Consider the following 118,101-nt stretch of genomic DNA (forward strand, 5'->3'; position numbering starts at 1 on the left):
CTACCATTGAGTTATATTCTCAGCCATTTAAAAAATTTTTATTTTGAGATAGGCTCTCTCTAAGTTGCCTAGGCTAGCCTTGAACTTGAAATCCTCCTATCTCAAACCTCCCTCAGTAGCAGGAGTGCACCACCACTTGCGGCCTGGATTGGTTTTATAATGTGAAGTTGATGTTCCTAAGATGTCACACAAAGCGCATCATACACACAATGAGATTTTTTAAAAAATATTTCTTTGGTGCTAAGGCTCTGTATAATGAAGATGGTTGTTATTTTTGAAAATTGTGCAGGTTAGAAGCATTAAGTGGCTGACTACATTAGTTTCCTGAGAGGATTGCTGAGGCAATCCTCCTGCCTCAGACTCCCGAGTCTCTGGGATCATAGTGTAAGGGATTCCATAGTAAGGGAATAGGATCCCCATAGCATCTAACTTTTCTTTAGGTACAATACCTTTAGTTTGTCTTAATCAATGAGGGAATATAAAAGGGCCTGTTTAGACAGTGGTGCTATATCCCAAGCAGGTGCTGAAAGGCCCCTTTTGTTGGAGGGGTTCTGGATAAACGCCCAGACAGCTAGACCTACTGGGAAAGGTGGGAAAAGCAAAGGCAAGGAGAAAGCTTTCCATCTTCTTCCACCTAATTTTATCTTTCCCTATTTTCTCTATTTTATCATCACTACTATCACTTTTCTTATTTCCACCTTTGTTTTTGAATTTATTTAAAATTGTGAAATACAGCACACAAACAGGAAATCACAAAGCATCCTTAAGTTTCTTTTTCTTTTTTTTTATTGGTTGTTCAAAACATTACAAAGCTCTTGACATACCATATTTCATACATTTGATTCAAGTGGGTTATGAACTCCCATTTTTACCCTGTATACAGATTGCAGAATCACATCGGTTACACATCCACGTTTTTACATATTGCCATACTAGTGACTGTTGTATTCTGCTATCTTTCCTATCCTCTACTGTCCCCCCTCCCCTCCCCTCCCCTCTTCTCTCTCTACCCCCTCTACTGTAATTCATTTCTCTCTCTTGTTTTTTTTTCCCTTTCCCCTCATATCCTCTTATATGTAATTTTGTATAACAATGAGGGTCTCCTTCCATTTCCATGCAATTTCCCTTCTCTCTCCCTTTCCCTCCCACCTCTGGTCCCTGTTTAATGTTAATCTTTTTCTCATGCTCTTCCTCCCTGCTCTGTTTTTAGTTGCTCTCCTTATATCAAAGAAGACATTGGGCATTTGTTTTTTAGGGATTGGCTAGCTTCACTTAGCATAATCTGCTCTAATGCCATCCATTTCCCTGCAAATTCCATGATTTTGTCATTTTTTTAGTGCTGAGTAATACTCCATTGTGTATAAATGCCACATTTTTTAATCCATTCATCTATTGAAGGGCATCTAAGTTGGTTCCACAGTCTAGCTATTGTGAATTGTGCTGCTATGAACATCGATGTAGCAGTATCCCTATAGTACACTCTTTTAAGATCTTCAGGGAATAGTCCAAGAAGGGCAATAGCTGGGTCAAGTGGTGGTTCCATTCCCAGCTTTCCCAGGAATCTCCATACTGCTTTCCAAATTGGCCGCACCAATTTGCAGTCCCACCAGCAATGTACAAGTGTACCATTTTCCCCACATCCTCGCCAGCACTTGTTGTTGTTTGACTTCATAGTGGCTGCCAATCTTACTGGAGTGAGATGGTATCTTAGGGTGGTTTTGATTTGCATTTCTCTGACTGCTAGAGATAGTGAGCATTTTTTCATGTACTTGTTGATTGTATATTCTCCTCTGAGAAGTGTTGTTATGCTCGAATTTGGGACCCCCAAAGACCACCAGAGACCCAAGATCGACATAAGCAGCAAAGAGGTGTTTATTGCGAGCTAGCTCGGTCCTCTGCGCGCGCGCGCGCACACACACACAGCAACTGGTGACGCTGAGAGGCCCCGAGCCCAGGGTTTGCAGCAGTTTTATACATTCTTTGGAGAAGGCAGGGACTTCACATACATCATAGCCTCTTTTAGCAAATCATCACACACCGTGGGAAAATCAAATAACAACTCTAAAACATGATTAGCACATTTACTGGCGGGAACAAGTTGGGTAGGGGTGATTGGTCAGTACAAAAGGGGTATTCATTTGAACTGATTGGTTTAAGCCATGAGGGGTGTACGTGCTGAACTACTTGGTTTCCCAACATGTTATCAACCACCATAAACTACTGGGAGGGTTATCTGGCATCCCAGGTATTTCCCTGTCTCATGCTGATTGGTGGCTGCTAGGGGGTTGCTATGGATCCCCCACCTAGCCTGACTGAGCCAGGGACAACTGGCGCAGCAGATCTCTCCTGTTATTTGTAGATAAACAACTTAGCAGGGTGTGAATGTGCTTAGGAGTGCTCTGTGGGTTTTTCCAAGGACAAAGGCCATGTCCCTTCCTTGGACAGGCTTTGCTCTGAGATAGAGGCTGGTTTTTCAGTGTCTGTTCAGGTCCTTGGCCCATTTGTTGATTGGGTTATTTGTTTTCTTATTGTTTAATTTTTTGAGTTTTTTGTATACTCTGGATATTAGGGCTCTATCTGAAGTGTGAAGAGTAAAGATTTGTTTCCAGGATGTAGGCTCCCTATTTACCTCTCTTATTGTTTCTCTTGCTGAGAAAAAAACTTTTTAGTTTGAGTAAGTCCCCATTTGTTGATTCTTGTCCTATTAAGGAATTTGGAGCCCGACCCCACAATATGTAGATCAGAGCCAACTTTTTCTTCTATCAGACGCAGAGTCTCTGATTTGATATCAAGCTCCTTAATCCATTTTGAGTTAACTTTTGTGCATGGTGAGAGAAAGGGATTCAGTTTCATTTTGTTGCATATGGATTTCCAGTTTTCCCAGCACCATTTGTTGAAGATGCTATCCTTCCTCCATTGCATGCTTTTAGCCCCTTTATCGAATATAAGATAGTTGTAATTTTGTGGATTGGTTTCTGTGTCCTCTATTCTGTACCATTGGTTCACTGGCCTGTTTTGGTACCACTTAAGTTTCAATAAAGGAAGTATTTGTGAAATTACAACCTGGTTCAAGAAACAGGAAACATTGTCCTCACCTCAGAAATCCAATTGGGCCTTTACTGGTCTCTACTCTTTTTCTTCTCCTCAAAGGCAACTACCTATCACCCTCACTTCTAACATAATTTTATTTTGCTGATTTTTGAACTATATATAAAGTAGATAATACAGTAAATGTTCACTTGAACTTCCAGTGTCCAACATTTTTGTGGAGGTTCAGTTATTAAATGATAACAAACAGAAAGTGCATAAATTATTAGTGGTACAACTTGACAGATTATTTAAAAAACTGAATGTGCCTATGTAATGGCATTCAAATAAATAAACAAACATTACCAGAAGCCACCTTTGTCACTATCTATGTTAGAAGGGGTTCTCCAGTGAGACAGAACCAATAGAAGATTGTGTGTGTGTGTGTGTGTGTGTGTGTGTGTGTGTGTATGTATGCACAAATGAAAGGACATTTTTGGCCTGTGGTAGCATAATGTCATTCTCTGCCTTCACATGGCCACCTTATTATGAGAATACAGATTATATTGAATTAGGGACCTATGCTACTCCAGGAAGATCTCATCTGTAACTATTCTATTTCCAAATAAGGTTACATTCTGAGTTACTGAGGTGAGAGCTTTGACATGTCTTTTAGTGGGGGCAAAATTCAACTCATTACAAATGTCTGATGTCTGTTTTTGGTCTTGATGTAAAAACTTTAAACTTTTCACCATAAGGGTGGTTTTGCTGTAGCTTTTTAAAATTAGATTCTTTTTTTTCAGATCAAAAATTTCCTTTTTTTTTTGTGTTGTTTTTGGTACTAGGGATTGAACCCAGGAGTGTTTACTGCTGAGCCACATCTCCAGCCCCTATTTATTTTGTTTATTTATTTTTATGTGGTGCTGAGTATCAAACCCAGTGCCTCACATGTGCTCAGCTAGCCCTCTGCCATTGAGCCACACCCAACCTCAGCCCCCCAACCCTTTTTATTTTTTTTTTTTATTTTGAGATAAGGTCTTTCTAGGTTGCTGAGGCTGTCTTTGAACTTGGGATCCTCCTGCCTCAACCTCCAAAGCTGCTGGGATTATAGGCATTCACCACAACACCTTTATTTCTTGTTTGCTAAGTGTGTTAGTCAGCTTTCTGTTGCTATGACAAGTTCATGAGATTAATCAATTTAAAGGGCAGGAAGTTTATTTTGGCTCATGGTTTCAGAGGTTTCAGTCATGGTCACTAAGCTCAATTGCTTTGGGCCTGTGGTGGCACAGTATGTCAAGTCAGGGTGAGGGAGAGTGGTATGTGGCAAAGCAGGCCTATGCATCTCATGGTGGCCAGGAAGCAAAGAGAGAGAGAGCTCCCGATATCCCTGCAGGTATATGCCTCCAATGACCTATCTTCCTCCCAATATACCCACTTTCTAAATGTTCCACCACCTCCCAATAGCACCACAGGCTGGCAACCAAGCCTTTAACATATGGGTCTTTGGGGGACATTTAAGATCCAAACTATAACACTAAGCTTTTTAAAAATCATGAACTTTAATTATGAAATTTATCAAATTATTTTTCTGCATCTAACAAGATGATCATTATTATTTTCTCCTTTGTTCTATTACTAAAGTGAATTACATTTTTTTTAGTTGTTGATAGAACTTTATTTTTACTTATTCATATTTGGTGCTGAGAATTGAATCCAGTGCCTCACACATGTTAGGTAAGCGCTCTACCACTGAACTACAACCCCCGCCCTACATTTGGTTTTTTATTTTATATCTCAAAAGAAAAATTTCACCAGGCATGGTAGTGCATGCCTGTAATCCTAGCAACCTGAGACAGAATTGCAGTTCTAGGCCAGCCTAAAAAATTTAGTGAAACCCTAAGCAACTTAGTGAGACCCTATCTCAAAATAAAAAATAAAAAGGGGTAAGGATGTAGGTCAGTGACAAAATGCTGCTGGGTTCAATCTCCAGTACTAAAAAAAAGGGGGGGGGTTTCAATCAAAGATATTAAAAATACAACTAACTGGGATTACTGGGTTAGGTAATGTTTTGTTTCTTGGTCTGGGTTGGTGATTGGTTTGTTAAAATTCCCTATGCTATATACCTATGGCATGTAATTATATATATATATATATATATATATATATTATACGTCAATAGAAAGTTAAAAGAAACAAAACTAAATTCTTAGGAGAGAATAGAAGCTCTTCCTTCTGAAGGATACCAGCCTACCCAACTTTTCACTCACATTCACTTCCTGAGAGAGGTGAAGATCTGGGTTGCTAAGATGGAAGAAAGGTCAAATCTTTAAGTGGTCTAAACTGACATGCTGACAACTTAATACTCTCAGAGTTAGGTACTGTCTTTTCTAGAATTCAATGATTCACTCAAACCAAGAGTCCTTGTTTATTATCAGGCTCAAAGATTTTTGTATGATTATCTTCTAGGTCGTCTGGACAATCTATATATTTATTTCTTTCCATGTCTACTTTAGAGATTCTCCAACATGGATTTTTATGTGTTGAAATATGACGAAGAATTCCATTTCTCCCCCTTTACACTACCTGCAGATGTTACCTGTAGGAATTAGAGTACTATATTTCCATTCTTCACAGCTTTGTTCTCAAGAGTACTGCTGGGTAGAAATAAGTTAAGTCTATTCTTTTAATTTGGAAAGAACTAATGTCTTTACAATTTCTCTTTTCACTCAGAACCATGGTAAGCCTCCCCATTATTTCAGATTTAATTTTATCCTCAGGTATTATTCTGTAGTTTTCTTCATATAAGTTCTAAATATTTCTTATTAGAGTTATACCTTGTTGTTTTATGGGGTTGTTGTTGCGATTGTCGCTATTGTGAATGGAACATTTTTTTTTCCCCCTTCTCATTCAAAAATGAACGGTGGAGCGAAAGGATCTCTACCACCCCTTTGAGCAGTGAGACTCTATGGTTCCTTGGTTCTATAAGAACATTCCACTGGCGCCTAAGTTATCCATGCCTGAAGATAGATGGCAACCGCGAGTCGCCAAGCAAGCGGCCCCTCTATCTCGCCTTTGTTCTCCTCTCGGTGCTACTGCGCAAGCGCAGTCACCTCAGTGCCGTCCCCGCCTTCCCGGTCGCGGGCCCCGTTCGGTAGCGCCGGCGCACTGGCGCGCTCCGTTTACACGCTCCGGGGCCTATAGGCGCCTCGAGTTCCGGCTGTCGCCGTCGCCGCCGCGGCTCCTGGAGGTCGGTTGCGACGAGTAACGGCGCCAGGACGAGCCCTGCGCCTTCTTTTCCGATATGTACCCGAACTGGGGCCGGTATGGCGGGAGCAGCCACTATCCACCGCCGCCGGTCCCGCCGCCGCCGCCGGTGGCGCTTCCTGAGGCCTCGCCGGGGCCCGGGTACGCGAGCTCGACGACTCCCGCGGCCCCCTCCTCTTCGGGCTTCATGAGCTTCCGCGAGCAGCACCTGGCGCAGCTCCAGCAGCTGCAGCAGATGCACCAGAAGCAAATGCAGTGCGTGCTCCAGCCCCACCACCTTCCTCCGCCCCCGCTGCCGCCCCCGCCGGTGATGCCCGGGGGCGGTTACGGGGACTGGCAGCCGCCGCCGCCACCGATGCCTCCGCCACCCGGGCCGGCCCTCAGCTATCAGAAGCAGCAGCAGTACAAACACCAGATGCTCCACCACCAACGAGATGGGCCTCCTGGTTTGGTTCCAATGGAGCTGGATTCCCCGCCTGAATCTCCTCCTGTCCCACCCGGGTCCTATATGCCTCCGTCTCAATCGTACATGCCCCCTCCTCAACCACCACCCTCGTATTACCCGCCATCTTCTTCTCAGCCCTACCTACCTCCTGCCCAGCCGTCCCCTTCCCAGTCCCCACCTTCCCAACCTTACCTGGCATCCACTCCTTCTTATTCTTCCTCCTCACAATCCTATTTGAGCCATTCCCAGTCCTACTTGCCCTCTTCTCAGGCATCTCCTTCCCGGCCCTCCCAGGGCCATTCTAAATCCCAGCTACTACCACCACCGTCCGTCCCTTCTGGGAATAAAACAACTGTCCAGCAAGAGCCTTTGGAGAGTGGGGCCAAGAACAAGAGTGCTGAACAGCAGCAAGCTGCTCCTGAGCCAGATCCCTCTACGATGACTCCACAGGTAAGAAAGCATCTACTGGAGCCGATTCTTTCACCTAGAAGGCCCTAAGTGAGCAGGCCTCGGGACTTTAGTGAATGTCTAGCCTAATTCCAACACAATGACTAGCTAATTTACACTCCAGCGGATTCCTTAAGAGTCAGAGGTCTGACAGCCAGCTTTTTAATTAGCTAAATGTGGATTACTAAAAGAACAACATTTGAAGATGTGTCTAGACACCACAGGGTAGTGGGTTGGCTCGAGAATCTCTACTTGGTTACATACCTTAGTTTCCTTTCACCAGTCTCCTAGATTTTGTTGCATAGAGCCTTGTTTTAAGAGTGTATTTTAAACTAAGATTTTCATCAGAAAAGAAGCGTAGAAAGGAGCTTCTCAAAGAATTGGTGCTTAAAGGAATATAAACCTTTTGATCAGTTAACTACATCTTTTTTGTTTGTTTCTTTTGGATACTAGTGATTGAACTCAGGGGCACTCAACCACTGAGCCACATCACCAGCCCTACTTTCTATTTTATTTAGAGACAGAGTCTGAGTTGCTTAGTGCCTCACTTTTGCTGAGGCTGGTTTTGAACTACTCAGCCTCCCCAGCCACTGGGATTACAGTCATGCGCCATCCCGATGGGGACCAATTAACTTCTTTAAAAACAAAATTTACAGAGGAGGGATAACTGTCAGCTTCCTGAATTAAGAGTTCTTAGCAAATAAAGAATGGAAGTCTTGTCTTATTAAGAGGATCCCCAAATATGCTTAGAGGTGTATATGGGATACATAGGGGAGTCTCTGGATATGTGATCCTTTGGTAATCTATTGGTCCATTTTAGGACCTGATGCATTCTTTCTGACATTACTTCAAGGTAGGTTTAAGACATGATCAAGTTTGTTACATTTCATTGTTACCATTCACTAAAAAAAATAATAGTCTTTGAATTTGGCCATGGTAAAATCTAAAAAAAAAAAATTTCTTTTGTGATATCTTTTTGTGAGAGAGCTACCACTGAAAACTTCTGTTTGAAGGTGTGTTTCTTTCCACAACGACTGACAGGGTAGTTGGAATAAATGAATTCCTTTTTGAGAAGAGAAGGAAAGTAGAACTAAAACAGAATAGATCAGTTTGTTGTGATTTTTAAAAATAGACACTTTTAGCAATTACTAATCTTCCTTAAATTTACCAAGGAAAAAATAGACTCTTGTGATATACAAACTCAAATTTACCTATTCCAAAAGAGAGGGATATTCTAATTTTACAAGGTTTGGCATTAGAAATTAAGAAAAGAAGCAGATTGTTTTAGGAAATGATGCTTGGCATGTCATCAGGAGAAAACACTTGAGATCTTGGGATAAAACAGTAGAGTAAGTGATTCTGTTGCCTTACACCAGATTTCTACCATCTCACCAGATTATTTTCCCCCAGATTGCTCTATTTTAGAACTAAAAATTTTGTCTTTTTTCTCACCTCACTCTGAAATTTCCAATATATTTGTCATCAAACTCTGAGTTAGTTCAAGTTAAAATGTGCCTTTTCTATCTTTACCTCTATCAGACTTTTCTTTTTCTTATAGAGAAACAAATGACTTGTATTTTTGGCTTTTTGCTTTTTTGCCTTTATATCCTTGCCTGTTATGAACTTCTTTCATTGTCTTGAATATTCAGTGCCTTTAATTCTTTGATGAGAGTAGAAAGAAAGCAGTGATAAAAGATGAGGTTTGAGGGTTGTGGAGTGAACCAGATCAGGAAGGGCCTTGTGGGCCTGTTGCTCTCTTACCTCTGTTTGGAATTCATCCCAAATTCCTCAACTCCCATTCTCCCCTTAGAGTTATGTTGCTTTTAGTGTTTATCTTAAATATTAGGGTTTTCATGAAGCCATGCCTGTTCTTAACCCACTTGGTTTAATTCTGTTTTTCAGATTGTAAGTCTCTTGCAGACAGGGTCTGTTGTGCTTATCTTTCTAATCCTCTGCAGCACCTAGGACAGTGCCTTGGAACTTGTAGGCTCTTCACAAAGATCTTTCCAGTAAGAATCAAGAATTGTCATCCTCTAGATCTAGGATTCTTTTTGTTTATTAGATGATAAATATTTTTTCATGCTAGTGTCGTGATAACCAAATCCTTCTGCATATTGTTTTTTCATTCATATTTTATTTTATTTTTTTTTAAAGAGAGAGAGAGAGACGAGAGAGAGAATTTTTTTAATATTTATTTTTTAATTTTTGGCGGACACAACATCTTTGTATGTGGTGCTGAGGATCGAACCTGGGCCGCACGCATGCCAGGCGAGCGCACTACCGCTTGAGCCACATCCCCAGCCCCATCATATTTTATTTTTGAAATACTTAATTAAATTTTTGGGGGAGTGAGAAATTTTAAACATAAAAAATAGAAAAAAGGGTTTCAATATCCACCATTGAGATTCTGTAGCTGACTTTACCATGTTTGCATCACCCAAGCCATTTTTATTGTTGCTGCTGAAATAGTTTAAAGCAAGTCTTAGATATTATGTCATTTCATCTCTACTTTTTTGTTTTCCAGTGTTAGGATCGAACCAGGGCCTCACACATGATAGGCAAGCTGCATTCCCCAGTCCCATCATCTCTAAATTCCTAATTAGATACTTTTTTTAAAAAAGAATCTTTTCTTAAGTAAACATTATTATAACAACTAAAAATGTTAACACCTTTTTGTATTATCTGATACCCAATCCATTCATATTTCCCCTATTGTCTCATCATACTGACAGAATTAAAAATCATTCTCCAGGTTAACTAATAATGTTTTGCTGGTTTATTGAAATCAGGATCCAAAACAGGATACACAGAAGACTCTTAATGCAGATGAGGGTTTCTCAACCTCAGTACTATAGAAATTTTGGACAAGATAGTAGTTTGTCCTGTGCATTGTCGGATGTATCAGCATTCCTACTCACTGCTCACTAGATGCCAGTAGCAGGCTCCCAATTTTTTTTTTTTTTTTTTATTGGTTGTTCACAACATTACAAAGCTCTTGACATATTATATTTCATACATTAGATTGAAGTGGGTTATGAACCCCCAATTTTACCCCAAATGCCCCTACTATCCCCCCTCCCCTCCCCTCCCAACTTCTCTCTCTACCCCATCTACTGTAATTCATTTCTCTCCTTGTTTATTTTCCCATTCCCCTCACAACCTCTTATATGTAATTTTGTATAGCAATGAGGGTCTCCCTTCATTTCCATGCAATTTCCCTTTTCTCTCCCTTTTCCTCCCATCTCATGTCTCTGTTTAATGTTAATCTTTTCTTCCTACTCTTCCTCCCTGCTCTGTTCATAGTTGCTCTCATTATATCAAAGAAGACATTTGGTATTTGTTTTTTAGGGATTGGCTAGCTTCACTAAGCATAATCTGCTCTAGTGCCATCCATTTCCCTGCAAATTCTATGATTTTGTCATTTTTTATTGCTGCATAGTACTCCATTGTGTATAGATGCCACATTTTTTTTATCCATTCATCTATTGAAGGGCATCTGGGTTGGTTCCACAGTCTAGCTATTGTGAATTGTGCTGCTATGAACATCGATGTGGCAGTATCCCTGTAGCATGCTCTTTTAAGGTCTTCAGGGAATAGTCCGAGAAGGGCAATAGCAGGGTCAAATGGTGGTTCCATTCCCAGCTTTCCCAGGAATCTCCAAACTGCTTTCCAAATTGGCCGCACCAATTTGCAGTCCCACCAGCAATGTACAAGTGTACCCTTTTCTCCACATCCTCGCCAGCACTTGTTGTTGTTTGACTTCATAGTGGCTGCCAATCTTACTGGAGTGAGATGGTATCTTAGGGTGGTTTTGATTTGCATTTCTCTGACTGCTAGAGATGGAGAGCATTTTTTCATGTACTTGTTGATTGATTGTATATCCTCCTCTGAGAAGTGTCTGTTCAGGTCCTTGGCCCATTTGTTGATTGGGTTATTTGTTATCTTATTGTCTAATTTTTTGAGTTCTTTGTATACTCTGGATATTAGGGCTCTATCTGAAGTGTGAGGAGTAAAAATTTGTTCCCAGGATGTAGGCTCCCTATTTACCTCTCTTATTGTTTCTTTTGCTGAGAAAAAACTTTAATTAAGTTTAATTAAGTCCCATTTGTTGATTCTAGCTGTTAACTCTTGTGCTATGGGTGTCCTATTAAGGAATTTGGAGCCCGACCCCACAATCTGTAGATCGGAGCCAACTTTTTCTTCTATCAGACGCAGAGTTTCTGATTTGATGTCAAGCTCCTTGATCCATTTTGAGCTAACTTTTGTGCATGGCGAGAGAAAGGGATTCAGTTTCATTTTGTTGCATATGGATTTCCAGTTTTCCCAACACCATTTGTTGAAGATGCTATCCTTCCTCCATTGCATGCTTTTAGCCCCTTTATCAAATATAAGATAGTTGTAACTTTGTGGATTAGTCTCTGTGTCCTCTATTCTATACCATTGGTCCACCCGCAGGCTCCCAATTTTGACAACTGAAAATAGTTCCAGACATTGCCAGATATACCCATGGGCAAAATCACCCTCAATTGAGGATCTGCTGATCAAAATTTGTCTCTCCTGTTCTCTTTTTTCTATCTCATTGCATTGAGCTTGATTAAAAAGTCAGTGTCAGTTGTCTTGCAGAACATCCCACATTCTGACTTTATTATCCCATGGTGTCATTTGACTTGTTCTTCTGTCCTGTGCTTTTTGTAAATTAGAAGTTAAGTCTAAACGAACCCAGGGCCTTGCACATGGTAGGTAAGTGTTGTACTACTGAGCTAGATCCCAATTTCTAGAAGTTAGCTTTAAAAACCTAACATTGAAATTCACCTTTATTTTGGCAAATGTGGTGCATAGGTGGTGCTGTGTACTTTATTGCATCCCATCATAAGGAATACAGTGCCTGATTGTCCTGTTCCTGGTGCTGAGATTAATAATTGGGTTCATGTGATGATGGTCTGATCCTGCTACTGTAAAATTTCCTTTTTTTGTTATGTGTGTGTGGGAACTAGGGATTGAACCCAGGGGCACTTTACCACTGAGCTATATGCCCAGCCCTTTATATTTTTTATTTTGAGACAGGGTCTTGCTAAGTTACCCAGGCCGGCCTCTAACTTTTAATCCTCTTGCCTTAGCCTCCTGAGTCACTGGAATTATAAGCATGGCCACCATGCCTGGCCACTATAAAGCTTCCTGTCATCTGGTATCATGTTTTCATCTCGTGGTTCATCCATCGATGACTTTTGCATGAATAAATTATTTCATTAGAGTTTGCAACATGGTGACTTTTTTTTCTGCCCCTTCCCCCCATCTATATTGAATTCTGTAAAGAAAAACTTTCACTCATGAACTAGGGCTGTTTGATTAGAAAGGCATTTAGATAGAAAGACAGGATAAATACTTGATCTTCTCCCATTTATTTTCCAGTTTTATGAATAAAGTGTTGATAATTTAATGTGATATTTTTTCAAATAGTTAGCTTTTTTCTGTTTAAAGGATTGACTAGTTAAAATAGATAATAATCTTTTTCAAGAATTGTGATTTTTATTTGTCCTTTTAGTTTCAAAATAACATATTTAGGTAAAGCTGTCATTTATTTAATGTTCAAGTATTTATTGACTAGCAACTTATGCTAAATGCTAAACTTAGCACTGGAGAGGAAATGGTGAATAAGATAGATATGGTATGATACCTTCTGTCAATAACTTGTTATCCAGTGGGGATGGCATTTAATAAGTAAGAGAAGTACAGGGTGCTATGAGATTATAAAATATATTTACTAGACTGTTCTGTAAAGAACTGAAAAAGATGCTCCTTTTTTTAAGCTTGTCTTTGTATTCACAGTGCCTTGCATAGATGTTAGCACATAGTAGGTGGAGAACATGTATTTTTAAATTAATATAATTCGAGGCTTTAACCTCTTTTTTTGTAAAATGATATTTAACTGAAATCTAAAGAATATGCAGGAGGGGGCTGGGGTTGTGGCTCAGCAGTAGAGCACTGGCCTCACATGCACGAGACCCTGGGTTTGATCTTCAGCACCACTAAAAGTAAATAAGTGAAATAAAGGTATTGTGTCCAACTACAACTAAAAAATAAAAAAAATTAAAAAATAATACACAGGAGGTCTGGGGCTCAGTGGTAGAGCACTTGCCTAGCACGTGTGGGGCACTGGGGTTGATCCTCAGCACCACATAAATAAATAAAATAAAGGACAACTAAAACTATATACACGTGTGTGTGTGTGTATGTATGTATATGTTTGTATGTATGTATGTGTGTGTATATCACACACACATGAATACGCAGGAATAAACCAGGTAGAGTTTAAAGAACTAAGTTCAGGGTGAGAATAGTAGACCTTTAAGAACTTATTCTAAGGACAATAGGAAGCCATTGAAGGATTTTATGTAGGAAAATGTGAGTTTTTTTGTTTTTTGTTTTTTTTGGTAGTGCTGAGGATAAAACCCAGGATTTTGTGCTTGCTAGACAAGCATTCTATCACTGAGTTACATCCCCAAACCTAGGTTGGCATTTTTGAATGCTCACTCTGCTTGCAGTGTGGAGAATAGATTTTGGGGGGTGGGGTCTACTGGGGATTGAACTCAGGGGGTGCTCTATTATTGAGCCATACTCCAGCTCTTTGTCTGAAAATTTTTTTTTCTTTTTTTTATTGGTTGTTCACAACATTACAAAGCTCTTGACATATCATATTTCATACATTAGAATCAAGTGGGTTATGAACTCCCCATTTTTACCCCAAATACAGATTGCAGAATCGCATCGGTTACACATCCACATTTTTACATACTGCCATATTAGTGTTTGTCTGAAAATTTTGAGACAAGGTCTTTCTAAGTTGCATGGGTCAGCCTTGAACTTGGGATCCTCTGGCGTCAGTGTCTCAGGTTGCAGGGATTACAGTTATGCACTATTGTGCCCTTCTGGAGAATGGAATTGAAAGGTGAAAGAGTGATTTAGAATAGTTGTTGAAGTAATCTAGGCAAGAGTTAAAAGTGGTTTGGACTTGGATGATGTTAGTAGAAATGGCGAGAAGTAGAAAGACTGGAGAAATATTTAGCTGCTAGAATCTAATTGGAGATTACTTGAATAGTCATGAAAAAGGAGGCATCAAGGGTGATTCCTAGGTTTCTGAGATGGGCTAGTGGGTGGATGATTGGTGGTCCCATTTACTAAAATAAGAAAGGCTAGAGAAGAGGGATAACAGGTCTAGAGATGAGAAAATTAATAAACTTTAGACATAATGAGTTTGAGGTTTTTGAGGCATAGATTCCAAATGGAGATGTCTGGTTGGAAGTTCGTTATAGATCTGAAATTCAGAAGCAAGATCTGGTGAGTTGTAGCATAAAAAATGGTGATTGAAGACGGAGAAATAGATGAGGTTGTCTAAGGAATGTGTGTAGAGTAAGAACAGAGGTTAAAGGACATTGAGATAGTTACACAGTAGCAGCATCTAAGGGAACTAATGGAGAAAAGGCCAAATTAGGTAGCTAGAAAATCACGACAGTGCAGTACCACAGCGTTTGCAGGAGAAAACTCTTTCTGTGTATAAGGGAGTAGTCAGCTATGTCAAGTACTGCTGAGAGGTCAAGCAAAATAAAGATTTTGAGTTATCTTTTGCATTTACTGACATGTAGATTATTGTTGACCTTGGCAGGAGCAGTTTCATAGTGACTGAAGCCATATTGCATTGATTTGAGGAGTGATGGAAGGTGAGGATGGGGATGGTGAGTATAGACAACTCTTTCAAGAAGTTCGTGTTTGAAGGGAAGTAAGAATAAGGGCAGGAGCTGGAGGAAAAGATGAAGTAAGGGAGCATATTTCTTCTTTTTTCAAAAAGGGACTAAGCTTATCTGGTGACCCTAGTCCTAAAATAAAATGTGAATCTCAAAAATATTTAAATTAAGCATATTTAAAATAAATTTCTAAAATAGAAACCTGACTCATTATTTCACCCAATTTTTTTTCCCTTGCATTAAGATATAAGACATAGAACATGAGTATTCAGGCATGTGTAAGAGTCAACATTACATACAAACATCTCCTCCTTTACAGTTCCCTTCCTGGAAAATCACTTATTTCATCACTGTGCTAATAGCAAGTGGTCAGTAAATGCTTCCTGGATAAATTAACATCTTCTTTAGTGACAAGAATTGTGGCAAATAGTTTTTATGTTCTTTCTAACTTTAAATACTTTTATTCTACTTCTTTGTAAATGTGACATATGCTGATTTTCCTTCATCTATGAACCAATATCCATCTGAGATGTGATGGGAAATTCAGAAGTGGCTCCTAGACTCTTGTTATTAGCAAGTTCAGACATGTCTTTTCCTTTCTGAAATAATCACTCTGCTCTTGGGGTTGTTGAAAACATTTGTTTGCAATGTCTTCATTATTCATTTGTAGAGCTTTAAAAAATGTGCTGAGGTGGTGGTGGCAGCTAGGAGGAGGCGGGCAGGCGGTGGCCCGAGGTGAGCCGGCCTTTTGCCATTGGTCGCACTCCGCAGTGGCATGACCAGGCTCTGTGGACCAGTGCTCAGGTCTGCAGGCCCCAGAGGCCTCCCCGGAGCATGTGGGCAGGCATGGGAAGCATGCCGCATGCATACTTGGGCAGGTCTGCTTCTGCTGGGAAAATGTGTCAAAAGGCGAGGAGATTGAGGCAGCAGGTGCATGACCTTCTCTGAGTCATGCCAAGGGGCCATAAACCTGTGAGGCTCTTCTTAGCAAGATCTTAGACCCAGTTGGAGGGCCTGGCATGATGGACTCACTGGCTCCTTCCATAGCAGGCTTCACCCAGGATGTTGTCAGTGGGCTGTGTGGACCACACCAAGCATCAGGAGCCCCCAGGAAAGAAGCTGCTCTCTGAGAAAAATCTTACAAAGTATTTTGTGGACCATTAGAGAATGCTTGTTCATGAGGAAATGGAGGCTCTGGCTTGAGCTCTTCCATAGTGAGCCCCGCAAGGAGTTCAGGGGCCCGATGGTGGAGATGGCCCAAATGGTGGCTATGTTGTCCTGAGAGCTGACCAGCAAGTCAAGTTGCTGTTGTTGGTTCTGTCCCAGTATCAGGGTTTCAGTGGAGAAGATGGTGGAGAAGATTCTGCTTTGGCCAGAATGGTGCTCGTTGGCACCTTGGTGAAGGAGGGCAGTGAAGTCATAGCCTACTTGTCCCAGCCAGGCCGGGAGTACATTGCTGCACTGGGTGGGGAGGTGGGAAAGGCAACCGCTTTTTCCTGGTTAATGACAACTGTGCCCCTGTGACTTGCACCTCTGAACAGCTGGGTCAGGAATATATTCTTTACCTGGAGCTCGAGTCGGTGGGCCACTCCGGGATGGTCGGCTTCCCCAGTGCTGGGAAGCCCTCGCTCCTCCAGTCCATTTCAAATGTGAAAGCTGAAGTGGCTTCCTACCACTTCACCACCTTAAACCCCTATGTGGGGATTGTTCACTACAAAGGTCACCAATAGGTAGTGGCAGACATCCTGGGCATCATCCAAGGTGCCCACCAGGACAGGGGTCTTGGACTCAGCTTTCTCAGGCACATGGATCACTGCTGCTTACTGTTGTTCATTGTGGACCTTTCCCTACCAGAGCCATGGACTCAGGTGAGCAATGACTGGGGAGAACCTGGGGCAGCTGCTGCTGCACCTGAAGGTGCTGCATGATGCCTACCTGCAGGCCAAGCTCCCACGGAGCCACCAGCCACTCAGATGGTAGCGTGCACAGTGTTACCATGTCCCAGAGGAGAGTGCTGGCACAGGCATGGACACGGGCCTCCAGGCTGCCACACTAGCAAACCTGATTATAAAATGTGGGTGGTTTTGAACACATAAGAGAAAGTGCTTATAGATTTAAAAAAAAAAATGCTGAAACTAGTCCTATGATTGAATCAGAGATCTGGTGCTGGTTCATATTAAGTAGAACCTAACCTATAAGGCATTCTGTCAGTGCATCAGGCTTTTATCCTGGACTGGACCTAAAACAGAGATAGAGAATAGGTGGCAAATTGAAAAAGAATTGAGACATCTACCATCTTCCTATCTGTAGCTGTTGACTTCTAGCTTGTAAAAGATAGTTTGCATCTTTGTATCTTTTAGTGATTCTTTCAAAGCAAAGCAACTAAAACAAATGAAATGTTTACATTTTAAAGAAACTGAATTTATTAATTTTTTTAAAGAGAGAATCTTTTTTTTTTTTTGTGGTAGATAGACACAACACAATGCCTTTTTTTTTTTTTTTTAATGTGGTGCTGAGAATCAAACCTGGGTCCCTCCCGTGCTAGGCAAGCGCTCTACCGCTGAGCCACAATCCCAGCCCCTAATTTTTTAAAAATAAGGACAGCCTGTTGATATTTTTGATGTTTACTTAAAATGATGGAAGAAAGTTATAATTTGGGGGAAGGGATGATGGAACCCAGGGGTGCTTTACTGCTAATCATACCCCCAGCCCTTTTTGTTTTTTTAATTTTGAGAAAAGGTCTTGCAGAGTTACTTAGGGACTCACTAAGTTGCTGAGGCAGGCCACAAACTTGTGATCCTCCTGCCTTAGCCTCCTGAGTTTCTTGGATTATAGGCATGTGCCACCGTGTCTGGCTATAGATGTTTTAATATTACTTTGTCTACTCATGGTCAGTGTACTTGTTTTATTTTTTATTTTTATTTTTATTTTTAAATATTTATTTCTTTAGTTTTTAGGGGGATACAGTATCTTTATTTCAGGTTTATGTGGTGCTGAGAATCGAACCCAGTGCCTCATGCACGCTAGGCGAGCGTGCTACCACTTGAGCCACATCCCCAGCCTGGTGTACTTGTTTTAATTTTTGGTATTGGGGATTGAACCCAGGAGTGCTTTACCACTGAGTACATCCCCAATCCTTTGTATTTTTTATTTTTGAGACAGGGTCTCACTGAGTTGCTGAGGCTCACTTTTCACTTGTGATCCTCCTGCCTCAGCCTTTCAAGTCGCTGGATTGCAGGTGTGTGCCACCATGCCTGGCTAGTGTACTCTTGTTTCTTACGTTGAATAGTGGAAGTAATTATATACTGGGAGCTGATGATTATGCTTATGATAATTAAAAACAAAAATACAATCATAGTCCAAACTTCAAAATGGAGTTAAATGGAATTTGCCCTTCCCAGAAAATTGGAATAAATCTCAGGTCATACAAATGAATGGCCAAGAGGGGAAATCTTCACTTGATCAATAACCATTTATTGACCTCCTACTTTGTGTTCCAACACTAGTACCAGATAGGAGATAAGCAGAAGACATGTCTTCCTCCCAAGAAAATTACAGTCTGTGTGATAACAAACCAGTATATTTTGTGGAAAACAGCTATATATTATGTGCATTTTATGCATCTGTTTGCAAATGGAAAATTGGGGAGGTAATACAATAAAATAGTAACAATAGAGGAAGTTCTCCTATAGAGATAACTGGATTAGAAAATGGGCTAGGCTGAATGTTTTCTCAAAATGTGGATGCTATTTCACAATTTGGAGTAGGGAGAGTGGAGGTATAGACAGGGAGTGAAGGGAGGGGAGGGGCGAGGAGGTAGGAATGATAGTAGAATGAATCAGACATTATTACCCTGTGTGCATACGATTGATTACATGACCTGTTTGACTACGTCATGTACAATCAGACAAATTAGAAGTTATACTCCATTTATGTATGATGTATCAAAATGCATTCTATTGTCATGTGTAAGTAATTAGAACAAATAAAAAATAGAAAATGGGCTAGGAAAATGAACCCATTTAACACAACTGAAAACTTAAAATAAAAAGTAAAATACTTGATTGTGATACAATCTGGAAAAATAAAGCTCAGAATGATAAAAATAAGCAGATTTTATATTTAATGGAATTGATAAATGAAAGTACAGCTGATGTTTAGAATGAACAAATAATAAAGTGTAGGTTGGGTTTCTGTGCTATGACTTTTGTGACATAATTGTATGGCAGCATTATTTTTTATTTCATTTTTTGATATGTTGAGAAAACATCTTTGGGATTTATCAATTTTCCCAGGGCTGTTTTTCAACCTTAGGTATTCAGGTCCTTCCCTTTTGTAGTTCCTATGTAAAGTTGTTTCATTGTTAACTTCTACAGAATAGGACTTCTGTGGGATCCTCAGCTGTCAGTAATGAGTTCTGAAGTTCTCCAACATCACTTCATAAAATCCTACAGTCTTAAAATTGTAGTGCAGATATGCTGTTGTTGATCAGAGAAGTATCTAGGGCAGTTCTTCCGTGGAGTTTTAGTATGACAACTTTTGTTTTTCCTTGTGCAGCCTTGAACTGGGGAATTGTATAATGAATACCACGATCTTCATAAAAGATCTTTTAGTTATTTGAGCGATAGGATTTTTTTTTTTTTTTTTTGCAATACTAGGATTGAACTCAGGTTCACACATGCTAGGCAAGCACTCTACCACTGAGCTGCATCCCCAGCCCGTTTTTGAAAATTTAACTTTGAGACAGGGTCTTACTAAGTTACCCAGGGTGGCCTTGAACTGCTCATTCTCCTGCCTCAGTCTCTTGAGTAGCTGGGATTGCAGGTGTGCACCACTACACCTGCTCTTTATTGATTTTTAATTAATAAGTTACTATGTATTTGTACAGTTGATTTTCTTTATTAGAAGTTGCCACAAATGCTGAATTAGTGAATACAGAACCACTGTTCCTAGAGGTAATGCATGATTAGGTTCTTCTGAGCACCTGATCACATTTTCATCATCTGATCAATACATAGCCTTGTTTAAATGTGTTTTCTATTTAAAGACCCTTTATTTTACATATATTATTGATTAATTAGCATTGAATTCACAGGCAGTAGCACTGTAATACCTGCCTGAATGAAGCTTATCTAACACACTTGCTTTCTCTGGATGTTACATCAGCTGTCCTGCTCTTAGGAATACTAGACAGTACTTTGGCACTGTGTTTGGAGACCATTTTAAACAATAAAATCGCCAACAACAAGCGCAGAAATATGAAAAATGTGGCTCTAAACTAGACATGAAAAGGACAGAACATTTGAGAGCTGGAACCAGAAGGCAGAGCATCACTATGTTCTTCCTCAGCTGGGAACATGCATGTCAGGCCACTCAGATTTGTTTCTGCTCTCCAATTATTTATGAATGACTGGGATAGTTCTGTGAGTATTGATACTGGAGTTAGACATAAATTTTAGCAGGTGGGCAAATCTGCAAATACAGAATCCACAAGTAATAAGGATTGACTCTTTTGATTTTTTTAAAAATATTTATTTATTTTTTTTAGTTTTTGGCAGACACAACATCTTTGCTTGTATGTGGTGCTGAGGATCGAACCCGGGCCGCACACATGCCAGGCGAGCGCGCTACCGCTTGAGCCAAATCCCCAGCCCTTGATTTTTTTTTTTTTTTTAATGAAAGCACAAAACAGACTTCTCGAAAATTAATTTATTGTATAATTTGGAAGATTAAACATAAACTCTTAAAAATAAATAGAATATATTATAAGCATAATATATTCTCATGTATGTATGTTTATCTGAGTATGGATAAACTGATGATAACAATAGGTTTTAAAAGGAAAAGCACTGGAGGAGAATGAAGGCAGATAGAAAAGACAGGTCTATTTGGTTGTATTTATTAATTGCAAGATCCCTGTGGATTAATCTGAACAAACTAAAGTCAGGTTAGAAGCAAGTAGATGTGCATATCAAAAGGATTAACTGTGATCATTTATCAAAAAGATTGTTCTCACCTCCAAAACCATGTATTTTTAAGAGAGAAAATGTACTGAATTATTTTGTGTGGTTGAATTTAAAATTGTAAATTTGGGAGAGAAACTGATATTTTTCTCTAGTCTGTTATTAAGGTCATGTTAACTTATTATTTTCCTTTCTCTGTCTGGCTTTGCCTTTTCTTACCTATAAACACATGAACACATTTACAATTGTAATTGTCAACACCAAGTTGCAGAGATACATGATTGTCAATTCAAATTCTCAAAAATGGGTTCTCTTGTAGGAACAGCAGCAGTATTGGTATCGACAGCACCTGCTTAGTTTGCAGCAAAGGACAAAAGTGCATTTGCCAGGACATAAAAAAGCCCCTGTTGTAGTAAAGGATGCACCAGAACCAGTAAAAGAAGAAGTTACAATACCTGCCACCAGTCAAGTTTCAGAACCTCCTTCATCTGAGGAGCCCCCATTACCACCTCCGAATGAAGATGTGCCACCTCCTCTCCCACCAGAGGAACCCCAGGTAACAATGTAATCAATTGTTTATTGAGTTGGTTAGCCTTTTTTTTTAATGATTCACTTATGTACATTTTTGTCTTAATATATTTTTTCATGTGTTCAAGAATTTATAAAATTCTACTTGTGAAATAATCATGTATTTGCCATATCAGGTTTAGAGTAATGAGGATTGACTCTGTTCTGATTTTTTTTTTTTTAAATAGAAGCATAAAACAGACTGAAAATTAAATTACAGTATAATTTGGAAGATTAAACTTAAAACTCTTAAAATAAATAGAATCTATTATATTCTCATGTATATATGTTTATCTGAGTATGGATAAACTGATGATAACAATAGGTTTTAAAAGAAGGAGAAGCAGTGGAGGAGGAGGATTTTTTTTTTTTTCCTGGTTTGTGCAAGAAAGAAGAATTAGATGCTCTTGGGCTAGAGTTGTGGTTCAGGTAGAGCATCTTGCCTAGCACTGGGTTTGATTCTCAGTATTGAATATAAATAAATAGATAAATAAATAAAGGTCCATCAACAAATAAAAATATTTATGTATATATATAAAAAAAGAATTAGATATTCTTTTGAATTGTTTCTTAGCACTAATGGGAGATGTCCAGGTATGTTTATAATGATAGCAGAGGGCAGTAGTTAAGAACCTCATCTCTTGGGGCTGGGTTGATGGCTCAGTGGTGTACTCGCCTGGCACATATGAGGCACTCACTGGGTTTGATCCTCAGCACCACATAAAAATAAATATGTAAAAAATAAAATAAATGTATAAAAAGTATTGAACATGCATCTTAAAAAAAAAAAAAAAAAGAACAGTAGCTCTTATGATTATCAGCCTAGGCCATAGTCCAGGAATTGACACTTGCTGTGGTGACTCTGGTCAAGTTAGTTAAGCATTCTGTGCTTCAATTTCCTCATCTGCGAAACAGGCATATTCAAATTATAACTATTTTATAGGGCTGTTAAGGCATTAAATGTGATTATCTTTGTCAGATGTAGCATAGTAACTGGAATGTGGGAAGCTTTTACGTTAATTCATAGGTTATTCTTTGTCCAGCTTTGTTGAACAATGATGACTATCATAGTCCATTGGTGAAAAGTGACCCCCCCTCCCCGCCGCAAAAAAAAAAAAAAAGAAGAAATATTAACTTCTTAGAGTGAAAAGCACAATGGTTCGCTTTGGGAACAGGGAGATTATTTTTTTAGTGAAGACTACAGAATTTATAAATTCCTTTGTGTCAGTATCCATAATAAGAACATAGACAGGACTAGGTGTTTTATCTAAATATAGAATAGCTTTTTTCAATTAGTCTTGAGTTGTAAGGATTCTGAACTTTATAAAATACTATATTTGTAAAATATTAATTTGGTTGCTGTTTTAAGACTTACATAAAAGTATATCTTCTTTACCTTTAGTCTGAAGACCCAGAAGAAGATGCCAGATTAAAACAGTTGCAGGCTGCAGCAGCACACTGGCAGCAGCACCAGCAACATCGAGTTGGCTTCCAGTATCAGGGAATAATGCAGAAGCACACTCAGTTACAACAGATCCTTCAACAGTACCAGCAACTTATACAGCAGCCACCACATATACAGGCAAGTGTTTCCATAGTTGGTAAATAGGAAGTTGTCCCTAGAACATGTAAAGGATTTATTATTTCTGAAAGAGTTGCTCCTGAAGAACAAAATATATCAAATGTTGACGATCAGATATTTCTCAAGGGATGCCCAAGTAGTTATCTTTCATATTACCTCAGAGAAAGGTGCATATAGAGGAGTCTCTTGGGAAAGAGTGGATAGAGTGGAGTCTCCTGATTATGTCAGTTTGGGCCAGGTGTTAAAAACCTGGAATTTTTACCACATGAAACCATAGGTAAATGAGTGTTTTGCCTACAAACCGGTGCAGTAACCGATAAGCAAATAATCCATCAGAAAGGCCAAAAGCAATCATCACAAAAATCCCTAAACAAATATGTAAAGCAACTTGGATATTTGTCTTTTATCTTAGAGGTATAATCTTATGCTTATGAATGTATAGTAATAGATCATTTTTCCACTATTGATTGACTGATTGATTGGTACTAGGGATTGAACCCAGGGGTACTTTACCACTGAACCACATCCCCAGCCCTTTTTATTTTTTATTTTGAGACAATGTCTCACTAAGTTGTTTAGGGCCTCAGCTACCAAAATTGTTGGTGCCACAGTGCCTATAATCTTAAAATGATCTATAGTAATTAGAAACTTTAAAAATATTTATTTCTGAGATAGCTTTATTGCTTGAGTGTTTGGTTGGTTTGTCCAACTCTGTTAGAAACACAAGTTATATAAATAAGCCGAAGGAAGAAAGAAGATTGATCATCACTGAAAGGATTTGGCAAAGTTTATAAATCTTTAGACCCTCAAAGCCTCTAATGTTGTGATTTCTTGAGGCTTCCTATGCTTGTGATTCACTAATATTTTAACTCATGATTGATTTTCTTATCTGAATATCTTGAAATAATTTTTATTCCTTTATTTGTAGACCATGTCTGTAGATGTGCAGCTGCGGCATTATGAGATGCAGCAGCAGCAGTTTCAACATCTCTACCAAGATTGGGAGCGAGAGTTTCAGCTGTGGGAGGAACAGCTTCATTCTTATCCTCATAAAGATCAGCTTCAAGAATATGAGAAGCAGTGGAAAACATGGCAGGGACATATGAAAGCCACTCAAACCTATCTCCAGGAGAAAGTCAATTCATTTCAGAACATGAAAAACCAGTATATGGGGAACATGTCAATGCCACCTCCTTTTGTTCCGTATTCTCAGATGCCTCCACCTCTACCAACAATGCCCCCTCCAGTATTGCCTCCATCTTTGCCACCACCAGTGATGCCCCCTGCCCTACCTGCTACTGTGCCACCACCTGGTATGCCCCCGCCTGTGATGCCACCTGCTCTGCCAACCTCTGTACCCCCACCAGGAATGCCTCCATCTCTGTCTTCAACAGGTCCACCACCAGTTCTTCCTCCACCTTCCCTCTCATCTACAGGGCCACCACCTGTCCTTCCCCCACCATCTCTCTCTTCAGCAGCACCTCCACCCATCCTGCCCATCCCGCCATTGTCTTCAGCCACACCTCCTCCAGGAATACCTCCCCCTGGAGTTCCACAAGGGATACCTCCTCCTTTAACAACAGCCCCAGTTCCACCAGCCTCAGGTTCTCAGAACTCACAAGTTCCAGAGAAACCTAGACCAGCACTGCTTCCCACTCCTGTGTCTTTTGGTGCAGCCCCACCTTCAACTTATCACCCTCCATTGCAATCAGAACAAGTGAATTCTAAACCTCCTCTGAGCAAGTCTACCCTGCCATACAGTTCATTCTCTGAACAAGGACTTGGGGAGTCTTCAACTATTCCATCTCAGGCAAATACTGCAGCCAAGGACATGCCAGTGAGGTCAGGTGGACTGCTTCCAGATCCTCCTAGAAGCAGTTACTTGGAAGGTCCAAGAGGCCCAAGGTAGGTCTGCTTTTTTTTTAAACTATTTTGTTAATTTATGTTGCATTGGTTTGGATGGAATTAAAAGCTTACTTATGCAATTTTTGTATTCTCTTTGTGCTCTTATGTCCATTCCTGGTTTACACTGAATAATGTTAATATTGTTCAGTAAGACATGACAGTGTAATCTGGAAAAGGTAACTTGCCCCTATTTCTTTGATGTGGCTGATTTTATCCTGTATGTGGGGGATTACAGTCCAGAATGAATGTAGTGTTACAGAATAATGCTTATCACTTCTTATTGACTTTTCAGCTTCAGAAATAATATTTATTGAACATATAATTTATCTTTTATTTTTCATTTATTTGACAAAAAGTTGAATTGGCAAATATTATTTGTTAAATATTTTAGTTGAAGATAAATAAACCAGTATTCTTTTGGAAAAAAGGTAGTGACATTTAATGTAAGGGTAAATAGGATATTTTTAAAAACAATTCATTTAGCAAATGTTTATTAGGTTCCTTCTCTGTGTTTTTAGCAGTGAATAGCAGAACTGACAAAATCCCTTCTTCTCAAAAACCCCTCAACTAGGCCTCATGGAGCTTTTATTCTTTATATTTTCCTCAGTGAGAGAGATGTCTTTCTTTTGTCTGAACCACATATTTATTTAGAAAAAAAAATAAAAATAGTGATCTCTAAGTTTTTTCTTTTTTACCTGTTAAAAAGTGCTAAATCCATCTTTTCAGGTTTGTAGGAATATATTTTTCCTCCCAAGTTTACCTAAAGAAAATTCCTGTAGAAAAGTATTTTCAACTTTACCATTGGAAATAAATAATCTGTGTACAAAATTTAGATACTAAGACAAAGTGTGGGGAAAAAGTGAGCCACCTAATTCTACCATTGGGAGATAATAATTTTTAAAATTCATGTCAAAAACAGACTATCATACTGAGTATATTGTATTGTCTTGTGATTTATTTTTTTCCACTTATTTGTGTATTGATTGACTTCATCTCAGTATCAATGGATCTGTATCATTTTAAATTTAAACCTTATGTGACATCTGAAAACAAATTACATCTTTTGTTTATTCCCCAAGTTTAACATTCTGAAAATATTGTGGCAGAAAACTCCATCCAAAATTGAAGCTCAGAGAAAGTTAGGCCTAATAACATGAATTCCTCTGTGTACGAAGAAGCCTTGTTAGAGACTTTACATACTTATTATCTTAGGAGAATCTTCTCAAAAACCCCTTAATTAGGCAGGTTATTCCACATTTACCCTTTAGAGATGGGAGCTGAGAGGATAAATAACTTGCTCAATCAGGAACATGTAGCTGGGAGAGTAGAACTGAGTTTCATATATAAGTGGAGCTGAGTCTGGAAGGTCCCTGGAGCACAAGCACTGTTAAGTATTGTGTTTAATGCCAATGTCATGATTCAGATTCACACTGTCAGTGATTACAGATACATTTTGTTGTCTTTTTCGTGTTGTTGTTATTGGTGGTGGTGCTGGAGAATGAACCCAGGCTCTCGTACATGCTGGGAAAGAGCTATATCCCCAGCCCTGTAGTCTTGATTTATTTAATGTGTGTCTTATTTTCTTGATTTGAATGTGTGTATCTTCTGGATTGAGTATGGCCTTTTAGACCTGGAGACTCATTTCCACTCAGAGAAGTACGTTCTTAATACCTCATGAAACATACATTTCTTGCTTCTTTAATTTCTGTCGTTGATGTTTCTCTTTGGCTATTAAATCTTAGTTTTGTAGATTTAGAACCTATTTTAAGTATTTTCTTAATAATGTCAGTGCCAGAGGATCTTAGCAGTTACCTAATTGCAGTTATCTCTCTTCAGTAACTTTGCATTTGTGTTGCATTTTAGTTTGACGGGCTGGGTCTTACATTGCCTTATTTATTCCTCTTGGTTGTTTCATGAGAAATAGATAAGGAAAGCTGAGACTTAGAGAAGTTATAAGTAAGTTACCATGGAACTTACCAAATTCACAGCCTTCTGATCCACATTTTAGTTCATTGTGCTTCCTGTGACAAACTCTTGATGGACCCAGCTTGAACATTTACACTGTGATGAGGAACAATGTTATGTCAACCATTGGTGGTTGTCTGGAAAGTTTATTTTTTTACAGAAATAAAAACCTAATTATGTTTCTGTAACTTCTTCTACTTGTTAGGTCTGGATCTGCCTCTCTGGAGCAACACAGAAGGAATTATTCTATTCCTTTACTATAGAACGTCAGTATAGTATTTAAAAACTTCCCTTATGTCTCACCCTCCTGCTTTGCCTGCAATGCTCTACCAGCATAAACTCAAATTCTTTTTGTGTAATCTTTGATTCTAGCTGCCTCCTGCTTAATGCTCACTATTCGTTAAGGGGCCTTTGTTTTGTTAAGCTTCTTCAGAAGGATCACTTACTCAGATACAGAGGACTATGGTCCTTTGTTATGTACAGAATGCTTATATATCTTCATATTTCATCTAATTAGGTTTGGGCCATCATTTTTAGTCAGCTGAAATCTTGGTGAATGTTGATTATATTGTAGGTCTGTGTAGCTTTTTCAGCTGCAACTTTGATAAAGATAACTTTTTTCTTTCTTGAATCTGGTCCTGCTCATGTTAGCTGCTTTGTTATTTATTTTGTTTTGAAAACCTCTCCCCAATCTAGCTGTCATTCCAATTTCCATTTCCCTTCCATTCCTTTTGCCCAGAGTCCTTAAATAGTATAATTTGTGACTGTTATCCAGGCATAGTTCTTTTTTCTGTCATGTAATTCGAAAAAAATATACACTCATATACGTGTGTGTTTGTGTGTAATTATGAAAAATGTTGCCATGTGTCTTTTGGTGCTCTGTATATTTCCTGAGATGTGCATGGGTATGTGAGTATATACGACTTCTTACATGCTCAAAAATGCAGTGTGTTATTTATATTTAATACAGTTTTGATACTGTATGTATGTATGTGTGTGATATTGGATTTGCTGGGTCTTTTAGAAAACTACTATTGCTCAGTAAGCTATCATATCAGTGGACATTGGTTTCTCAGAACCTTTTTATTTTTCAATAATAAAACTTTTACTGGCGTGCACAATCTTCAGTGTGTAATGTACTGAATTTTCACAAAGTAGATACATTCATGTTATCACTACTCAGATTAAGAAATAGAAATTACTAGAGCTCAAGAAGTTCTCCTCAGTGAGGTGTGGTAGTGGCGCATGCTTGAAATCCTAGCAGCTCGGGAGGCTGAGGCAGGAGAATCATAAGTTTAAGGCCAGCCTTAGCAATTTATGTCAGTGGTATAGCACCCCTGGATTCAACCCTCAGTAAAAGTAAGAAGAAGTCCTCCTCTCATCCTCCTTTCTGTCATTTTCCCCTACCCTAAAGAAAATCACTACACTGACATTTTATACCATAGATTACCTATTTTTGAACTTATTAATAGAGTTATACCATTTGTATTCCTTTGAATGTAGTAGTGCCTTTTACTTGACATTGTATTATGAGATTCATCAATGTTGTATGTGGCAGTCTTGTTATTGTACAATATTCCATTGTATGAATGAATATTCCATAATTTATTTATCCATTTTAGTATTGATGGTCATTGATGTTTTGGGTTATTATAAAAAATGCTGCCAAGTGTATTTTGAGCCGTATTTATTTCTTGAGGTGTGTGAATGTGTATACTTAATTTTTTGAATGTGGCATTTCACTTCACATGGTATTACTATGAGATTCATTCATGTTGTGTGTTGCGGTGTTTTTTGTTCATTCTCGTTCCTATATAATATTCTACTGTGTGAATATACCACAATTTGTTTAAAGGATTGGAATTGTTTGTAGGGTCTATACATGTTTTACATCGCTAGATGCTCTTCAACAGTTTCCCAAAGTGGTTGTTCAAGTTTACACTCTAGCAGTGTTTCAGTGTGCCAGCTTTTTTGCATTCTTTTCAGCACTTATTGTTGTTATACTTTAAATTTTAGCAGTCTTGGTATATGTTTAGTGATATTTTTGATAATTAAATTAATATTTCCTTGATGACCAATGAATTTTTATTTCTTTCTATTTGGTTATTATTCAGTTGGATTTCCTGTGTATGAAATGCTGATTCAAGTCTCTTCCTCATTGTTCTATTGGGTTATCTGTTGTATTTCTTATGGATTTGTAGGAATTCTTTACATATGTTTTGGTATCAGTTCTTTATTCATTATATATATCGCACATTTTTCATTCTGCAGCACTTTTTAACTTTCTTAACCCACATTATACCAGAGAAATAGTTGTTACCACATAACTAGGTCCAGTGGACCCCCCCTCCCCCCGCCTTTTTTTTTTTTTTCACTTGTGATATTGGGATTGAATCCAGGGGCATCTAGCTTGCTAGGCAAGTGTTCTACAACTGAGCTGCATCCTTAGACCTCTGCTGTCTTTAAAAATATATAGTTTGCTCATAACATTTCAAGTTGGAAAATATTTTTTAAAACTTTTTTTAGTTGTAGATGGACACAATACCTTTATTTTATTTGTTTATTTTTATGCGGTGCTGAGGATCAAATCCAGTGCCTCACATATGCTAGGCAAGTTCTCTACCACTGAGCTACAACCCCAGCCCTTAAGTTTGAAAATATTTATAATATAGTTATCTGAGAACTCATATCTATAGATTTAACTTACAAATTTGACATTATTTTTAGAACCTAGAATACTGCTGTCTTTTTGCATTTGTCTTTTGAGTCTAATAATTTTGAAGCAATTTCTCTCTGTTTTCTTCTATTATTATAACCAGGAAATGAAAAATTCAGAATTCTCATTGTGCTCAGTTAAGCCCCAAAGTAGGGCATAATATTTGGAGCAGTGCAAAGGTGATGACAAGTTTATTTCACTTTTGTTTCAACCTGTTAATTGATCCATCTTTTGTTTTTGTTGTCTCCTTATTTATTTATTTATTGGTAAAGGGGATTGAACCCATGGGCACTGAGCTACATTCACAAGTCCTTTTACATTTTTTTTTCCAGAGAGAGAGAGAAATTTTTTAAAATATTTATTTATTTAGTTAGTTTTTCAGCAGACACAATATCTTTGTATGTGGTGCTGAGGATCGAACCTGGGCCACACGCATGCCAGACGAGCGTGCTACCGCTTGAGCCACATCCCCAGCCCCTTATTTTTTTTTTTTTAATTTGAGCTAGGATCTTGCTAAATTGTTGAGGCCTTCAACTTGTGATCCTGTCTCAGCCTCTTGAGTTACTGGAATCACAGGTGTGCACCACTGCACCTGATCTTATTTTACTCTTTAAAAGCATGGTTAAGTGCAGTTGATGTGTAACAGCAATATAAGTTTTGTTCTGTTTAAAAATATATATATTTTCTCTTTTTTCATGGGTAGCCCTTTAGGGAAAGAAATGTCATGAAATATCAGTCTTTACAAATAGAACTGTTAAAAAATGTAAAAACTATAATTGGATCTAATAAACCCTGATGAATTCTAAAAGTTAATGATGTCTTTTGATTAATAGAAATTTTTGACTGTAATAATCAAACTTATAAATATTTTCCTTTATATTATAGTTAGTGCTTTTTTGTGTCCTGTTTAAAAAAACTCCAAAGCCATAAAAAAAAAAAATACAGTGTCCTATTTTTCTTTGGTCTTTTATTGCTTTAAATTAACACTCCATATAGAATTGATTTTAGCGGTCCAGGGCCATTATTTTCTGTATGGCCATCTTTTAACTCCAATATCAGTTGTCATCTCTTCCCTCTTTCTTTGCATTATCTCCATCCTAAGTGTCCAAATGTGTTTATTTGTCCTTGTACCAGTTTCAAACTGTGCAAATTACTGTAGCTTTATAATAAATTTTGATATCTTTAGTTTAAGTCCTTCAAGTCTTTGCTTTTAGATCATGGTTTGGCAATTTTTTTTCTGTAAAAAGTCAGGTGGTAAATGTTTTTATGGGGGCTGGGGATGTGGCTCAAGTGGTAGCGCGCTCGCCTGGCATGCGTGCGGCCCGGGTTCGATCCTCAGCACCACATACAAACAAAGATGTTGTGTCCGCCGAGAACTAAAAAATAAATATTAAAAAATTCTCTCTCTCTCTCTCCCTCTCTCCCTCCCTCCCTCTCCTCTCCTCTCTCTCTGTCTCTCTCTCTCTCTCTTTAAAAAAAAATATTTTTATGTTTTTTTTTTTTGGCCACATTTGGTCTTTGTCATATATTTCTCTCTCTCTCTCTCTCTCTCTCTCTCTCTCTCACACACACACACACACACACACACACACAAAGAATGTTTAAATTTTTTTTAATATTTATTTTTTAGTTATAGGTGAACACAATATCTTTATTTATTTATTTATTTTTTTAATGTGGTGCTGAGGATCGAACCCAGTGCCTCACACGTGGTAGGGGAGAGTTCTACCTCTGAGCGACAACCCCAGCCCCTTTAAATATGTTTTAAAGTTACTCTTAACTGCTTGCTTCATAGGCTATAGTTTGCTAAATCTTGTTCTCCAGGGTCTTAATTATTCTCATTAGGATCAACTTGTCAGTTTTCAACCTGTTGGAATTTTGTATGGATACTGCATAGAATCTGCATAGAATCTGTTGACCATTTGAGGAAGATTTGACATCTTTATATTAAGGGTTCTGATCAGTTGAAACTACCTTTTGATTGGTTTCAGGATTAAAATTGTGGACCTTTCCCTTTCTGTAGATTCTTATTACAATTTATAAGGTACTGTGAGCACTATAGCTTTTCTTCATGTTTCCATTTGTCATGACTGTTCCTGTTTGAAATAGTTACTTGTCTTTGGAAATTTTTATTTTGGGACCTTGGTTATGCATATTAGAAAGCAGATATTAATTTTACATGAAAACCAGTAGGGAAGAAATTTATAGAAAGTGGTATCTTACAATTCCCATGGTCTGTTGATTTCAGTGTTTATGAAAATAGTGTGATACAGACTATACCTTGTTATATACTTCTTTAGTTTATACTAGTTTATACTTCTTAAGTTTTTATACCCAGTTTGGAGATTTTATACCAAGTTTTGAAATTTTTATGCCTGTGCACCTAGTTTTAGGTTTTGTTTTTTTTTTTTAACCATCTCTTTATTTTGATCCCCCCCCCCCCCCCCCCGGGGATTTAACCCAGGACCTGGTGCAGTCTAGGCAAGTGTTCTACCACTGAGTCACATCCTCAGCCCTAGGATTTTTATTTTTTAGGGGTTTATGAAACAACTATATAAACAAAAATTTCAAAACATTTAAAACTTCAAATGTTTTACTCTAACCAATGTGCAATTTATTTACTGTTTTTACTTTTTCAAATACATGTTTTTTATGTTAGGATCAGTATTTTGGGGCTGGGGTTGTAGCTCAGTGGTGGAGCACTTGCCTATCATGTGTGAGGCACTGGGTCTAATTCTCAGCACTGCATATAAATAAATAAATAAAATAAAGGTCTATTGACAACTAAAAATATTTCTAAAAAGGAAAAGAAAGATAAGTATTTCGATGCATTGATGTAAAGATGACTTTATTTTTATGTAAAATTTTAATGAGCTTGTCTTTATATATTTATTCCAAAGTTCTAAAAACAAATTATTTTATAAATGTCATTTCATAACATTTTTGAACTTTGAAAATTCAGATATGCAATAGTGATAAATGTTTGCCATTTATATGTAGTGTTAAAAGTATATTTCAAATGGATTGTACATTTTCCCTGTCCCCAAAATGAAAATAATATGACAGCCTTGGGCTATTAATCATCAATTTTATCTGAAGACAAAGATCAAAGTATTTCACTTTATCAACCCTTCCACCATGTTCTCTTATTTGCATACCTTTAGTGCCTTCTTTCTTTGTCCTTTCCTCTCCTCTTTGCACATTTTCTTCTCTTTGTCTGGAATTCCCTTCCTGTCATTTTTTGCTCTATTATCCCTATGTTTCCTCCCCCAACGGTAGAACTTCCTGAATTGTGTATTGGGACCCTTCAATAAATCAGACATTGGACACACTTTTGTTACCAAGACATACATGTCCCATATTAAATTCTGTTCTGATTATTGTTTTATTTGTCTTACTCTTCTGTGAACTGTGAAATCCTTGAGGTTAGGTATGACTATTTCTAGTACTAGCACAGTACCTGACAGTAGGTGTTCAATAAATGTTGCTTTTGCTAAAATGTCAGCCATGGATAAAATTCTCAAGGAATTCACAATTTAGGGAGGTTGTTCATATTCAAAATCTGTAATATCAGATAATATTTTTATAAGGTTTCTCACTGTCTCTTACATATTATGAAAGGTAGTCTATGTCTTATTAACCTAATAAAATTTTTATATAGAAATAAAAATGTTGGGGCTGGGATTGTGGCTCAGGTTGTGGTAGAGCGTTCGCCTAGTGTGTGCGAGGCCATGGGTTCCATCCTCAGCACCACATATAAATAAAATAAAGATATTGTGTCCAACTACAACTAAAAGATGAATGTTAAAAAAATAAATAAAAATGTTGCACAATTTTAATGATCTAAGATACAATTTTTCTGGGTACTTTGAATTAATAAATGTAACTTTAAGAAAAGGAACCAAACTATGAAAAACCATAAAACAGCCTACTTTTTTCTCTCTGTGAATATGTGTTCTCCACTGTTAGCATTGTGACTTTGACAAGTCACTGGTCAGTGCCTTTCTCCTTTGCCCATGCTAGCTATATCAGGTCTTCATAACTTCGCATAGACTAGTTACCCTCGTGCTGCTTTCTCAGGCTCTGCAAATATTTTGTTTTTCATTTTCATTTTCATTTTTTTAAATTATATGACAGTAGAGTATATTTTGACATACAAACATAGAGTATCTTATTCCAATTAGGATCCCAGTCTTATGGTTGTAATCTATGGAACATTTTTTATTTCCCTTTCTATCTTTAATTTGGCTTCCTGCCTTACAGAGGAAATCAAGGATGGTGGCCCCAAATTTCTCCCTTCCTGTCCTTACTTTTACTTATTGTGCTCATCTTCTCTTTCTTTTTTCTTTCTCCCTCCCTCCCTCCCTTCCTTCCTTTGTATATATGTGTGTGTGTGTGTGTGTGTGTGTGTGTGTGTGTGTGTGTGTATTTTGTTTTTTTTAAGAGACGGTCTCGCTAAGTTGCTCAGGGCCTCGTTAAATTATTATCTTCTTTCTTATATTCTCAAAAGAGGCAGGACTTCTCCTGATAAGGGCTAACCTGCCTCTGTGTCCTTTAAAGAAATGTATTTTGTATTTTATCAAATACATATATACACATGATTTTTTGAAAATCCAGCAATAATAAAACTTTTACTGGCGTGCACAATCTTCAGTGTGTAATGTACTGAATTTTCACAAAGTAGATACATTCATGTTATCACTACTCAGATTAAGAAATAGAAATTACTAGAGCTCAAGAAGTTCTCCTCAGTGAGGTGTGGTAGTGGCATCTATTGCCCACATCACCTAGATAGAGTGAGAGAGGAGAGAGAGAAAGAGAGAGAGAGAGAATTTTTCAATATTTATTTTTTAGTTTTCGGCGGACACAACATCTTTGTTTGTATGTGGTGCTGAGAGGATCGAACCTGGGCCGCATGCATGCCAGGCGAGCGCGCTACCGCTTGAGCCACATCCCCAGCCCTTAATTTTGTTTTGTTTTTGTTTTTGCTGGAGATTAAACCCAGGGCCTCAGACATGCTAGTCAAGCACTCTACCACTAACCTACACTCCCAGACCCCTTTTTAAATTCTTTAGCTATTCTTTAACAGTTTTAATTCTGAAGCTGTTCTTTCATTATCTTTCTGTCATTAAATAATACGCTGCTCCTTTCTTGAGTTATACATTTTAGATATTATGCATTTACTTCCTGTTCTGGTAGATGTGGTTTAGTTCTTACTCCAATTTCTTCAGCCCAATATATTTATAACACTTTTTTTTTTGGCAAAACAATAATTTTTACATTACTTTGCAAATGTTATTTATTTCAGCACTAAGTAATGTACTGTGATTATATTTTCTTTAATGTAATAACTGTTTTTTAGAATTTCCAGTTCCCTTTCTTCTTTAAAATAATCTTCCATCCCTACTCCCAGAAGCACCAGCTTGGTTTTTCCTTGGGTTTGTATGGAATGATCTCTTTTCCTAATGATCCCTTTGTCTTGGCTGGTTGGTTTGTTGTGCAGATCTGGCATATGGCTGTTACTGTATTTCCCTTGACTATTCTCTTGGATCAAATTCACTGTTTATTGAATTTCTTGGCTTCTTGTTAGAATTTAGTGCCTCCTTTTCCTGGAGTACATATTTAAGTAACTTACTTAAGGAAGTGTGGGCAGAAGGTAAATTTTTTGTGTCCTCACATATCTGAAAGTATCTTTATTCTTGTATTTGTCTATTTATGTATGCCTTAGTTATATTTGACTAATAATGTGGAGATAGAATTTGTAGTTGAATATAACTCAGAGCTTCATTAGGATCATTGTTTTATTTTCTTCTATTATCTAGAGTAGCTATTATGTGGTTGATTCTTTTTCTGGTTTTTCTTTTTTTTCTTTTTGTGACTTCCCCCCCTCAACTGCCAGGAACTTTTTTTTAAATTTCTGATATTCTGAAATTTCACTGTCATTTTTTAGTTTTATTAATTCTATTGAGTACTCAAGTGTACTTGGCCCTTTCTAGAGACTAGAGTCCCTTAACTCTGGGAAATTTCTTTATGCTATTTCTTCATTAATTTTTCTTCTGTTTTCTGTATTTCCATTTCTGAAATTCCTCGTTATTAGTATTATGGACCTGTTGAGTTGATTGTCTTTGTCTCTTGTCTTTTGTTACGCTTTCTAAGGGACTTTAACTTCCTATCATTTTATTGCATTGTTTTATTTTAAGAATTTAAAATATTTTTCTATGTTTTTTTACAATCTCTAAGACTCTATGGATACAGATTTGAGTGGATTTGTTTTCTTTTTTTTGTAAGTTCTCTCCTGCCTTTTGTATTAATCTGTGATTTCTTCAGATCCATGTCCTATTTAATCTCTCTTTGGTTTCTTCTTCTCATTTTGAAGATGTGCTTCAAATAAGTAGTGATCCTTGGTTGTTCATTTGTATTTAAGAATAGAAGACACCTGAGAAACTGAGAGATCTGGGATGTCTCAGGGGCTTGTCAACTGTCAGGTTTTGCTTTATTTAGATGATAAGGCAAGGAACTATCTGCTAATGGGAGGAGACTCTTAATAGAATTTAGAGACATTCAAGCTAGGAAAGGCTAGTTGTTTCTGAATATAGATTTTAATTTGCATATTTTCAGCCTCAAGGCTTACTCCTGTCTTTCTCCAGCATCCTTGGTATCTGAGAATCTTGACCCTCCTTGGGGTTCTTGGTCAAGCCAGGCCCATTCTGATTTTATCCCCTTCTCTACCAGCACTCTAATTACTGCTTCTTTCTGCACCATAAGTTACCACTCATTTTTGTTCTTTGTCTTCCAGAATTTAAAAACAAGACTTATCTTTTTTTTTTTTATTGTGGGCTTATATATATATAAATTTTTTTTGATGGTTTTTGAAGTGTCAGCTAGGCTAGAGTGAAATTCATTTCCCAGAATTCCCTTTCTTTTGTGTTTCTGATTCTGGTGGCCCATGGGGAGATTTTTGCTTCTAATTTGAAGCTTTTATCTCTTGACAACCAAAAACGCTCCAGTGGTTTCTCCAGAAGAAGACATAAGATCCCCCTTTTTTGTCATTGGGTTGTTTTTCACTATTATGAATGAGTCACATTCTTTCTTTTATATTCTGTAACTTAAATACTGAGATATAAAGTTTATTAACATCTTATGTCAGATGATAAAGAAGAACACTAATGAACTAAAAATATTTGACAAACACAATGCATATATTTAAACACATTTATGTCACATTAAGGAAAAGATACCCATAACTTATTTCTGTAGCTGGTCCTGTAGTTATAGCTGGTATTTATTACTACCTTCTTCTGCCACCCATTCCCTATTCCTTTTGCTCTTAGCAAGTACCTCAGCTGGTCCTGGGTTTTCCCTTTGCTTTTTAAAAGATGAACACAATTTATCTATCTATCTATCTATCTATTTATTTATTTATTTATTTATATTTATTTATATATAATGTGGTGCTGAAGATCAAACTCAGTGCCTCACACATGCCAGGCAAGTGCTGTACCACTGAACTACAAAAAACCCAGCCCTGCCTTTACTGTTGAAAGGCCTGGGCTATTAGCAGTCCTGTCTAGATTAGGTTATGGTACTTTTCCATTGACTTTAATTACAGGACATGGAAATACTAAGAAGTATCCTCGAGGATATCTTGCATTTCAGACATACTCCTCCACACCCTGGTGTGACTTCAAAAGTCAGGATCGGTCATCCCCAACCCTCACCCCCTTCTTTACCTGTTGATATAGAACTTCAAAGTAAACTGGTGATTTCAGCTTTACATTGTCATGTTCCCTGGTGGAAGTATTTGTCCCTTGAGACCTTCAGGCCAGTAAAGCCTAAAGTCAAGGAACTAAATCTTTTGCTGAAACAGAATTGATTGGTCTTCAGTTTCATTGTTGAAACTGAATTTTTTGGTCTTTATTAATTTCCCAGAACAACGAAATAAAAAACCTTCCTTGTTCTCATTAAAGACATGAAAGGCATCAAGTTCCCTTTAGTCATCTAAGAAACCTTGGAATCATCCTAACTGCTTCCTTTTCCATGATTATTTTATTCCCACTCGTTACAAAATCCTATCAGTTTTACCTTCTTTTACCTCACTTTTATCCCCTCCTCTTCATCCTTTTATTATTAGAACAGGTATTACCTTCTCTTGCCCAAGTTGTTGAACATATCTTTAAACTTTTTCCCTCCTTTCACCTGTTCTTTTTCTGCTAAAGCAGTCTTTTAAGTAGGACCATATTTAAGTGGCTCTAATGCTTGTAAAGTAATTCCAAACTCCTTACCAGCCGAATTAATTCATCTGTCAGAACAGAGATCCATAGATAAGTTTAACAAGGTAGAAGTTATTTTCTCTCAGAATTTATACTATGGTTTAGTAACTGAGGTTCTTTTTGATTTGTTACTTCACTCCATCACTTATGGTGTTGCTCTTGTTTAAGTGCTCCAGGATGCTTCACTACCATGTCAGAGCCAGCAGTAGAAAGGAAATGGTGAAGAGGAGGATGTGCCCTTCCCTTTATAGGGATAACCTAGAAGGATTTATAAATCATTTTCTTTCTCTGCCCTTTGGCCAGAGCTGGACAAGTTCTAGCTGCAATAAAGGTTGGGAAAAGGAGTCTGTAATATGTGGACCTTTGTGTTCAGCTAAAAATGGGCTCTATTACCACAGAAAAAGAGGAAGTGGGTATTGGAGGATTACATGTAGTCTTTGTGGCACAGGCCTTCCAAATGATCTTCTGGAGACTGATAGTTGGCTGCCTCTTTGCCTTATTTCATACTATGCCACCTTTCTACTCCTCCCTTTCCCAGCTTTCTTTATTCTTCTCTCCTTTTGCTTCAGCTATGCTAATGTATTTGCACTTCCAAACACGCTACACTGCTGTATGCTTCTCTGCCTTCCCTTATATTGTTTCCTTAGCCTGAGATGCCCTTGTCAACTTGTTCCCCTCATCTCCAACACAAACTGATCTCAGAGAGTTTGTCTTTCAAGACTCATTTGAAGCATTTCCAATTTTAGAAATCTTTTATTGGACACACTCTTCTCTCCTGGATAGAATTGACCATTTTCTCCACTGTTGCCCTTTTTGTATGCAGGTGGACTTTAGTTATTATACCTTTTGACATTCATTTACACTAAAATTCCCTTTCCACCTGATCATAAATTCTTTGAGAACACAGATGACAATTATTCATAAATATTTATTTAATGAGTGAGTAGGTCCCTAGCAAAAACATCTCTGCCCTGACTTTTTAAAAAATATCTTTATTTTGTTTATTTTTATGTGGTGCTGAGGATTGAACCCAGTGCCCCACATGTGCAAGGAAAGTGCTCTGCCACTGAGCCACAATCCCAGCCTTCTGCCCAGACTTTTTAAAATGTCAGATTATACTCTTAATATATGGCTGCTGTTTTTTAAAAGACTTTGTCTGTTAATAAAGATGTTAGTGTTAGCTCCAACTATATTTATAATTGTGCTTTAGTTCCTTAAATTTTTTTAAGTCGTTCCTTAATTTTTTTTTTAGTCGTAGATGGACATAATATCTTTATTTATATTTTTATATGGTGCTGAGGATCAAACCCAGTGCCCCATGCATGTGAGGCAAGTACTCAACCACTGAGCTACAACTCCAGCCCAATTGTCCTTTAGTTTCTTGTTTTGTTTCATATTTAATTTTTTTGTTGTTGTTGTGCTTTTTTTTTTTTTTTTTAATTGTAGTGGGGATTGAACCCAGGGCCTTGCACATGCTAGGCAAGTGCTCCAATAATGAGCTACATCCCCAGCCCTCATACTTGTTTTGTAGTTATACTTTAATTCAAAAAATTCTCTCAGTTAGTATAGAACTTGTTATTTTTTTTCCATTTAAAATTAGCAAACTATTCCATCTACCCAGGGCACAGTATTTATAATTGCTTTTTTAGCAATTCATTAGATCAGTGACCTGCTGAAGGAGATATACTGAGATGAATTAGATAAAGCTGATGTGAATTCCAAAACCTTTCAAGACCTTCTGAACACTGCTACCATACTGGTTCTAAGATATAGGTGACATGGATTTGTTTGATGACTGAGAGTCATTATCATAAATAAATTCTAAGGCAGAAGTGCCTTAAATATTCTTACATGGAGAATTTTTTTTTTCCTGCATTACTGTCTTGAGTAATATCTTTTGTTTTACTTGTAGATTTGATGGTCCTCGAAGATTTGAGGATTTAGGGTCAAGGTGTGAAGGACCGAGACCCAAAGGGCCTCGTTTTGAAGGAAATCGCCCCGATGGGCCAAGACCCAGATATGAAGGTCACCCAGCAGAGGGCACTAAAAGCAAATGGGGAATGATTCCCCGGGGGCCAGCATCTCAATTTTATATTACCCCCAATACATCCCTAAGTCCTCGACAGAGTGGACCACAGTGGAAAGGCCCCAAACCAACTTTTGGACAGCAACATCAGCAGCAGCCTAAGTCACAAGCAGAACCTCTTTCAGGAAACAAAGAACCATTAGCAGACACCAGTAGTAACCAACAGAAGAATTTTAAAATGCAATCAGCTGCATTTTCCATTGCTGCAGATGTAAAGGATGCCAAGGCGGCTCAGTCAAATGAGAATCTAAGCGACTCTCAACAAGAGCCTCCTAAAAGTGAAGTCTCGGAAGGTGCAATAGAGCCTTCTAATTGGGACCAGAATTCTCAAAGTATGGAGACTCAAATGGACAAAGCCCAAGCTGTTTCTCAGCCTGTATCCCTTGCAAATAAACCTGTACCTACTCAATCTGCTTTTCCCTCAAAAGCAGGGGGCATGGAGGGAGGAGCAGCAGTAGGAACATCATCGTCATTAACTGCAGATAATGATTTTAAACCTTTGGGTATTGGTCTACCCCATTCAGAAAACAACCAAGATAAAGGGCTTCCTCGGCCAGATAACAGAGATAATAGATTAGAAGGCAACCGTGGAGGCAGCTCATCTTACAGAGGTCCTGGGCAAAGCAGAATGGAAGACACCCGGGACAAAGGACTAGTAAACAGAGGTCGTGGCCAGGCAATCAGTCGAGGACCAGGGTTGGTCAAGCAAGAAGACTTTCGTGATAAGATGATGGGTAGAAGAGAAGACAGTCGAGAGAAGATTTGCAGAGGAGAAGGCAGCCGGGACAGAGGGTTGGTAAGGCCAGGAAGTAGTCGTGAGAAAATGCCAGGTGGTCTGCAAGGTAGCCAGGATAGGGGTAGAGCTGGCAGCCGAGAAAGGGGCCCACTTCGGAGGGCTGGCAGTCAGGAGAGAGGACCCCCTCGAAGGGCTGGGAGTAGGGAGAGAGTACCACCCCGAAGAGCTGGGAGCAGGGAAAGGGGACCACCTCGAGGTCCTGGCAGTCGGGAAAGAGGACTGGGAAGACCAGATTTTGGTCGAGATAGAGGTCCTTTCAGACCAGACCCAGGAGATGGTGGAGAGAAGATGTATCCATATCACCGAGATGAGCCTCCTAGGGCTCCATGGAACCATGGAGAAGAAAGAGGGCATGAAGAGTTCCCATTAGATGGTAGAAATGCTCCAATGGAACGAGAAAGACTTGATGACTGGGATAGAGAGAGATACTGGAGAGAGTGTGAACGTGACTATCAAGATGATACACTAGATCCATACAGTAGAGAGGACAGGTTCTCAGCACCACCATCTCGGTCTCATGATGGAGATAGGCGAGGACCTTGGTGGGATGATTGGGAGAGAGATCAGGATATGGATGAGGATTACAGTAGGGAAATGGACAGGGACTTGGACAGGGATGTGGATCGGATTGGAAGACCCATGGATATATATGATAGAAATTTGGATAATGAGTGGGACAGAGATTATGGGAGACCACCGGAGGAACAAGAATCTCAGTTTCGTGAACGGGATATTCCATCTCTTCCACCTTTACCACCCCTCCCACCTCTTCCACCTTTGGATAGATATCGAGATGATAGATGGAGAGAAGAAAGAAATCGAGAACATGGGTATGACCGAGATTTTCGTGATAGGGGTGAGTTAAGGATTCGAGAATATCCAGAAAGAGGAGATACATGGCGGGAAAAGCGAGATTATGTTCCTGACAGAATGGACTGGGAAAGAGAACGGTTGTCAGACAGATGGTACCCATCTGATGTGGATAGACATTCCCCCATGGCTGAACATATGCCCTCCTCACACCATTCCTCTGAAATGATGGGGTCTGATGCAAACTTAGACTCTGACCAAGGCCTTGGAGGGGTAATGGTTCTCAGTCAGAGGCAGCACGAAATCATTTTGAAAGCTGCACAAGAACTGAAAATGCTTCGGTAAGTTCACTCCTTAAGATCATTTCTTTCAGTTGAAATAATTTTTCAGACTGCTCTTTTTAAGTGATATATTTGAATGGAATCAGTTTACTTTAATTTCTTATCGCATACTTTCAGTTTGTTTTTCTGGCCATCCACTGCTGTTTTAGGTTACTGTGGTTATTTAGGAACTGTGTTAATTATAGATGTATGCCCTGGGAAGTGCAACTTGATGGTTACTCTTGGCCTTTGTAGTTGGAGTTGCTGGCATGCCTTATCTGTGCATGTTTCGAGTGTTAAACTTTTTAGGGCTTTGGCTTTCACGGAGCTCATATGTAACCTCCACTTTTTTCAGTAGGTGGTTTGTTCTTTTTCATTAGATCTGATAGATTTTATATTTGCTAATCTTTGATATAACTTTGGAGAGTGCTGTATTTTTCTTTGTTGAAGCTAGGAGTGGTTTACCTGGGGGTGTCTTTGAATTTGTCTAACTGTTGATACCTTCTTTTTGGGATGTTTTGTCTTCATTATAACTGGAAGCAGATTATTTCTACTTGAGGATCTTGTTTCTACATAAATAGATATTTTCTTCTTGAGATTGAGAGTAGAATTTGGATTTCTTGATTTATAGTTAACTGTGTATAGGTATCTACATAGTACTTCCCATATAGTAGCAATAATAACAAAGCTAATTTTTATTGCATGTGTACCTTTGTTTCTAGAAACTGTACCAAGTCTCTGTGTTCAATAACTCATTTAATCCTTAAACTATCTATATCCTGAGGTAGGAATTTAGGAATCAGTTATGGATTCTAAGCTTTTTTAGCTCTTTTTTTTTTTTTTTTGAGAAAATAAATTAATGGTTAGCTTTTGATGGATTCTAATGTATTGTGTTCCTTTCATTTTTCTATTCTGGCCTACACTTGTGGATTATGCCAATTGAATTTATACCTGAAACCTTAGGACTAGAAAAGTGTGATAAGAGAAGATACTCTAGAAGAGGATGAAAGACCAGCTATGTCAGGCAGTAAAACAGTTTTCTCTGGTCAATAGATGATAAGTGTCAAAGATTTATTTTTCCTGGATTATTCATGAGGATGTGAAAGCAAACTGTAGAACATTTAGTTATTCATTTTTATGTTATAGGCATCTTTAATTGACACCTACTCTGTATTGGGTACTATGCTGATAATTTAATCCTCTTATTTCATATCCTTATATCTGAAAGGCCTACAAAGATAAGTACTATCATCCTCACTTCACAAATGGTACTAAGTTCCCTTGGCTTATAAGTGGCAGACTTAGAATTTGAACTTAGCCTGTCTGATTCTAAAATCTGTGTTGTTTATGGAACACACCAAACTGATTGGTGTTGCTCAGCTGCCAGGGTTTCTTTCCTCTCCTTTTTAAAATTTCTTTTTCATCCATTATTGCTTTGCATAAAAATGCTAGATAAGAAGTGCTGCTTCTTCACCATCCTTAACAACAACAACAAAAAAAACCTCTTGTAGGTAATATAAATATAATTAAACAAAATATATTGAGTGTTGGATAAAAGTAGTCATTGTTAAATACAAATAGGTTATGTTGTCTGTGTAAAATCAAGAAATATTATAAGAAATATCTATGAGGCAGAAAATAATCTTATGTACTTTGTTTCCATTTGGATCACAACACTATACAGAACAGAAAATTGCAAAAGGTCTGAAAAGGTCATAGTGGATGTAACTCATGTTTAAAATGGGCATTATAAGGCAAAGTAAAAGGAATTAACCAAAGTTTAAAGAAAAACCACAAAGGGTTACATAATTGATATTTAAGAATATGAAGTGGGGGTTTTTTGGTTTTGTTTTCTGTTTCTTTTTTTTTTCTTTTTTCTTTTTTTTTAATCTCCAGTACTAGAGATAAAACCCAGGGACATTTTTATGACTGAGCTATATCCCCAGTCCTTTTTTGAAACAGGATCTTGCTGAGTTGCCCAGGCTGGCCTCAAACTTTGGATCCTTCTGCTACTGCCCCCAGAGTCACTGTGATTACAGGCATGCACCACCATGCCTGGCCCCATGAAGAGTTGTTTTTAAAGGTGTAGACTGACAGTTGTTCTCACCATCTACAGCGAGAATTATAAACCATAATGCCCTGAAGAATCAGACAGGTGACAAATGAGTGAAAATGGGCTAAGTGAAAGTGGAGTGCCGTAAGGATCATGGCGAGCTGCTTCATCTGACATTAGCAGCCACTAACTAGACACTCAGCTAGTTGTTGCAGTGTGGAAATATAGTCCTGCTGTTACCAGATCTCTCTAAAATATGAATTAACTGTGAAATATTTGCTTTGTAAATAGCAGCAACTAATTCAAATTTTAAAAACTGATGCGAAGCTGGAGTTGATGGTGCACACCTTTAATTCCATCTATTCTTGAGTCTGGGTCAGGAGGATTGCAAGTTCCAAGTTAGCCTCGGCAATTTAGTGAGACCCTAAAGGAATGTAGCTTAGTAGCAGAGTGCCTCTGGGTTCAATCCCTAATATCAGAAGAAAGGAAAAAAAAAAAAAAAAAGACCAAGCCAAGTTAAAAAAAAAAAAAAAAAAAAAAAAACGACCTTTCTAGCTGGGTGTGGTGTGTGGTGACTCATGCCTATAATCCCAGCAACTCAGGAGGCTGAGGCAGGAGGATTGTAAGTTCAAAGCCAGCCTCAGCAATTTAGTGAGGCCCGAAGCAATTTAGCAAGACCCTATCTCAGAATAAAAAAGGACTGGGGATACGGCTCAGTGGTTAAGCACCCCTGGGTTCAATTCCTGACACACACCCATACACAAAATTTTTCTAGAGTATTGAAAAAAATACTAGGAGAGTGTTTGGATAAAAGAAAAATGTGATGAGTAAATTATTAATAATTTACATGGCTGATAAGTTAGCTATGTAAAGCAAGAGAACATTATCCACGGGGTGCTGTATGGTTACTGTGTATAGGACAAAGTTTTTAGGTTTCTCTCTCTCTCTCTCTTTCTCTCTCTTTAATATTAATCATAGTCATTTAGGAATGGTGTCAGCGGACCTTATATACAATGGCAATTTTATTTGTTTATAGGGAACAGAAAGAACAGCTTCAAAAAATGAAAGACTTTGGTTCTGAGCCACAGCTGGCTGACCATCTACCACCCCAGGACTCAAGATTGCAGAATACATCAAGACCTGGGATGTATCCGGTATGGGAAAATATGTGCTCAGAAAGTGAAATAGTTTCTACATTGTGTGGATTTTTAAATTACAATAAGCATAAATTTCTGCGATAAAATTGCAAATTTGGGAAAAGTAAAAGCTTTGTTAATAATATGGTCAAAAGTTGGCAGAAGTGCTCCTTTTCCCCAGGTTTTGATAAGTAGAATAAATGTACCTAAACTGCATGGCTTCATGTTCACAGAATTATAGAATCTTTCTAATAATTTTGTTGTTGTTATTCAAATAGTCCTGTTTTCCACCTGGCAGGTCTGAATGTGAACCTTTTGGTGCTCCATCTGCCTTTAAACTATTAGAAGGGATCAAGCATCATACCCTAGTACATTCAGGCAGTAGAGAAAAGGGGTTTTTAATGAAGAGTTAAGTGATTAAGTTCTGCCTTTGTTTTGTTTTGGAATTTTGGTTTTTATTATTTTCTTTAAGCCAGTGATTGACTTTAAAAATATTGTTATGCAGATAATTTTGTAACAACATAATGAGGGAGAAAAATCTACTTTGAACCATTTTATCAAATTTGCTTTTTGTTTCTAAGTGTTCTCTTCCATCCTGGTCTAACATATAACACTCATATACAGTTGTTGACATCTGTGACTCCCATGATGTTGACTTCCCATTTCATATTTCTTGTCTTTGGTATGCATCCATGTGCCTGCAGTTTCTGTCTGCGGATGTGTCTCCTGTCAAACTCAGTATGTTCAAAATGAAGCTCATGATCATTCCCGATTAAGATGTTCCTTCTCCCATCTTTAGTCACCTTAAATCAAAATATGGGGACCAGTTAGAGTTCAGTGGAGAGCACTTGCCTAGCATGTACAGAGCCCTGGGTTTGATCCCCAGCACCATAAGAAAATAAATCTGAAAGTCAGCCTATGTCTTTGCTTTGTCCTACTTGTCCATGTCCAGTCATATGGATCTAATATTCCATTTTCCACTTCCCTACAACCTCAGTTTTAGCCTTAATCTGTCTTCCCTAGAATATTTCAGAAACATTCTGATTCATCTCTCTCCATCTCATCCTCCAGTGTGCTATCAAGAGTGATTATTTTTTAAAGCAAATTTTGAGTTATAATTTGTACATAATAATTTGTACAAAATACCCATTTTAAGTCTATTGTTTGAGTTTTGATAGATTTATACAAAAGAGAAAAAAATTTCCATCACCCCAGAAAGTTCTCATGCCCTTGTGTTTGGGAATATGCTTACACTCCACTTCAAGTAGCACTAATATGACTTCTGGCCAGAATAGACATTTTAAAACATAAATCTCAGTATGTTGTATCCTGGCTTTAAAACTCTTCATATTTGCTTTGGGGATAAAATCTAGTCTTTCTCATGGCCTTTTGTGTTCTTCCTGTGCTGTCCTGACCTCTGCTGACCATTGCTTGCTACTCCACCCACTTAGGCTTCAGTTTCCTTCCACTTGGAGCTACTTAATTTTGTAAATGTGCCAGACTCTTGTACTTCTCCATGCCTTTGCATGTGCATGTTGTTCTCTAAGCCTAGAGTTTCTTTTCTTTCCTTTTCCCCAAGCTGCTAATTCTTGTTTCTTTTTTTTTTATTCTTTTTTTTATTTTTTAGTTCTCGTCGGACACAACATCTTTGTTGGTATGTGGTGCTGAGGATCGAACCCGGGCCGCACGCATGCCAGGCGAGCGCGCTACCTCTTGAGCCACATCCCCAGCCCTAATTCTTGTTTCTTTTAGAATTCAATAATACTGTCTTCTTCCCCTTTTTATAAAGTGACTACCCTCATATCCTCTATCCCTATAACATCTTGTATTAGTCTCTGTCATAACCCTTATCATTGTGTTTAGTTTTTTTGTTTTGTTTTTTTTTTGTACTGGGATTGAACCCAGGAGTGCTCTACCACTGAGATATATCCCCAGCCCTTCGTTACTTTATTTTGAGAAAGAATCTCACTAAGTTATGGAGGATGGCCTTGAACTTGTGGTCTTCCTGTGTCAGCCACCCAAGTTGTTGGGATTACTGACATTAGCCACTGTGCCAGGCTATTATTATATTTTGATTTTCTGGTTTTTTTTTTTTTTCTCTTTCCTTCTAAACTGAGCTCACAGGATAAGAACTGAGGTACTGAACCCTGGGTCTCATGCATGCTAGGCAAGTACTCTACCACTGGGCTATATGTCCCCTTTTCTTTTTATTTTGAGACAAAATAAAAAGAGTTGAATTGCTATAGCTAGCCTCAAACTTGGTATCCTCCTGCCTCAGCCTTCCCAGTAGCCAGAATTATAGACTTGGGGTACCATGCCTAGCAAGAACTATTATCTTTTATCTCCTAATCTTCCGCTGTCATTAATACAACTTAAATGAATTTCTTTGTATCCAGTTGCTATATTGGGTAACTTAAGAATAATTTAAATACTTAAAGTCAGTTAGGATACTTCAGTCAAAGAATAAAGACATTGTCATCTCCCTGCCCAAAATCAATTTGTTTCTTAACCATGCCTGTCTGCTATGCTCTGGTTGCATTCAGGTACACATGGTCTCATACATATTGATTAAAATTAAATATTGACGTGACCAAAAATAATAATCAATAGAAGGACATTTCAAAAATTATTCCTATAATATATCTGAACAGCTCTCTTCAATAATTTTATAACATCTATACTATATCTTTTGTAGCCTTGTAATCTTCTGCTATTTAATATTTTTGGTAGATTTAATAGTTTAATACAATGTTTTAATATGAATTTTTTGTAGAATTAGTAGATACATTTTCATAACAAAATTTAAAATGCCATATCCCAGTAAAAAGTTTACCTTTAGGTAATAGCCATTTGTCTTTAACTCCAGCTTGTAATGGCCTTCAGTTAATGTTCCTTACATATATGTGAATTTTGTTTTTTATTCAAAAAGTTTAGTTTTCAAGCACAGCCTACTCATGAATAAATGTGTGATACATTTTGTTGGCCCTTTGAGGTCTAAAATAGGTATGAGCAAAGAACAAACAAACCAGAAGCAGTGAACTAAGATAAATGAGAGAAAGAAGTGTTCAAATTGGGCTTGCAAAGATTAAAATAAAATGTATTTGACAGTTGGGTTTCAGTGATGAGTAGAAAGGATCTGTCTGCCAAGAGGTGCTGCCTTCTCCTTTTTTTTTTTTTAATATTTATTTTTTAGTTTTCGGCGGGCACAACATCTTTGTTTGTATGTGGTGCTGAGGATCGAACCTGGGCCACACGCATGCCAGGCAAGTGGCTACCGCTTGAGCCACATCCCCAGCTCCCCTGCCTTCTCATTAATATGCATTTCTTTTGGCGTTTGGTGAAATGACTTTTTGAAAACAGAAGTAAGCATGGCACACAACTGTGGCACTCCTTGGAGGGATTACTAAATGTCCTATATGATTTCTGAATTCTTTTTGTTTCCTGAAACTCATGTTCTGTAGCCTTGCTATAGACTGCTGTTGTCAGCCAGACAATTAAATGGAATAGAAGGAAGGTGTCTCCTAGAGTTTGTTTCTCTCACTGGAAATTCACTGTTTTTTTGGAGGAGGTAGATCTCTAATTTGGTAAGATGGTTCATAGCTGAAGTTCTTAGTCAAGGGGTAAACATGAGAATTGCCCGTGGAGAATTTTCATTTTTAATATATTTATATTTTTAATTGACACGTGGTAATTGTGTGCATTGTCTTCCCAGGCTCTGATTGTTTTTGTTTTAAGCTAATGACAGGGCCTTCCCATGGAATTTTAGTATGTTCAGGTGGATCTGGGACATTTGAAACTAAGTAGGGTAAGGAGAAGAGAGAGAGGGTGTAGTTCATTTTAAGAAGGGGCAAATGGGCTGGGGTTGTAGCTCAGTGGTAGAGCGCCTGCCTCGAACGTGTGAGGCACTTGCAAACCATTTTCCAAATGCGACTTTTGCCTGTCACTTATATCATCCCAGCACATATGACATTGTGAAATGGCCCAGGTTTTTGTACCTGTTGTGTAAGTACTAAATGTACCTTTACCTGTAGTAAACTGGGTTCCATCCTCAGCACCACAAAAAAATAAAATAAAGGTATTGTGTCCAACCACAACTTAAAAATAAACAAACAAATAAATAAATAAATATATGCATCGTGTCCATCTACAACTAAAACTATATTAAAAAAAGAAAGGGCAGTAGTGTTGAAGATAATTTTTTCCTTTTTTAAAACAAATTTGTTGGTATAATTTACATACCGTTTAATTCACCCATTCAAATGTACAATTCAATGATATTTTAACTAAACTCACCAAGCAAGCAACTGTCACCAAAATCCATTTTTAGAACATTTTATCACTCCAATAAGATCCCTATGCCATTTATTCTTCATGAAACAATTTTTAAATTAATTTTCATTTAAATTATAACACACTCAGGATAAACATTCACAAAGAAAATGAGTTTTTAAAAAATTATTCTCAAACTTGTAATCTTCTACTCAAAACACAAAGCTGTGTCACCCATCATATTTCCCTCCCCTCCATAGTTTTATATTATGTTGTTAAATATTAATTATTTGGGGTAATTTCAGACTGTCTTTATATTTGAACCATTTATCCCTCTCTCTGAAATTTTCTACCAGCAGTCAGTTTAATCTGCTTTGGAAGCTGCATTTGAATTTTCAGTGACTACCAAATGCCACTTTTGCCTATCACTTATATCATCCCAGCACATATGACATTGTGAAATGGCCCAGATTTTTGTACTTGTTGTGTAAGTACTAAGTACCTTTACCTGTAATAAAGCAGCATGTTTTTGATAATATCTGTTTCTCAGCTAGAAATACTAGCTAAGGGCCATACTGCTCTAAATAGGAACTGAGGAAATACTTTTACTATTGACTCCACCCCTTTCTTATTTAATCCTAGAGAAAACTAGAGTTTCAGATCTATTTCCTATTTTAAACATTGTACATATGTCCCCGTAAGTTCATGTTGAAGGCAGATGCATAACACTAATGCCATTTCTTCTTCACCACCACCCCCATCACCCCCATCACCCCCATCACCCCTATCACCACCACCACCCCCACTCCCACTCCTAGGGAACTACTAGTTCACTTTCCTTTTTTTTTTTTTTTTTTAATTTTTGTTTTAGATGTTGATGAACCTTTATTTTATTCATTTATTTATATGTGGTGTTAAGAATCGAACCCAGTGCCTTACACATGCTAGACAAGCATTCTGCCACTGAGCCACAACCCCAGCACTAAATATTTAATTTTTAGTTGTAGTTAGACACAATACCTTTATTTTATTTATTTATATGTAGTGCTGAGGATCGAACCCAAGGCCTTGCACATGCCAGGCAAGTGCTCTACCGCTGAGCCACAACATCAGCCCTTACCTAGTTCACTTTCATCTCTAATTTTTTCTTTTCTGGGAAATATCAATGATATAGATCATATACTATGTGGTCTTTTATGTCAGCCTCTTTTATTTATGTTTGTATTCAAGATTCATCCATGTCACAGTATGAATCAGTATTTCTTTTTGTTGATGAACAATGTCCATTTTATGAATAGTCCACATTTTTATCCATTCACTAATTGATGACCATTTAGACTGTTTGTATAATGTTGCTGAGTATTTGTGTATATGTCTTTGAGTAGAGTTATATTTTTATTTTTCTTGGATAGATATTTAGAAATAGCATTTCTGAGTAATATGATAAATTTATGTTTAACTTTTTGAGAACTTGCAAACCATTTTCCAAAGTAGTAGCACCATTATAGTCCCACCAACAATTTAAGGGGTATCTTCTTTCTCCATTCTCACTGTCATTTATTTTTGTCTGTTTTATTAACTATAGCTATTCTAGTGAGTATGAAATAATGACTAATGATGTTGAGCATTTTTCATGTGTCATTAGCCATTTGTATATCTTCCTTGGAGAAACATCAGTTTTGTCCTTATGAATTCATTTTATCCTTATGAATTTTTTATTATATATCTTATTACTAAGTTATAAGAGCTTTGTGTATTTGGAATTCAAGCCCTTTATTATATTTGAGAGTTGCGTATATTTTGATCTGTGACTTGTCTTTTAATTTTTCTGCTGATATCCTCTAAAGAACAAAGTTCTAAGTTTTGAATAAGTCCAGTTTATCTGGATCATGAACCAGACTTTAATTTACATTGATCTGTGGCAGCATGATGATGTGCTCATCTACTAAGACATTTACTCTGTCCTCTAGCCTCCAGGGTCCTATCGACCACCCCCTCCTATGGGTAAACCGCCAGGTTCAATGGTAAGACCCTCTGCTCCACCAGCAAGATCATCTGTTCCTATGACCAGGCCTCCTGTGCCAATACCACCACCTCCACCTCCACCTCCACCACCACCTCCTCCTCCTCCAGTGATAAAGCCACAGTCTTCAGCTGTGGAACAGGAACGCTGGGATGAAGATTCTTTCTATGGGCTCTGGGATACAAATGATGAACAAGGACTGAATTCAGAATTTAAGTCAGAAACTGCAACGATTCCACCTGTTCCAGTATTACCACCCCCACCTGTTCACTCTACCATTCCACCTCCTGGCCCAATGCCTATGGGTATGCCACCAATGTCCAAACCACCGCCAGTGCAGCAGACTGTTGACTATGGCCATGGCCGGGGTGAGTAATGGTAGTGAACTTGTAGCTGGGATTCTACAGGTATTGTTGACCTTAAGTTGATTTTCTTCAGTTTTACTGTTATAACATTTTATCCCTGGTTTTGTTTACCAGATATATCCACTAATAAAGTTGAACAGATACCCTATGGAGAAAGAATAACTCTACGCCCAGATCCACTACCTGAAAGGTCAAGTTTTGAGACAGGTAGGATTCCCTGAGAGTTCAGTATTTTCAAATCTAATTTTAAGGCCTTATTATTATATAATTTTGTTTTTAGTAAGATTTCTGGGCAGTTCTCTAACATAGCTAAATGTTTCTTTTTTAAAAAATTATTTATTTATTCTTATTAGGTATATATGACAGCAGAATGCATTTTGATTCATTGTACACAATTGCAGCACGACTTTTCATTTCTCCAGTTGCACATGATGTAGCATCGCATCATATGTGCAGTTATACATGTACCTAGGGTAATGATGTCCATCTCATTCCACCATCCTTCCAACTCTGTTGCCCCCTCTCCACTAAATGTTTCATTAAGTTGAATTTAGGGCAGAAATTTATGCTAATTCTAAAGTTAGATTTATACTTTTCTGCTTTTATTTCTGAAAAAAGGAATATATTTCTTATTTTCTGTTGTGTTTTGTAGACCATACAGGCCAGCGAGATCGCTATGATAGAGATAGAGACCGTGAGCCTTATTTTGATCGTCAAAGTAATGTCATAACAGATCATCGAGATTTTAAAAGGGATCGGGAGACACATAGAGATAGAGACCGGGATCGTGTTATTGACTATGACCGCGATCGATTTGACAGAGAACGCCGACCCCGAGATGATAGGTATACTATGAAAGATTTCTTTGCTTGGTGTGCCAATTATTATTTTTAAGTTCAGCAAAAGTCAGTGTACCTAAGGAAATTTAGTAAATGCCATAATCTTCTGTGTGTGTATGTGTATAATTTGGAGAAGAAAGAGGAATTCTGGGCCAGTTTTTAGGAACACTGGTTCTTGAGTTTTGCTAGCTTGAATTCCAGATAATTAAATGGGAAATGGAGAAAATGCAGAAAGGAAAGGAAATAGTATTTTGAATAAAGGTACAATCATTAATTATAGGCATATAATTTTATTTTTTCAGTTTATGAGCTTCTTAGGTTTGTTTATGTAAGGTAGATCTAAGTGAAAAAGTAAAGTCAACATATAATATTGGCTATGTGGAATAACTGTAGAGGATTGGGCTGATAATGATATTGCATTATAAAGCAGAGATTCTAAATAATTTTAATTTACCAAAATCCTTCCTGTTATGCCTTCTAGAACTCAGTCATATCGAGACAAAAAAGACCACTCCTCATCCAGAAGAGGGGGATTTGATAGACCATCCTATGATCGGAAGTCTGACCGACCAGCCTATGAAGGCCCATCCATGTTTGGAGGTAGAGCGATACCTTGTTAATAATAAGGATATTGAGAATGTGACAAAAGGGGAGATGCTTTTCATTTCAGCTAAGGATTTAATCTTTTGGAGTAAAATGTACTTGAAGATTTCTCAGATGGCAGTATTATCATCAAAAATAGCAAACTCATTAAATAAGATGTAAATTAATTTAAAGAAATTTTGGAAAATAGAAACAAAGTCACTTGTAATTCCATCACCCATCATACTACAAATATTATAATTTTTATATTTTTCTTTTCATTCTCTCCTCATATACATATTTGTGAAATTGGGATCAAAGTATAAATGCGTTTTTTTGTTTGTTTTGTGATGCTGGGATTGAACCCAGACTTTGAGCATATTAGTGGCTCTGTGACATTCCATTGTGTAGACAAAATATAAGAAAGACCTTTATTGTTGGACATTTAAGTTGCTTTTAGTTTTTCATTGCTATGTAACTTACTTACATTTATTTATTTGTAAGCTGATGACTCTTGTTCTTAAAATTCGAAAGCAGAATTTACTGAACTATTGGTCATGCTTGGGATTGTCCAGCACAATATTTATTATTTTACTGTGTCCTGCTGTTTGTCTTTTTTATACATTTTATATAAAGAAGGATGAGCTCAATATTTTGTAGAACACTGTTTCTTGAAATATATATAAATCTTTTTGTTTTCTTGATTTCAGTAGACTTATATTACTTTAAATCTCCTCTAATTAAAGTAAAAGCCTTCAAATCATTAGACTTTTTGGAAATTATGATTAAGATGCGGGTAGACGGTTAACTTTCAAAATAATTTCTATATAAATAATAACTGTATTCAACTGCTGGAATTTTAGGAGAACGAAGAGCTTACCCAGAGGAGCGAATGACCCTGCCAGCTCCTTCATTAAGTCACCAGCCACCTCCAGCTCCACGGGTTGAGAAGAAGCCTGAATCAAAGAATGTGGATGACATTTTGAAACCACCAGGCCGGGAGAGCAGACCTGAAAGAGTGAGTCATGGAGTTGACTAGTTTTTTGTAATTCTGAAGATGATAAGAGATTCATTTTAATATCCTGAATAGAATTTTCTGTCTTTTCTTTTTTCATTAAAAAAAATTTTTGTAGTTGTAGACGGACAGCATGCCTTTATTTTATTTGTTTATTTTTACTTGATGCTAAGGATCGAACCCAGTTCCTCACACATGCTCAGCAAGCAGAGCTGCCACTGAGCTACAGCCCCAGACCTGAACTTTCTTTCTTTTCTGCAACATAGAAATAATATCAGATTCAAGCTACCTTACCCTCTCTAAATCACCATATAAACTCACAAACATACTATGGAACCCCTTAGTTAGTCCTAAATTTCATGACCAAAAAAAGATAGTGGAAAACTTTTAAAAATTCATGAAAGCTCAGTCAACCATTTTGAAACAGGTAAAAGTAGTTTTAGTAGCTGAGTAATTCTGACAAAAATAAGTTAGGATTATTCTTTCTGTTTCTGGAAGAATTTGTGAAGAATTGGTAGAATTCAGTGATAAAACCATCTGGGTCTGGATCTGTCTTTGTGGGTAGTTTTTTGTTGTTGTTGTTTTAATTACAAGTGTCTTCACTTGTCATAAATCTATTCAGGTGGGCTATTTCTTTTTGAGTCAGTTTTAGTAGTCTGTGCCTTTCTAGAAATTTGTCTATTTCATCTAAATTATCTCATTTGTTGGTATACCTTTGTTCATAGTGTTCCTTTATAATCTTTTTTTATTTCTGTAAAGTTGGTAGTAATGTCCCCTCTTTCATTTCTGATTATAGTAATTTGAGTCTTCTCTTTTTTTCTTTAGTCTCAGTAAAAGTTTATCAATTTTGTTGATCTTTTCAGAACCAGCTTTTGATTTTATAGTCTTGTTTTCTGTTCCTATAGCAAAATACCCAAGACTAGGTACTGTGTAAGGGAAAGAGATATTATTCAGTTTATAATTCTGGAGATTGAAGAACATGGTGCCAGCATCTGCTTGGCTGTAGTAGGACTTTCTGGCCACACGGAAAATTATGCGAGAGGAGAGATGACATGGCATTACAAAAAGCCAGAGAGACACAGAGGCTAGGCTCACTCTTTTTCTTTTCTTTCCTTTCCTTTCCTTTCCTTTTTTTTTTTTTCATTTTACTTGTGTTTCCATTGTATTTGATTATATAGTATATAACACACTGCATGCTACATACTATATCACATAACCTTCTAGCAGCAGTAGATGACCATACTGAGTTTTTTCAAGAAAAAACTTTCTTAATCAATGTTCTCCAAACCCTTTGATATATAACAATTAACTCTGGGTATGCACCTCTTTCCATCAAATTCTACTCATAGGGAAAATGGGCAACCCTTTTTTCCTTGCCTCCATTAGTGAACTTAGGGTTTGGCCACTCTGCGGATAACCAAACACATACCCATTATGCTGAGTCCTGAAGAATCTTGAACCACATTTTGGCACGCTAATCTAAATCAAAACCTTACTCCTAAGGCCTCTTAAAGGTGACTGGGTTCAGCTCCTTTCCCACTAAACCATGCAGCAACCTAGGCTCACTCTTTTTGTAACAACCTGCTTTTTTTTTTTTTTTTTAATAACTATTTTTATGTGGTGCTGAGGATTGAACCCAGGGCCTCACGCGTCCAAGGCAAGAACTCTACCACTGAGCTACAACCCCAGCCCCAATAACCCACTCTTGAGGGAAAGATCCAGGTTCCCTCAAGAACTACATTACACATCCCTAGTGATGTAATTACTTCCCACTAAGCCATCTCTTTTTTAATACTTCTATTTTATTTATTCATTCATGTGCAGTGCTGAGGATTGAACCTAGTGCCTCACATGTGCTAGACAAATGCTCTACCACTGAGTTACATATACCTCCAGCCCCTAAGCCATACCCTTTTAAAGGTTTTACCCTCTCAGCACTGCAAACTGAGTGGGGACCAACCTTCCAGCATATGAACCATTGAAGAACACACTCAAACCATTCTAAACCATACAAGTTTTTTTTTTTTCTATTTTATTACATTCTGCTCTAATCTTTATTGTTGCCTTCTGTTTTCTTTCTTTCTTTCTTTCTTTATTTTAAAGAGAGAGTGAGAGAGGAGAGAGAGAGAGAGAGAGAGAATTTTCAATATTTATTCTTTAGTTCTCGGCAGACACAACATCTTTGTTGGTATGTGGTGCTGAGGATCGAACCCGGGCCGCATGCATGCCAGGCGAGCGCGCTACCGCTTGAGCCACATCCCCAGCCCTCTGTTTTCTTTTTTAATATTTTTTTAAGTTGGACACAATATCATCTTTATTTATTTATTTATTTATCTGTTTTTTAGAGAGAGAGAATTTTTTTGTATTTATTTTTTAGTTTTCGGTGGACACAACATCTTTATTTTATTTTGATGTGGTGCTGAGGATCGAACCCAGGGCCTCGCACATGCTAGGTGAGCGCTCTGCCACTGAGGCACAACCCCAGCCCCCTTCTTCCTGTTTTTTTAGGTTTAGTTTGCTCTTCTTTTTTCAGTTTCTTAAGATAGAAATTTAGGTTATTGATTGTACATCTTCTTTCTTAATATGGGCTCTTATAGCACTTTTTTAGCTTTATCCCTTGAACTTTGGTATGTTGTTTTTATTTTCATTCATGTCAGACTCTTTTTTGACTTCTGTTTTGATTTTTTCTTTGACTCAGATTATTTGGGAATATGTCATTTAATTTCTACATATTTATAAATTTGCCCAGTTTTCCTACTGTTCATTTCTAACATTATTCATTTATCTTAGGTCATTGTTAACTAAGATCTCATTGCAAAAAAAAAATCTCCTGAGTGATTTTTCTCCCATTGTGTTTCAGATTGTTGTTATAATGAGAGGATTGCCTGGCAGTGGAAAGACACATGTTGCAAAACTTATTCGAGTGAGTATGGGATAGTTAAAAAATCAGTTGTTTATGTTAGTGAGCAATGTGGTGGTCCATGGTACATGTCGTTCCATATAATTTTTTTTTTTAATCTATTGAAACAAGTGTTTTTGCCTCTGATTTGCAACCATCAGAAAATTATATATTATTTAACCATAAGAAAAAAATGTTGGTGTTCTCAATGAATTAACATTCTTTAATAGACTTCATAGATTTTCTTTTTTTTTAACCTTCTTGACTATTTGATTCTTAGGATAAGGAGGTAGAGTTTGGAGGGCCTGCACCCAGAGTTTTAAGCCTGGATGATTACTTCATCACCGAAGTAGAAAAAGAAGAAAAAGATCCAGATTCTGGAAAGAAAATTAAAAAGAAGGTGTGATATATTCTTTTAGATTACATTCTTAATTTAATTCATTAATAGTATTTAAAGAGGAGAGAGATATGTGCTTTTTTGAAGACTAAAACTTCTCAAACTTTGGAACTCAGGTGTGAAAGAAAGAGTACAAAAGCGTCTCTATCTAAATGCCAGTAAAAAAAAATCTAGGATGAGTCTTTGCTTGTGCTAACTTCAGACCTTCTTGGGGGGATTTTAGGTAATGGAATATGAATATGAAGCTGAAATGGAGGAGACTTACCGTACCAGCATGTTCAAAACCTTCAAAAAGACTCTGGATGATGGCTTTTTCCCCTTTATCATTCTGGATGCTATCAATGACAAAGTTAGACATTTTGACCAGTTTTGGAGTGCAGCAAAAACCAAGGGATTTGAGGTATGGACTTAAGAGAACTTTAAACACTTCATTTACATGTAAGTTTTATATTTCTTTGCCTAATCATTATTTATTGTTGCTTAGGTATATTTGGCTGAAATGAGTGCAGATAACCAGACCTGTGGCAAGAGAAATATTCATGGAAGAAAGCTTAAAGAAATAAATAAGGTGATTTCAGAAACAGGGTGGTAGAGTACCCTAATCTTTATTTTTCCCACATTAGCACTGTTATCTGGAAGTCCTTGTTTATCCTGTTTTCTTTTTTAGTTATAGTTGGACATAATATCTTTATTTTATTTATTTATCCATATGTGGTGCTGAGGATCGAACTCAAGGCCTCGCACGGTATAGGCGAGCACTCTACCGCTGAGCCACAACCCCAGGCCCCCCACCCTTTTAAATATTTTTTTTTTTAGTTGTAGTTGGACACAATTCCTTTTTTTTTTTTTTTAATATTTTTTTTTGTTGTCAATGACCTTTATTTAGTTAATATATATGTGGTACTGAGAATCGAACCCAGTGCCTCACACCCACCAGGCAAGCACTCTACTGCTTAGCCACAACCCCAGCCCCAATACCTTTATTTTTTATTTATTTTTTAAATGTGGTGCTGAGAATTGAACCCAGCACCTCATGTGTGCTAGGTGAGCCCTCTACCACTGAACCACAACCTTAACCCCTATCCTGTTTTCTTTTCGAACATCTTTTCTACCTGTTTTATTAACATTTCTTTTCCTGTGTATATATGAAAGGGGTGGCTTGGCTCTTCCTAGAACTGGACTGTTACACTCACAGTACTAGTTCACTTTATCTTGGATACTCACTTAGTCTTTATATGAGTAGTTTCTAGAAATTACTTGACCTCCTGAATTTCTTAATAGATGGCTGATCACTGGGAAACTGCACCTCGTCACATGATGCGTCTAGATATTCGTTCTTTGCTGCAAGATGCTGCTATTGAAGAGGTATGTGTGTATCTTTAGCTTAAATACTATTCAAAAACTTTTTTTTTCCACCTTTTGTACTTTGAAAAATGTAAAACATATAGAAAAGTTACATGAATAGTATAATACCTGTACCTCAGATCTTTCATTGAGATATACCAATTATTAACATTTCGCCACCTTTTTCTCTACATAGATATATGCTTAATATTATTGTTATTAATATTGGCATTATTATTTGTGGAACCATTTGAGAATTAAGTTGTAGACCTCACAGCTTGTCACAGTTAAATACTATAGTAGACATCTCCTAAGAACAAGAACATTCTCTTATAAAACCAGTCAATTATCAAGTTTAGGAAATTTAACAAGTTTCCTGAATTACATTTCTTGAATTATGTATAGTTTCTGTGCAGATTTTATCAGCTGTTCCTAATACATGCTTTATAGCAATTTCTTTAAATTCCAGAATTTAATCCTTTCATGTAAAAGTAATTCTCCACCTGTTATGATAAAGACAGAATTTTTTTTTAAAAAAAGGCACATTACACACCTGCTGTATTTAGACCACTTGGCTATTCATCTTTTTTAAAAAAAAAGTTTTATATGTATTTTTAGTTATTGCTGGGGTTTATTTTATTCATTTATTTATGTGCAGTACTGAGAATTGAGCCCAGTGCCTCACAAATGCTGGGCAAGCACTTTAACACTGAGCTCCATACCCAGCCCCATAAAGACAGAATTTTTGAAGAGCGTAGGCCAGTTGTTTTTTAGAAGGAGCTTCAGTTTGGGTTTGCTTGTTTCTGTGTGCTAAGATTTAGGTTGAACTGTCGCCAGCAGCTGGACTGGCAAGATGAGCTGGGTTCAATGGAGCTAGCTGCAGCAATAAACTGAGAAAACAGCGAAGAAACCATGCAAAACAAGAACATGAGTTTCGAATGTGGCACTGCTCTGTGATCTCAAGGGTCAGCTCCACGCTGGATAGCACTGGAAGGAGCAAGAGAGAGTACACCCAGAACCCCACTATTTTTGGGGGAAAAGACATTTGATAGAGTATTTCAAGGGATAGGGTTTTGAAAGGTAGAGTCTTGCTTGGTGATGTCTTGTGGTCAGCAGATTGATTGACATCTTGGCAGGTCACACCCATCTCAGGTGCTGTGTGGGATCACAGGCAGAGCAAAAGGAAAGGCTTTGCACAGCCCAATCAGCACACAACGCCACAGCAGTCCCCTCATATGCTCAAATGCGCATAGCTCACACACACAGCCCATGGATGGCTCGTGACATTGAACATTAGCAGGAATTCTACCTGAGTGATGTTGTGTCCTCAGTGCTCCCCATTAGGAGTCATACGATGTCAGTTTCTCTCTTTGTTATGATTTAGACATTGCTTGACTAAGGTAATATCAGTCAAGTGTTTCTATCTTTCTCTTTTTGTAAGAATAATCTATAAGGGAAATTCTTTGGAACTGTGAATATCCTGTTCTCTAACATATTTTCACTTGTTAGTAATTCTTGCCTGAATGAGTTAATTTGGTGGAAGAAAATCTTTATCATGGAAAGGAGAAATTTTTCCATTTTAATTGCTGTGTGCTTCTGTTCTGTTTGATCTCTTCCTGTGAGTGGGAGTTATCTGTACTCAATGTTGTTGTTGTGTTTTTAACTGTCATACCACTCCTCAGCCCATTTCCTCTGGCTTCTGCTCTTTCCATTACCTAGTGACTCTCTCACCAGTGATTTCCATGATAGTGGACAATTCTCTCTTCTATTACTTTACTTTGCCTACTTTCCTGAAAACATGTTTTTATCTTGGCTTTTGTGAGTCTACACACTTCTGGCTTTGCTTTTCTGGCCATCACTTTTCAGTGTCTTTTATTGACTTTTCCTGCTTCCCAACTTTAAGACTCTCTGCTTAGCTTGATTTTTACTTTGCACATTATATAAATGATCTGACTCTTTCTGGCACCATATATTGCTACTCTTGTGCCCATCATGGTAGTTTGGATTGCCATTTTTATACCTTATGTTACAATCTTAATTTTTTAATGGGGGATTATAGGTGATTTTTATAATTCTTCTATGATTACATTTTTCTAAATTCTCTGTCAAAAAAAATTATCTTCACTTTAAACTCAACCAACTCACAACCAAACCTGTTTTAGTATTCTGTTTTTTCAATTAAAATCACCAATCAGATATTTTTTATTTTTTTGGTTCCTAGGATTTAACCCAGAGCTACTTAACCAGAGAACCACATCCCCAGCCTATGTTTTATTTTTTGAGACAGGGTCTCACTAAGTTGTTTAGGGCCTCACTAAGTTGTTGAGTTTGGCTTTGAACTTGGAATTCTCCTGCCTCAGCCTCCTGAGCCAATGTGATCACAGGCCTGTGCCACCATGTCTGGCCCAGTCACTTGATTGGTAAAGCTAGTAATCTGAAAGTTGTCTTTGATTTTTACCCTCCCCCATACCATTTAACCTTATCTATTTACCTTGTAATCTGTTACAAGTTTTGTCAATTTTACTTTGTAACATAGCTTCTCAAATCCAGGTACTCTTATTTGCATTAACTACCATTCTGGGCCAAGTTACTATCATCCCACTTTTTACTATACTTTTTCTTATATTTCAAAATTTGAAACATAAGTTTACTTATTTGGAAAAAAATACTTGTTAAAGGTTGTAAAAAGAAACCCAGTTATCCATAAACATTTAAAACAAGTAACCATCTACGTGGAATAAAACATTATATTTAATCTCGTAGGGAATTGTAAAAATGGGTATCCAGGCCAGAATATTGTTCTGTCTTTATTAGTTATGTTTCAAAATTAATAGTAAGTTTATACTTTGCACACCGTCCAAAGTGCTTATTCCTGATCTTAGTAATTCAGTGGTTTTCTAAATGTTAACTAAATGTTTTTTGTTTGTTTGCTGTTTAATGATTACTGTCATCTCTAGGTAGAAATGGAAGATTTTGATGCAAATATTGAAGAACAAAAGGAAGAAAAAAAAGATGGAGAGGAAGAGGAAAGCGAACTGGTAGGAGACAGACCAACCACTTTGAACAAAGTGTCTCTTTATTAGATTTCTTAAGGAGGTTTTATATTCAGATCTGTGGTCAGATTACTACTGTTGATATACACTTTTTAATGGTAAAAGTTTCCATAATCATCTTCAAGGAAATTTTTGGATACTTTTTATTTTTCCCTAGACCAAAAGAACCCTGTGTTAAAAGAAAACTTGAACAGAGTGCTAAGAAACTTACCTTTGTACCTATTCATCTATTTGTGGATAGTTTTAGGGGAATATACTTTTTAAGAAAATTATATTTGAAAGGGCATTCTTACATTCCAGCAGATATGTGGTAACAGCCTACCCAACATATGCGTAAATTGTCTCTTCTTTGCTACAAGATCTCAAAATCGAGTTTTTCTGTCAACTAAGTCAGAACTTAATTGAATGAGGAGGCAGAGGGTTGCCACTGGCTACTGGATTTGTTCTTCTGCATTTTATCCTGTTAAGTGATGGGAAAAATTTTGATTGTGTAGCCAATGGATTTTGCTTAGGCTGATTAGAAACTTACATTTGTGAGTTTGAAGTTCCTGTGTACTGTAAATGTTTTTGATCACAACTCTGTAGAGATGTTTGCTTTACCCTGTTATTGAAGAAAATGCGACCTATAGAGTTATGTTGAATTTTCAGTATTTGCTAATGAGGTACAGAGATAAGCAATGCCTTGGAATAGTGTTGCTTTTTAAATCCAGACTATTATTTGGTTTATTTAATATTTCACCTTTGCTAAAGTTGCTTCTCATATTCCTCTGAAAATGTATAAATCGAAAACCCTCATTCCTGGGGATTCCCAGAGTATAAAGACTCTCCAAGGAGTGGTCCCATCAAACCCATGTGTGATACGGAGGACTCTTGATAGAAACTGTGTTTATATAGAGTTGGTGTCAACCTACATTCATAGATTTTAAATGTGGATTAAAAAATAAGCTTTAAAGTTAATGGCATTTGAGTCTCAGTATGTTTTTTTTTAAACAAAGTCTATTTTTTCTAAGTTGTATTTTGACATACATAATCTAAAATGTAGGCAGGAAATTTCACTTAAAGGTCCACCCACCCTGTTCTGGACTATGGTTAATGACCTCTTTAGCTTCTTGCAGCATATATATTGCTAGAAAATGACCATTTGAGAAGTCTGCAATATCATTAGCTTTCTGAAGCTCTACCTTTATAGAGATTTCAATTTAGGATATGGTTCATAACATCTCAGTTGCTTGGGTGTAGGTCAAAACTTGGAGCTTTTAATTGAATGTACTATTTTTTAAAGTGAAACACACTATAATACTCTATTTTTACATCAGAGTCATGGCAAGGAAGCCTTAGAGTTCTACCTTGCTGGACTATCTTTTATTTCCAAATGGTCTAACAGTTTAAGCAGTGGGAGAATGGTAGAGTTTTAAAGAACAGGATGGTTCCAGCAGGCAGAAATTAATATCCTTGTTTACTTTATGTTCTAAAACTTCTCTTAACCCATTCAAAGACCAGAATCCAGGATCTTCTACTGTTGCACTCTATCCCAAGAGTAAAAGATTCTTGGAGAATATTAACCAAAGGGTTAAGAGCAAGTCTTATTTCATTCCGACTATTTTGACAGAATTCTCAGTAAACTTTGCATTTTTCACTCTGTGATGATTGATACACTGGATGAAATTAAAACATTTCTTGGTTAAGAAAATCCTTGTTGGGAGATCAATGGTGCAGTAGTTTGCCTTCTTTAGTGCTTCAGTATACCTAGTAGAATTGATTCAGAGTTTATATTATTCCAGTGATGCTTAAGGATTTCAGATGATTTTTGATGTATCACTTGTACAGGCTTCTTCAGTACTTAACTTTTAGCATCAACGCTTCAGCATAGCTTTCTTGTGGTTTGTTCTAGTAATGTATTTGGAAAAGATGATATAATTTATAACCTGAAATACCTAGTAAGCTGAAATTGAACTATTAGTTCTGGCTAGAAATGTGTAAAACCCATAAGTTCCCTGGTATAATGATGCTGCTGCTCAAGTAAACTCTTCCATAGAAGCTATTGTCATTTTCAACACACCTTCCAACTTAGCTGTGTCAGTCTGTTCTATGAACTCGAATATTCTCAACAGTAGAGAGATATAATGATTCATAAAAAAAAAATTGCTGACACCTTTGATGACTTTGTCCTGTTTTCTAGGTCCTAATGTTAAAGTTTCTGTGTGTTAGGGTCTAATAGAAAACAGTCCAAGTGAAGGAAAGGGCAATCATGATAAATCACATGTACTTGCTAGGTGAATAAATGCATAGTTCACTAGATGCACTGGAAAACTGGAAACTGTTTTGGGAGTTTGAAATAAACCACTCAGTTATCTCATGATACCCAAGATGTAAGTTGGTTGTGGAGATTTTTGGTTTTTCATATAATGGGAAAAAGTAAATTTAAAAAGACATCAGAAATAATAATCTAATTTCCAACTGATGAAAGAGAAATGCTCTGAAATTGATTCAATAAAATTAGTCTTTGTAAGATCTAACTGGTACATGGATTGAGTCATTTTAAAGTGAGTTTGAACTTCATAATTGGGTAGTTGGGTTCAGTGATACCAGCCCTCCTCCTTTCTTTCGAGTACTTAAAATAACACTGGACTGTCACGTAACTGTCTTGAAGAACACATTTTGGACTTCCTGCTACAATCACTTGAGAATAGCAGCTGTGATAGAAAATCACCTAGCTAGTGATTAATATCAGACACAGAATGATATTAATTTTGGCATAGTAACTATCTGTACATTCTTATCATAATTGCTATACAGCTGTTGTTCACACTACAATTATGAGCTCTGAACCATAGCTGCCTCAAAGCGCCTTCACAATACTATTACTGAAGTGACTACCCTAAAATCCATGCATGAAGTTTGGCAAATTTGGTCTTTTAGTTTCTTCAAAGATAATGAGATTGTGTTTTCCCTAAGGATATATTTACAACTAGTGAGTGGAAACTGAATCCATTCCCAGTTTTAATGCTTTTCCAGTTCAAAAGTGTTTTGCATGTATGTGTCTCTTTCTAACCCTTCGAGCTTCTCTCTGTGTACGATTTAGGGTTACATTCCGAAAAGCAAATGGGAGATGGACACTTCTGAGGCAAAGCTAGGTGGGTATTTCCTTTTTCCTGTTTTTATATGTGATACCTCATGGTAATGGTCATAGAGCTTTCTGCTATAAGAAGAACAAATTTCCCAAAACTTCAGATGAAAACACAATTTTTGGCCTGCCTCACATCCTCCAGTCTGTTTCATTAGCTTTTGGTTTAACTAGTTATATCTTGTGACAGAGTGGAAAAAGATTATTTCAAAGAATTGCTCTATTCCATTTGAAGTTTTTAGAGTACAGTGAAGTATTTGATGAATTTAATAATTCTATAACTTTTAACATTCTTTTTTTTTATATTGATCAGAAATATTGGTGCTGGTGACGTTTCTTCTTTTAAAGAATATTTAATTGCAGCCCAAAGTTGAACCTGTTTATGATACTTTGGATAAGGGTAATAATTATTAAAGTCTAAAGATTAATTAAAAGGCACATATTTTTCTTGTAATGAATTAGAGGTTCTGGATATAGGGAAGTGAATATCTAATTCAGATTTTTGAAGAGCCTGCTTTATGAGATTCCATATAAATTTTCCTTCAAGTTGTCGTTAGCACTAGGTTACAAGGTAAACCAGTTAAAATGATTATTTAAATCAGACTTCAAAGTTTCTTAATGTGAGGTTTTCCATCATGCCAAACAAACAAAAACACATAATCAAGCAGATTCCTCCAGTATTTCATGGTGATACTGTAAAGCATTTTAAAATTTTTATTACTTCATTTAAAGAGAACAGTTTAACATGTCGATTGAGATATATCAGAAAAATTTTAAGAAAACATGCTAGGAAACTTTTGGAACTACAAAGGCCTTAATGATGTGTGAATTATGTCTGTCAGCCTCTGCTGTTCTCTTCCTGGTATCATACTGTGACTCCAAAACTTAAGGAACTGTCTAAACGTCTTTATTTCATAGAACAAATTTAGTCATTTAGCTGCTTCACTCCCTAGGACACATTGTGTTTCTGGCACCACAGAAAATACACAGTTGTGAAAATTATGCCTTCTGTTTTGCACAGCTACTGGCGCTAACTCTTGATATTGACTACGTGTTTAAAAAGTAGTTCCATAAACAGTAATATTACTGTTATTGGGATAGGTTTTTCTTTTCTTTTCTTTTTTTTTTTTTTTTTTTTTGTACCAGGAATTGAATTCAGGGGCACTCAACCACTAAATCACATCACCAGCCCTTTCTGTATTTTATTTAGAGACAAGGTCTCACTGAGTTGCGTAGGCCCTCAGCCTCCTGGGCCGCCAGCATTACAGCACCTGGCTGGGATAGGTTCTTTATAATAAAATCTAAACATTTTTTAGAGCTGGTGATGTAGCTCAATGCTTGCCTAACATGTGTGAGGCCCTAGGTTCAATCCCCAGCACTAAAGACAAACAAAAGACTTTTTTTTTTTTTTTTAAAGCATATGTTAAATGAAAACTATGTATGTTTCACTGACATATTCTACTTTTCTTTCCTCTGTGGGAAATCTTAATAATCACCAACTGTCTCCTTCCTTAGACCTGAAACACATATATGTTTAAATGCAATTAAATATGTAGAGAATAATAACCACATTAATTTTTTATATAACGACGCTGTGGTTGTACTTATTCTACTTATTTTGACATTAGATTGAAGTTCGAGGCTTATGTACTTTGGAAATAATCTATAAGACACTAAAACTATTTCTAAATGGGGGTTATCTTCTGGGGCAAAGAAAGATTATAAATAAAAATAGATAAGGTGAATATAAAAGTGATAACTATTTTAGCTAAGCAAATATTCCTCAGAGGCATTGTGTAATATGTGATCTGGGATAGTGGTTTTTTAAACTGAAACCGGTCCATTTTTTACTTTTATTTCTAGTTTCTAAGGAGAAAAGAAGATGGAATTTAGTTATGATAATTATTCAAGAAAATATGACATTAGCATTGATTTTAATTTCTGGGAAGAATTCTGGCTTGTGTACCATTTAATCCTCAGAAAATATATCTTACACAGATACACTCGGTTTTGAAAACAGTGTTAGACAATGAATTATAGGAATGGATTTCTTATAAACCATTTCTGGTAGGGTTAAGTCTGGTAATAAATCTAGAAAATAAATTCTAATGTTTACAGTTCAGCTTTTGATTGTTTATAATAGGAGTGACAATGATACTTTGTATAAGGACTTGCATCTTGCACCACTGTATTGTCTTGAAAGCCGATCCATCCATGGAGGAAGGCAAATCCAGTGTGTCTTCTTGAAAGTACTTATTCCTTTGAGATTAGTCTTTTGAGCCAGTTTAGAGGTTTTCCTTTAACTCATGAGTATCTTTACCTGAGAATTAGCTTATTTATGTTGTCTTCCTTATCATAACAGGTACAATTGATTTTTCTGAGTACTCAATCAACATTCTTAAATTACTCTTGGTAATATGATTATGCTGGTGGAAACATTAAGCTTTAGCAGTGTCACACATTGAACCAAAAGAAGAGCTGAATCTGGAACTGAGGAATTTGATTCACAAATTTGTCTGCCAGTAAGAAAATTCTGACCTCAAATTTTTCAAGCATCTGGTTAGGTCTCATTGCAGAGTCTTGATCTGTGCCCAGTATATAGTTCAGCCTGTGTCTGTGTCTGAAAGCAACCTAATTTTGAAATAGTTCAGAGCAGGCCTGAGCTACATCTGGTGTGGGTGTCATGGAACTGTTGAAGGCTGCCTGTAGTCTGCCTTTAGTTTTATACCTGTTACTTCCCAGCTGGGACACAGGCATCCTAAAGCAAGGTGGGTATTATTACATGCCACATCAGATGCTGGGATCCAGAATTGAAGCTGCTTAAATTCCAGCAATGTGATTTTCGTTTCCCAAACTGTAAGAACTAGAATATTTGAAACCATTTTCATCCTAACTTAGGTTTCACCATCTAAAGTACTTTTGTCTTTCTCTTCTCTATGTCATTTTTCTGTACTTAAGTTGTTGTGTATTGGCTTTCTGCACATCAGTCAGACTCATCTCTTCACAGTTGGAATGTAACTATTGTTTGTATAGGCACATAACGCTTGTATGTTCACCATGAACAGATTTTCAGATACTATTTACATTTAGGAAATACTTAGATGTATCTAAAGAATTCTTCTGTTGTGCTGTATAATAATATTTACAGTTTTAAAGATGTGGTAAAATTCTATGGCCTGCCAAGTTGGATTTAAAATTCATCATCATCTTAAAACTTTATCTTTTGAATCTCAGATGTCTCAAAATCATTAGTGTAAGTGTATTGGTCACCAATCTTCCTTTTATAATTAAGAACCCAGATTCCTCTTTCCTCACCTTATGCCATCCATCTGTGTGTTTAGGTTTCCAGTATGCCATGTGGAAGGGGTATGAATGAGCCTTTCTTTAGTCCCAACAAGGAAACCTTTAAACAGATTGCACAATAAAATTTCAAATTAAACATTTCAAACAAGGGTGCTCAGACTAGAAATGCCTGCTCTTCTGACTAGAACACCTGGTCTGTAACTCCTGTCATATATCCAGTGTATGAGGAAAATCTCTTGCAGTTTTCACTGCTCTTCTGCATTGCTACCTGGCCATTCTCTATTCTTGGAATTGAAATGTGAATTTTTTTCCTTTGAAGTATGTTAATGTCAAAATTAATTGTATTAAGTTTCAAACTCAATTGAGGTTTATTTAACTTATTAATAGTAAGTATGCGGGAGCTTCCTACTCTTCTGGTAACACTGTATGCTATTGAACTAAGTCCGGTGTCATTGCTTATAGGACCTTGTTGATTTTCAAATACCATATCCTATGTCCCTGTGCAGGAAGGAGTCACTTATTTAAGATTGTGTATAGTATGGCCTGTAGATAGAGCCACTTGGTATAGCATGTGATCTGCAGAGGAAATACAAGACTGGTTCTACAGAACCCCACCCATGTGAAAATTTTGCCAAAACAAGATGATAAAACTTTTCTTGAGTTTTGTAAAGTAATAAATTTGCCTTACTGATTTTTCAGTGATAATTGCTTTTGTGGGTTGGGAGGGTTGAAACTAAAAAGTTTGCCAATTATGCAAAGTCTTTCTGGCCTTTAAATATTGTACAGTTTGTTGTGTGTGAAATTCATATATTTGAAGCATAAATTCACCCTCCTCCTTGCCACTGCTTCCATTGCACTTCATATCAAGTTCTCTCCAACTTGGTACCTTAAAGATTTCTATTATATACCCTCTGTACCTGTTACGGAATTCTATGAAGTATGGTCATTGTGTTCCTGAAGCTTTTAGGCTTACCTTTATTGGTCTGCTTTAATAATAGTATGTTTATATAACTTCAGATGATTCAAAAGTTTAGTACTTTATTGTAGCTAAAAATGTATATAACTCATGATATTCCATATGTAGTATTCAAGATCAATTATTAATAACCAATAAAAAAGACACAACACATTTTCATTGTGTGTTCTTCTTTAAGACATCTAATCTCCTATCATAGTTTCTGGATGTGGAATTCTTATTCATTTAATTGATTATAGTTGTAAGCTCTTGGGAGGCCTGGCCCTCTGAATCAGGGTTCAGAAAGAAATATCAGATCTGGTCACTTTGGCTGACTAGACTTCAGCATCAGAATGGTCAACAGTATTTCATGATGTATCCAGAGAAAGTGGCAATCTCATATAGTCATCTGATTTATAAACATTAATTCATGATTTAATTCTCTCACAGCAGCCCAAATCCTAAGAAACTGTACATCTTAAATCTTCTTAAATATCACTAAGTTCTTGGTAGTGCTTACTTTTCATATGATACAATATTACACACAATTGTAGATGAAATGAATGGTATTAATGATGTGTTGAAGAAAAAAAAAAGAATGGAAGTAATTGTCTTAGAAAAATCCAGCTTTTCATTCAAAACTTTGAATTGGGGAGCATGGGAGAACAAGGAGAAGACAGAAGACAAGTGCTTTTTCTTGCTTTGCCCATTATTTGTTACTTAAACCAGCATCATAATGTAACAGTGGCTAGTACAAACATCAGATAGACCGTGGAAATTGCACAGAACTTGACATTTTTCTCAGCCATGAAGATAGTTTGGATCTGCAAGTGATGCTCCACTCAAAAATATGGATAATTCCCCTTGAAAGTATTCCAGACTTCTTTTCCCTTGTATATGTGTTGTGTACAAATTCACACTCTTCCTTAATGCTTCGGCTCTGTGTTTGTCCCTCAGACAAGTTGGATGGCTTGAGGACTGGTACTAAAAGGAAACGTGACTGGGAGGCGATTGCCAGCAGAATGGAGGATTATCTTCAGCTCCCTGATGATTATGAAACTCGTGCTTCTGAGCCTGGGAAGAAGAGGGTAAGTGACTTTTGTTAATAACTCACAACAAATAAAGGACCCATTTAAGCATCAGATTTTAGAAAAATATGAGGAGATAATTATATGAATGCCATTTTTTAGAGCATTTTAGTTTTGATACTGTATGACATTACATATTCTAAAAAGAAGGGAGACCTTACAAATTTTAGGTCAAAATGTGCAAGTGACTTAAAAAATTGGAGAACAGAACCTTACATGGTTTGCATGTTGTCAATTTTAAAGGAGCTGGGAGTAACCATTATGTTATTTTATCATAAGGTAAGAATGGGTTGCAGAGTAGGGTGTTAAAGAGAATCTGTAATACTTCTTAATGGATTTTATGGGGAGGGTCCAATGGTAGATGAGATCAAGAGTGACTTCCTTAGGGTTCTGGCAATGCACATCCAATGTTTGTGATGTTGTTTACTCTGAGGGAGTCATAAGCTTAAGTTTTGTTAGAAATCTAAGTAAAGACCTGGTTGTAGTGTAGCCCCAGCTATTCAGAAGGCTGAGGCAGGAGGATCACTTGAGTCTAGGAATATCAAGCCAGTCTGGATAGCATAATTGGACCCCATCTCAGATTAGGTTAGGTTAGGTTAGATGAGATACAAATCCATCTAAGTGAAAATATTAAATTGGCTATTAGATTTACAAGTGTGAAATTCATGAGAGACCAGACTGAAATAATGAATTTGAGAAAAATGGTAAACCATGAAACTGAATGATCTTGCCCAAGGAGAAATTTTAAATAGAAAAGAAAATGGGATGCTGGACCCCAAAATTTAGAAATTCAGATAGAAGTGTTTCAAGAAGAAAAAATCAGTTTTAAAGTGAAAAAAACAATTAAATTGAGAACAGAAATGGCCATTAGATTTGGCAACATGAGGGTTCCTGTATGTTCTTCTCTTAGATGAGAGACAGAAGCCAGTTTGGAGGAAGTTTAGGAGGCTGAGGTAGGCGGATCATGAGTTCAAAGCCAGCCTCAGCAACTTAGCTCTTTTTATATCTTATTAGAGTGTCACTGAGGATTGGCTCATTGGTTAAGTGCCCCTGGGTTCAGTCCCCTTGTACCAAAAAAAAAAAAAAAAAAAAAGAAGAAGAAAGAAAGAAAGAGGCAGCAGCAACAGCCAATTTGGAGCATACTGGAGAAGAAGTATATAACAGCAAATGAAGAGGAAGTTTTACTATGAAAGGGAACAGAAATATGAAGCCAGGACATGGGATGGGTGTACCACATAGATATTGGATTCAATTAAAGTGATATATATGTGTATCTTTTAAAACAAACTAACAAAGCAAAGAGATCATATATACACTGTTATGAACAACTTTCTTCTTCTGTATCTTGATATAAGTAAGTATATACAGATCTATCATTCTTTTTAAAAAGCTGCCCAATGTGCTATTATTTGTTTGTACAAGTAGTTATTTAACCAGTCTATTATTAATGGATGTCTATGCTATTTCCATTTTATTGCTAATACAGATACTATAGTAGAAATCATGGGGCATAAGCCTTGGTATCTTTTTGCAAATATTACCTTAGGATGAATTTTTAGCACTAAAGCTGCAAAGTCATAGAATAGATTTATCATTCTGACAGATTTTATTAAGAATGGGGTTGTACATGATACTTTTTACACATGATTTCTTTGTATTTTTTCATGAATTTCCTCAATGGTTGAATACTAAAATATTTTTTTTTCTAAAGAGACTAAAAATGCCAGTAAATCTTCATGAAAGTGTGTTCCATTTCAAAGAATCCAGCTTTCAAAACTATTTCAAATATTGCAGACAGCCCATAAGCCCACTCTTGTCTGTGTAGCTTGAGGGAACAAGGAAGAGATACCCTTATAATGGCTTTTCATTTGTGTCCAGCCCCTCCCAAGGACTATTTGGATCATGCCTGTTACTCCAATTTTAAGGTTGAGGTCAATAGAAATAGAAAGTGGCTGACTGGGGCTGTAGCTCAGTGGCAAAGTGCTTGCCTAGCATGTGTGAGGCACTGGTTCAGTAGTCCTCAGCACCACATAAAAAATAAATTAATAAACAAAGATATTGTGTGTCCCTGTACAACTAAAAATATATATATATATTTTAAAAAGAAGAAGAAACCTGGTGCAGTGATGCACGCCTGCAATTTCAGCGGCTCAGGAGGTGGGAGGATTGCAAGTTTACAGCCAGTCTCAGCAAAAGTGAGGCATTAAGCAACCCAGTGAGACCCTGTCTCTAAATAAAATACAAAATAGGGCTGGGAATGTGGCTCATTGGTCATGTGCCCCTGAGTTCAACCCCCAGTACCAAAAAAAGAAAGAAATAGAAAGTGGCACACCTGATCTGGGATTGTAGCTCAGTGGTAGTGCACTTGCCTAGCATGTGTGAGGCCCTGGGTTGGATCCACAGCATCACATTAAAAAAATAATAATAAATAAATAAAAATGAAGATAGTGAGGAAATATAATATACTTTTCCTTCTAATCCCATATTCTTCCATCTACAACTAAAAAAAAGTTAAAAAAAAAAAGTGGCACACCTGCTTTGGAAGTGATTTGAGAATAATAATTCAGTGTAGTTTTGGTAACACATAATCTGAAATGAGACTTTTTTTTTTTTTTTTTTTTTTTTTTTACTTAGATATCTGTCACCTGTGCAATAAGAAGTTTATGATCCCTTGCAGTTTACTGTCAAGTTGGGTGACAAGAGAAAACCGAGGAGTGCACATCGTAGTTCTAAATGGCTAATGGCCTAGTTCTAAAATGGCTCCTCTTTAATCTCATTCCTCTGCCTCATATCTTGATTTTAAATAGTTTTTAACTCTCAAACCACTCACCAAAATCAATATCAGGGCCCAAGGAAAGAAGATCTTATAAGTAGCAAGAATGTAGCATACATTATTCCATTCCTTTCTTGGGTCTCTTGGTTTCAGTAGTTCAACTTTTTACAAATACCATATGGATTCCTGGGATTAACTTCTACCACAACAAAAAGGTGGTTTTGTAGAGTTGATCATATTAGAAATTTTACCTAAATGGCTAGGCTTTAAAGTATACTTGTTTTTAAGAAGTTTCAGGTTTAGTTGGATATAAAATGGCAGCTCATGTGGACTCTATTTTGTATTTTTTAAATTTAATTAATTTATTTATATGTGGTACTGAGAATTGAACCCAGTGCCTCACGCATGCCAGGCAAGTGCGCTACACTGAGCCACAGCCCCAGCCCCGCTATTTTGTATTAATTTTATGACTGTGGAAGGTGAACATTTTCCTTGTTTAACAAATTTGTATATTTTAGAAATATTTTTAGTAATAATAGATGAAATATATATATAATCAAATGTTAGAGTGTTAGCCAAGGTTTTTTTATATTATAACACATTTTTCTTACAGTTAAGTGGCAAAAAGAAAGACATTGGGCTATAAACCTCAAAAGTACCTTTAGGAAAATTAGAAGGGACACTGACTCAAGAAGCCATTTCTGGCCAGGTATGGTGGTACACACCTGTAATCTCAGCAACTCAGCAGACTGAGATGGGAGGGTCGCAAGTTTGAGGCTATTAGGGAAATAGGGAAAGACACTGTCTCAAATGAAAAGAAAAGAAGGAGCCATTCTGGTTGAAAGCCATTATTTCATTCCTGTTATTGTTAGTGTTTTGATGATCTTTCATTCATTTTATAAATTGATTGTCTGTGTGAATAAGTCATAAGGAGCTGACCTCCAATGGAAGAATCCAGCATGTAAATTAGTAATTTTAATACAGCATCAGTATGTATTAGAGAGGTGAAAAAAATGTAACACCTTCCAGTATATTGTAATTCTAGTTTCAAAAATCTTAGTAATTCCCCACCCCCTGCCCATCTTTCAAATAGAATGTTTAAATTTGACTTGTTACTTATCCACAGTTCCTGGAAATAAAAGTTTCTGTCTTACAAAAAAAACAAAACAAAAAACTTAGTAATTCATGCATAATCATAGTGCTTATTTAAAAAATAATATACTTTTTCTTCTAATCCCATATTCTTCCATTTTATCAAGGTTTTAAGCACTTAGAATCTAAAGTGCAACTTTAAAAGTAGCAGGTTGAGATTGATCAACATATTTAGCTCTGTGCTGAATATATATTGATCAATGCCCCAGACATGAGTTTAAATTTATTGTGAGCTGGTTACCTTTTCCTTGTTCAGTAGTCATAGTCTGCCCATACATCCTTTATGCTCCCCACCACAAGTCATCTTTCAGTAAAATGTGTATCCTTTATTCCAAGTAGAACTACCAGTGCCTATGAATTAACCAAAGTTAAATTATTTATTTATTTTTTGATGTGTAGAATGCCCAGAGATCTTTGGATACAAAAAGCCGCATTGGGGCAGGGAATATAGCTTAGTTGGTTAAATGCTTGCCTCACATGCACAAGGCCCCTAGGCTGGAGATGTGGCTCAAGTGGTAGCTCGCTCACCTGGCATACGTGCGGCCCGGGTTCGATCCTTAGCACCACATACAAACAAAGATGTTGTGTCTGCCGAAAACTAAAAAATAAATATTAAAAAGTTCTCTCTCTTTCTCTTTAAAAAAAAAAAAAAAAAAAGAAGAGTCAGGTGTGCCGGGGCTAGGGTTATGGCTCAGTGGTAGAGCACTCGCCTTGCACATGCAAGGCCCTGGGTTCGATCCTCAGCACCACATAAAAATAAATAAATAAATAAATAAAGTTATTTTTTAAAAAAGAGGTGTTATTATTTCCTTCCCCGCTATAGTTCCTACACATCCCTTTGACCACATGATTGCATTAGGAGAAGCCTGGTCATTTCATAACCAGTCCTGCAGATGGGAAAAGGGAAGGCCAGTATACCTTAGAGCAATAATGCATGTTTAATTCCAATATAAAGAGTATGGAGGGTTTTTTTGTTGTGGGGGGTGGGTACCGGGGATTAAACTCAGGGGCACTCGACCACTGGTCCACATCCTGATCAGCCCTATTTTGTATTTTATTTAGAGACAGAGTCTTACCGAGTTGCTTAGCACCTCACCAGTACTGAGGCTGGCTTTGAACTCATGATCCTCCTCCTTCAGCCTCCTGAGCCACTGAGATTACAGGCATGCACCACCTTGCTGGCTGAGAGCATGGAGTTTTGATGCTCTCGTTTCCTTTCTTTGTCACAGATAATAAATAAATCACAAGCATATTTAAAATACAGTCTTTGGTACTGTGCATTACAAGTAGCAGAGTCATAGTCTGCCTTTCAGTATTTGAAGTCATGGGAGGGGAGGGGTTGGGGAGATAGGAAGGATAGTAGAATGAAAAAGACATTACTGTGTATAAATGTGACTGCATGACCAGTGTGATTGTGCAACCTGTATACTCTGAGAAATTATATCCCATCTGATTCAAATGTATAATATGTCAAGGTCATTGTACTGTCATATGTAACTGATTAAAACAAATTAAAAAAATTAATATAATATTGTAAGAGTTCATTTTTTTTAAAAAATCAGAATACCACCAACAGGAAATACCCCTGAATCATATATCTGTAGTTGTAATCCTGCCAGCTGTGTCAGTGGGTCTCTTATGTCATGTATGAAGGTAATAATACTAGCTTTCTATTTTCTTAAGATGAGATTTCAAGAAATTTTAATTCTGTGGAGATAAATAAAACTCAGTCCTTGAACTAAGGTGTTTATAAGGCCAAGTGCTGTGTGGCACAAGCTACACAGCTACTTGGGAGGCTGAGGCAGGAGGTTTGCAAGCTTGAGACCAGCATTGGCAACGTAATGAGACGCCCATCTCAAAAAACAATCAACAAAAAAAAATATAGTTTATATGCCTTGCTTTCACGTTTCCATTTTTTTTGTTTCTACTGCTTTAGTTTTTAGTGTCCCCAAGAGGTATTAGAATCTTGCTGTATCCAAGCAAGAAATAAAAATTTTTTAAACTATTTTGGGGAGGGTAGGAGTGATAGCTTAACTGTTTAAGCCAGGTGGGGGCTGAGGGATTCCGACTCAATGTGTATAAATTATATGGAGAAGATAGATCTATAATTGGGTAATTACACTGAAGTGTGAAATTCAGAAGTAGACATGTTGAAATCCTAAAGGAACTTCAGAAAAGGAATGATTAAAAATGATTATTTGGGGTTGGGGATGTAGTTCAGTGGTAGAGCTCTTGCCTAGCATGTGTGAGGCACAAGGTTTGATCCTTAGCACCACCTAAAGATAAAAAAAATTAAAGGTATTATGTCCATGTACAACTAAAAATATTTTTTTTAAAAAAAGGGATAAAGTATGGAAGGATGACTACATTCATGCCAGATGAACAAGGTTTGGGGAAAGACCTTACTAGAAAGACTGGTACTTGCAAAATTAAACATGAAATGACTGACGTGCTCTGAGAATCAGAAATAAGTCTGTTGTTTATCTCCGTCACTGGCCAGAGATGCCACAAAATGGACAGGGGCCAGATCAAGTGGGATCTGAGTACGTGGACTTTGTCTTAAAGACTTACTAAAGGTACCCTTTTTCTTAGGGGAAGAGTTTGAAACAGATAAGAGTCACAACTGTGTATTTGGGGGAAATCTCTATGGTAGAGTGGATTGGAGGGGGTGAGTAGAGGCAGGAAGACTAATCAAAGATTAGTACTTCGGGTTAAAAAAGAAAGGGGCAGGGACAGGCCTGTGAGTTTAAAGGACAGGCCTGTGAGTGACAAAGGAGGTGGAGAAGGCAGGACTGAGCCAAGAGCTGAACTGCTTAAGAGCTACAGTGGTTAGGACTTGGTGACTTAAGTAAGATAACAGAGCTTTCTTCTGATCTCTTGGGTTAATTTTTACTATGTTCTGAACTTGGAGTTTCATGCGTGTCATTCTGCCCCTGAAGTTACCCAAAGAGGGAGGGGGACTTTTGCATATATTTTTCTCTGTAGTCCAGCCTAATGCTATGTTCTCTTTAGGTGAGATGGGCAGACCTGGAAGAAAAGAAGGATGCAGATAGGAAAAGGGCCATAGGTTTTGTGGTCGGACAGACAGATTGGGAGAAGATTACAGATGAAAGTGGCCACCTGGCTGAAAAAGCCCTCAATCGAACCAAATATATATGAGACTTAGTTTTTGAATGGAATCATTATTCCTTTAAGGTAAGAGTACCCAGTCATATAAATAACCTACTATATGGTTGCTTCAAAGGGTTTAAGATAAAGAAGACAACATGCATTACTAAAAATGCTATTTTCTAATTCTGAAAGAGTAAGTATGAACTGGTTTTTTGCTAACATTTACAATAACATATTAGAAAAGAAAGCAATGTTCTGTAATCCTGGCTTGCTTATAAAAATATAGAACTTGAGAAAAGCTTGGATTCTGTGGATTGGAGAAAAAGTGGAGTCATATTGTGATAATGAGACCTGCTGAACTTTCTGCCATTTTTTTTTTTTTTTCCTGACATAACAATCTTTTCTTTTCTTTCCAGGTGGTTCGCTTTGAGGTGATCTGAAGCCAAGGCCTCATGGATCTTCTTTGTGTGTCACCTTGCTTCCATGTTTCCATTTTTGTTTTGTTTCTACTGCTTTAGTTTTTAAAATTCTCCAGTGTCCCCAAGAGGTATTAGAATCTTGCTGTATCCAAGCAAGAAATAAAAATTTTTAAAACTATTTTGGGGAGGGTGGGAGTGATAAAGCCAGGTGGGGACTGGAGGATTCCGACTGAATATTTCCTCCTCTGTACAATATCACAGACTATCTCTATCATCATTGCTTTGTGGCTGTTTTTGTTTTTTACTATATGTAACTGGTAGCTGATTGTACTAGGATTAAAAACAATAAACTTTCACGATAAAGCCAATGAGATTCATGGGCTACATAGCATGGGCCCTTTTCTTGTTTTCTTAATTTTTCTTGTATTGAATTTTTAAAATGGTGTGACCTAATTACATGCAAGCTGAACATCCCAAAGCCTCTTTCCCATTGAATATTATTGTAGCTCAATGGTTCTATAGCATATGTTGTAAAATGTAAGGTTCAGTGGTGTTCAGAACACTCATCATTGTTTTATACATACTTTGTTTCTTTATCTTTGTGTCTTAAAGACTGATAGAGACCAAGTTCAAGTATTCATCCAGTTCTCTGGAGCATATTTGTTCTGTAACATAATGTTTTGGTTTTTGTTTTTTTCAGGGGGTGGGGTCTCTATTCTTCCCACTCTTCTTTCCTTTTTCTTAATGCTATATTATGTTTTGATTTTTTTTTTCCCCCGATCTAGATTTGAATCCTGGTGAACATAACTGATGTACTCCACAGAACTCAAGCTTATTGCCTTACTTTGAACTTGAAATGTTGATTTTTGAATCAAAATCACAGGGCAGGAACATGCAGATGCAGGGCCCTCTGACATGCAGCCTTGAAGCCTGTCAGGTTTTCAGGTTCTTGCCAGATTGCTCACTTTTGGAACATGTGGCCTTCTGCACAGAATTTCCTCTCTGTGGTAATGCAAGGTAGAGCCCAGGAACACAAAGGCTAAAACCCAAATGCCATCCTTCTTTACACCCAGAAAGAGGACTCTTCCCTTTCTCGTTTTACAATTTTAAAAAAGACATCTTCTAGCTTGAAAAAAAGCCTTTTTCCTTAAATGCCATTTTCACTTTGTTAGCCAGTTAAGCAGTTTGTAAATGTGTTCACCTAAGATTTCAGCATTTTGAAGTGTTCTCTTTCAGCCCACAGATGAAAATCGTTTTGTTTTATGATCTACAGTAAATACCGTGTAAATAGAAGTATTTACTAGCAGCCCAATAATATCACTTTGGGTTCACCAACTTGATATTAGAGTACTGAAGACTGATTTAATGGAAACCCTGACAACTTTCTGTACTTGTATCTTCCCTGGAATTCTGAATGTTTAAAGCTAAGACTTTAAATTCATTAACAAGTCAATATTGAATGTATAATTTGCTTCATTAAATAACTTCCAGTGTTTGTAGTATTTAGTAGCTTTTTTGATTTGCTTATTAGCCTATGATACATTTCTAAATACCAGTCTTTCTCAGGGCCTTTATTATGATGGGAGAAGGTACAAGATAGCCATAGAATTATTGTTTGTGGAAAGACTTACTAAAGGTACCCAGTGTCTCTCCTCATCAAAAATAAAACTTCCAGAATGTGTTCTCTAATTCAGGAGAAATAGGAAGCCTCTGTGTTCTTCTAGCAGATGCTTTATTTCAGTTGTCCTTAATTTTTTTATAGTATTCAGAATGCCAATGAAATAAGGAGTGAAGGTCACCTGTGAATCGGGTTGGTGTCAGTGTTCCTATATCGGAGGGAAGGAGAAGAATCAACAGTCAGACATGGCTTCTTTCTGTTTTCAGAAGATACACATTAACATTAATGCAGCATTACCTGCTTTAGGAAATTGGTATGACAAATAAACTCAATGCTAGGAAATTTATGAAAAAAGATTAGGGACCAAAAAGAAAATAATAGATACAGTTGATTAATACTGATTTTTCTAGGCCAGTATGAACAGTTAAGAAATTTGTAAACTTACATTATCACCAGAAGCAGAATAGAATAGAAAGCTCAAAAGAGTATTTTGTAAAAATTGGTATGTGGAGAAAATGCCTTGATAAGACAAATATTTTCAGTTTATCTACTTACTATTTTTTTTATCTCAGAAAGCTGTTTGGTATGTTTTAAAATTTTTATTTTAATCATATTAGGTTTTTGTTGGTTTGTTTTGTGGTGCTGGATTGAACCAAGGGCCTTGTGCATGTGAGGCAGGCACTCTACCAACTGACCTATATCCCTCAGCCCCCTAATCATATTAGTTTTATTTCAATCTTCTGTCTTAATACAAAATAGTCTGATGTTTCAGATATTTTAAGTTAAATGTAAAATTTCTGATTTAACTCTATTCATAACTTCCTGTACAAGGAACTTGGTAGATGCAGAAATTTTTCTATTTGAGAATCATTTAGGATTATGTTGACATTTAAAACATTTTAATGATCGAGTAACAAAAATCAGAAGCCATTGGCAGGGTGTAGCGGCTAAGGAGGCTGAGACAGGAGGATTGGGAGTTCAAAGCCAGCCTCAGCAAAAGCAAGGCTCTAAGCAACTCAGTGAGACTCTGTCTCTAAATAAAATACAAAATAGGGCTGGGGATGTGGCTCAGTGGTCAAGTACCCCACCCATGCCCCCCAAAATTGGAAGCCATCAATAATACACAGTAGTCTGGTTTTGGACACCTGATTGTTTTTTGTTGTTGTTGTTTTTGAGAATTTTAATATTTATTTTTTTGTTTTCGGTGGACACAACATCTTTGTATGTGGTGCTGAGGATCGAATCTGGGCCGCATGCATGCCAGGCGAGCGCGCTACCGCTTGAGCCACATCCCCAGCCCGTGATTGTTGTTGATTTACATTTTCCTGACATTTTTGATTAAGATATCAATGAATAATCCAGAAAGAGTTCATTAGCAAAAATAAAATCTTGCCAGGCTCTGTGTCGCATGCCTATAATCCCAGTGGCGCAGGGGGATCACAAGTGCAAAGCCAGCCTCAGCTATGGCGAGGCACTAAGCAAGACCCTTTCTCTAAATAAAATACAAAATAGGGCTGGGGATATGGCTCAGTGGTTGAGTGTCATGAAGTTCAATCCCCAGTACCAAAAAATAAAATAAAATCTTAAATTGGATTTATTTTGAATTGTCTGACTAAAAGTTGGAAATCCCTGAGCTTAAGTTTACTTAATTTGGAAGTCCCTTGGCTTATGTATTATTTTATCCTGCCAACTGAAAGTTACATGTGTTTTGTTAATAGGCTTCTAGAGGCTGGCTTAACTGCTAGGACTGTAACAAGTTCTTGGCTACAAAGAGACAACACAGCTTTTCAGATAGAGTTTAGAGCTTTAATTATGAACTTTCAAAACTGAAATGTTTTAGTAATAAAAGAATGATTCCCCATTTTTGGTATTGGCAGACCCTGGATCAAGTCTAGGTTCTTCTCTTAGAACCTATGTGACTTTAAGCAAATTTTTTAATGTGTGAGCTTCAGTTTCTTCATCTATAAAATAAAAATGGTAAGACACACCTACTGTGTGAATTGCTGAGGACTTAAATATGATAACATGTTAGTGCTTATCACAGTACCAAGCACACAGTAAAAGGTCAAAAATCAGTGGCATATTATTACTTTTTGATGTGTTCTTACATGCTCTTTTCAGAATACAGCTGTCTTGAAGATAGTTCTGTCACCCTTTTTAGTTAGCTACCATAGACTAAGCTGTGCCATATTAAATAGTTCAGAGTGATGACTCAAAAGCAATTTCAGGTAACCAGTGGCACTGAACCAGCATGGAAGTTCAGGAAGCTCAGGAGCAAAGACTTGTGAGGGTGTGAGTAGTGACAGAAAGCAACTGCCAGACCACAGCCATGAACAAAGCATTGATTTGTCTTGGTTTTCACATATTCAAAAATAAAGTAGTAGTTTCATGAATACATAATATATTCATATGGTATAAATTAAGAAATTTCAAGCGTATCTACATTTAAGTATTGCTTCCCATCCCTGCCTTCAGCTACCCACTACCCTATCTGTAGAGGAGATAAATGCTAAATATTTCTTTTGTGTTCTTTGAGAAAATTTCTGTGGATTAGCTTAGTGTTAGTATTATTACCTGGTTTTTGTACACTCGCTATCTTGTTTTCCTTTAATAGTATGTCTTAGTGGTCATTCAAATCATTTATATATGTGTGTGTGTGTATAAATATATATTTATTTATTTCCTTTCTCCCCTTTTATGTTTTCTAGAGGTACCTTTTTATTATAAGGAGGCTTCCTGAAATTATTTAGAAATTGTTTCAACTATATACTTTTCATGGCATGGTCTTATGAAACTTATGGTCTGGATGTAATAGTTTTATCATGTGTAAATTTGTGTAACTACTCCCACCGTCCTCCAACCTCCCATCCATCTCTTTTCCTTGGCAACCACTAATCTCTCCATTTCTATAATTTTTGTCATTTAAAAGATGTTTAACACATGAAATATACAACTTTTGGGGATTGGTGTTTTAGATTTTTTCACTGGGCATAATTTCCAGGAGATTGATTCAAGTTGTTTTGTGGGTCGATAGTTTGTTCCTTTTTATTACTGAGTGGCATTCCATCCCTTTCTCTTTTGCGACTATAGAACATTTTATATTTAACCAGAATTTAATTGACCAGGTCTGTGTTAATGTCATACTGTCTTTTGCTGTTGCAAATTGTGTTTTTCATATATACTCAGTCACTCTACCACTTCCTACACCTGTCTAATTTCTAGCAATGAAGGAACAATACTGATGGCATCCTTTATATAAATATCCTCAGAAAGTGACAAGTGCTCCAAGAACCAGCACAGCACAGCCACAGACTACTATGAAGAGTACATGACAGTAATAAAATGACAAAGGCTGATTCTGTTTTCAGGAAAATCCTGTATGGTTGGATTCTGACAAAGCAAAGTCAAGTATATCATAAAGGAGCAGAACAGCCAGAGACTCTGATGGTTGCCTCATCCATACATGACTGAGAGTTAAGACCTTAGGCCACTGTCCTTGAAACCTGGATTATTTCTCTACGTCTGCACCTCGGACTAACCTGATCCCAGTTCTCCATTGCTTTCACATTCGACCGGACTCAAGGAGCATCCTCATGCCTGGGGCTGAGCTACTGCAAATACGGATAGTCCTCTACCGTGCCAGGAGTAGTTTGCATTTTGATCTCATAGGAGCCTGTGAATTTAGTGGCTTGCAGTGTAGGGAAGAGCTTCCACTTAAGAATCTTAAATTTTCTGCTAAATATTCATACTCTCGTTTTTGACAATAGGTTGTAGACCAGTAATCAAAAATCTTAACCATATTTGAGAAATTGAAATAATCTCTATCCCACTCTCAGATCTATTATTTCTGACACTTGAGTTCCTGTTTTTTAACTAGATGTGTAATCTCCCCCCCCCCCTCTGCCCCCAGTTTTCTTAGAAACCTCAGGGTTCTGAAAAAGATAAGGGATCTCAAAAGGAGTTAGCACCACTTCTCCTGCCTTCAAGGGGTCTCAGGAGTCAGCAGTATAATTTGGCTCTCTTTATGTGGTCACCAGAACTGTCACAAAGACAGGATTATAACAAATTTAAAGAACTTAAGCTGGAGATGTAACTCAATAGTGGACTGTTTGCTTAGAATGTGCAGTCTTAGGTTCAATCCCCAATATCACACTTGTTTAAAAACAGCAGCTGCCCTTTTATTTGCAATTATTTGGGTAACATCCTATTCTATAAAACAGAATGAGTGTCCTCTAATTTTAGGTTTATTTCTTGTAGAGCATCTTAGCTCAGTGCATGGCTTATCAGTAGAGCAGTAACAAAGGTGTGTTTCCTGTGTATATGGCAAGGGATCACAAATGCATTGAACAAGTAACAAATGAGTGAAGCAGAGGATGGAGACTGGCAAATTGTAGAGCAAGATAGGTCTGCTTAAAGGCATAAGGCATATCAGATTGTGGTCAGGTAGGGGTGCAAGTTTTAGTTTGCCAGATTTTTAAGATTTTGCTATTCTGGATTTTTTTGTGTGAGAACTTCCAATATTTCGGCACCAGGAACTTTTGTTTGGGGGAAATGGGGTTGTGAGTACTTTAACCCACGTGCCCTGCCCCCTGCATCTGACTTGAGGGCTGCCACTTTGAAACACTTGATACTTCACAGAATAGATTAGAGAGACCTTAGACTTCATTCTGGACAAATCCACTCTTTTTACAGATAAGGTTTCTAAGACTGAAAGAAAGGAAGAGACTTGCCCAAATTTTCTTATTCTATGGCAAAATAGGACTAGAGGTTGGGTTTCCTGGTCCATAACTCCCTTATGAGTTATCTGTAAATTCTAGGATGTGAATTTTTGGTATTGTGTATGTTGTGTGTGTGTGCACATGTGTTTACTCAACTCTGTGGACCTGGAAGTAATTCCAATCTAAATATATCAGGAATTCATTATGATTACTTTGAAACAGTCTTCCTGGGGGTAGCTGTATACCTAAGATCTCACCTGAACACTTGTTACTTCTTAGATTGGTGTTTCTTTTTAATCACAGAAACTTAAAAATTAACAGGAATATTGAATTCAATTATACAAAATGGAGTTTCCTTACAGAATAGGGAAAATCATTTGTGTATTACCACAAAGACAGCTCCTAGAAATAATTGGGTTTTTTATTTCTTTTTTAAAAATTTTATTTACTTTTATTGTTGCATTGTAATTATATATAATAGTATGATATGTCATGTTCATACTGTAATTCCTTATGTAATGTAATAGCTTATTTTCTTTGGTTCCAATAATGAGTATGTTACCTACTTCGTTTGGTAGTTCCCTTATTAAGGTTAGACTCATCAACTTGGCGTTTGAAGTTTCTGAGTAACCTGATCCCAAACTCTTCTCCAGCTTCCTCTTCTCTGTTCTTACTACATGTACTCTACACTTCAGGCACTGTGTGACTTTTGTCCCCTGAATGTTCCCTATAGTTTGGGGTGTTTGTGCTTCCCGTATCTTATCCTTTAGAAATATAATTATCTGAAGGCTCCATTCACATGCCTCCTCCTCCTGGCAGCTGATCCTCCACCTCTCACAGGACTTTGCTTGTACTTGTCCAATATTCCTTTATTTGCCTCTGAAAATAACGTAGGCACCTATCCCACTCTTTCCTAATCCTAAATGCAGACTTGTTGAAGGTAAGAACTATGGTTTCCTTCTCTTCCAAACTAGTAACACCATGATATGCAATATTCATTTGGTGTTCAATAAGCATAATTAGAATTGATAACCCAGTCAGTTTTAAATATAACATTAATTCATGTAGCTCTATATATGTGTAATTTATAAAACCAAATCTTGTGTTTGCCTTTTCACTACCTCTGTATCTTCCAGCTGGTGGCATATCCGTATGTATTATAAATAAACCAAGTATTGCAAATTCAAATGTCTGCAAAGGATAGGAAGGAACTGTAAATGAAAAAATTAGCCAATAGTTTCATGATGCCATGTTATATTCTTTCAACAAAATCGTACTTTGTTTGCAAATTAGATACGCAGGAATATTCTCTCATGGAAAAACACCCTGCCTGTTTTCTTTATGACACTATCTTTACTTTAACCACTTTAGGTAGAGATTTAAGTATAAATATTAATTTCTTCTTAGCTGTACCTTGAGGAATAACAACAGCAGGAGGAGAATGGTACATGGCAGCTGATTCTCAGCCTCTATTGGAGAGGCAATAGGATGGGGACTTGGCTGTTGCAAAATGCTTGTCCCATCTTAATTGGACAATTCTCCAGCCAGTGACTGACTTGAAGAAATGTAGACCTAAGGCTACCATATAGAGATAATTGGAAATCTGATTTTTTGTGTGAAATAGTCTTTTCAAAATACCGTGGAGAAAACAGTAAAAAAAAAAAAATCGCATTTGGAGGCCGAATATTACATACTGGCCATAATTTGGGCTTCTAATGTATACCCTAAGGAATAGTGACAATTCTGAAAGATAGTTATTGTAATGAAGATATTTGTAAGAAGGGAAACTTCAAGTTATACCAGAAAAATATCTATATAAATATTTTGACTTATCACCTCTTATTGATATTATAGAAAAGCAGTTCTATTTTCATTGAGTCAGATGGCAATATACAATACTGATGCCGAACTCACAGTGGGTTAATTTTTTGCTTTCACATGGGAGCATGAATAATAACACCACACACACACACACACACACACACACACACACACACACATCCTTCCAGTGCCTCCGTTTCTGAAGATGCAAGTAAGTACCTTGTATGTACTCTGTTAAATAGTGGGCACAAACCTGTGCCAGAGAAAGAAGACAGAATGCCCTTTGTGGAGCAGCTGAGTGGCTTTGGATGTGAATTTGGTCAGAATATCCTGCTCTAAACTCCACTGCTTTCTATTTCCACTGGGGAAAGAGGATGAATGTCATTAAAGCTGCTTTGTTGGCACCTTTCATTGTCAAGGTGGGTATACTTTTGATATGTTTCATTTCCTAAAGTGTGTTTGGGGCATTTATTATTTTAAAATTCATTTATTCATTGTAAACAAGTTAAAACATTACAGACAAAACACAACACTTAGCTGCCTTAAGCTCAAATACCTTAAATCTTAGAGGTGATGACTGTTAATATTTTGCAGTGTGGCTTTCCAATCCTTTTTCTGAGTTTGTATACATATATATTAGCTATAAAATACAGTCTTCGTGGGGTTTTTTGTTTTTTTTAACATGAGTGATACTCTTTACATATTCTGCAGACAGTCCCACTGACTTGGATGCATACATGCTCATTTCGCATGTATATGTAAAAATTGTGTTTTTCCATGACATATATAATATTTCTTCCTCTTCAGTGAGTTTTTCATTTTCCTAACAATGTATTGAACACCCTTATAAATACCATTATAGGTTTATTTTCTAGTTGTCCCAGGGAAAATACAGAACAATCTAATTACTGAGCTATAGGGAAACAGATTTTCCTAATAGTTATTTGTGTGTGCATGTGTTTAGAAAGAATTTTAACTTAATGTTTGAGGTATCAAAAATAATCTGGTGTTTTTAAATTCCAGTTTTATATCCTGCCCTCCTTTGAATTTTTTTCTCTGAAGTCTAGATTTAGAATTGATACAGATAAACAAAATGGGTTCAGAGTAGTATCCATAGTTCAGAACTAATAAGCTTTTGGAATAGAAACTGTTTGAATTGTGGGGAAACTAAAATGTCAATTGAGAAGATAATCTCCCATAATTGTGTATATAAAATACAGTTCTTTTTCTCCAAGTCATTCTCTATTCCCTTTGCAGTTATGAACTTGCACCACAAGTACTATGAAAATATTTTCTTATATCCCTCCTCTTCTTTAATATTAGTTTGTATTGTCCTGAAATATATGTTTTGGGTTCTGTTCCCTTTTTTGAAAAGTAGCATTGAGGTTGGGGCTGTAAGCTCAGTGGATAGTATGTGCTTTACATGTGCAGGGCCCTGCATTTGATCCCTAGCAACCCTCACCCCCACCTCCTGCCCCCCCCAAAAAGTAGTGAAGTCTGAAACATCCATTTTTCTTCTTAGGAACCAGTTCATTTACTTAGATATTCAAGTTTTTATTAAAAAACATGCTTTAAGGATTCTCTTGTTTCTCACATGAGCCTTTTTTGCTTTCACTAGATGTGAATCTGAGTGTTGGTAGAGGTTCACAAGACCTGAAAAGCATTATTCCAACATTTATTGTTAGGATGGGAGAGAAGGCCACTGGGGCTCTAACTTACGGATCCATTATTCCTAGTGAAATGGTTGCTGAGATTTCTTAAGCACTCAAACATACAATTGTGTTTAGAATGATGAAATAGGATAAGTGTACCCTATGAAGAGTTGTGTCCTAAAGCAGTGGTTTTTCCTGGGGAGATTTTAAATTCCTGTAGGCCAGGCTACATTGCATATTTACAAATTAGTATCTAGAAGTGGCACATAGGCATTGGTAATTTGGGTTGTTTTGTTGTTGGGATGTTTGTTTAGTACTAGGGATTAAACTCACTACCACTGAGCCACATCCCCAGCCCTTTGAGACAGGATCTCACTTAAGTTGCTGAGGCTGGCCTGGAACTTTTAGTCCTCCTGCCTCAGCTTGCAAGTCATTATGCTTATAGGTGTGCAGCACCATATCAGGCTTGGGCATTGGTGATTTTTAATGGCTACCAGTAGTTCTAAGGTGCAGCCAAGTTTAGAACTAGTGGAGGAAAGGAGGTTTTAATTTTATTTATTCTCCAAGTAAAAATAAGTTCAATCTGTTAATTTTGCAGTTATGAAGATGGCATTATTAGAAGATTACTACTAACCAACAGTTTAAAATGTAAAAACCCACCTAAACTGAAAGAGTTAATGCTTTCCAAAGGTGTTCCATAGCCAAGGAACAGCTTAGGCACAGGGAGAATTAGTCTTACTATGAGCAGATAAAGCCAAGATTTAAAAATGCCTTCTAATCTAAAACATATGTGTGCCCCTGGACCTGAACACAGCTGTGAAGATTCCTCACAATGGAAACGGGTTGTGGTACAGAGTCAAACTTGAAGGTTTAAAGGAAAAGTTTGATTTATGGAAAGTTGTAGGAGGGTAAAGAGAAATGCAGAGAGGGCAAGCAGGAATATGTCTATGGCTTCTCCTTTGTGATTTTCAGGAAAGAAGATTTCTGCTCTTGGTTCCAGTTATCTGTATAGTCAGTCAAAACTGAAGAAATCCCATCCCGCCCCCATTCAAATTGTTAGCTGCGCAAGGTGGCACACGCATGTAATACCAGTGGCAGGAGGATCGTGAATTCAAAGCCAGCCTCGGCAACAATGAGGCATGCTAAGCAACTCAGTGAGACTCTGTCTGTAAATAAAAAATTCATATTTTTTACGAATACTGGGGCTAGGGATGTGGCTCAGTGGTTGAGTGTCCTTGAGTTCAAACCCTAGTACCTCCCAAAAATTCAAATTGTTATCAAGTGGCTAGGATGTATCTTATTAGGTTAATTTAATCTGCTTCAATGCTTTATAAGATAATTAAGTATCTGTGGCATAAGTGTACAAAATAGAAGCATTCTATTCCATGATCATGTGGAAGTTTTTTGCTCTCCTTTCAGGGACAGTCCTTCAGTAGACCTTTCTCAAAGATTCTGATTTTAACATGTTTTTTTTTTAACTTTATTTTGAAGTAATTATAGATTCATAGGATCTTGAAAAAAAAATGTACACAGGTTAGTTCCAGTTCTTCACCCATGCTGACCCAGTGATAACATATAAAGAGAATTATGTATCAAAGCCAAGCTTATCCAATTTTACAAACATGCACACGTGTACACAGACAACACATTTCCATGTGGTGTTCTCTCATGTAGCTTCATGTAACCACCACAACAATGAAGGTAGACTTGGTAGGTCACTTTCCTTGTAGTCCCATCACCAACTTCAGATCAAGACTTCATATTGTTGGGGGCTACTGATTTGAGCGTTTGTTAGCATAGTTTTTGCAAACACACAGTGGCATTTTCTTTATTTTTATGAGATTATAATTATTGGTTCTCAATAGTCTTCTCAGTAGTTAAAGCATGGTTTATTTGCTTTATTTGAATGGAGTGAAATAATGAGCATATGCCCCAAAACATAAGTATAAGTTGCTGATCTTAGTTTTGGAGAAAATCCACCAATTCTGGCACAGCAGCAGTGGGTTAAATACTAAGAAGTTCTTTTAGTGCTGGATTTCAAAACATTTGAGACCTACTCAGTAACTAGTCAATGCCTTTATTCTAATTCCTAAAACAGTAAGAAGACTTTTGATGTCCCAGAACAAAGCTCTGATGTATTTGAATTGAATAGGCCTAGCTTTCTAATAAAAGAAACAGCAGTCATTTAACAGCATACTAATCATTGAGTTGGCACACCAAACTCTGCCTCACTCACAACTGTCAGGTAATTACTTACTCCAATGCTTAAGAATACATAATCATACCTATTATGTGACATGAGGATCTAAATTATTTTTGTACCTAGTATATAAAAATTAAAGTGTTTAGGAAATAAGTCCAGTGTTACTAAACTTTTTGTGCCCAGTATTTGCTGATAAATCTGCAATCTAGGAAAACAATTTGTATTCTATTCTAATACTATAACCTCACTATTTTCCTTAGGAACAAACTCTTATTTTTTTGTACCATTTTTGTCAAGGTTTATAGGGGAGAGAGGTTTCTGGAGTTTAAACTGATTGGTCCAGAGTCACTAAGCTCTGCTTTGATTAAGTAATAGGATATGTGTTGAGAAGATAGTGATCTTGAACAAAAGCAACTTGGGGTATTTATAAAGAATATGTTCTGCCAGTATAATTGTGAGGTTTTGTTAGGAATTTAATATAGTGATAATGCAGCAAAACCTCAAATTGAAAATCCCATTGTCTCATAAAGCTTGACTTGGAAGTCTGTGTAGAAAGACTAGCCAAAAAATTACTTTTTTGAATCTTGAATATTCTGGAAAAGGTGATCACCAACCCTTATTCACAGGAAAAGATAATCAGCATTAATAACTATAAATGATAAGAATGAGAAAGGAGGCTGGATTATTTTCTTTCTTTTTAAATACATTGATTCAATCTGCTATTTATTTTTTTATGTGGTGCTGAGGATCGAACCCAGGGTCTTGCCCGTGCCAAGCGAGTGCTCTACCACTGAGCCACAACCCCAGCCCTGGATTATTTTCAATAAACAAGTAAACTAATTTTTATGGAAAAGTCATTCTGAACATAGATTTTGAATGTCAGAAGAAAACCAGGGTTTTTTCAGTTATATACTCCCTCCCTGCTCTTCATGCAATTAACAAGTGAAACAACTAGAGATGTTTTGAATGGCTGTACAGAAGTTAATGAAAAAAACATTAGGTTGAAAACAGTCTATTCAATGGAAATATATATATAGCCTTCAAAGAGCAGAATTTAATGATAAATAATTTTAGAAATACCACATTAGTCACTAAGCTTATAATGAAAAGGATGTCAGTAGTGCATTGTACTATAGTGGCATGTAAAAGGCAAAAGCAGATCAGTGTCTTAGCAACCAATTAGCAAACAGCAGTAGTAGTGATGTCATATGTCAAACACATCCACATACAGTTGTAATAACAGGGAGGAGATGCATATAATGTTTGTTTACCCTCAAAATATGTTAACATCAGTTTACATTAGTTTCATGCTATACAATAGGTGTTAGTATATGTTACTGTATGGTTGTAGTAAAAACAAAGGTCAAAATATTTTATATCAGTGATGTCCCACATGGGTGCCATTCTTAACCTAAGGAATAGTTCTTCTTTCACTACAAAAGCAGTACAAATTCACGACTTTGCTAATGGTTTATGATCATTGAGTAATACAGCTAACATGTACTGAGAACATACTATGCATTAGGGATATATAAGTTCTAAGAACTTCACATGTGTTATTTTACCTCAACTTTAGAATAGCACTGAGATGGATGCTATTTTATTATTATGATTTCACAGATGAGAAAGCTGAGGCCGAGAGTACCTTGCAGAGGTCCATAGCTGTAAGTGACTGAGCCTGTGTACCTCCCACTGACTCTACTCAGGAAAGTTAATGATTGCAGGAGAAAGCCAAAGGAGTAGAGAATGGCGGGCATCAGTTGGGATCCCTGAGGATAGAGTGGGAAAAGGAAGAGAGATGTATTTAAGAGTGACTAGAGAATTTGGAAATGGCAAAATAAAAAAAAAAAAAGTGTGAGCATGATGAGGTGAGATTATGAGAAATAAATAGCCCCCAAAAGGCTTGGTGCAAGAGAAACAGACTATAGAGGAAATAGACCCGTGAAGCAAGCGAGGCCTGAATTGTGAGCTGCCATTGTTTTCCTTCCTATACCTGCCTTCACCTTTCATCAGACACTCCCTCTTTTGGAGGCTAACATTCGGTTTGGTTAGTGGGCTTTTTTTTTTATTATTATTATGATTAAACATTCAACTCCTGGGCACTTGGTGAAGGTTTGTGTAGCTTTTCCTTAATGGGACTGGGGTGTAGAACTTTATAGGAATTGTCTAATCTTGGAAAATACTCTATATGAATCATCATCTTCCACAGGTGACCACTTAATAAATCTGTAAGTGAAGGTACCATGATCAGCCTGAGAGATATAAGCATGCTTTAGTAATACTCTCAAATAGGTCATCAGAGCCCATTCTTTAGAGATGTATTCCTGTGTACTTATGGGAAATCTCACCAAGAAGGTTTTGATACTTTTGTGAGAGGTACTATATTTGCCATAGTATCACAAGCTTATCTTTCTCTCCAAAGCATCAAGGCCAAAACAATTAATAATTATGGGGCATTGGTTGGGGGGGCATAGCTCAGTGGTCAGTGGTAGAGCACATGCTTAGCATGCATGATGCCCTAGGTTTGATCCCTACTCCCCCCAAAAAAAATAATTGTAGAGCACTTACCAAATTCAAATTACATAATTTAATCATCAGCCTGATAGAGGTATAACTTATTTCAGGTAAAGTGTTCTTTATCTCTTCTCTAACCATCATTGTATTTTCTTGTCTTTTTCTGATTTTCTCAGTACTGAGAAAATGATCTTGCAAGATCTATGTATATACTTAAGAGAATCTTTATAAAATCATCTAAGGATTTTTAAAATTTGTTTTATATCTTCAAACTGCTTTACAGAGTAAATAGTCAAAAGTATAAAAGTGCTAGACCAATGATTATGAAAATTCACAGGAAACTGATTACCAAAACTTCAGCCATTTTTTAAAGGATTTTTAAAGAAATATTTTTAAAAGAGACATGTATAAAATTAGATTATAGGAGTGCTTTTTAATTTTTTTGAGGATTGTATATTTTTCATTGAAAATGTTTTAAAAGCAAACTTCCTTAATGGGACTGGGGTGTAGAACTTTATAATAAGTGTTGTTTGTTATTCATGCTTTGACCTTTCTTTGATGGGGAAGGAAAAAATCACATAGGCACCCCTGATAGGTCCCGGAAATACCTCTCACCGTTTGAGTTGAGTTTGGAGTTGTGTGCACTGTGTGAAACCATGTTTAAAATAAAGTTTCCAAATGAATCTTCTGTACTGAATGCTAATTAACAGCCTGCTTTCATCTGTAATTAGCATTCTCTCAGAGGTGTTGTCATCACACACCACAGTACAGGCCTGTCATCCACCATTGAGAGACAATTATGCAGTACTTGACCAGAGTATTGAACATGTCTCATTTGGGAGAAAACAGCACCCACATACACCTTAATGGAAAAATTGACCAGACCTTTGGCAGTGACTGCTGAAGGAACATAATAACCAGCTCCACTTACACCCAGACTATATTCCCAACACTGAAAGAGATGTACTTGGTAGAAACAGAAAACTAATAAAATGGAATTCCTCTGATGGCAGAGTGCACGTATTTATACATTCTTCTGTGTTTAGCTCAGTAGTCAGAGAACACTTCCTGGAAAGGCTGCAGGACATGAATGTTTTCAATTTGAGCTTACATATTTCATCTAATCGGTCCTCAGGACAAGGTTGACAGTCCTTGAGGTGGCTTGGCTCAGCTTGTAAAACATACTAATGAGTTTCAGGTTTGGGACAGCTGCTCCATACTGGACAATCATATCAACTTGGAGTTGCTTTCCATGGATTTCTTCAATAATCATGTGATGCCTCTCTGGACAGTGGATTCTTCTGTGTCCAAACAGAATTGATTGCCCTTGACTGAGGTAATCAATAATTGCCACTGTCTGAATTTTGGTTTGAGCAGATTCCTTCATTTTGATGAAAATGGGGTAAAGTGTGTCTGAATATTTGGATGTCTTGAAGGACACTTAAAAATAACCCTTAGCTAGGGCTGTAGTTGGGTGGTAGAGCACATGCTTAGACATGCAGGAGGCCTTGGGTTCTATCCCCAGCACCAAAAACCAAAAATGACCTGCAAGTCTTGGTTTAGGTTTAGTTTTGTGTCTTCTCTCAGCTGTTTGAAGTAAGAGAAAATTCAAAGGAAAGTCATCTTTCATCTTTTTTATGCTGTTGTATCTTCTTTTTTGTGCTGAGTACCTAGCAATAGTTTAGGGAGTTATCCGCTCCAGCTAGCGCCTCACCCTCTAAGTCATGGAAGTGGAGTAGCTGCACAATGGAATTTGTTCTGTGTAGATGGGAAGGAAGGAAGCTAGTGCAGTCACAGACATCTCTCAGGACTAAAAAGCCCAAGCCATGTATTATCCCACTCTACCCTGCATGCCTTTGGCCACGTTTACAGGCTTCATTCCGACTAGTTAAGAAGAGAGATGCAGTTACTCAGCTTTGCAGATCTCTTGCTGTTTGTTCAGAGTGAGTCACAGTTTGTGTTGGGCCAGAAGGGAGGAAGAAAGTGTGGATTTCACAAATTGCTTCACCTGTGGAAGTTTGTCCACGGACTGTGATTTCTTTTGGAATTGGAGAATTTCCATTTCTGTATTTATCCCAGTTTTGCTATTCGTCACCTGTGAGGTGGAGCACCAGGCAGCGTTGTCAGTGCCACATCAGTGCTGAATGCTTGCTCTAGTGGTGGTTTCCTGTTTGAGATCCTGAGTGACAGTGTAGAGTAGCATGCAGCCTTGCTCAGAATGTCTTGGGTCCCTCCGTGTTCCTGACCAGGTCTACCAACCCAACTGTCCTGGCCTTACAACATTTGGGAAATTACTTCATAGTTCAGAAACCTTGGTTTGTTCAAGGTTCTGTTTGGATAATAGCTGCTTTTCAGGGCAGAAGTTTAATGAATGTGACAGTGTCTGGCAGATAGGTGGAGCTTGAGAAACAGGTAAGTAAAATGAAAATAGTCATTTGTAAAAGCCCCAAATACCCTGATAGCTAGAGGAAGAGAGGGGAAATAGCTTTTGTGTTACGTGTCACAGAACACTTCAGGACATAGTATCTTTAATCCTTACAACCTTATTTTACAGATGCAGAGCTAACAGGAAGTTGTCAGTCTTAACACCTGACAACAGTGGATTGAGATTCAAGTCTTCCTATTCCAAACTTGTGTTTCTTTTACAATATACTACCGATACATTGATATACTCAGTTGATATATTTTATAATTAAGTTTAAATATTTGATGATTCTAGAAAGGAAATAAGTGATCAGAATGGTAATAGTACTTATTCAAGGGCAGGGAGTTCATGTGCCCATTTTATATGACTATAGCTAAATGGTTACCATTTAAGACAAACTCAGGAAACTCTGGCCAGTCACTCCTCATTTTGTTTGACTTTAACTCCGAAACACCTCCTGGGGATACCTGGATGATTTGAATATCTCTGGGATGTCACTGTCCAGTTTTGAAATAATTTTATAAATGGGTTTCTTCCAGGAAGGATCTGAGTCTCTCCCTGTGGAGACAGCCCTGAAGAACTCTTGCAATGTCACACTGGCAATTTCCAAGAAGCAATCCGGGACCTGCATTCCCAAGGAGACCCCAAAGAAAGGAAAGACATGAGGCTGGAAGCACTGGTGCCACGGAGCCCTACCCACCCACCCCAGACAGATGCTACCTGTTTCTTGGGTAGTGGGATAAGAGCAACCCTGCTCTAGCAGCCCCTGACTGCTGCAGCCTAGGCATGCCCTGCTCCCGGAGAAAGTGTATTAAGAAACACTCCCCTTGTAGGAGAATCTGGTTTCATTTGTGTGGGCTTTTTAGTAAGTTAGTAGAAACTAATTAATTGAAATTAAATCTGTGATTCAAAGAGGTTTGTAGCATTCTTTTCCTCAGACCTGTTGTGGAAAGATGTATCCCCCATGTCTATCATACCTCACCCCACTACCCTTTAGGGCTGGATCCCAAAGGCTTACCTTCCTGCTTCCAAAGCCAATGGAATGGAGCTGTTCCAGGACCCTTACCCAGAGTGGCACCATAAGTGACGCTGTGGGACACAGCGTCCAGATCCAGCTTGGCCTAGGACTTGCTGCCACTACCTGCTAAGTAATCACCCCCACATGGAAAGGTGTGGTGGTGCCACTGTCCCACACGCCCTGGCTCCTTTTCCTCCCACAGGTAGGCTTAGGTTTCCCAGCATTCAGCCTGAGCATCCAGCCAGTGGGCACCAGCAGTTCTTACATCATTAGAGATATCAATAAACTGCTCCTGTGATCACAATCGAGACAAAAGCAAGAGGGAAATGCGGTCTATGACAAGACACACCTGGCATCTCCAGAATGAGATGCATCCTAACAGCTGCCAGCTGTCCAAGAGGCTCCTCCACCTGTTTCCTGATAGGAATTCACACTAGTGACACTGAGGCTCACCCTTCACTATCACTTACCCCTAAGGTGCCATCAGTGTGCCTTCATAGGGATCCCAAGGCTCAGAGGCTTGAGCGTCTTTTTTAAATATTTTTTAGTCATAGATGAACACAATATTTTCTTTATTTTTACGTGGTACTGAGGATCAAACCCAGGGCCTCACACGTGTGAGGCAGGCGCTCTACCTCTGAGCTACAGCCCCAGCCCAAGGCTTGAGTATTTTTATTTGTTATAAAACTGTTCAAGTGAGAATATAGATACGAGCCAAATGATGAACAGAAATTGTTCAGGAAATCTAGGCCAAAACTCGTTGCTAGCATTTAGTCCTGAGTCTCCTGACAAAGATAAAAAGGTCAAGCAAATTCTGAAATTTGATAATTACAGAATAAGTCTAGACTGGCATAACTCCTGGTAGACTTCTGCTTATGTTTCAGCATGAAGATGGGGGGTATTTGCTGCATCTACCTATTGCCTGAGTGCAGATGTTTAGGCTGTTGGTGATACAGAGATTGGCTCCAGGGCCTTGTGATTCTCAGTGACAAGGAGAGACACCATCGAGGGGATCTTTTCTCAAACACCCAGTCCCATAGGAAAGACACTGCTCAGACCTGATGGGACCCTGGTACATGGTCTTACCTCAAAGTCATTTCCCTTGTTATAGTGCATATTGAGGGCTCGAAAAAGTTCTGAATCACGGAGAACCACCAGCACTTTGGGATTTGTGACACCATCTGAAACCGCTTGACGGGCAAATTTTTCCATTTGGATGTAATAAAACTCACGAAAGTTGCTGAACCACTTGATCATCTGAGAGGTGATGCAGCGGTTGAACTGTGCAAACAAGGAGTCCATCAAGTCAAATATTTGCCCTGAGGTGCTCCAAATCATAACTGTCAGCATCAAATTCAACACAGGGTTGATGTTAATAGCTTCAACCAAATAATGGGACTTCCTTTAGAGAAAGAAGCAAGAGCTGTTTACCAGGCCTATTCAGTTGGCCTTCAGAATCTGAATTAGGTCTAAAATGCCCACTAGACAATAATTCTTCAAGTACTAGATTTATAGAGAATATTTTCATGGTGTCTAAGTGGTCCTTTGAAAGAGTCTAGGGTCAAGGTTACTGTGGTGCTAGCGAGCAGCCAGGGAGCCTTCTACTTATGTAAAAGGTTGAGGGAAGTGGTAAGGGTATAGGTCAAAGGGCAGTTTTTAGAGTTACAAAATGAATTGAAATCTAAATCAGAATTTGCTACAGGTATCAACCAACAACTGAATAAGGGGGGAAGACCTGAAAAAACAGCCCTTAGCTGTTATGGAAGCCCCCAGAAACTTTTCCATGGCAACAGGCAAGTTTTGATTCCTTTCATTTTCCTTATTGTCACACTTGATGTAAGTCTGACAATGTCTGACAGTGTATATAGTTGTTCATAAGGTTTTCATAAGGCTCCCAGCAGAGACAAAACTAGGCCAAAGATTCCAATTATTAGTGTTTCTCTCTCCCCCTACTTTCCCTTCCCATGTGTTTCTGGGATTATCCATAACTCAGCAGCCTAAAAATTCAGACACCCAACCTTCCTAGGCCAGTGATTATTTGGGCAGTCTCTGCCCAGAACTGGGAACCACACCAGTTAGATCAGCAGCATGAACAGGAGCTAACATGTGAGGGTCTGGACCTTCCTCATACAGAGCTGGGAGTTTTGCAGGGGCTGAAACTTTGACTTTACCTGGACATCGGGGAAATAAGCCTTCAGGAGGCTGGAGCTGGGGTACCTTGTGAAGAAGAACATGAGTTTGGCCTTCTTCAAGTGACCAGGGTTCAGTCCTTCCTGGATTTATCTCAGTGTCAAGGAAAAGTAACTTTGAAAAACCAGTTACCAAATCATGTTATCAGATTATCCAAATAGCAATTGTCCTGTTCCTTGTGGTTTCTTTTTCTCTTTTTCTGACTGAATGGAGTATTTGCTTCTTTTTTCCATCTCTGGAGACTGGTTATATAACCTGAATGTCTACAGGCAGTCAAGATGCAAAATTTAGAAACATCTTGATATGTGAAGGCATGATATCAAACAGTTGATGTACTCTTGTGTTTCTCCAAAATGGGATGGGAAGAGACAGCAGCTTATATCCCACATAAGCCCTTTTGAAACCCCAAGTAGAGATTTACTTCCCCTCTGCCTCAGTTTCCTCATCTGTAAAATGAGAGAAGTAGCTTAGATTGGTTCCATTTGGGTTCTCATTCTCCAAGTTGTCTTTGCAGGCATGTGAGCCCCAAGCATCTAGACAAGTTGAGCACAGTGCCCGTGTTGCTTCTGCTCCATCAAGACACTTGAACTGTGCCTGTATCTGCCTGGCAGAACTTTCCATTATCAGTTAAGCTCCAGTTTAGAAGCTCCATCTCATGTGGAACCTTTCCAAACCAATTTGGGCCTTCCTCACCCTGTGCTCCTGAGGCTTTTTGTATAAATCTCTGCTGTAACAATTACCTTATTGGAATTTTTACTGCATGTTTGTCTCCCCATTTAGACTGTGAGCTCCTTGAGGGCAAGGACCATGTCTTTTTAACTTTGTGTTCCATGTCTTTATCTAGCACTGGGCTAGGCACATAGAAGATACTCAAAAAATGTGTACTGGATGAGGAAGGGAATGGATGATCAACCTATTCCTCACCCTGAGGACGGATTCCTTTCACCTTAAGAACAGGGAGCTGTGGTGCAACTCCTTAGCACCAGAGTGGGAGAGAAAGAAAGACTGTCACTTAATGCTTAGCATTCCTAGGAAAGGACTGGGTGAGATGCCTTCCAAAGAATAACGTTGGGTATTAGATCTGAGTGCTTTCAAACTTAAGACTTTCCTGCAGGATAAATCAGTTTAGCCAAAAGAAACCAAACCCACTAACTATGGTTATAGCTGGCCTAGGCACTCAGGCTGCTGCATGGAAAACCCCTGTCCCCCATCTGTTGTCCTTAAAGTTTTGGGTTTTGTTTGTTTTCGTACTAGAACCCCAGGGCATTCTAACTCTGAGCTACATCCCCAGCACCCCCTCCCTGTTTTCTTTTTTTCCTATTTTATTTTGAGACAGTTGCTTGCTAAGTTGCCTAGGTTGGCTTTGAAGTTACAAACGTCCTCTCATTGGCTGTACTTCTTATCCTTACGTTGATGAATGCTATGAAAAGAATCTTGTATTTGGGAATCCAAAGACCCAGATTCAGAGGCTGATTTGGCTATTAGCTATTTGACCTTGGGCAAACCACTTAACTTCTCTGGGCCTACTTTCTAAAATTTAGAATATAATGGTTAAAGCTTTTGCTTGGCTGTCAGATCCTGGGTTTGAATCCTGGCTCCTCTCTAGTCTGCCTTGTGACTTTGAACAAGTTAGTTTGCTCTATTTCTATACCTCTCAGATACCTGTCTAGAGTGGACACTAGGGAATTGTGAGAAAAACCAGGCTGGAAACCCCTTATCTGAAATACCAGGGCAAGTAGTGCAGATTTCAGAATTCTGTTATTTTATAAAGTTAATATGGTGTGTGGGTGTAGGTGTGTGTCACATGTTAATTAACACAGCAGAGGCAGTCTGTAATACAACACACTAATATCTCTACAGCGAAGTGTGACTAATTATGCTAAGTGGAATAAAGTCCATAAATAGCCTCCAGTCTGTCAAGTTTTGCCACCAAAACCGGTTGACTCACTTTTAAAGGAAAAAGCTAGAGGGCTCTTCAGAGCTTTTGGGTTTTTATATTGTGGCTAAATGGCAGTGGGCATGCACATGTGATCTGCCACAGGAGAAAGTGCCTGAGGAGTGCCCCTTGTTCCAGTCTGCACTCCTAGTGACAGTTCTCTTTCACGAAAGCAGGTGCTGCTAGATGGATTTCATGGCCCATGGGAACTCATCTCTAGTGCAGAATACAAGCAGCAGGAAGGAGGGAGTAGTCACTGGAGGCAGGATACTACCTGGGGGGATCCTCAAATCATTGTAAAGACAGCCACATCTTCATCTGTGTGACAAGGCTTGATCTAGTTCTTTTTTAGGATGGGCCCCAGAACTTCCTGATGCTCTCTGAGCCTGATCCTCATTTTTACAGGGCAGGAACAGGCACATGAGGGTGCCTGACTAATTGACAAAATAAAAAAATCTTTAGGGGCTGAGCCTTCTTTTTTTTCTTTTGATACTGGGGCACTCAACCACTGAGCCACATCCCCAGCCCTATTTTGAATTTTATTTAGAGACAGGGTCTCACTGGATTGCTCAGCGCCTTGTCATTGCTGAGGCTGGCTTTGAACTCAAGAACCTTCTGCCTCAGTCTCCTGAGTTACTAGAATTACAGGCATGTGCCACTGGGCTGAGCCTTCTTGAAGGACCCCCTGCTGCCCAAATTTAGTAGGGAGTCTTAGCCAGTGCTCTCTTAACAAAGGCCCAGACAGCCTTTCTCACAGTGAAAGTCAGTCTATGCTGGTATGTGTACTTCCAAGATGACTCTTCCTGCATGAAGAGGCAGTCAGTGCTGGTAAATGATGTTCTTGCCACTGGTTTTAGGGTTGCTCACTGCCTTCCAAGAAAGCCCAAGCCATGGGATGTTTCTAACACCATGGACCAGCAGGGGGCGCTCAGAGCACTTAGGACACAAGGCCACCTCAGGCTGGGCAGTGAGCCAGCCCCACCCCATCCTGCCCTGCAGCTGCCAGACAGGGGACTGGACTTGGACTATGCGCACTTAGATATGACTTCACAGACACATTAACCTCTGGAATCTGTACTCACAGCTGCCCACGATAAACTCAGCATGTGAATACAGCTCACTAAAAATGCAACACCAAAAATACATTCTCAGGAGGTTTAGTCCTGCAGGATGCTTGTTGGAAGAGGGTTCTTTGGTCCCAAGAATTTGGAACTGCTTACATTTTCCTTTTAGAGCTTCGCAGTAAACTTCAGCATGTTAAAGACTCTGAAAATGCCTGCAGTGAAGAAACTAACCCAGTCAAGTGCAGTGATACATGCCTGTAATCTCAGCAATTTTGGAGGTTGAGGTAGGAGGATCACGTGTTTGAGACCAGCCTCAGCAGATTAGCAAGACACTGTCTCAAAAAATAAAAAGGACCGGGGATGTAGCTCAGTGTTAGAACTGGTTCAATTTCCAGTTCTCCCTCCACAAAAAAAGGAAAGAAAGAATAACCTAGTATTTGCCAAAAGTACTTTTTTTTTTTTTTTTTGGTATCAGAGATTGAACCCAGGGATACTTAACCACTAAGCAACATCCCAGCCCTTTTTATATTTATAGACAGAGTCTCATTAAGTTGCTTAGGACCTCACAAAATTACTGAGGCTGGCTTTGAACTCCTGATCCTCCTGCCTCAGCCTTCTGAGCCGCGAGAATTACAGGCATGTGCCACTGTGCCCAGCTCCTCTGCTCTTCTAACTCAACAACTTCTATCCTGAGTATTACTCTGGGAAACACTGTTTTGGGGAGGGGGCTCTGTCTAAAGGCTATGATAAAATTCAGACCACCACAGGCCATCCTGGACCTCTCAGACTTTCCCAGTTGTGGAGGTGGGGGTCCTCTCCCTCCAGTGCCCAGATCTCGGGTTTCATCCCACCTGGCTGTAGCCTGGAAGCTGTTCCTTAAATCAAAGACTTCTGGTCCTTTCAGGACATCTCTCTATGTCTAGTCTCTGAGAAAAACTCCTCTTTTCCCCCAGAAGTTCTTGGATCCTCATGTATTCCCCATGAATTATCTAACATGCAGGGTTTTTGCCTGTAGATCCATGAGGTTGGGGAAGCCATATCTCAGATGTGACATTCCTTTCACCTTCTCTGCCTAGGGCTATGAGCAGCTAGTAATCAAATGTCAGAGCTCTTTCTTCCACAGGGTATGTACTATATTGTGGAAGCCCATTTGAGTTTGAAAGCAAACAAAACTCTCTCAGACCCAAAGGAACAAGTTAGTCATGGTGGAATCCAATGAGTCACAGAAGTAACTAAGTGAACCTTCCCAGGATCCCTCACTCCTAGAATGTGGTTTCCACTTGGTCACACAATTAATAGGCTGTGAGTCAGGGAAGGAAGGTTCAGAGACCATATTAAGAAGACGGTGGAAAGTAAAGTTGGTCCCTATGCAATACAGTTATCTGTCCCCGCCTCCTCCTCAACTTCCAGTTTTCCTGCCTCTCTGGGCTGTAGCCATGAGAATTTCAGTGACCAGGAAAGGATATATGCACGGAAGAGAAGGGAGTTGCATCTGTGACAGCCTCCAGGCTGCTGTGCTCAGTCTTCACGGAGGGAAGGAGGGGTCGGCTCTCCAGATGGGGCACTGTGGTGAAAGGCAGCGGGCACGGCTGCTGGCTCCAGACCCAAGGTTGCAGAGCAGACTCTATAGAGGGGTGACTTTGTGAAGATGAGTCCAGCGGAGGATTGTCGCTCCAATGACCATTGGGTGCACGACCCAATAGCTGGCTAAGAATCTGATTTTCCTGGACATGGGAAGGAATAGCCAAGGGATAGTTTGTTACGGGACCCTGATAGGGTTTGGAGATTCTTGGTGAGATAGGGTACCTTGGAGAATCTAGAGGCTTGACTAGTGGTAAGTTTCCTACAGGGACCCCAACTTGTGGCTGGGTCCTTCTGGGCAAGGTGGCCAGAGTAAGTAGATCTTTATAGGTCCCTCCCACAGGAGGCGAGGGCTCACTTCTGCCTTCTGGCACTAGTCTCTGGAAACTTCTGCCCTGCTGGGTCAGGTGGCCTGGTGGATTCAAAAGCACCTTTTGTAAAACAGAGTCCACAGCCTGGGACACTGCCCTGGTCAGTTCTTTCCTCAGAATCTCCAACAAAGCTTGTGTTCCAGAAGAAAGGAACCTGAGCTCCTCAGACCGATGTTCAGGCTCAGACACTCTGTGTTTTTCTGCCCCACAAAGGTACGCGCTAGAATCCTGATGGCGATCACTGTCGGTAGCCCAGGGGTTAGACTCACAGCTGTTCCTCTGCTTTTCCCTCAGGGGGCCTTGCCCCTGCTCAGAGCCTCTGGGGTCCTGAGCTGCAGCCCTGGGCTCGGCAGTCTGCAGGATGTGCTGTTGCAGATGTCTCAGCTGTTGCTTGAGCCGATGAAGTTGTTCTCTCACCCCGGGACCCCCCTTCCTGTTGCCCCAGGCAGGGCCTGGCTTCAGGGGGCCTTGCTGCATGGGGAGACTCTGCTTCCTCTTTCGCTTCTCTGGGAAACATGGGCTATCCCTGGCTTGGGCATTGCCTGGCACCAGGGGGTTGGGAGAGAGACATATGCCTTGGACGATGGTCTCCACTCTCGCCCTCTTGGCCTGGATGTGCTCATCCCCAAACCAGTTGGTATCAGTGAGGCTAGAACTGGAGGCCTGGCCCCAGGGAAAGGGGGAGTCTTTCTCCAGCTCTTGGGAGGCTGGGCTTCTCTCACCTTCCACACAGAGTTCGGCCAGGTGGGAGCAGGTCCCAGACTGAGAAGAAATCAAGATAGAGTTTGGATCCATCGCTTGGCTTCCCAGGCAATTGCTGAGAGCTCTCTGAAGAAGTTGAGGGGCTTCTGGAATCCCTCCTCCCTCTTCAGTGGGGCACGCACCCAGAATGAACGGGAGGTCCCTCCTCTGCCCTCAGCAGGGTGAAAAATTTCTGCTGCAGAGGACTGAGGCTCTGGATGCCAGGACTTAGGAACCTCCTGGGCAGACTCCTGAAATTAAAGACAGCAAGAAAACAGTACATGTGACTTGGAGCAGTGCTTTGTAAACTCGAGTGTACAAAGAAAAAGGCCTTGGGATCTTGGTAAAACAGATTTCAAGTCAGTAGATCTCAAGAGGAGCAGAAATTCTGCAGTCCATGCTGGTCAGTGAAAGGAAAGTGACCACAACACTCGGAGCAACCAAAAGATCTTTATTGCAGCAGTGCAACAAAAGGAAAAGAAAGAAGGAGAGAGAGAGAGAGGAGGAAGCACATGCAGGAGACAGAGAAAGCAAGAGAGATAGCAAGAGAGAGGGAGCAAGAGAGAGAGAGAGCAAGAGAGAGGGAGCAAGAGAGGGGGCCTGGCAGGAGGGAGTTTTTATAGCCCAAATCTAATGGGGCCTCTGGGTCTGCAAGCTGCCTTGTTGGCCCAAGGGGGTTTAAGTGTTCAGCCTTGAGCAGGGTTGAATGTTCAGACTTGAGGCAAACAGGTGATAAAGGACCAGATAGAGGGGGGTTTGAGTACGTGGGCTATCTTGCAGCCAACATCTGTTCAGCCTGCCCTGCAGACAACACAGTTCAGCCTGCTCTGCACCCAACAGTCAGGACCCTACTTTGAGGAGATTCCAAGAGTGAGCCCTTAGGAGGAAAGATCTTCTGCCTGGGCTTAATGATACATAATAATAATAATGGCAGCCAATTGAGCGTCTGGCATTATGCCAAGAACATGACCTGACATCCCCATTATCTACAATTCAGGAACCAGACTCCAGAGAAGTTAAGGAGTTACCTCCCTAAGATCAAACAACTAGTAAAAGGCAGGTTGGAGTCAAACCAAGATTTGCCAGATCTGGAGTGACTAAGGGCAACAGAATTATCTAGGCACTTGTTAAAAATAGGAAATTTAGAGGTCATAGCTCAGTGGTAGGGCACTTGCCTAGCATGTGCAAGTCCCTGGGTTCAATCCCCAGTAGTGCAAAAACAAATCAACAAAAAATAAAAGCAATAAACAAAACTTTAAAAATATATATATAGGAAATTCATCTGGCCCAGTCAGACCTGCTAACTTGGACCCTTAGTGTTGGAGCAGGCATCTGTGTTGGCCACACCAATTAAAAGTTGAAGAATCAGTGCTGTTTGCCCACTATACTACCCTGCTTTCTAGAAGAAAATCTGATTATGCATTTATCACTCAACTATTTAACAACTGTTCATTGAACACCTTCTATATGTCAGGCCACATTCTGGGAAGTTGGAGGGACAGAGTGATCAAAACAGCAGAGTCTGCTCTCAGGAAACGGGCAGTCTAGTAGGGGAGGCAGTATATTTTCAGGGCATGATACTTGCCATGAAGAAAAAGCAGAGCGAAAGGTTGAAAACTGGGGTGAAGGGCTGAGGAGGAGGGAGCTACTTTAGGAAAGGCTGCCTGAAGCTGTTTGATTCCCACAAAGTCTGGAAGTACACTGTGCCCCACCCAGGAGGCTTCAGACAAAATCGATCACAGCTGGGAGTTTACAGAGCGTCCTTACACATTCACCATGTTGCCTCTCACAGCGACCTTTACAGTTGCATCATATTCCCACTTTACAGATGAATAAACGGAGGCTCCATGGAACCAAGAATGGTTCCCAGTTTCCAGATTCCAAACCTTCTAATTCCAACCATGCCTCGGCCGAATCCCTGAAGATGCAGGGCCTGTGTGAGAGCTTGACTTCTCCGTCCATTAAACAGATTCATCCTCTCCTGGAGGAGGTCAATGAATTTTTTTCCCTTTGTAGATTTCCACTCTCCTTTGCTTTTTTTTTTTTTTTTTTTGGTAGGGGGGGTGGGGTGGAAGGAGGGAGGTTTACTGGAAATTGAACCCAGAGGCGCTGTACCACTGAGCTACATCCCCAATCCCCCCCCCCTTTTTTTTTTTAAAAGACACAGTTTCACTAAATTGCTTAGGGCCTTGCTGAATTGTTGAGTCTGACCTTGAATTTTTGATCCTCCTGCCTCAGCTTTTAGAGCGGGTGGGATTACATGCATGTGCCATGGCACCCAGCTCCTTTGCTTCTTTTACACAAGGCTGGCTAAAGAAAACTGGCTTTCTTCTGCCCACCTTTACTTTTATCCTGAAACTCCTTTGGAATCCTCCTGGGCCTTCTGCAACTGGTGGGGTGGAGGCCTGCTGCCCGCACCAGCACACTTGGCCTCAAGCCTCCCCTGGGGCTATCAAGTGACAGGCACCAACACAAAGTCCTGGTGGTCTGCCTAAGGATGGAGGGTATGGCAGCTGCATGTCATCGTGAGAAAAATGCCACAGAAAGAAAGCTAGAGTCTTGGGTCAGAATAATTAGAAGGGTCTTACTTTGAGTAAGATCTTTGCAAATTATTAAAATAAAAACAGATGACTTGTCAAACTAATGTAAATTTAGAAATGTGTTACTGTCATGTTTATACCAACAGTTTAGGTGGTTTACTAAGTTTACTACCTATTGGAGAGAGGAGCATTTCTTGACTTCCTGTGATAATTTGACAATGAATATATAATATTTGTATAATATAAAAAAATTATTTTAAAAACATCTTTATCATATGATGAGCTTGGCTGGATCATTAAACATATGTGACCAGGGCTGGGGCTGGGGCTCAGTGGTAGAGCACCTGCCTGGTACGTGTAAGGCACTGGATTTGATCCTCAGCACCACATAAAAAAAATAAAGGCATTCTGTCTACCTACAACTACAAAAATTAAAAAAAAATTAACCAAGAGAAATGGAACAATAATGATATAGTCTATATAATTTATTTTTAGTTAGGCAGCTTCCATAAAGAAGGATATGGAAAATGACAACCTCCCAAGACTGTGTGACCTGGGAGGAGGAAGAGAGGAAGAAGGCAAAACATTGATCCTTCCCCAATAAATCCTTTCCCACCGACAAGACAGTCCCTGGGAAGGAGGTGAACATCAATCCTAAAATGGCAGTTCTTGGGAAAATATTGATCCTTTCCCAGTGTCAGTGAAGCCACACATTAATCCTGTCCCAGTGACAATACAATGACCCCCAGAGGAAAAAGATAACAGAATGCTGAGCTCTGGACCCTCCATCCTTTCCCAGTAAAAAGTTTCAAATTTTTACAGTCTTTTCCCTGAATGCCCAAACGGACACATTCTGTTGAAGTGATTAAGTCATCTCTCAGTGTTACCTATAAAATCCAGACCTCTGGCTGGGTGTGGTGGTGCATGCCTGTAATCTCAGCAGCTCGGGAGGCTAAAGCAGGAGGATCACAAGTTCAAAGCCAGCCTCTGCAACTTAGTGAGGCCCTAAGCAACTCATCAAGACCCTGTCTCTAAATAAAACATAAGGGCTGGGGATGTGGCTCAAGCAGTAGCGCGCTCGCCTGGCATGCGTGCGGCCCAGGTTCGAACCTCAGCACCACATACCAACAAAGATGTTGTGTCCGTCCGCCGAGAACTAAAAAATAAATATTAAAAATTCTCTCTCTCCTCTCTCACTCTCTCTTTAAAAAATAAATAAATAAATAAATAAAATATAAAATAGGGCTGGAGTTGTAGCTCAGTGGTTAAGGACCTCTGGGTTCAATTCCCAGTACTAAAAGAAAAAAAGAAAAAAACAAACCCAGACCCCTTCTATAACCAGTGGTAATTTTCTACCCAGAAAGTAAGCCCCTCCAATGCCTGACCCTAACTCTGTTGCTGAATAAAAGGCATTGCTGAGGGGCTGGGGTTGTGGCTCAGTGGTAGAGCACTTGCCTAGCACATGTGAGACACTGGGTTCAATCCTCAGCACCACATAAAAATAAAATAAAGCTATTATGTCCACCTACAACCAAAAATATATATTAAAAAAAAACCAACAAAAACATTGCTGATCCATGAAGTCCTGGTTATTTATGTTTTCATTATGTGCCAAAACCATTTTGGTTATTTTTGCTTACACCAACTGCTCACTGAACAGTTTGTGCTCATACTGAGTATCTTCAAACCCAAACTCTATAGCTGCCCCTTCATCTTGCTTCACCTTGTACCAGTCTCTTGCTCTACAAGTCAGAAGCCAGGGGTGGCTAACTCCTCATCATTAGCATTGATTGGCTGATAGGTTTATGGTAAAATGGCTCTAAACTCCATCCCACCATACCTTTCCCATCATTACCATCTGATTTAGGATCTCGCCATTTTTCACCAAGATAATTCCAGTACCTCATGACCGCTTCCATTCCTCTAGCCTCTCCTCTCTCTGGCCTTTCTTCATTATTCATTCAACAAATATGGATTGAGTGCTGCCAACAGACAAAATCCTCTGCCTGTGTAGAGCTAACATTCATGCAGAGGCAACAGAGGAAATAACATGAGAAATAAAAATGGAGGATCATTGTGTAAGGTCTTGTTGGCCATGTAAAAAGTTGGTCTTTACTCTGAGATAAATAAGGATCCAGTAGAGGGTTGTAAGTGAAATGCTCTTTTGTTTAATTGATGCATTATAATTATATATAATAGTGGGAGTGGGATTCGTTATTTTATATTATGGGATTTACTAACAGCTTGAATGGATGCAAGAAAACTAAACAGCACTGACACCACCAAGGTGTTTGTCCTGAGCAAGAAAGGATGGAGTTGCCATGAACTGAGATGGGAGAACTGCAGAACAGCAGGCTTTGTTTGGAGGAATACTGGGGGCTCTATTAAGGGCATGTTGCATTTGAGATAATAGACAGCTTGATGAAGATGAAAATGTCAAGAAAGCAACTGATGCGCTGGGGCTGGGGTTCAGCCGTAGCGCACTTACCTGGCATGTATGAGGCACTGGGTTCAATTCTCAGTACCACATATAAATAAATAAATAAAAATTAAAGGGGCTAGGGTTGTGGCTCAGTGGTAGAGCGCTCACCTAGCATGTACGAGGCGCTGGGTTTGATCCTCAGCACCACGTAAAAATAAGTAAATAAAATAAAGGTATAAAAAAACCCATATCAATCTTTACTAAAATTTTTAAAAATTAAAAAAAGAAGCAGTTGGACAAATGAGCCTGGAGTTCAGTGGGAGCGATCTGGGCTAGAAATATAAAGTTGAGGGTTGCCAATATGGTAACTGGATGAGCCCAAGGCGGTGAAGGTAGATAGAAGAGGGCAAAGTCATGGTGATGTGAGGAGGCTGGGGGCAGGAGGAAGAACCAACCAAGGTAACTGCGAAGGAGCAGGCAGTGAGGTAGGAAGAAATCCAGGTCCCTGTGAGTCCTGGGAGCCAAGCGAAGAAGTTGATTGTAGAAGGGAGAGGTGAACTCCCATAGGGTCTGTGACTATTCAAGTTAGTGATGTGATTATTAAGGGTCTTGATCAGTGTTTTTGGTGGCACAGAGGGAAGAAAATGTCTGATTGGAGTGGACTGAAGGGAGAAGACAGGAAGGGGGAATTGGTGACACTGAATATGACAACTTTCAAGGGGGTTTGTATAGAGGAGAGGAATGGGACAGTGAGACTGGAAGGGGAAGTAGTGTCAACAGATGGGTTTTCAATATAGGAGAAATAACAACAGCATTCCTGAAGACTGTTAGAACATAAAATATGTTAATGTAGGCAAGAGTGAGAAAGTCCTGTGTCCTTGGGCCGGAAGGAGTGGGTGAGGTCTAGCATACCTGAAGGGACTGGCTTCAGGTTCGTCCACGGGGCAGGAGAGAGGGCAGTGTCTGCACACAGGCAGGCAGGTTGGTAAATGTAGCCATGGCAGTTGGTGGAAGCTCCCTTTTGGTTATTTCAGTTTTCTCAGTGACTTTGACAGTGGCATCAATTTTCTAAAATGTGATCTACTATGGTCCTCTGTGGAATCAAAATCTTTCCTGGATTCCCAGCAACCGTGACATTCTCATGTCTCAGCTTTTCATAAACATGGTCTTGTTCTAACTCTGGAGCTGCTGTACTTAGCACTTGGGAGAGTGAGCTGTCTTTGTGTTCCTGAATGGGCCACATTTCTTAAGCCTCCATGTCTTGGCACTTATCATTCCCTTGGTGTAGACAGCCCTTCTCCTGCTTCCTCATGGCCTAGCCCCTACTCATTCAAAATCCAACTGAAATGTTACTTTCTCCTCTCTAAAGCCTTCCCTTTAGACTGTGAGCTCCCTTTTTATCTGGTCTCCTAATAGTGGTTGACTGCCAATTGCTCACTCACTCAGTTGAACAAATTGTTCTATAAACAAGTCATTTATACTGATTTTTGTCTCCTCAATTGTGGTATGATTGGCCATCCATATATGCAATTTCTGCATCCACAGAGTCAACTAACCAGGTTGAAAATATTAAAAGAAAATTCCATAAATATGTCCAGACTTTTCCCCTTGTCATTCTTCTTTAAAAGACACAGTGTAACAGCGATTTATATAACATTTACATTGTATTAAGAATTATAAGCAATCCTAGGGCTTGGGGGCTCAGAGGTAGAGTGCTCACCTAGCATGTGTGAGGCCCTGGGTTTGATACTCAGCACCACATAAAAATAAAATATTGTGTCTACCTATAACTAAAAAATAAATATTTTTTAAAAAAGAATTATAAGTAATCTAGAGATTTAAAGCTTACAGTGTGGTATGTATAATATGCTATATGATACGAGGGAATGGAGTGTCTGAGGATTCTGGTATCGGTGGAGGTCCTGGAACCAAGGACATCCCTACCAACATCAAGGGATGACTGTACTAAATTTCAGATCCCTCAAGCACCTAACATAGAGCCCTGTGCATGGAACAAAATCAATACACACAGACAGGTTTGTAGGTGTGTAGACAGAGAACACAGAACCACTGCTTTCCTGAAAGCTCTTTGCAGGTTAAGCATTGCATTTCCCATGAATAGGGAGACTCAGAAAGATATCAGTTATCCCTAAGCAAATTTATAATTTTAACACATCTTAATAAATATGCTAATATTCATTTTCTGAAACTGAACAAGGTTATAGGTACATAGAAAATTTTATTAAAGTTATTGTTTCTAAGGTTCCACGTGGTCTGTGTGCTCCAGAAGGCAGAACTACCAGAGTAAGAGACAAAGCCAGCATGTTTAATGAAGTAAGAACCAACAGAAATATCTTGAGGCCAGAAATTGGAACTCCAGCCAGGTGTCCAGAGATGTTTACGGCCATCTCTGTAAGACAATCATGGAAACTGCATCTGAGCTGCAGAGAAACAGGAAACCTCTGTATTGAGACCAGTATGCTACCCAGATCCCCTATCTGGGGGCGAACCTGCACCCAGCAGAGAGGTTTCTGTTTGAAAATTAAATAGCAGAAATTTCATATGCATTGATAGAAGCAGCAATGGCGACAACCCTTTAAAAATAGTATTATTGTTTTTCTTAGAGTCTGAAAATAATGCAGGATTATTTTACTTCCCAAATATAGAAATGTATTAAGAAGAAAAAAGATTTTTCTCCCAGAGAAAGATCACAGTTATCATTTTAGTGTGAATCACTTTTTTCAAACATTTTTGTCTTTATGAAATTTTCATAATTTCTCATAATTGTATAATTTGAAAGAACAAAATGGAATTGTAGATATATAGTTCTATACTCTCCTTTTCTCTCTCATATCAATGAGTATAAATCTACAGTCCATTGTATAGACATATTGTAATTTATTAGTAAGTTCTCTTTGGATTGACAAGTTCCTACCTTTAATTTTCACCATAAAAATAAACAATATCATATGGAGGTGAAAGCATGAACCCCCAAGCCACTTCACTAGCTTTGTGACCTCTCTATAGTTCACTTTTCTCAGCAGTAAGTTGGAATAACCACAATACCTGGTGTTATTGTTTTAAGGATCTTATGAGTTAATAAATGTTATGTTTTAAAAATAGTTCTTGGTACAGAATAACTGTTCATAAATGTTAACTATTGTTACTGTGAATAATCTTAACACTCCTTCATCTACATATGGGGACTTAACCTATTTGCTTCTTTGGATACTTTTCTAGAAGCAGAAATACAGGGTCAGAGACTAAACATATGTTAAACTTTTATGCTTCTTTCCTAACTGCTTTCCAGAAATGTATCAACTAAGGATGGAGATGAGAAATGGAAGGAAAACCTTCAGTTTTCACTGCTTATATTTCTATAGATGAATTTTTATAAGAATATGCATATATATATATATACTTTTTATTTTAATATTTTTTTCATGGTGCTGGGGATTAAATTCAGAGCCTTGTACATGTTAGGCAAGTGCTGTACCACTGAGCTACATCCCCAGCACTATATATACTTTTAAATAGCTAATTTGCTCTCCTGTTAATATATCTATAAAAGAGCACATATCCTGGGGCTGGGGTTGTGGCTCAGTGGTAGAGCACTTGCCTTGCACGCACGAGACTGTGGGTTCGATCCTCAGCACCATATAAAAAATTAAAAAATAAATAAGTGAAATAAAGGTGTTGTGTCCAACTACAACTAAATTTTTTTTTAAAAAAGAGCACATATCCTTTTATCTTTAACAACACTCTTTGATCTTTGCTAATATTATGAATGAAAATATTATCTCATTATTTGCATTTCTTTGATTCTCAGTGCCTGCTCATTTTTCACATATTTTTAAGATCATATTTACACAGTATATATGAAGAAACTTAAAAATGTTTATACAATTTGAGTCATGTTTCAATGTCTATGAAATTAAACCAAAAAAATCATGGTTATACTCATGAATTTATGTCAAAAATCATCATCCCTATATTATATGAGTAGAAACGGATTAAATAAATTATAAAGCATGATGCCATCTCCATGATGCTATCCTATGTAACTATTCAAAAAATTATATTAAGCAGAGTTTGTGTAACATTATTTTATAATAATGGGGGGTTAAGAGAAAGTTAGATATAAAAATACAAAGAAAAAGCATGAGAAAGAAATATATTAAAATATTAGTAACCATTATTATGAATGATGGAGCCATGAGTAATCTTTTTCTCTATTTCTTATTTTTACTTTCCTACATTTTCATATTTTCTATACATATTTATTTATAAATATGTGTGAGTGTGTCCCCCCCACAATATAAATATATAAAATACCAGGGATTTAATTCAGGGGTGCTTAATCACTGAGTCACAACCCCAGCCCTTATTTATTTATTTATTTTTATTTTAAAATATTTTTAGTTGTAGATGGACACAATAGCTTTATATTATTTATTTATTTTTATGTGGTGCTGAAGATCGATCCTAGCCTCATAAGTGCCAGACAAGCACTCTACCACTGAGCTACAACCCCAGACCGCTCCCCCTTTTTTAAATTTTGAAACAGGGTCTCATTAAGTTGCTTAGGGCCTTTCTAAATTTCTGAGGCTGGATTTGAACCGATAATCCTCCTGCTTCAGCCTCCAGAGGGACTGGGATGACAGGACCGTTACCATGCCTAGTTTATATTTCATTTTTTTAATTAAAAATGACAAATTTTGCCTTTGTTAATTAATTTTTTTTTACATTTATGACAGAGGCTATGCATTTGGGGGGCAAGGGATGAATGGGTAACCTCTGTACTTTGAATTTTACTGTGAGCATAAAACTGCTTTAAGTAAAACAACAAGCTGGGGGCTGGGGTTGTGGCTCAGCGGTAGATCACTCGCCTTGAGCGTGCGAGACCCTGGGTTCGATCCTCAGCACCACAAAAAAATGAATAAGTGAAATAAAGGTATTAGGTCCAACTACAACTAAAAAATAAATTAAAAAATATAAAACAACAATCTGCATTTTCTCTCATCGCCTCCTTCCTAGATATACATTCCTGGGTACCAGACCAAAAAAGAAAACCACCGGAAGAACAAATTTAGCTACAAACCCAAGTGCAGAACACAGATCTCCTGAGATAATGGCAAAGTTAGAATTTTATAGCTACAGAGTGTAAAATGAGAGTGAGGTTAATTTCAAGTAACTGAAAGAGGAAAGAGAGAAGCTGTGCATTGTCCCCTTTCAGCTGAAGGGTTGGAACCCAGGGGCAGGCCCTGAAAAGGGACAGCCAAAGTCTGTGACTTTGTCGATTGCACCAATCTCCTCTGAACATGGCAGCCCTTCTCCTTGCCAGTCTATGCCCTTCTGTGGGCTTTCCCTGGAGATCTCCCAAAGCTCTGTCCAAATGGGATAAAGGGGAATGGATGTCCCTGGGGCCACCGGCAGCTCACAGGCTGCGTCTCCTCTTCTGTGCTGCATATACATTTAGGCACTAGCATGCTCCAGCTAGGGAGCAAGGAGCTGGCTAATATAGCAAGGTGGATTATGGGGGTGCAGGTGTCCTTAGACAAAAGTCACCTACCCTGTTCTCATCACTGCCACTGAAGCTCAAGACTTTTTCAAGAAGATATATTGTCATTTCCTTGATAAAGTTCTAGTCAAGATTTTGTTGGGAAAACTTCAGGCTTTTCTTTGCAATATTTGCTTATTCATTTCTTAGATTCAGTTACATTCTAAATTGGACCAGCCTAGTGCCTCAGTAGATGCCTCCTACATATGGTTGGAGAAATACAGAAGAAAACGCCTCATCTCATGTAGATGTCACAGGATCTAAGGGACCTTCACCGGCAATTCATAAATGATCACTCAGTCACATTTCTAAATGTATATTTTTTTTCCTTATTCTTCTTCTTCTCCTTCTCCTCTGTCTTCTTCTCTAATCACTGACCCACATCCCGAGCCCTTATTTTGAGACAGGATATCTAAGTTACTGAGGCTGGCTTTGAACTCATGCTTCTCCTTCCTCAGCCTCCCAAGTTGCTGGAATTACAGGCGTGTGCCACTGCTCCTGGTTAAATGTATACATTTTCGTCTCATCTGTATTCTTCTTCTTTTTTTTTTTTTTAGTATTTATTTTTCAATTGTAGTTGGACACAATACCTTTATTTTATTTATTTATTTTTATGTGGTGCTGAGGATCAAACCCAGGGGCTCTCACGTGCTAGGCGAGTGCTCTACCACTGAGCCACAATCCCAGCCCTCATCTATATTCTTCTTAACAGGGCTCCCATCCACTTACCAGACCCAGATAATTTTTAGTTGCTGATATAAGACTTGTTCAGAATAGCACATCCCAAAGTCCTATAGCAGGTTTATGCTCAGCTAAGGTGTTTTCAAACACAACCTCATCTGTATTCATTTTCTAAGATCAGAGGCTCTCTGCTTTGTCCCCACTGTGCCACCAATCAAAGGCCACCTCATCCTTTTGTAGTCTAGCCCCAAGGAGCACTCTGTTGTACTGGCAGAAATGGGAAGAAATGGAGGTCAGATGGACAGGCTCAGGTCAGACAGCCTTGTCCACAGACAAATGCAGATTCAACTGAACCAGAGCCCGGGTGGTCTGTGGCACTGTCAGCTATGAATTGAGGAATGATTTACCTGTTACTGGATTTTCAGCTGAATGGCTAGCTCTTAAGTGATCTTATGCAAGTTAACTGTCTCTCTTCCCCCTCAGTTTCTCTGTGAATCACTTGTGTTAGGATCCCATGTAGTAACACAAGCCAAGGTTCCTGCATTTTCCAGCATGAATGATAAGTACTCCTCCAAATGCAGCTTCCTCTCCTCCTAGGGCAGTTTGTGTGGCCCCACAACCATAGAACACTAGTGCTAGCCGTGGCTTAGAAAGCATGGGACAGTGGGTGGTCTTCAGACTTACAGGCTTCAGCCATTAATAAAATGAAACGAAAAAAGAAATTGAATCACCTGGAGAGTTGTGACATCTTATTTTGTAGGTAAGAGCATGAAAAAATAAAGATTCAAAAGATTACAATCTTCTATTATTTATATTTCATAAAAGAAAAGAATCTTAACATCCTGCTTTTTTTTTTTTAAATAAGAAGGAAAGGCACAACATGCAGATAAATTTAGCTTTTGAAAAACTCTTTTCTCATGTTTATGAAAACAGCAAAGACCAGTGTCAGGTATCCTCGGCTCTTCATGGCCTGCCCTCACTTTAAGGATGAGGAAACAGAAGCCTGGACTGCCTAGGGCCATACAGTGGCTGCAGTACCTAGGAAACCATTCCCGGACATCAGAAATGCTCACATGTGGCTGTCCAGGTACCTGGGTTGGGAGTTAGGGGGTCTGGGTCCTACTCCCAGATATTAGCCCTGGAATCGCACTGTGTTCCTCATTCCACTTTTCTAAGATGGGGGTGGTGATCCCCCTGCCCCATCCCCAGGTTTCAAGAGGCCTCCAGAAACACATCCAGGGTATTAACAGAGTAAGATATTAGGGAGCAAAATATCTCCGTGTCTGGGATTTACCTGAAAGTATTTCAGCCAAAAAAAAAAAAAAAATAGATGAAACAAATATGGCAGGCAACATATTAACAATTTGTTAATACTTGAAAACTTTCATAGTAAACACTCTATAATAATAACAATAATACAGAGCAAGGCAAATGGAAGGGATGGCTTAACTCACAAAGAGGGAGTCCTCAGGAGGTCCAGCCCTAGAAGTGGAGCATGGAGTGACCCAGTCTTCACCAGTCTTGGGCAGAAACCCAGGTTCAGGAAGTGATTTTGGTTTCCCTGCTTCCTCCCCAGGCAGGCTTGGTGCTGTGGCTGGCTGAGGGGAGCCTCTGGCCCTTTCTCTGTAAAGACACCATCTGACAGACCCAGCCCTGCTGGGGGACACTGGGGGCTGCTTAGTGCAGCCAACCAGCATGGGGGCTTATGAATATGTAAATAGGGGCCAGAGCTGGTTGGCTGCTCTCTGTCATTTCCTCCTGCCCCCCCCCCCCCAAGAAAGCCATCTCAGAGAGGACCTTCCTGAAATGCCATCTCTTCTGTCCTTGCCTAAGGACTCACAGAGCCCTTTGAACATTAGGAGACTGGATTACCCAGCTTCTCCCAATCCTTCAGCCTCCACTGGAAAGCTCCTGGACACTGTTTCCAAATCCCCCCAAGGAAGCTCCAGAGTGATCATCTTTCTCCGTGTCCCTAGAGCATCCTGAGTAGACTGAATTCTGTCCTACACCAAAGCATAGCATTTCAAATGTGCAGGAAGAAGAGAGGCTGTGTGTGTGGCCTGTTCCTGCAGCAGAGGTTGGAACACTGTTGGGAAGGCTGGTTGCTAGGCCCAAAAGTGCCCATCTCTGACAGGTGAGGAAAACTCACTACCCCAATCCAACCCCTCAATGTCACTCAAATTATGCTATCTTCTCCTTCAGCTTGGATAATGGAGTTGATGTTATAATACTCAGTCAATGAGTATTGATTGAGCTACAGCTCAACTCTTCAACATGGATAAATCTTCAAAACATAATATTGAGTGAAAGAAGTCACAGAATGATGCAGAAATTTGATTAAATTCCATTTCAAAACCAGGCAACACCCCCAAAATGTTTAGATTTTCATTGTGTACTCCTCTATCCATTATTTTTAATTACAACTGAATAGAGATAGATAGATGGAATCTAGGCAATACAGAGTGACTACAGGGCATAGTCCTGATTTTATGGAGCCTAGAGATGGAGAGGCAGGGTAAAGCCCCATCTACCATCTGATCAGTAATGTTCATAAATACATAAGCAAGCATGTGAGTGTATAGGTCAGACCACACATACAAATACTGGGGAATTTGAAGTAAGTAAAATGAATGCTGAGTGTTTTATTCAAGTTGAGCTGACCCCTGGATATGTTCTATGAACAGAGCCACTTAATCCTTTCTTTCTTTTTAAAATATTTTTTTAGTTGTAGATGAACACAATAGGTTTATTTATTTATTTTAAGTGGTGCTGAGCATCGAACCCAGTGCCTTAAACACGTGTAAGGCAAGTGCTCTACCACTGAACCCAACCCCATCCCTTAATCCTTTCTTAAAACACAAAATTGTTCTTTATTGTAATTTTAAATAAATAAATAAATATAAATATATATTTTTCTTCTTTTAGCAATTTAAAAAATAGATGAAAACCAGTCAGGGAAAGTGGTGCATGCCTGTAGTCTCAGCTACTCAGGAAGTTGAGTAAGGAGGATCATAAGCTCAATGCCAGCCTCAGCAACTTAGCGAGACTCTCAGCAATTTAGTGAGACCCTGTCTCAAAATTTTAAAAAAGAGACTGAGATTGTAGCTCAGTGGTAGAGCATTTGCCTAGCACATGTGAGGCACTGAGTTTGATCCTCAGTACCATGAAAAAAATAAATAAAAGTATTGTGTTCATTTACAACTAAAAATATTTAATAAAAATTTAAAAAAGGCTGGGGATGTTG

General features: G+C 38.3%; 2 protein-coding genes, 1 long non-coding RNA gene and 1 pseudogene across 11 annotated transcripts; 3 read left to right on the forward strand and 1 right to left on the reverse strand.

The window, feature by feature from the left end:
• The first annotated feature begins 6,132 nt into the window (after positions 1-6,132).
• Positions 6,133-80,500, forward strand: YLPM1 (YLP motif containing 1). Of its 7 annotated transcripts, XM_081290676.1 has the most exons (22): positions 6,133-7,186; positions 21,205-21,441; positions 22,855-23,034; positions 23,963-24,939; positions 39,803-41,923; positions 44,992-45,109; positions 46,719-46,745; positions 51,331-51,751; positions 51,863-51,955; positions 52,401-52,593; positions 53,069-53,187; positions 54,033-54,187; positions 57,045-57,107; positions 57,364-57,483; positions 57,704-57,880; positions 57,965-58,048; positions 58,762-58,845; positions 61,782-61,862; positions 64,960-65,011; positions 70,217-70,347; positions 77,285-77,467; positions 77,800-80,500. In XM_081290676.1, exons 1-21 carry the CDS (start codon positions 6,329-6,331, stop codon positions 77,429-77,431), a joined length of 6,438 nt encoding a protein of 2,145 aa, XP_081146802.1. In that variant the 5' UTR covers positions 6,133-6,328; the 3' UTR covers positions 77,432-77,467; positions 77,800-80,500. The 7 variants fall into 7 exon arrangements, 6 of the variants coding, with proteins under 6 accessions (XP_081146802.1, XP_081146803.1, XP_081146804.1 ...); XM_081290677.1 differs by lacking the exon at positions 46,719-46,745; XM_081290680.1 differs by lacking the exon at positions 39,803-41,923 and having other exon boundaries at positions 6,135-7,186.
• LOC308647612 (mitochondrial ribosome-associated GTPase 2-like) lies at positions 15,961-16,902 on the forward strand (annotated as a pseudogene). The gene has a single exon. The product of its transcript is annotated as a mitochondrial ribosome-associated GTPase 2-like (transcript).
• A 5,634-nt stretch (positions 80,501-86,134) lies between the features above and the next one.
• On the forward strand, positions 86,135-94,643 carry LOC308646998. Its single transcript, XR_014021557.1, has 2 exons — positions 86,135-92,853; positions 93,000-94,643. It is a non-coding gene; the product is annotated as an uncharacterized lncRNA (long non-coding RNA).
• Positions 94,644-94,770: 127 nt separating this feature from the next.
• Positions 94,771-103,708, reverse strand: PROX2 (prospero homeobox 2; the record flags this gene model as incomplete). Of its 2 annotated transcripts, XM_081290682.1 has the most annotated exons (4): positions 94,771-95,378; positions 96,858-97,052; positions 97,943-98,044; positions 102,434-103,708. In XM_081290682.1, the coding sequence occupies 4 exons, from the start codon at positions 103,706-103,708 to the stop codon at positions 95,193-95,195; spliced, it is 1,758 nt and encodes a 585-aa protein (XP_081146808.1). In that variant the 3' UTR covers positions 94,771-95,192. The 2 variants fall into 2 exon arrangements, with proteins under 2 accessions (XP_081146808.1, XP_081146809.1); XM_081290683.1 differs by lacking the exon at positions 97,943-98,044 and having other exon boundaries at positions 102,974-103,708.
• Between the last annotated feature and the right edge of the window lie 14,393 nt (positions 103,709-118,101).

Source organism: Spermophilus citellus (assembly GCF_964194105.1).
Source record: "Spermophilus citellus genome assembly, chromosome: 4".
Taxonomy (NCBI): domain Eukaryota; kingdom Metazoa; phylum Chordata; class Mammalia; order Rodentia; family Sciuridae; genus Spermophilus; species Spermophilus citellus.

Bases quoted from the DNA above. Each gene is read 5' to 3' on its own strand.
- YLPM1 (XM_081290676.1), top strand. From the start codon at position 6,329: ATGTACCCGAACTGGGGCCGGTATGGCGGGAGCAGCCACTATCCACCG. The intron at 51,752-51,862 runs GTGAGTAATGGT...TTTGTTTACCAG, and splicing joins TGACTATGGCCATGGCCGGG to ATATATCCACTAATAAAGTT. The intron at 70,348-77,284 runs GTAAGTGACTTT...TGTTCTCTTTAG, and splicing joins CTGAGCCTGGGAAGAAGAGG to GTGAGATGGGCAGACCTGGA.